Below are 144,179 nucleotides of genomic sequence, written 5' to 3' on the forward strand. Positions count from 1 at the left end.
GTGCCTCAAAGTGGCACCATGATCTGCATAGCGAGAGTCTCCTATGTTGTCACCTCCATATGCTAGTGGGAATTATCTTATCATAATAAACTTGGCTTGTATATTCCAATGACGGGATTCCTCGAATGCCCTAGGTCTTCATGAGTGTAACGACCAAACCTCGAAGGATTTGAGTCTCTGTGCTTTACTGTGCTAGTCCCTGGATCGACTCGCTAGCACACACAGTATAGATGAAAACCAGAATAGCAAGTGCATCATTTATAATAACGTATGATCCAAAATTTATAAAATATAACAATCTGCATAGCACTTAGCTAGCTTTATTCTAATAAACAGCGGAAAAGTAGCAGAATAATAACGATGAGTCCCATCATAGCCCACTGGCGATGTTGAGTGAAGACTCGCGACCCTAACGGTACCTTACTCCTCGTCTGAATATCCTGCAACATGATACGTTGCAGCCATATAGGTCAATACTTTGAATGTATTGGCAAGTTACACAGGAAAAGAAATATAACAGACCTACATGTATATGCATAGTATAACAAAAGAAAGGCTGATGGTTATTTTGCAGAAAGCTGATTTTATCCTCATAGCTACCTAATAGTCAAGTTTTAATTTGTTTGCTACAATAATTCACATATGGTTGAATTGGCATCTCCAACTCCAACCTACTACCATCATTAAGTTTCCCATCAAGTTATATTAAGTGTGTCATCTGTCAAGATCATCCAACAACTGTAATGGCCTAGCTGCTCAAAATTGTCCATAACCGGGGACACGGCTAATCATGATTAGTTTATACACTCTGCAGAGGTTAGTACGCTGTACCCACTGGACCCAACCCGAAGATTGAGACGAAGTCTTTCAGAAGCAGTCACCTAGTCCCACAGGAGGCCCATCCCACCTATCATAGCTACATCAGCTGGCACATCCGGGTAAGGTTTCCACAACTGATCAACTAAGCCAGAGCCCATAATAGCCAGTGGTCGCACAAGGAAGCTACTAGTCACTAAGTCTGTTTGATCTTTTTGAACCTGGGCGGCATTCCACTTACATTCAGAGGGTAGAAACCATGATGTTCTTGAAACCACCCAGCAATACCATATCCGCCCAGAGGTGAATTAAATTCTTAATTACTACTCAAATTTATTTTGTAGTAATCCTCACATAATCTCAATGAATACAGAAACCAATCCCCGTCTACATAGCATAGCAAAATATATCTAACACGATCTTAAATGACGAGGGGATATAGCTCAATAGCATAGCAATGATAATATTCCTATACATGCATAATTTTTCATAGGGTGGTATAATACTACATGCATAGAAAAATAATAGGTAAAGGATGATCAACATGTAACTTGCCTTGATTCTGGTTCAGAAGGTCACACTCCTGACAATAGTTTGCGTCGCACTCCGCACAATCTACACGTTGCAAACAATCACACCAATCAATCACCACAATCACATAACACCAAATAAAATCATCGGCAATAAAACAACTTGTTTAAAACCAAAGCATAAATAGCATGGCAGCAGGTATAAAATCATCTACATGCTGATATGATGACAACGCAAAAGAATCAACTAAACCGGATGAACGGTTTGCAAAATATGGCCTCCGGTAGGTTAAAATAATCTGTTTTAACAAAAAAATTAATTTTCGTAAAACTGAAAACTACTGGTTCTAACATGTTCTACTCATCAATACGAGATCACAGGAACAAGAATTTCCTGAATCGGAGTTACGAGTAAAAAGATAAACGCGTTTCAAAATTATACCGAGAATCTGACAGAGATAAAAAACAGATTAAAAAGAGATCTTATTTCGTCCTGAAGCTGTTCATCAGGACTTGATGAATCCCTCGTGCGTGCGTTCTCACCACGAACAGCGGGGAAAAACGGAACCGCCTCGGTGTGGCTACTCCGATGGTGCTTCTCCGATGGCGGTCGGACAAACTCCGGTGACGTGCGCAAACTCCGGTGAACGGCTTCGCGAACTCCGGTGGATGGTGAGGTGCTTCGGCGATGGCGGCTCCGGCGGCGGCGCGGTGAGGGGCGGCTCCTCTGCGATCTAGGCGAGTTGGGGTGACAGAAGAAAATCGGGACAGGGGAAATCGAGCCTTGTCTGCTTAAGGCCTCGGTTCCTGTAGATATATGCTCGCGAGAAGAGTCCTGGGGCAACTCGGTTACGAGGCTGGCTCGGAGTAGGAGAGAAACGAGGCGAGGGAGGCGCAACCCCCTGGTGCGACGCGGTTACGAAAAGCTGGGGCGCTCGTGGGGTCCTGGCGCAGGGGTCTCCTGTCGGTCCCTAGGGGAGAGGGAGGCCAGGAGCGTTGGCCGCTCGGTCAACGGTCCCTGGGGCAAGGTGGCCACCTGGAGCTGGGGTTGTTCGGTTCGGTGCTCGGGCCGAACGTGGTGCTAGTGAGGAGCTGGCTCGATGCTTGGCTTTGTTTGGTGCGTTGTGCTGAGGCTCGTGGGGAGCTGGGCACATGCGGGTGCACGTGGTGCAATGGTGCATGCACGTAGTGCTGGCTGGGCAGCTAGTTTTTTTTTTTTTTTTTTTTATTTATAAAATCACGAAAAGTATTACATTAATATATATATACATAAATATATTTTTTTAAAGAGAAACAAATCGAGAAAATAATAACGGTAATATACGTATACAAAAATACATACGTATATTAGAAACAAACGCATATAGTAATATATATATATAGGTATATATAGATACATATATTAAAAACTAATATAGATATATATATATATATAAGTATAAAATAAATATCCTAATAAATACTAAAGGAAACCTAGTTCCACCTAACGCAAATTTTAAAAATAGTTTTAATGCAATAGGCCACACAAATAGCATTTAAAAACTTAACTAAAAAAATAATTTCGGGCATTATAAAATTTGCGTAACCAAGACGATAACTCCAAATGAAATTTTAAACATCATAAACTTTTTATTTCATACGGGAGAAGTCATATTATCTCCACTCAAATAAATTGCCCGAAGTTGCAAAATGAATAAAATTCTCAGAAGAGCAAATAATGCATAAAAATATGAGATGCATATGAATGATCTATTAACATCCGAGTTTAGGAAAATTTGGATGTTACAAACCTACCCCCCTTAAGATGAATCTCGCCCTCGAGATTCGGGTTGGTCAGCAAATAGGTGCGGGTGTTCCTGCTTGAGATCCTCCTCTCGTTCCCAAGTAGCCTCTTCTTCGGTATGATGATCCCACTGAACTTTGCATAACCTGATTGTCTTGGTGCGAGTAACTCTCTCTGCTGTCTCCAGAATCTTAACAGGCTTCTCCTCATATGTCAAGTCAGTCTCCAACTGAATTGCTTCAAGTGGCACTGTATCTCTCAAAGGAACATCTGCCATCTCGGCATGACACTTCTTTAGCTGGGATACGTGAAACACATTATGAACTCCTGACAAAGCTTCTGGCAACTCCAGCTGATAAGCTACTTCTCCTCGACGCTCCAAGATCCTGTAAGGCCCCACAAAGCGTGGTGCTAACTTACCTTTGATCCCAAACCTCTTAATTCCACAAAGTGGTGAAACTCTAAGGTATGCACGGTCTCCTACCTCATATGTCACCTTCTTGCGCTTTGCATCTGCATAACTTTTCTGTCTGGACTGTGCTATTTTCAGCCTGTCACGAACCAACCTGACTTTCTCTTTAGCATCTCTAATCAAGTCTGGTCCAAAGAACTGATGCTCTCCAACCTCATCCCACATCAATGGCGTCCTGCACTTCCTGCCATACAGAAACTCAAACGGTGCCATCTGCAGACTAGCCTGATAACTGTTATTATATGAGAACTCTGCATATGGTAAATTATCATCCCAACTGGACCCGTAGTCCAAAGCACAAGCTCTCAACATATCCTCCAATATCTGATTCACCCTCTGAGTCTGCCCATCTGTCTGTGGATGGAATGCTGTACTGAACTCAAGTCTAGTACCCAATGATTCATGCAACTGACGCCAAAATTTAGAAGTGAACTGAGTACCTCTATCAGACACTACCTTCTTTGGAACTCCATACAGGCAGACAATTCTGGACATATAAATCTTAGCTAGCTTAGCACTCGTATAGGTAGTCTTTACCGGGATGAAGTGAGCGACTTTAGTCAAACGATCAACAACTACCCAAATAGAATCATAACCTGATCGAGTCCTGGGTAATCCAGTGATGAAATCCATACCAATCTGATCCCACTTCCAATCAGGTATAGGCAATGGTTGTAACAAACCTGCTGGTTTCTGATGTTCTGCTTTAACTCTCTGGCACACATCACATACTGCAATATACTCAGCAATTTCCCTCTTCAGGCTAGGCCACCAAAATCTCTCCCTCAAATCCAAATACATCTTAGTATTACCTGGGTGGATAGAATAAGGTGAATCATGCGCCTCCTGAAGAATCAATTTTCTTATATCTGCATCCTGAGGTACACAAATACGCTTCTCAAACCATATGGTTCCATGTTCATCCTCATGGAAATCCTTTGCTTTCCCTTTTAGCATATTCCCCTTTATCTCAGCAATATACTTATCATCCTTTTGAGCTTCTCTAATTCTATCAAGCAAAGTAGGCCTTACCTCAAGTGTAGCCAAATAGCCTCTAGGGACCATATCCAATCTCAGATTTCTGAACTGCTCACATAACTCCGGGGGCATATCCTCAATATCAATTGCATTAGCATGGCTCCTACGACTCAATGCATCAGCAACAACATTAGCCTTACCAGGGTGATACTGTACATTCAAATCATAATCTTTAATAAGATCCAACCATCTCCTCTGTCTAAGGTTCAACTCCCTCTGAGTAAATATGTACTTCAGGCTCTTATGATCAGTAAATATATCACAATGATTACCAACGAGATAATGCCTCCAAGTTTTCAATGCATGCACAACTGAGGCTAACTCCAAATCATGTGTAGGATAATTATGCTCATGATTCTTAAGCTGACGTGAAGCATAAGAAACAACTTTACCTTCCTGCATCAAAACACTCCCAAGTCCCTGACGAGAAGCATCACAATATACCTGAAAGTCTTTATGTATGTCTGGCAGAGTCAAGACTGGTGCTGTGACTAAACGTTGCTTCAACTCCTGAAAGCTAGCTTCACAATCATCTGTCCAAACAAACTTATTTCCCTTCTTCAACAATTCAGTCATAGGCTTTGCAATCTTTGAGAAATTCTCAATAAACCTCCTGTAATATCCTGCTAAGCCCAAGAAACTGCGAATCTCACCAACTGACGTGGGTGTCTCCCACTCTGTAACAGCAGCAACCTTGGATGGATCAACTGCAACTCCATTACCTGATATAACATGGCCAAGGAATGCTACCTCATCCAGCCAAAACTCACATTTGCTGAACTTGGCATACAACTGGTGCTCCCTCAGTTTCTCCAACACCAAACGCAAATGCACTTCATGCTCTTGCTTATTCTTGGAGAACACCAATATATCATCAATGAAAACAACCACAAATTTATCCAAGAACTCCATAAACACCTTGTTCATCATATTCATGAAGTATGCTGGGGCATTAGTCAATCCAAATGACATAACAGTATACTCATACAGTCCATACCTCGTAGTGAAAGCAGTCTTTGGAATATCTTGCTCACGAATCTTTAATTGATGATAACCAGAACGAAGATCAATCTTAGAAAACACAGTAGCTCCCTCCAACTGGTCAAACAGATCATTTATCATAGGCAAAGGATACTTATTCTTAATGGTTACCTCATTCAGAGAACGATAATCAATACACATCCTCAAGGTTCCATCCTTCTTCTCCACAAACAAAACAGGGGCTCCCCAAGGTGATGAACTTGGGCGAATAAATCCTTGTGCCTGTAACTCCCTCAACTGCTTCTTCAATTCCTCCAACTCTTGAGGAGGCATTCTGTATGGTCTCTTTGCAATAGGTCCGGTACCAGGAATCAAATCAATGAGAAACTCAATATCTCTATCTGGTGGCATACCTGGCAACTCCTCCGGAAACACATCTGGATAATCCTTCACAACTGGCACCTCTTCCAGGCTACCCCCCTTAAGAGCGTTCACCTGCATCCTCTTATGCTGGTACTTACATACATATTTGATTCTTTTCCCTCCTGGTGCACTGAGAGAAATAGATCGACTAGCACAATCGATAACTCCTTCATATAATTGTAACCAGTCCATACCCAAAATAATATCCAGACCTTGTGACTTCAATATGATCAAATCTGTAGGGAACTCATGCTTCCCAATAGACAAGTTTAACTGATGACAACCAACACCTGCTATCATCTCAGCTCCTGGGGAACTCACTCTAATAGGCATACTAAGGGTTTTGGTTGGCAATCCATGTTTATCAACGAATACCCTCGAAATAAATGAATGCGATGCACCAGTATCAAAAAGAACAAGAGCGGGTACTGAATTGATCAAAAACTTACCAATCACTGCCTCTGGCTCATTATAGACCTCCTCCACATTAACGTGGTTAACATGCCCCTTTTGAAAGGGGTTTGGCTTGATGACTCCAGAATTCCCATTACCATTATTGCTCTCTGGGCATGCATTGGAGTAGTGGCCCATCTTTCTGCACTTGAAGCACTGGACCTGATTAAGGTCTCTCCGCACTGGCACATTCTGGCGGTTCTGGTTATTGTTACCTCCATTACCATTACCACTACCGTTGCCATTGTTGCCCTTGTGTCCATTATGATGATGGTGGCCATTATGATTGTGGCCATTACCTCCACGGTGATGATGTCCATTACCTCCATGATGATGATATGAAGTGCGTGGCTTCTGCTGTGGTCCTGAATTAAACTTGTTGTTGCTATACTTCCTCTTGCGGTTCTCTATTGCCTGATGCTTTCCCTCAAGCACAATAGCCTTATCAACAAGCTCCTGATAATTACCAAAAGTGGCCACAGTCAATTGAACTCCCAAATCATCATTCAGGCCCTCCAAGAACTTCTCTTGTCTAGCTGCATCAGTGTTAACATCATTAGGAGCATAACGTGCAAGTTTGTTGAACTCCTCCACATACTCATTAACTGAGCGACCTCCCTGACGCAAGCTACGAAACTCCTTCTTCTTTAGACTCATGGCGCCAGCAGACACATGTGCGGCGCGGAAAGCTGCCTCAAACTGCGCCCATGTGATAGTATCAATGGGATAGGTGACCAAGTAGTTGTCCCACCAAGCTGCGGCAGGACCCTCCAATAGATGTGAGGCAAACCTCACCCTCTCTGCATCAGTGCATCCAACGGTCTGCAGGTTCCTACCAATAGAACGAAGCCAATCATCCGCCATAATAGGTTCAGGGCTGCTGGAGAACCTCTGAGGATTCAACCTCAAGAACCTAGTGAGCATATCCATAGGTGGCGGAGGCGGTGGGTTGTTGTTGTTATTGTTGGCCAAACTCTGGGCAAGCAACTGGATCAACTGGCCTTGTCCCTCAAGTATCTGCCGCACATATTGCGGTGCATCATTGCCATTGCCATCATTGTTGCCTGCTCCTGCATTCCCGTCCCTAGGCTCACGTCTCGGCCGCATCTGGTGGCAAGAATAGATAAGAAAATAGATAGAATAGGTCTAAAGGAATATAGATATCCTACCCATATGCATATTATGATCAAGGTAATATATATGAGGCAACAAAACATCATAACAAATAACACATACAAGCAAAATAACAATCAAGCAAGCAACCTAGTATCGTCATGCCACAAAGCGGGCATAATCAGATACGCTAACACGTTAATAGCGCAAATAAAACAAGATAAGTGGTGGTCTCAACACTAGTTCCTACTTAAGCTGGTCAAGATACTAGAGTGGTTGTCTAATGAAAGAGTAAGATGTAGACAAAGTGTATAGAATAAAATTTAGACTCCTATGGCTTTTCTAATCCATTTTCTAGGGTCACGACCTACAGTCAACGCATTGCTCTGATACCATCTGTAACGACCAAACCTCGAAGGATTTGAGTCTCTGTGCTTTACTGTGCTAGTCCCTGGATCGACTCGCTAGCACACACAGTATAGATGAAAACCAGAATAGCAAGTGCATCATTTATAATAACGTATGATCCAAAATTTATAAAATATAACAATCTGCATAGCACTTAGCTAGCTTTATTCTAATAAACAGCGGAAAAGTAGCAGAATAATAACGATGAGTCCCATCATAGCCCACTGGCGATGTTGAGTGAAGACTCGCGACCCTAACGGTACCTTACTCCTCGTCTGAATATCCTGCAACATGATACGTTGCAGCCATATAGGTCAATACTTTGAATGTATTGACAAGTTACACAGGAAAAGAAATATAACAGACCTACATGTATATGCATAGTATAACAAAAGAAAGGCTGATGGTTATTTTGCAGAAAGCTGATTTTATCCTCATAGCTACCTAATAGTCAAGTTTTAATTTGTTTGCTACAATAATTCACATATGGTTGAATTGGCATCTCCAACTCCAACCTACTACCATCATTAAGTTTCCCATCAAGTTATATTAAGTGTGTCATCTGTCAAGATCATCCAACAACTGTAATGGCCTAGCTGCTCAAAATTGTCCATAACCGGGGACACGGCTAATCATGATTAGTTTATACACTCTGCAGAGGTTAGTACGCTGTACCCACTGGACCCAACCCGAAGATTGAGACGAAGTCTTTCAGAAGCAGTCACCTAGTCCCACAGGAGGCCCATCCCACCTATCATAGCTACATCAGCTGGCACATCCGGGTAAGGTTTCCACAACTGATCAACTAAGCCAGAGCCCATAATAGCCAGTGGTCGCACAAGGAAGCTACTAGTCACTAAGTCTGTTTGATCTTTTTGAACCTGGGCGGCATTCCACTTACATTCAGAGGGTAGAAACCATGATGTTCTTGAAACCACCCAGCAATACCATATCCGCCCAGAGGTGAATTAAATTCTTAATTACTACTCAAATTTATTTTGTAGTAATCCTCACATAATCTCAATGAATACAGAAACCAATCCCCGTCTACATAGCATAGCAAAATATATCTAACACGATCTTAAATGACGAGGGGATATAGCTCAATAGCATAGCAATGATAATATTCCTATACATGCATAATTTTTCATAGGGTGGTATAATACTACATGCATAGAAAAATAATAGGTAAAGGATGATCAACATGTAACTTGCCTTGATTCTGGTTCAGAAGGTCACACTCCTGACAATAGTTTGCGTCGCACTCCGCACAATCTACACGTTGCAAACAATCACACCAATCAATCACCACAATCACATAACACCAAATAAAATCATCGGCAATAAAACAACTTGTTTAAAACCAAAGCATAAATAGCATGGCAGCAGGTATAAAATCATCTACATGCTGATATGATGACAACGCAAAAGAATCAACTAAACCGGATGAACGGTTTGCAAAATATGGCCTCCGGTAGGTTAAAATAATCTGTTTTAACAAAAAAATTAATTTTCGTAAAACTGAAAACTACTGGTTCTAACATGTTCTACTCATCAATACGAGATCACAGGAACAAGAATTTCCTGAATCGGAGTTACGAGTAAAAAGATAAACGCGTTTCAAAATTATACCGAGAATCTGACAGAGATAAAAAACAGATTAAAAAGAGATCTTATTTCGTCCTGAAGCTGTTCATCAGGACTTGATGAATCCCTCGTGCGTGCGTTCTCACCACGAACAGCGGGGAAAAACGGAACCGCCTCGGTGTGGCTACTCCGATGGTGCTTCTCCGATGGCGGTCGGACAAACTCCGGTGACGTGCGCAAACTCCGGTGAACGGCTTCGCGAACTCCGGTGGATGGTGAGGTGCTTCGGCGATGGCGGCTCCGGCGGCGGCGCGGTGAGGGGCGGCTCCTCTGCGATCTAGGCGAGTTGGGGTGACAGAAGAAAATCGGGACAGGGGAAATCGAGCCTTGTCTGCTTAAGGCCTCGGTTCCTGTAGATATATGCTCGCGAGAAGAGTCCTGGGGCAACTCGGTTACGAGGCTGGCTCGGAGTAGGAGAGAAACGAGGCGAGGGAGGCGCAACCCCCTGGTGCGACGCGGTTACGAAAAGCTGGGGCGCTCGTGGGGTCCTGGCGCAGGGGTCTCCTGTCGGTCCCTAGGGGAGAGGGAGGCCAGGAGCGTTGGCCGCTCGGTCAACGGTCCCTGGGGCAAGGTGGCCACCTGGAGCTGGGGTTGTTCGGTTCGGTGCTCGGGCCGAACGTGGTGCTAGTGAGGAGCTGGCTCGATGCTTGGCTTTGTTTGGTGCGTTGTGCTGAGGCTCGTGGGGAGCTGGGCACATGCGGGTGCACGTGGTGCAATGGTGCATGCACGTAGTGCTGGCTGGGCAGCTAGTTTTTTTTTTTTTTTTTTTTTATTTATAAAATCACGAAAAGTATTACATTAATATATATATACATAAATATATTTTTTTAAAGAGAAACAAATCGAGAAAATAATAACGGTAATATACGTATACAAAAATACATACGTATATTAGAAACAAACGCATATAGTAATATATATATATAGGTATATATAGATACATATATTAAAAACTAATATAGATATATATATATATATAAGTATAAAATAAATATCCTAATAAATACTAAAGGAAACCTAGTTCCACCTAACGCAAATTTTAAAAATAGTTTTAATGCAATAGGCCACACAAATAGCATTTAAAAACTTAACTAAAAAAATAATTTCGGGCATTATAAAATTTGCGTAACCAAGACGATAACTCCAAATGAAATTTTAAACATCATAAACTTTTTATTTCATACGGGAGAAGTCATATTATCTCCACTCAAATAAATTGCCCGAAGTTGCAAAATGAATAAAATTCTCAGAAGAGCAAATAATGCATAAAAATATGAGATGCATATGAATGATCTATTAACATCCGAGTTTAGGAAAATTTGGATGTTACAAACCTACCCCCCTTAAGATGAATCTCGCCCTCGAGATTCGGGTTGGTCAGCAAATAGGTGCGGGTGTTCCTGCTTGAGATCCTCCTCTCGTTCCCAAGTAGCCTCTTCTTCGGTATGATGATCCCACTGAACTTTGCATAACCTGATTGTCTTGGTGCGAGTAACTCTCTCTGCTGTCTCCAGAATCTTAACAGGCTTCTCCTCATATGTCAAGTCAGTCTCCAACTGAATTGCTTCAAGTGGCACTGTATCTCTCAAAGGAACATCTGCCATCTCGGCATGACACTTCTTTAGCTGGGATACGTGAAACACATTATGAACTCCTGACAAAGCTTCTGGCAACTCCAGCTGATAAGCTACTTCTCCTCGACGCTCCAAGATCCTGTAAGGCCCCACAAAGCGTGGTGCTAACTTACCTTTGATCCCAAACCTCTTAATTCCACGAAGTGGTGAAACTCTAAGGTATGCACGGTCTCCTACCTCATATGTCACCTTCTTGCGCTTTGCATCTGCATAACTTTTCTGTCTGGACTGTGCTATTTTCAGCCTGTCACGAACCAACCTGACTTTCTCTTTAGCATCTCTAATCAAGTCTGGTCCAAAGAACTGATGCTCTCCAACCTCATCCCACATCAATGGCGTCCTGCACTTCCTGCCATACAGAAACTCAAACGGTGCCATCTGCAGACTAGCCTGATAACTGTTATTATATGAGAACTCTGCATATGGTAAATTATCATCCCAACTGGACCCGTAGTCCAAAGCACAAGCTCTCAACATATCCTCCAATATCTGATTCACCCTCTGAGTCTGCCCATCTGTCTGTGGATGGAATGCTGTACTGAACTCAAGTCTAGTACCCAATGATTCATGCAACTGACGCCAAAATTTAGAAGTGAACTGAGTACCTCTATCAGACACTACCTTCTTTGGAACTCCATACAGGCAGACAATTCTGGACATATAAATCTTAGCTAGCTTAGCACTCGTATAGGTAGTCTTTACCGGGATGAAGTGAGCGACTTTAGTCAAACGATCAACAACTACCCAAATAGAATCATAACCTGATCGAGTCCTGGGTAATCCAGTGATGAAATCCATACCAATCTGATCCCACTTCCAATCAGGTATAGGCAATGGTTGTAACAAACCTGCTGGTTTCTGATGTTCTGCTTTAACTCTCTGGCACACATCACATACTGCAATATACTCAGCAATTTCCCTCTTCAGGCTAGGCCACCAAAATCTCTCCCTCAAATCCAAATACATCTTAGTATTACCTGGGTGGATAGAATAAGGTGAATCATGCGCCTCCTGAAGAATCAATTTTCTTATATCTGCATCCTGAGGTACACAAATACGCTTCTCAAACCATATGGTTCCATGTTCATCCTCATGGAAATCCTTTGCTTTCCCTTTTAGCATATTCCCCTTTATCTCAGCAATATACTTATCATCCTTTTGAGCTTCTCTAATTCTATCAAGCAAAGTAGGCCTTACCTCAAGTGTAGCCAAATAGCCTCTAGGGACCATATCCAATCTCAGATTTCTGAACTGCTCACATAACTCCGGGGGCATATCCTCAATATCAATTGCATTAGCATGGCTCCTACGACTCAATGCATCAGCAACAACATTAGCCTTACCAGGGTGATACTGTACATTCAAATCATAATCTTTAATAAGATCCAACCATCTCCTCTGTCTAAGGTTCAACTCCCTCTGAGTAAATATGTACTTCAGGCTCTTATGATCAGTAAATATATCACAATGATTACCAACGAGATAATGCCTCCAAGTTTTCAATGCATGCACAACTGAGGCTAACTCCAAATCATGTGTAGGATAATTATGCTCATGATTCTTAAGCTGACGTGAAGCATAAGAAACAACTTTACCTTCCTGCATCAAAACACTCCCAAGTCCCTGACGAGAAGCATCACAATATACCTGAAAGTCTTTATGTATGTCTGGCAGAGTCAAGACTGGTGCTGTGACTAAACGTTGCTTCAACTCCTGAAAGCTAGCTTCACAATCATCTGTCCAAACAAACTTATTTCCCTTCTTCAACAATTCAGTCATAGGCTTTGCAATCTTTGAGAAATTCTCAATAAACCTCCTGTAATATCCTGCTAAGCCCAAGAAACTGCGAATCTCACCAACTGACGTGGGTGTCTCCCACTCTGTAACAGCAGCAACCTTGGATGGATCAACTGCAACTCCATTACCTGATATAACATGGCCAAGGAATGCTACCTCATCCAGCCAAAACTCACATTTGCTGAACTTGGCATACAACTGGTGCTCCCTCAGTTTCTCCAACACCAAACGCAAATGCACTTCATGCTCTTGCTTATTCTTGGAGAACACCAATATATCATCAATGAAAACAACCACAAATTTATCCAAGAACTCCATAAACACCTTGTTCATCATATTCATGAAGTATGCTGGGGCATTAGTCAATCCAAATGACATAACAGTATACTCATACAGTCCATACCTCGTAGTGAAAGCAGTCTTTGGAATATCTTGCTCACGAATCTTTAATTGATGATAACCAGAACGAAGATCAATCTTAGAAAACACAGTAGCTCCCTCCAACTGGTCAAACAGATCATTTATCATAGGCAAAGGATACTTATTCTTAATGGTTACCTCATTCAGAGAACGATAATCAATACACATCCTCAAGGTTCCATCCTTCTTCTCCACAAACAAAACAGGGGCTCCCCAAGGTGATGAACTTGGGCGAATAAATCCTTGTGCCTGTAACTCCCTCAACTGCTTCTTCAATTCCTCCAACTCTTGAGGAGGCATTCTGTATGGTCTCTTTGCAATAGGTCCGGTACCAGGAATCAAATCAATGAGAAACTCAATATCTCTATCTGGTGGCATACCTGGCAACTCCTCCAGAAACACATCTGGATAATCCTTCACAACTGGCACCTCTTCCAGGCTACCCCCCTTAAGAGCGTTCACCTGCATCCTCTTATGCTGGTACTTACATACATATTTGATTCTTTTCCCTCCTGGTGCACTGAGAGAAATAGATCGACTAGCACAATCGATAACTCCTTCATATAATTGTAACCAGTCCATACCCAAAATAATATCCAGACCTTGTGACTTCAATATGATCAAATCTGTAGGGAACTCATGCTTCCCAATAGACAAGTTTAACTGATGACAACCAACACCTGCTATCATCTCAGCTCCTGGGGAACTCACTCTAATAGGCATACTAAGGGTTTTGGTTGGCAATCCATGTTTATCAACGAATACCCTCGAAATAAATGAATGCGATGCACCAGTATCAAAAAGAACAAGAGCGGGTACTGAATTGATCAAAAACTTACCAATCACTGCCTCTGGCTCATTATAGACCTCCTCCACATTAACGTGGTTAACATGCCCCTTTTGAAAGGGGTTTGGCTTGATGACTCCAGAATTCCCATTACCATTATTGCTCTCTGGGCATGCATTGGAGTAGTGGCCCATCTTTCTGCACTTGAAGCACTGGACCTGATTAAGGTCTCTCCGCACTGGCACATTCTGGCGGTTCTGGTTATTGTTACCTCCATTACCATTACCACTACCGTTGCCATTGTTGCCCTTGTGTCCATTATGATGATGGTGGCCATTATGATTGTGGCCATTACCTCCACGGTGATGATGTCCATTACCTCCATGATGATGATATGAAGTGCGTGGCTTCTGCTGTGGTCCTGAATTAAACTTGTTGTTGCTATACTTCCTCTTGCGGTTCTCTATTGCCTGATGCTTTCCCTCAAGCACAATAGCCTTATCAACAAGCTCCTGATAATTACCAAAAGTGGCCACAGTCAATTGAACTCCCAAATCATCATTCAGGCCCTCCAAGAACTTCTCTTGTCTAGCTGCATCAGTGTTAACATCATTAGGAGCATAACGTGCAAGTTTGTTGAACTCCTCCACATACTCATTAACTGAGCGACCTCCCTGACGCAAGCTGCGAAACTCCTTCTTCTTTAGACTCATGGCGCCAGCAGACACATGTGCGGCGCGGAAAGCTGCCTCAAACTGCGCCCATGTGATAGTATCAATGGGATAGGTGACCAAGTAGTTGTCCCACCAAGCTGCGGCAGGACCCTCCAATAGATGTGAGGCAAACCTCACCCTCTCTGCATCAGTGCATCCAACGGTCTGCAGGTTCCTACCAATAGAACGAAGCCAATCATCCGCCATAATAGGTTCAGGGCTGCTGGAGAACCTCTGAGGATTCAACCTCAAGAACCTAGTGAGCATATCCATAGGTGGCGGAGGCGGTGGGTTGTTGTTGTTATTGTTGGCCAAACTCTGGGCAAGCAACTGGATCAACTGGCCTTGTCCCTCAAGTATCTGCCGCACATATTGCGGTGCATCATTGCCATTGCCATCATTGTTGCCTGCTCCTGCATTCCCGTCCCTAGGCTCACGTCTCGGCCGCATCTGGTGGCAAGAATAGATAAGAAAATAGATAGAATAGGTCTAAAGGAATATAGATATCCTACCCATATGCATATTATGATCAAGGTAATATATATGAGGCAACAAAACATCATAACAAATAACACATACAAGCAAAATAACAATCAAGCAAGCAACCTAGTATCGTCATGCCACAAAGCGGGCATAATCAGATACGCTAACACGTTAATAGCGCAAATAAAACAAGATAAGTGGTGGTCTCAACACTAGTTCCTACTTAAGCTGGTCAAGATACTAGAGTGGTTGTCTAATGAAAGAGTAAGATGTAGACAAAGTGTATAGAATAAAATTTAGACTCCTATGGCTTTTCTAATCCATTTTCTAGGGTCACGACCTACAGTCAACGCATTGCTCTGATACCATCTGTAACGACCAAACCTCGAAGGATTTGAGTCTCTGTGCTTTACTGTGCTAGTCCCTGGATCGACTCGCTAGCACACACAGTATAGATGAAAACCAGAATAGCAAGTGCATCATTTATAATAACGTATGATCCAAAATTTATAAAATATAACAATCTGCATAGCACTTAGCTAGCTTTATTCTAATAAACAGCGGAAAAGTAGCAGAATAATAACGATGAGTCCCATCATAGCCCACTGGCGATGTTGAGTGAAGACTCGCGACCCTAACGGTACCTTACTCCTCGTCTGAATATCCTGCAACATGATACGTTGCAGCCATATAGGTCAATACTTTGAATGTATTGGCAAGTTACACAGGAAAAGAAATATAACAGACCTACATGTATATGCATAGTATAACAAAAGAAAGGCTGATGGTTATTTTGTAGAAAGCTGATTTTATCCTCATAGCTACCTAATAGTCAAGTTTTAATTTGTTTGCTACAATAATTCACATATGGTTGAATTGGCATCTCCAACTCCAACCTACTACCATCATTAAGTTTCCCATCAAGTTATATTAAGTGTGTCATCTGTCAAGATCATCCAACAACTGTAATGGCCTAGCTGCTCAAAATTGTCCATAACCGGGGACACGGCTAATCATGATTAGTTTATACACTCTGCAGAGGTTAGTACGCTGTACCCACTGGACCCAACCCGAAGATTGAGACGAAGTCTTTCAGAAGCAGTCACCTAGTCCCACAGGAGGCCCATCCCACCTATCATAGCTACATCAGCTGGCACATCCGGGTAAGGTTTCCACAACTGATCAACTAAGCCAGAGCCCATAATAGCCAGTGGTCGCACAAGGAAGCTACTAGTCACTAAGTCTGTTTGATCTTTTTGAACCTGGGCGGCATTCCACTTACATTCAGAGGGTAGAAACCATGATGTTCTTGAAACCACCCAGCAATACCATATCCGCCCAGAGGTGAATTAAATTCTTAATTACTACTCAAATTTATTTTGTAGTAATCCTCACATAATCTCAATGAATACAGAAACCAATCCCCGTCTACATAGCATAGCAAAATATATCTAACACGATCTTAAATGACGAGGGGATATAGCTCAATAGCATAGCAATGATAATATTCCTATACATGCATAATTTTTCATAGGGTGGTATAATACTACATGCATAGAAAAATAATAGGTAAAGGATGATCAACATGTAACTTGCCTTGATTCTGGTTCAGAAGGTCACACTCCTGACAATAGTTTGCGTCGCACTCCGCACAATCTACACGTTGCAAACAATCACACCAATCAATCACCACAATCACATAACACCAAATAAAATCATCGGCAATAAAACAACTTGTTTAAAACCAAAGCATAAATAGCATGGCAGCAGGTATAAAATCATCTACATGCTGATATGATGACAACGCAAAAGAATCAACTAAACCGGATGAACGGTTTGCAAAATATGGCCTCCGGTAGGTTAAAATAATCTGTTTTAACAAAAAAATTAATTTTCGTAAAACTGAAAACTACTGGTTCTAACATGTTCTACTCATCAATACGAGATCACAGGAACAAGAATTTCCTGAATCGGAGTTACGAGTAAAAAGATAAACGCGTTTCAAAATTATACCGAGAATCTGACAGAGATAAAAAACAGATTAAAAAGAGATCTTATTTCGTCCTGAAGCTGTTCATCAGGACTTGATGAATCCCTCGTGCGTGCGTTCTCACCACGAACAGCGGGGAAAAACGGAACCGCCTCGGTGTGGCTACTCCGATGGTGCTTCTCCGATGGCGGTCGGACAAACTCCGGTGACGTGCGCAAACTCCGGTGAACGGCTTCGCGAACTCCGGTGGATGGTGAGGTGCTTCGGCGATGGCGGCTCCGGCGGCGGCGCGGTGAGGGGCGGCTCCTCTGCGATCTAGGCGAGTTGGGGTGACAGAAGAAAATCGGGACAGGGGAAATCGAGCCTTGTCTGCTTAAGGCCTCGGTTCCTGTAGATATATGCTCGCGAGAAGAGTCCTGGGGCAACTCGGTTACGAGGCTGGCTCGGAGTAGGAGAGAAACGAGGCGAGGGAGGCGCAACCCCCTGGTGCGACGCGGTTACGAAAAGCTGGGGCGCTCGTGGGGTCCTGGCGCAGGGGTCTCCTGTCGGTCCCTAGGGGAGAGGGAGGCCAGGAGCGTTGGCCGCTCGGTCAACGGTCCCTGGGGCAAGGTGGCCACCTGGAGCTGGGGTTGTTCGGTTCGGTGCTCGGGCCAAACGTGGTGCTAGTGAGGAGCTGGCTCGATGCTTGGCTTTGTTTGGTGCGTTGTGCTGAGGCTCGTGGGGAGCTGGGCACATGCGGGTGCACGTGGTGCAATGGTGCATGCACGTAGTGCTGGCTGGGCAGCTAGTTTTTTTTTTTTTTTTTTTTTATTTATAAAATCACGAAAAGTATTACATTAATATATATATACATAAATATATTTTTTTAAAGAGAAACAAATCGAGAAAATAATAACGGTAATATACGTATACAAAAATACATACGTATATTAGAAACAAACGCATATAGTAATATATATATATAGGTATATATAGATACATATATTAAAAACTAATATAGATATATATATATATAAGTATAAAATAAATATCCTAATAAATACTAAAGGAAACCTAGTTCCACCTAACGCAAATTTTAAAAATAGTTTTAATGCAATAGGCCACACAAATAGCATTTAAAAACTTAACTAAAAAAATAATTTCGGGCATTATAAAATTTGCGTAACCAAGACGATAACTCCAAATGAAATTTTAAACATCATAAACTTTTTATTTCATACGGGAGAAGTCATATTATCTCCACTCAAATAAATTGCCCGAAGTTGCAAAATGAATAAAATTCTCAGAAGAGCAAATAATGCATAAAAATATGAGATGCATATGAATGATCTATTAACATCCGAGTTTAGGAAAATTTGGATGTTACAAACCTACCCCCCTTAAGATGAATCTCGCCCTCGAGATTCGGGTTGGTCAGCAAATAGGTGCGGGTGTTCCTGCTTGAGATCCTCCTCTCGTTCCCAAGTAGCCTCTTCTTCGGTATGATGATCCCACTGAACTTTGCATAACCTGATTGTCTTGGTGCGAGTAACTCTCTCTGCTGTCTCCAGAATCTTAACAGGCTTCTCCTCATATGTCAAGTCAGTCTCCAACTGAATTGCTTCAAGTGGCACTGTATCTCTCAAAGGAACATCTGCCATCTCGGCATGACACTTCTTTAGCTGGGATACGTGAAACACATTATGAACTCCTGACAAAGCTTCTGGCAACTCCAGCTGATAAGCTACTTCTCCTCGACGCTCCAAGATCCTGTAAGGCCCCACAAAGCGTGGTGCTAACTTACCTTTGATCCCAAACCTCTTAATTCCACGAAGTGGTGAAACTCTAAGGTATGCACGGTCTCCTACCTCATATGTCACCTTCTTGCGCTTTGCATCTGCATAACTTTTCTGTCTGGACTGTGCTATTTTCAGCCTGTCACGAACCAACCTGACTTTCTCTTTAGCATCTCTAATCAAGTCTGGTCCAAAGAACTGATGCTCTCCAACCTCATCCCACATCAATGGCGTCCTGCACTTCCTGCCATACAGAAACTCAAACGGTGCCATCTGCAGACTAGCCTGATAACTGTTATTATATGAGAACTCTGCATATGGTAAATTATCATCCCAACTGGACCCGTAGTCCAAAGCACAAGCTCTCAACATATCCTCCAATATCTGATTCACCCTCTGAGTCTGCCCATCTGTCTGTGGATGGAATGCTGTACTGAACTCAAGTCTAGTACCCAATGATTCATGCAACTGACGCCAAAATTTAGAAGTGAACTGAGTACCTCTATCAGACACTACCTTCTTTGGAACTCCATACAGGCAGACAATTCTGGACATATAAATCTTAGCTAGCTTAGCACTCGTATAGGTAGTCTTTACCGGGATGAAGTGAGCGACTTTAGTCAAACGATCAACAACTACCCAAATAGAATCATAACCTGATCGAGTCCTGGGTAATCCAGTGATGAAATCCATACCAATCTGATCCCACTTCCAATCAGGTATAGGCAATGGTTGTAACAAACCTGCTGGTTTCTGATGTTCTGCTTTAACTCTCTGGCACACATCACATACTGCAATATACTCAGCAATTTCCCTCTTCAGGCTAGGCCACCAAAATCTCTCCCTCAAATCCAAATACATCTTAGTATTACCTGGGTGGATAGAATAAGGTGAATCATGCGCCTCCTGAAGAATCAATTTTCTTATATCTGCATCCTGAGGTACACAAATACGCTTCTCAAACCATATGGTTCCATGTTCATCCTCATGGAAATCCTTTGCTTTCCCTTTTAGCATATTCCCCTTTATCTCAGCAATATACTTATCATCCTTTTGAGCTTCTCTAATTCTATCAAGCAAAGTAGGCCTTACCTCAAGTGTAGCCAAATAGCCTCTAGGGACCATATCCAATCTCAGATTTCTGAACTGCTCACATAACTCCGGGGGCATATCCTCAATATCAATTGCATTAGCATGGCTCCTACGACTCAATGCATCAGCAACAACATTAGCCTTACCAGGGTGATACTGTACATTCAAATCATAATCTTTAATAAGATCCAACCATCTCCTCTGTCTAAGGTTCAACTCCCTCTGAGTAAATATGTACTTCAGGCTCTTATGATCAGTAAATATATCACAATGATTACCAACGAGATAATGCCTCCAAGTTTTCAATGCATGCACAACTGAGGCTAACTCCAAATCATGTGTAGGATAATTATGCTCATGATTCTTAAGCTGACGTGAAGCATAAGAAACAACTTTACCTTCCTGCATCAAAACACTCCCAAGTCCCTGACGAGAAGCATCACAATATACCTGAAAGTCTTTATGTATGTCTGGCAGAGTCAAGACTGGTGCTGTGACTAAACGTTGCTTCAACTCCTGAAAGCTAGCTTCACAATCATCTGTCCAAACAAACTTATTTCCCTTCTTCAACAATTCAGTCATAGGCTTTGCAATCTTTGAGAAATTCTCAATAAACCTCCTGTAATATCCTGCTAAGCCCAAGAAACTGCGAATCTCACCAACTGACGTGGGTGTCTCCCACTCTGTAACAGCAGCAACCTTGGATGGATCAACTGCAACTCCATTACCTGATATAACATGGCCAAGGAATGCTACCTCATCCAGCCAAAACTCACATTTGCTGAACTTGGCATACAACTGGTGCTCCCTCAGTTTCTCCAACACCAAACGCAAATGCACTTCATGCTCTTGCTTATTCTTGGAGAACACCAATATATCATCAATGAAAACAACCACAAATTTATCCAAGAACTCCATAAACACCTTGTTCATCATATTCATGAAGTATGCTGGGGCATTAGTCAATCCAAATGACATAACAGTATACTCATACAGTCCATACCTCGTAGTGAAAGCAGTCTTTGGAATATCTTGCTCACGAATCTTTAATTGATGATAACCAGAACGAAGATCAATCTTAGAAAACACAGTAGCTCCCTCCAACTGGTCAAACAGATCATTTATCATAGGCAAAGGATACTTATTCTTAATGGTTACCTCATTCAGAGAACGATAATCAATACACATCCTCAAGGTTCCATCCTTCTTCTCCACAAACAAAACAGGGGCTCCCCAAGGTGATGAACTTGGGCGAATAAATCCTTGTGCCTGTAACTCCCTCAACTGCTTCTTCAATTCCTCCAACTCTTGAGGAGGCATTCTGTATGGTCTCTTTGCAATAGGTCCGGTACCAGGAATCAAATCAATGAGAAACTCAATATCTCTATCTGGTGGCATACCTGGCAACTCCTCCGGAAACACATCTGGATAATCCTTCACAACTGGCACCTCTTCCAGGCTACCCCCCTTAAGAGCGTTCACCTGCATCCTCTTATGCTGGTACTTACATACATATTTGATTCTTTTCCCTCCTGGTGCACTGAGAGAAATAGATCGACTAGCACAATCGATAACTCCTTCATATAATTGTAACCAGTCCATACCCAAAATAATATCCAGACCTTGTGACTTCAATATGATCAAATCTGTAGGGAACTCATGCTTCCCAATAGACAAGTTTAACTGATGACAACCAACACCTGCTATCATCTCAGCTCCTGGGGAACTCACTCTAATAGGCATACTAAGGGTTTTGGTTGGCAATCCATGTTTATCAACGAATACCCTCGAAATAAATGAATGCGATGCACCAGTATCAAAAAGAACAAGAGCGGGTACTGAATTGATCAAAAACTTACCAATCACTGCCTCTGGCTCATTATAGACCTCCTCCACATTAACGTGGTTAACATGCCCCTTTTGAAAGGGGTTTGGCTTGATGACTCCAGAATTCCCATTACCATTATTGCTCTCTGGGCATGCATTGGAGTAGTGGCCCATCTTTCTGCACTTGAAGCACTGGACCTGATTAAGGTCTCTCCGCACTGGCACATTCTGGCGGTTCTGGTTATTGTTACCTCCATTACCATTACCACTACCGTTGCCATTGTTGCCCTTGTGTCCATTATGATGATGGTGGCCATTATGATTGTGGCCATTACCTCCACGGTGATGATGTCCATTACCTCCATGATGATGATATGAAGTGCGTGGCTTCTGCTGTGGTCCTGAATTAAACTTGTTGTTGCTATACTTCCTCTTGCGGTTCTCTATTGCCTGATGCTTTCCCTCAAGCACAATAGCCTTATCAACAAGCTCCTGATAATTACCAAAAGTGGCCACAGTCAATTGAACTCCCAAATCATCATTCAGGCCCTCCAAGAACTTCTCTTGTCTAGCTGCATCAGTGTTAACATCATTAGGAGCATAACGTGCAAGTTTGTTGAACTCCTCCACATACTCATTAACTGAGCGACCTCCCTGACGCAAGCTGCGAAACTCCTTCTTCTTTAGACTCATGGCGCCAGCAGACACATGTGCGGCGCGGAAAGCTGCCTCAAACTGCGCCCATGTGATAGTATCAATGGGATAGGTGACCAAGTAGTTGTCCCACCAAGCTGCGGCAGGACCCTCCAATAGATGTGAGGCAAACCTCACCCTCTCTGCATCAGTGCATCCAACGGTCTGCAGGTTCCTACCAATAGAACGAAGCCAATCATCCGCCATAATAGGTTCAGGGCTGCTGGAGAACCTCTGAGGATTCAACCTCAAGAACCTAGTGAGCATATCCATAGGTGGCGGAGGCGGTGGGTTGTTGTTGTTATTGTTGGCCAAACTCTGGGCAAGCAACTGGATCAACTGGCCTTGTCCCTCAAGTATCTGCCGCACATATTGCGGTGCATCATTGCCATTGCCATCATTGTTGCCTGCTCCTGCATTCCCGTCCCTAGGCTCACGTCTCGGCCGCATCTGGTGGCAAGAATAGATAAGAAAATAGATAGAATAGGTCTAAAGGAATATAGATATCCTACCCATATGCATATTATGATCAAGGTAATATATATGAGGCAACAAAACATCATAACAAATAACACATACAAGCAAAATAACAATCAAGCAAGCAACCTAGTATCGTCATGCCACAAAGCGGGCATAATCAGATACGCTAACACGTTAATAGCGCAAATAAAACAAGATAAGTGGTGGTCTCAACACTAGTTCCTACTTAAGCTGGTCAAGATACTAGAGTGGTTGTCTAATGAAAGAGTAAGATGTAGACAAAGTGTATAGAATAAAATTTAGACTCCTATGGCTTTTCTAATCCATTTTCTAGGGTCACGACCTACAGTCAACGCATTGCTCTGATACCATCTGTAACGACCAAACCTCGAAGGATTTGAGTCTCTGTGCTTTACTGTGCTAGTCCCTGGATCGACTCGCTAGCACACACAGTATAGATGAAAACCAGAATAGCAAGTGCATCATTTATAATAACGTATGATCCAAAATTTATAAAATATAACAATCTGCATAGCACTTAGCTAGCTTTATTCTAATAAACAGCGGAAAAGTAGCAGAATAATAACGATGAGTCCCATCATAGCCCACTGGCGATGTTGAGTGAAGACTCGCGACCCTAACGGTACCTTACTCCTCGTCTGAATATCCTGCAACATGATACGTTGCAGCCATATAGGTCAATACTTTGAATGTATTGGCAAGTTACACAGGAAAAGAAATATAACAGACCTACATGTATATGCATAGTATAACAAAAGAAAGGCTGATGGTTATTTTGTAGAAAGCTGATTTTATCCTCATAGCTACCTAATAGTCAAGTTTTAATTTGTTTGCTACAATAATTCACATATGGTTGAATTGGCATCTCCAACTCCAACCTACTACCATCATTAAGTTTCCCATCAAGTTATATTAAGTGTGTCATCTGTCAAGATCATCCAACAACTGTAATGGCCTAGCTGCTCAAAATTGTCCATAACCGGGGACACGGCTAATCATGATTAGTTTATACACTCTGCAGAGGTTAGTACGCTGTACCCACTGGACCCAACCCGAAGATTGAGACGAAGTCTTTCAGAAGCAGTCACCTAGTCCCACAGGAGGCCCATCCCACCTATCATAGCTACATCAGCTGGCACATCCGGGTAAGGTTTCCACAACTGATCAACTAAGCCAGAGCCCATAATAGCCAGTGGTCGCACAAGGAAGCTACTAGTCACTAAGTCTGTTTGATCTTTTTGAACCTGGGCGGCATTCCACTTACATTCAGAGGGTAGAAACCATGATGTTCTTGAAACCACCCAGCAATACCATATCCGCCCAGAGGTGAATTAAATTCTTAATTACTACTCAAATTTATTTTGTAGTAATCCTCACATAATCTCAATGAATACAGAAACCAATCCCCGTCTACATAGCATAGCAAAATATATCTAACACGATCTTAAATGACGAGGGGATATAGCTCAATAGCATAGCAATGATAATATTCCTATACATGCATAATTTTTCATAGGGTGGTATAATACTACATGCATAGAAAAATAATAGGTAAAGGATGATCAACATGTAACTTGCCTTGATTCTGGTTCAGAAGGTCACACTCCTGACAATAGTTTGCGTCGCACTCCGCACAATCTACACGTTGCAAACAATCACACCAATCAATCACCACAATCACATAACACCAAATAAAATCATCGGCAATAAAACAACTTGTTTAAAACCAAAGCATAAATAGCATGGCAGCAGGTATAAAATCATCTACATGCTGATATGATGACAACGCAAAAGAATCAACTAAACCGGATGAACGGTTTGCAAAATATGGCCTCCGGTAGGTTAAAATAATCTGTTTTAACAAAAAAATTAATTTTCGTAAAACTGAAAACTACTGGTTCTAACATGTTCTACTCATCAATACGAGATCACAGGAACAAGAATTTCCTGAATCGGAGTTACGAGTAAAAAGATAAACGCGTTTCAAAATTATACCGAGAATCTGACAGAGATAAAAAACAGATTAAAAAGAGATCTTATTTCGTCCTGAAGCTGTTCATCAGGACTTGATGAATCCCTCGTGCGTGCGTTCTCACCACGAACAGCGGGGAAAAACGGAACCGCCTCGGTGTGGCTACTCCGATGGTGCTTCTCCGATGGCGGTCGGACAAACTCCGGTGACGTGCGCAAACTCCGGTGAACGGCTTCGCGAACTCCGGTGGATGGTGAGGTGCTTCGGCGATGGCGGCTCCGGCGGCGGCGCGGTGAGGGGCGGCTCCTCTGCGATCTAGGCGAGTTGGGGTGACAGAAGAAAATCGGGACAGGGGAAATCGAGCCTTGTCTGCTTAAGGCCTCGGTTCCTGTAGATATATGCTCGCGAGAAGAGTCCTGGGGCAACTCGGTTACGAGGCTGGCTCGGAGTAGGAGAGAAACGAGGCGAGGGAGGCGCAACCCCCTGGTGCGACGCGGTTACGAAAAGCTGGGGCGCTCGTGGGGTCCTGGCGCAGGGGTCTCCTGTCGGTCCCTAGGGGAGAGGGAGGCCAGGAGCGTTGGCCGCTCGGTCAACGGTCCCTGGGGCAAGGTGGCCACCTGGAGCTGGGGTTGTTCGGTTCGGTGCTCGGGCCGAACGTGGTGCTAGTGAGGAGCTGGCTCGATGCTTGGCTTTGTTTGGTGCGTTGTGCTGAGGCTCGTGGGGAGCCGGGCACATGCGGGTGCACGTGGTGCAATGGTGCATGCACGTAGTGCTGGCTGGGCAGCTAGTTTTTTTTTTTTTTTTTTTATTTATAAAATCACGAAAAGTATTACATTAATATATATATACATAAATATTTTTTTTTAAAGAGAAACAAATCGAGAAAATAATAACGGTAATATACGTATACAAAAATACATACGTATATTAGAAACAAACGCATATAGTAATATATATATATAGGTATATATAGATACATATATTAAAAACTAATATAGATATATATATATATATAAGTATAAAATAAATATCCTAATAAATACTAAAGGAAACCTAGTTCCACCTAACGCAAATTTTAAAAATAGTTTTAATGCAATAGGCCGCACAAATAGCATTTAAAAACTTAACTAAAAAAAATTTCGGGCATTATAAAATTTGCGTAACCAAGACGATAACTCCAAATGAAATTTTAAACATCATAAACTTTTTATTTCATACGGGAGAAGTCATATTATCTCCACTCAAATAAATTGCCCGAAGTTGCAAAATGAATAAAATTCTCAGAAGAGCAAATAATGCATAAAAATATGAGATGCATATGAATGATCTATTAACATCCGAGTTTAGGAAAATTGGGATGTTACAATGAGCAAGCAAGTTGGATGCACACCCCCCTTAGCTTCAATTGAGCTTTCATACACTTGTAGCTCTAGTGCATCATTTGCATGGCAATCCCTACTCCTCGCATTGACATCTATCGATGGGCATCTCCATTGCTCGTTGGTACGCCTAGTAGATGTGAGATTATATTCTCGACTATTTACCCACTTGATATCTACCACTATATTATATTCCACCTATATGCGATGTCCAATGGCTCACACTCATGTATTGCGTGCAAAATAAAAAGTTGATGCATATTGAAAAAGTACAATCCAATTGCCTGACTTGAACACCGTGGTGCTTAACATTTGTATTTATGTGGTGAAGGTGGAGTCATTCCTTGCTAATAAAATAAAGATGAATAGGGGGAAACATTCTTTTAGGACCGTATACTTTGAAAATCAATAATTGCGTTGCTTATACTTAATAAATATTATTATGTTGTTGTTTGTTAATTCATCATTTCTCAATGACCATACATACAAGAGATTACATTATGGATAGCATGTCACATCAAAAATTCTGTTTTTATCATTTACCTACTCGAGGACGAGTAGGAATTAACCTTGGGGATGTTGATACGTCTCCAACGTATCTATAATTTTTGATTGTTCCGTGCTGATATATTATCATTCTAGAATACTTTTTGGGCATTTATATACCAATTTATAATAATTTTGAGCACTAACCTATTGACCCAGTGCTCAGTGCCAGTTCCTCTTTTCTGCATGTTTTTTGCTTTGCAAGTTTACCCTACCAAACGAAGTCCAAATGCCACAAAACTTTAGTATGATTTTTCTGGACTATATGAAGACCTGCAAGCATCGTAAGTGCACGAGAGGCCGCACAAGGGAGGCGCAAGCCAACATGCTGCGTCCCAGGGCTTGGCCACGCGTTGATGGCTTGTACCCCCCTGGATGCCTCCTGACGTCTCTCTCTAGCTGATAAATTCAAAAATATTCCGAAAACCCTAAGAGCACTCCCTAAACACTTTTTCCGCCGCCGCAAGTCTCTGTTCCGACGGGAGGCCATCTAAACCTCTGTTCCGGCGATCTACCCTAGGGGAGATAAATCACGGAGGGCCTCTACATCAACCTTGCTGCCCTCACCGTGATGTGCGAGTAGTTCACCATAGACCTACGGGTCTGTAGGGAGTACCTAGATGGAAATATCTCTCTCTTATGATATTCAATACCATGTTCATCGCATTTTCGCTTTGATCTATCTGATGTAATCACTATGTATGGTGTGTTTGTTGGGATCCGATGAATTGTGGGTTTATGTTCCGATTATTCATGATAAATATTTGAGTCACCTCTAATTATTATGATTCTTAATTGCATGATTATCATAGTTTCATAATGCTCTCTGATCTATTCAGATAGTTTGCCAACTAGATTAATATTTCTTGAGTGGGAGTGGAGCGTTGTAGTAGGTTCAACTTGGCGAATTTCTATATCCCACTGATAGAAGGGGACAAGTTGTGTGTTTGTGTTGCTGCTACTATGGAAAAACCGATGGGTTTATTCGTATTAATTGAGTTTACTCTGTCTACATCATGTCATTGTTCTCCAAGCATTACTCTATTTTTGCTTAATACATAGAGAGGCAAGCATAGACTCGCTCTTGAAGAGGAGTAATAGTAATAGGTGAAGGCAGGAATCAGCCTATTTGCTTATGTACATGATGCCTATATACACATGATCATTGCCGTGAAAATCACATAATTATCCCCAGTTCTATCAATTTCCCATCAGTAATTTGTTTACCCACCATATGCCTTTTCCATGAGAGATGCCACTACGGAACACTACGCCCCCCGGGTCTATTCACTTATGTATTTACAAACTCTAATATTACCTTGCTACTATTATTTGTATTTTATTTTGTTTTGCAATTTAAAATTATCAACAATTATCTACAGACCTCATTTGCTTGCAAATAACGAGATCAAGGGGATTGACAACCCTCTTGCCCACTTTGGGTGCAAGTTTTTTTTGTGCAGTCACCGAAGACGGTTGACGATTGGTATTCCTATTAATTTGATAATCCTGGGTTTCATAACTAAGGGAAATACTTACCCGCATTGTGCTGCGATAACCCCTTTCTCTTCACGGAAAACTCTACGCAAATCATAGTCATCACAGAGCGAGCGCACCTTTGGGACCTCGACTTACGAGTTGAGATCGCCGAATGAACGTGCTCAGTGATCCCAGAGATCAATGCTCACCGAACACACATATACTGAATATTAAGAGTTTTACATCCAAGTACCAAAATAATACAACACATGACCATCAAGGTCAAGTTCACAAGGTAGGGCCTATAAGACCAAAATACACTGATACAACTAGTAGCGGAAATCTCGGGGCTAAGCGGGTGCCCATGCCATCAGCCTACACCAAGAGGCATTCTGACTGGGAAGCGTCCTAGTTTGCAGGGCCGTCTCCGATGAGGTACTTTTCTCCAAACTCCGGTCCTTCCATGTCTGGTCAATAATATAACCAGTGGAAAGCCAATGAGTACTTTGAATGTACTCACAAACAGCCCATGATATGAACAATGCAATTGGTAGAATAGCAAGTACTATGCAGTTATGGTGGATAGAAGCTTAACTGTAAATAAACATGTTCATGATGTGCAACTTAAGCTAGACGGTATTTAGAAGAACAGGTTACAGATATCAAATATCTGTTATGGGCTGAATACTCCGGGTTCAGCCGAAATGCCAAGTCACCAAACTTGGTCATAGCCACTCTTTCTCAGAATACACCTTTAAACACACACACACACTTGGTTTATGCGGAAACGACTGGGCGCAATTTAAGCGGCACCACCCAACTGTCCTTGACCGTGGACACGGCTATTCGAATAGTTTTATACTCTGTAGAGGCTGTACGTTGTACCCACGAGATCCGGGAGACTTCTGTGTCATCCATGATTCGCGGTATATAACATACGCAAGGTAAGTACCCGATCAATGCCTTTCCACTGACGATACTAGACAAAGAGGTCCACTTGATTGGTACCCAGCCCACATGATGTACAACTTACGAGCACCGACTCTGGACAGTATCATCCCTACGGGGACCAATGGTGTGCCTGGAACACGTAAAAACGACATATTCAACCTACCTGGCACGACCCCGTCACGGGAGTGACCACACATCACTCCCGCCACTATTGATGTGGCTCCTTGCTAGCACCGACCAGAGTAATCAACAAAGCCCCGTCCCATAAGGACGGTAACGTGGTCGCACATGTAAGGTTGGGATGGTCTACACATCAAAAATCTATTCCCATTTGCGAAACCACTCACACCAAAATACCCGGTGCACCACTTCACCAAAAGTGGCCACCCATCTCATCATCACCCTCGGGCATTAGGGCACCCGACGTTTTTTTTAGAAACCTTTGATATATACCATCATCATGGTCATGCTTCTACTATGCTTAGCTCTACTTGTCAACATGATATTGGCGTGATCCTCATAGGTGTTAGGATCATTCTCAAAATGCAAGTGCCCCAGAGGACCATCGGTAACATCACTTCAATGATTTACCGAATACTTATGATCACATGCAACATAAATATTTTCTCTACTAGCATGCAATACAACATATGCTCAAACATGGTCGAAGGGCTGCTTGTCTTGATCAGCTAAGTATCCGGGGTCTTCGGGGTCTTCAAGTCCAACTCATTCGTCAAACGTGGTTTCTATCGTCGTAATAAATAAAAAGCAAAAATTAGCTCACTCAAAAATAGATCATAAAGTCACTTTAAAAATGTTGTTTAATTTTGATAAATCCATATTGTTATTTTAAAAATATTTGTCTCCGGATATAGTGAAAGGATTATTTTTAAAAGTATTTTAACAAAAGGAAAACTATTCCAAATTAGCCTTTTTAGTTATATAAAACACAAAGGTTGTCTCAAAATTGTTCAAAAGGTTCTATTAAATACTACTCATTTTTAGAGGAATTATGGTGGATTAATAATAAAAATATACTAGATAATTATTTTATGAAAATCATTTGAAACCAGAATAAACATAAAAAGAAAAAGGGGCTGAGGCTCAGGCCTGGCTTGGCGGGTGGCTCGGGCCGACCCAGCTTGCCAGCCAGCAAACCAGCCCAGGCGCGCGCGCTGCCAGGTTCAAACCTGACACACGGGCCCATGCAGTGAGCGGCAGAGAGGAGAGAGAGGGGGAGATAGGAGCCACCGACAGGTGAGCCCCACCTATCGGGGTCGTCTTCCACCTCGTGACAGAGAGGAGGAGGAGCACGCCAGCATGGCTACCGACGTCCTCGGGCCCTAACATCGGCGGAAATGGGTTCGACTCGTCGTCGCCTACCTGCTGGTGGTCGAGTCGACGACGGGGGAGGGGAGGGGTCGAGGTGGCCGTGGCGGAGTGGTTTCACTCGACGGTGGGGATGGTGGCTATGGGCATGGAATCGATCGGGGAAGTGAGGGGAAAGGTTCCTGGGGTCACGATGAGTGTGTAGGAGGGCAGAGGGGTGCGACAATCACCGTGTAGCCGAAGATTGACCGGAGCTCCAAGGCGGAGGGGCCTCGGTCGATCTCGAGCACTAGGGGTCTTATTGCTCAAGGGGGTGGCTAGGAAGATGATTGGGGCCTAGGTATAATGGAGTGAGTGGTGCTGGGGCGAGAGGGTGACCTATTTATAGGCCCGCGATGGCGCACCGGGCGAGAAGCGTCGGTGGGTTCATCGTGGCATGCAGGGGGCCCAGAGAGAGGATGGAATGGAAACCATGGTCTCAGGACGTGGTTTTGGACATCCGAGCTCACTACGAGAGAGGGGGGAGTGAGGAGTGGCGCGCAAATGTGGTCGCGCTCCTCTGGCCAAACATGGTGCACGCGGGCACATGTCGGACCGTCCCTGAACGCGAGAAATGAGGGGCCCTGGGGGCTGACTGATGCAGTGGAGTTGTCGTGGGAGAGGGGGGATTCAGTGGGGAGGTGGGAACTGGCCATGGGAGGTCGCCCCCACCTCGGTTTCTCCCTGTAGCGCGCCCAGATCGTTGCTTTGGCATGCCATGGCATGCTGCTGCACTCTGGGACACCCTGGACGCGTTTGGCGTGTCCTGGTCCCTTGCTTGGAGATGCCTAGCCGTTTGAATACCGTGGGAGCATCAGCTAGTAGAAGGAGGGGTGGTAAACATATGCTGGCATCCTTGGCTTGAAGCTTAGATTGGGGTTTTTGGCTTTTCTAGTTAGAAGAAGAGAAGGGCAACTCGTCTAGAGTTGGGCATTGATGCTGGTCACCTAATCTAGGAGTTTGAGAGAAAGGGAATGTGTGTATCTGAGGTTAAGTGGGGTTTTGCCATACTGTCAGAAGGTGTTCGACAGTGGTTTGGGGTGGTTACACTCTACCACTGGCTATGAAACTTAACAAGACTAGGTTTGGTGCAAAAATATGAGGCTACACCTAGTTTGGGCTCCATTGGACAAGTTTAGCAATGTAAACTTGAAATCACTCCTAAATGATCAGATCTATCCCTTCCAAAGGGAGTGTGTGCAAATCAAGTCCCAGAAATCCCATTTTTGGCACACAGTCCTCATTTGAGGTATTAGGCACTCCTGCAAAGTTTCAGCTCCATTGGATAAACTTTGCTATGTAGAGTTGGTCTAACTTCATATTGGACAGAAAGGGTTTTCGAATTATTTGGTGACCCTAACCACCTTGGATCAAGGTGAAACTTTATATGGGGACCAAATATGGCTTACGGAGGTCATTGGAATTTTCTAGGAGTTTATTGAGAATATTACCTTTGGAAATATTTCAAAAGGTCAAAACAGACAGAATAGGTTTTCAGGGTTTTACTCAATTATTTATAATATAAATAGGGGTTGAAAATGTTATGTATGGAAAATACATGTCATGTGAGTATCTCCAAATTTTCTCAGATTTTTAGAAGGCAGGAAAGTTATTTTCCAAGTAGAAATATTATTCCTCGCCTCAGAAATCGACATGCAAATAAAATAGGAAAATGATTCATAAAATAATTATTTTATCGTTTTGGTAAGCTAAAATAGTTTTAAAACAAGATCACCGTCTTTGGGTGAAAGCACTCCCTGCTATCCAGGACTTGTAGTGCAACCCAAAGCAGGGTTTGAAGTAATCAGAAATAAGAAAACGTGTTTTTGAGAATATTTAGGTTATGAAAAACATGGTTTCGATAATACACAATCAAGCATACAAGCATATAGTGAAAACCATGACACTCACATCATTGATTTTGGAAAAGTTTTAATAAACTCAGATTTTTGAATTACAGTAAAAGTGAACTGAAAACTGGGAGTGACAGATCTATCTCCCTTACAAGAATATCTTCCCCGAGATTCCTAAGCTAGGTGCTAAAAAGGTACGGAAATTCAGATTGGAGATAGTCTTCAGGGTCCCATGTTGCGTCTGCTTCGGTGTGGTTGCTCCACTGAACCTTGAAATACTTGATGGTGTGACTTCTGGTGCAGCGCTCTGCTTCATCCAAGATGCGGATCGGCCTCTCACAATAAGTGAGATCTGGCAGGAGGTCGATGACCTGATGGTCAATGTCATTATAAAGATTCAAACGGTTTGGCGCTTGCAGACATTTCTGGAGTTGTGACACGTGGAAGACGTTGTGCACACCCGAAAGTTTCGGAAGTAGCTCCAACTGGTAAGCAAATTCTCCATGCCTTGTCGTTATCTTAAAAGGACCAATGAACCTTGGAGCAAGTTTCCCCTTGACGTGGAAACGCTTGGTTCCCTTGAGTGGTGTGACACAGAGGTACACCTGGTCCTCGAGGTTGAACTCCAATTCTCTGCAGTGAGAATCCGCATAGCTCTTTTGTCGCGACTTGGTTGCTTTCAAATTTTCTCGGACAAGCTGCACCTTATCGTCTACCTCTTGCAGAACTTCCGTCCCGAAAATCAATCCTTCATTGGTTTTGGACCAGTTGAGTGGGGTGCGGCACTTTCGTCACTTCAAATGGGTCCATCTGGAGACTGGACTGGTAGTTGTTGTTGTATGAGAACTCAGCGAACGGCAGACAGTCTTCCCATTTGGCACGATGTGCCAAGACACAAGCCCGGAGCATATCTTCGAGTATCTGAGTCACTCTCTCCGTCTGTCCGTCCGTCTGCGGGTGGAAAGTGGTGCTGAAAGAGAGCTTGGTTCCGAGGTCTTCTTGAAACATCTTCCAGAATCTTGAGGTGAACTGCGTGCCTCGGTCAAATACAATCTCCTTGGGGACTCCATGGAGACTCACTATATGATGGATATACAGGCTACCCAACTGGTTACCATCATAAGTGGTGTTGGCTCGAATGAAATGGGCCACCTTGGTCAGGTGGTCGACAATGACCAATATGGAGTTGTGCGCTTTGCTTGATCTGGGCAACCCAGTGATGAAGTCCATGCCGACTTTGTCCCACTTCCATTCAGGCAATTGGAGAGGTTGTAGCAGTCGACCAGGTCGTTGATGTTAAACTTTGACCCTTTGGCACACGTCACACTTGGCGATGTACGACTCTATTTCCCTCTTCTGTCGTGCCACCAGAATCTTTCTCATTGGTCTTGATACATCTTGGTCCCACGGGGGTGAATAGAGTAGGGTGTGTTGTGAGCTTCCTATAGTACCAGGTCCTTGAGTTTTGCATTGTTGGGTACGCATAAACGTTTCCCAAACCACACTACTCCTTGCTCATCCACCAAGAATTATGGGGCCTTGCCTTCCTAGATCTTCTTCTTGATGCCTTCAATGCTCTTGTGACCCTTCTGGGCCTCCTTGATGTCGTCTTCGAGTGTTGGTTTGACTTCGAGGTTAGCTAGGAACCTTCATTCAACTAGCTCCAACCCGAAGCTTTCCATCTCTTCCAACAAGGCGGGTAGCCTTTTCTTGAGCATAACATTCAAGGTGCTGGACTTGCGGCTTAAGCCATCGGCCACCACATTGGCCTTAGCGGGGTGGTATTGAATGCTAAGGTCGTAGTCTTTGATTAACTCCAACCATCTTCGCTGCCTCATATTCACTTTCCTTTGAGTAAATATATACTTTAGAATTTTGTGGTCAGTGTATATTTCAGATCGCTTCCCAAGAAGGTAATGTCGCCATGTCTTCAGGGCATGCACTACTGCTGCCAACTCGAGATCATGGGTGGCATAGTTCTCCTCATGCAGGTGCAGTTGCCGTGACAAATATGCCAGACCCTGCCATCTTGCATTAGGACTCCACCGAGCACGGTTCTGGAGGCATCACAATATATCACAAACTCCTTGCTGATATCTGGAGTAGCCAATACCGGGGCTATAGTCAGCCTCTTCTTGAACTCCTGGAAGCTTGCTTCACACTCCGTCGTCCATTCGAACTTCTTGTCTTTCTTCAAGAGTTGCGTCATGGGTCGAGCAATGCGGGAGAATCCTTCTACGAACTTGCGGTAATATCCCACGAGTCCGAGGAAGCTCCTGACTTCCTTCACATCGATTGTCGACTCCTAGGTTGTTACTGTAGTAATCTTGGAAGGATCGACCGCCAATCCGTTTGCCGTCATGGTATGACCCAAGAATCCAACTTCGTGCAACCAGAATTGCGATTTGCTAAATTTGGCATAAAGTTGGTTCTCTCGAAGCTTCTCCAACACTAACCTCAAGTGTTTCTCATGCTCTTCTTCGGATATGGAGAAGATTAATATGTCATCGATGAAAACGACAAAGAACTTGTCCAAGTATTCCATGGAGACCTTCTTGATGAGGTACATGAAGTATGCTGGGGCATTCGTCAACCCAAATGACATGAAAATGCACTCGTATAGACCTTATCGGGTGACGAATGCAGTCTTGGGTATGTCTTCAGGTCGGATCCTTAGTTGGTAATATCCAGATCGGAGATCGATCTTGGAAAATACCTTGGCTCCATTTAACTGGTCAAACAAGTCTTCAATCTTGGGGAGTGGGTACTTGTTCTTGATCATGACTTCATTGAGAGATCGGTAATCGACACAGAGTCCCATAGACCCATCCTTCTTAGACACGAACAGAATAGGCGATCCCCAAGGTGATGCACTCAGATGAATGAATCCTTTCCCGAGTTGCTCAACCAGCTGCTTCTTCAGCTGTGCTAGCTCTTCGGATCCCATCCTATAAGGTTGTTTATCGATAGGCCTTGACCCAGGCATGAGCTCAATGATGAAATCCATGTCTCGGTCACGAGGCATCCCTAGTAGCTCATCAGGAAAGACGTCCGGGTATTCACACACTATCGGCACTCGGTCCAGCTCTTCTCCTGATAGGCTATTAACCCGCGGGACTCGAGTGGATACACGCTCAGGGACATACTTGAGTTTGACCCCTTGGTCGCTTGTCATGATAATAGTCCTGTTGGCACAGTCCAAGATGCTCTGGCGTTTGGCCAACCAATCCATTCCAAGGATTACTTCTAATCCTTGCGACTTAATGACAATGAGATCTGCTGAGAAGCTTATCCCATTAATATTGATCCCGACTTCTCTACATCCTAGGTTGGTCCTTAGCACTGATCCCGAGGTATGTACTGCCATTTGCCTGTTAAGTAAGGTAGGCTTCAAACCACATTTTTCCGCAAACTTTTGAGTAACAAAAGAATGCGAAGCACCGCAATCAAACAATACTGTTGCTGGGGTGGAGTTGACGAGGAACGTACCCAGAATGCAGTCCGGGTCTTCCCGTGCCTCTTCTGCAGAGATGTGATTGATACGTCCCCTGCTGTGATACTGCTGATTGCGGGGAGACTGGTTCCTGCCTGGCGCTCGTTGACCTTGTCCCTGATTTTGCGCATTGGCGCACAGTGCGTCGGGCTTCTTGTTGGGGCATTGCGTGGAATAATGCCCACCTTGAGCACATCCAAAACAGGTAATCTGTCTCGGATTGTTGGTCTTGACATCACTATTGTTAGGTGGGTTGAATGCTGGCTTGGTGTTGACCTGCTTTTGAGGCTGGTAGTTCTGGCGGAATATTGGTGCCTTGTACTGCTATTGTTCATAACTGGGACTTGTTGGTTCTTACTGCCATGGGCGTGGTTTCGGGTTACTGGGTCCTCCACTGCCCATCAGCTTGCGCTTATGGGTGTCATCCATTGCACGAGCTTATCCTCCAACATGAGGGCCTTGTTAACCAGATCGCAGAAGGTCCGGCATTCACAAACAACCAGTTGATACTGGAGTGACTGCTGCAGTCCTTCCATAAAGCGTTCCACTTTTGCGGCCTCAGTGTTGACGTACTCTGGTGCATATCTCGACAGGAGGTTAAAATTCTGCAGATACTCCTTGACGGTTCCACTGCCTTGCCTTAAGGCTCGTAATTCCCGCTTCTTAATGGTCATCATTCCGGGAGGAATGTGAGCAGCGCGGAATCCTTCCTTGAACACTGTCCAAGTGATAGCTTGTCCTTCTACCATGATCTAGAACCCGTCCCACCAAGCTCTGGTCGTGCCTCCGAGACAGTGAGAAGCATAAAGGACTTTCTCGTTATCATTGGTGCACTTGACCAGCGCGAGGAGGTCTTCGATTGTGCGGATCTAGTCATAGGCATCCAATGGTTGAGTCATCTGTGTGAATATAGGAAGCATAGTCCGCATAAACTCAGATAGAGTAGAGCGACCATTGCCATTTCCGTTCTGTGGAGGATTGTTCACCAAGACTTGAACCAGCTGTTGGATGGCGGCATTATTGGTTTGACGTTCCTCTCGGAGAGCTTGGAGGAACTGAGCCACAGTCAAGCTTTCTGGAGGAGGCGGTGGTGGAGGAATATCGCCTTGCTGCTGCTCGTGGTGATCTCCAGCTTGAGCGTTCCCATCGGTTCCCTGCTGCTGGCCTGAGGAGGCAGAGTCGGGGTTGCCGAAGGTGGTGGTGCAAGTTGAAATCACCATCCTCTAAGGGGAGTAGACATGTCAATATGCCGAATTGGCTTGGAATCATAAGGGATGATGCTCTATTAAGGGGGTTTGGTATTGTGCTAGCGTGAGAGTTTAGACAAAGTTCTAGGGAAATCTAATGCATTAATTAGAAACAAGTGATGTGGTCACTTACAAGCTGCCTAAGGCCGAAATGCGGCTTGCATCATACACAACACTCATGGTTCGCATGAACCAATAGATGGACTCAACTACACTTGGGGAAGACTCCTAATTGCCTAAGTCATACTTCTAAGCGGCGGACTGCTCGGTCTCGTAGGCAGGTTCTGCAGGGTCTTCGTTTTCGTCTTCATCTGTACTTTCCTCCTTTAGAGGTGTGGGAGATGGAAGTGGTCCGTCACAACGTCTCTTAGTTGGCGAAGTAGTGAGGAGCTCAGTGTACTCTTCCGCGGTCAGGCGGCGACTCTGAATAGGAGTGGCCTGGAGCGGTGGTATTCCTCCTCGGAAGGCAATAGATGGCTGCCCTCCGGGTGCTCCTTCCTTCTTTACCTTGTGGGTCTTCATCTTCTCCAGACGAAGTAGGTCCTTGACTTGGTGTAGTTCTTGGGAAAGCATGATCGACTCCTTGATCAAAAGGTGAGTCAAGGTGTCGGAGGAGAGGCTGAAGTTGGTCTGAAACCTTAGAGGCGTCCCATCCTCTGAATATGGGTTGAGTGTCCAACCCCCGTCCATCCCGTCCTTAATAAAAGGCAGGTAACGAGTAGTTGTCTTGTTAGCCATCTCGCGAAGGATGACGCGGAGACGCACGAGAGCCTCTAGTGCGGTTGTCTCCACTGCCAACATCAGATTCTCCATCTGTGGTCCTTCAAAGAACCAACTTGTTGGGGAGTCGTTAGCGTTCACTATCACGTCCACATGATATTCCTTTGTGTTGGTGTTCACCCAGTGCTCGTGGTAGAGGAAAATGGGCATGCGGCGTACTTGACACTTCTCGAGGCTATCTCCCAAAAGTAGGGGAAAGCCGGTCTCCAGAAGCATCTCAGGTGCGATGGCCATCTACAAGGTTGTAGGAGAGGGTTAGAAATTTTTGGTGGGTGCAGGAAATCTTAAGTGTAAGGGCTAAGTGCACTAATCGTCTCGGCTATCGTCCATGCTACCTAAGGCTTCCTATAGTCAGGATAGCTCTGATACCAGCTCTGTGGGGACCCCAGCTTATGAGTAGAGATCACCGAATGAACGTGCTCAGTGATTCCAGAGATCTATGCTCACCGAACACACAGATACTAAATATTAAGAGTCTTACATCCAAGTACCGAAATAATACAACACATGACCATCAAGGTCAAGTTCACAAGGTACGCCTATAAGGCCAAAACACAGTGATACAACTAGTAGCGTCAATCTCGGGTCTAAGCGGGAGCCCATGCCATCAGCCTACACCAAAATGCATTCTTACTAGGAAGCGTCCTAGTTCGCAGGGCCGTCTCCGTTGACGCACTCTTATCCAAACTCCGGTCCTTCCATGTCTGGTCAATAATATAACAAGTGGCAAGCCAATGATTACTTTGAATGTACTCGCAGACAGCCCATGATATGAACAATGCAATTGGTAGAATAGCAAGTACTATGCAGTTTCGATGGATAGCAGCTTAACTGTAAATAAACATGTTCATGGATGTGCAACTTAAGCTAGATGGTGTTTAGAAGAACAGGTTACATTTATCAATATATCTGTTACGGGTTGAACACTCCGGGTTCACCCTAAATGCCAAGTCACCAAACTTGGTCATATCCACTCTTTCTCAGAATACACCTTTAAACACACACACTCACTTGGTTTATGCGGAAATGAGTGGACGTAGTTTAAGCATCACCACCTAACTGTCCTTGATCGTGGACACGACTATTCGAATAGTTTTACACTCTGCGGAGGTTGTATGTTGTACCCACGAGATTCGGGAAACTTCCTTGTCATCCTTGACTCGCGGTATATAACATACCCGAGGCAAGTACCAGATCAATGCCTTTCCCCTGACAATACTAGACAAAGAGGTCCACTCGATTGGTTCCCAGCCCACATGATGTACATCTTACGAGCACCGACTCCGGAGAGTATCATCCATGCGGGGACCAACGGTGTGCCCGAAACACATAAAAAGGGCATAGTCGCCCTACCTGGCATGACCCCGTCAGGAGATTGACCATACATCACTCCCGCCACTAGTAATGTGGCTCTTTGGTAGAACCGACTAGAGTAATCAACAAAGCCCCGTCCTATAAAGGGGGTAACGTGGTCGACATGTAAGGTTGGGAGGGTCGACACATCATAAATCTATTTCCCATTTTCGAAACCACTCATACCAAAATACCCGGTGCACCACTTCACCAAAAGTGGCCACCCATCTCATCGTCACCCTCGGGCATTAGTTGCACCCGACGGGTTTTTTATAAACCTTTGATATATACCATAATGATGCTCATGCTTCTACTATGCTTAGCTCTACTTGTCCACATGATATTAGCGTGATCCTCATAGTTGGTAGGATCATGCGCAAAATATAAGTGCTCCAGAGGAGCCATCGGTAACATCACTTCAATGATTTACCGAATACTTATGATCACATGCAACTGAAATATTTTCTCTACTAGCATGCAATATAACATATGCTCAAACATGGTCAAAGGGTTGCTTGCCTTGATCAGCTAAGTATCCGGGGTGTTCAAGTCCAACTCCTTCGTCAAACGTGGTTTCTGTCGTCGTAATAAATAAAAAGCGATAAGTAGCTCACTCAAAACCAGATCACAAAGTCACTTTAAAAATGTTATTTAATTTTGATAAATCCATATTTTTATTTTAAAAATATTTGTCTTTGGCTTTAGTGAAAGGATTATTTTTAAAAGTATTTTAACAGAAGCAAAACTATTCCAAATTGGACTTTTTAATTATATAAAACAGAAAGGTTGTCTCAAAATTGTTCAAAAGGTTGTGTTAAATACTACTCATTTTTAGAAGAATTATGGTGGAAGAATAAAAAATATATACTGGATAATTATTTTTATCAAAATCATTTAAAACCAGAATAAATCGAAAAATAAAAAGGGGGCTCGGGCTCAGGCCTGGCTCGACTTGTGGCTTGGGCCAGCCCAGCTAGCCACCCAGCCAACCAGCCAGGCGTGCGCGCGGCCAAATCAAACCTGACGAGCGGGCCCCTGCGGTCAGCGGCATAGAAGAGAGAGAGGGGGGGGAGACATGATCCACTGATAGGTGAGCCCCACCTATCGGGGTCGTCTTCCACCTTGGGATAGAGAGGAGGAGGAGCACGCCAGCGTGGATACCGACGTCCCCATGCCCTAACAACGGCGGAAATGGGTCCGGCTCATCGTCGTCTACCTGCTGGTGGTCGATTCGACGATGGGGGGGGTCCTGGTTCACTGACGATGAGGTGGCCGCGACAGAGTGGTTTCGGTCGACGGTGGGGATGGTGGCTACGGGTACGGACTCGATCGAGGAAGTGAGAGGGAAAGGTTCCTGGGGTCACGGTGAGTGTGTAGGAGGGAAGAGGGGCGCGAGAACCGCCGTGTACCCGGAGATTGACGGGAGCTCCAAGGCGGAGGGGCCTCGGTCGATGTCGAGCACCGGGGCTCTTCTTATTCGAGGGGGTGGCTAGGGAGACGTTTGGGGTCTAGGTGGAGTGGAGTGAGGGGTGCTGGAGCAAGGGGTGAACTATTTATAGGCCCGTGACGGTGCACTGGGCGGGAAGCACCGGTGGTTTCGCCGTGGCACACAGGGGGCGCCGCGAGAGGTTGGGGTCGAAACCACGGTCTCAGGACGTGGTTTTGGACCTCCGAGCTCACTGTGAGAGAGAGGGGGGAGTGATGAGTGGCGCGCCTGCGTGGCCGTGCTCCTCTGGCCGAACCTGGTGCGTGCAGGCACACGTCGCACCGGATCTCAGCGCGGGACAGGAGGGGCCCTGGGGGCTGCCTGATGTAGTGGAGTTGTTGGGGAGAAGAGGAACACTGTGGGGAGGCTGGAACTGGTCGTGGGAGGTCGCGCCCACCTCGGTTTCTCCCTGTAGCGCGCCTAGAGCGCAGCTTTGGCATGCCACGGCATGCTGGTGTGCTCTGGGTGCATTAGACGCGTTTGGCGTGTCCTGGGCCCTTGCTTGGAGATGCCTAGTCGTTTGAATACCGTGGGAGCATCTGTTAGTCAAAGGAGGGGTGGTAAAAAGATGTTGTCAACCTTGGGCTGAAGCTTAGATTGGGTTTTTTTTGGCTTTTCTACTTAGAACCAGAGAAGAGCCACTCGTCTGGAGTTCGGCATTGATGCTGGTCACCTAATCTAGGAGTTTGAGAGAAAGGGAATGGGTGTAGCTGGGGTTAAGTGGGGTTTTGCCATACTGTCAGAATGTGATCGACAGTGGTTTGGGGTGGTTAAACTCCACCACTGTCTATGAAACTTAACAAGACTAGGTTTGCTGCAAAAACATGAGGCTACACCAAGTTTGGGCTCTATTGGACAAGTTTAGCAATGTAAACTTGAAATCACTCCTAAATGGCCAGATCTGTCCCTTCCAAAGTGAGTGTGGGCAAATCAAGTCCCACAAATCCCATTTTTTCTAGGGAGTCCTCATTTGAGGTTATAGGCAGTACCGCAAAGTTTCAGCTCCATTGGATAAACTTTGCTATGTATAGTTGGTCTAACTTCATACTGGACAGAAAGTGTTTTGGAATTATTTGGTGACCCTAACCACCTTGGATCAAGGTGAGACTTTATATGGGCACCAAATATGGCTTAGGGAGGTCACTGGAATTTTCTAGGAATTTATTGAGAATATTTCCTTTGGAAATATTTCAAAAGGTCAAAATAAACACAATAAGTTTTCAAGGTTTTACTCAATTATTTATAATATAAATTGGGGTTGAAAATCTTATGTATGGAAAATATATGTCATGTGAGTATCTCCAAATTTTCTCACATTTTTCTAAGGCAGGAAAGTTATTTTCCAAGTAGAAATATCATTCCTGGCCTCAGAAATGGATATGCAAATAAAATAGGAAAATGATTCATAAAATAATTATTTTATGGTTTTGGTAAGCTAAAATAGTTTTAAAACCAGATCACCATCTTTGGGTGAAAGCACTCCTTGCTATCGAGGACTTGTAGTGCAACCCAAAGTAGGGTTTGAAGTAATCACAAATAAGAAAAAGGGTTTTTGCAAATATTTAGGTTATGAAAAACGTGGTTTTGATAATACACAATCAAGCATACAAGCATACAATGACAACCATGGCACTCACATCATTGATTTTAGAAAAGTTTTAATAAACTCAGATCTTTGAATTACAGTAAAAGTGAAGTGAAAATAGGTTGTGACAACACCCTAGTGTTCGAACGTTTCTCCGGGTGTGCGGAGCCCCGATTCCGACATTTGGCGCGCCAGCTAGGGGTGCGCAACCGCTCTTCAGCTCCGGTTTCGCTCCAGTTTCACCAACCCCATGGCCGACGCTCGCCGTGTGCGTGCCGAGCACAGGGCTGCGTGCGTCGTGGTGACTGTGCCCGCAGGCCCCAACGCCCGTTGTCACTCCGCCTGGGCCTAGGCCACGGCTAGGGACCCTACGGCCCGCGAGCAGCAAGCCTCGTCCGTGCACCCTTCCTTGTAGAAGGAAGGCCGCACCACCATGTCTTCAGCCTCCCATGCCCGTATGGAGCGAGTGAACGCGCAGGCGGCCTTGCTCATAGCCCATGAACTACTCCATTACCGTCCGATGGACGCCGGCTATGACACGTGGCTAACTCGCGTCACCCAGCTCATCAACACCGCCGGGGAGGCCCCGAAGCCCTCTTGTTTGCTCCATCCTCCTCCATCCCATGATGACGAGGAGGCCCATGGGGTGCCCCCGCCACCGCCTCCCATGTGTGGTCGTCGCGTCTAGCCCGGGTGCGGCGTGCGCCCCGGAGGCCCGCCTCGCAAACCACCACCACGTGCCCAAGAGATGGAGACAGTTGTCATATCATCCAACGCGAGGCACTGATGGACGAGCGTGTGGTCCTGGAGCAGCAGCGCTAGCGCCTTGAGAAAGTCGTCGAGGACGTTGCCGCCACCGGTCGTCGGAACCAGGCTGCACTTGCGCATGGCGGCCACACCAGGAGTGTGGGTTGTCGGGAATTCACCCGTGAGGTGTGAAGGGTGGCTTGGCCAGCTAAGTTCAAGTACGATCTGCCCCCGCGCTACAAAAGCTCCCTCAACCCCGCGGAGTTCATGCAACTCTATGCCCTAAGCATCGAAGTGGCGAGAAGCAATGACAAGGTCATGGCAAACTGGCTCTCAATGGTGCTTAAGGCGCGCGGTCCTCGCTCATGAACCTGCCCAAGGGCTCTGTCTCTTCTTGGAGCGGCCTCTGCGAGCTGTTCGTCGCCAACGTCAAGGGCACGCACAACCGCCCTCTCTCTGTCAACGACCTGCGCCGCTTGAAGCAGTGCCCCGGTGAGACCCTCCACAAGTACATCCAGAGGTTCAGCCATGTGCGCAACAAGATCTCACGTGCCAATGGCGAGGCGGTCGTCGTGGAATTCGCTAACGGCTTCAAGGACCTCAAGATGTGCAAAAATCTCGCCATCAACGACACCGTGAGCATGGCCATGGAACTATTCAACTTGGCCGACAAGTGCGCCAAGGCTGAAGAGGGCCGCCTGTACGCCAGCGACAACCGTGACGACGTGCCCGAGGACACCAAGGCTAACGCCAAGGAGGCCACACGCAATTGGCTTACCGTGATCGCAGCCAAGCCCGAGCAGAAGTGTGGCCGCAAGCGGAGTGTACCCGAGAAGGAATGTCGTCTGTACTGCATCTACCATGACGTGCACAGCCACGTAACCAATGATTGCGAGGAGCTCAGGGTCCTCCAGGAAGAACGAGTCGTCCTGTGCCCGGAGCACAATGATCATGGTGCTGGCCGCGGCGGCGGCCGCGATGGCGGCAAATGGGACGCCCGCAATGGCAACTCTTGCTGGGCATGGTACGATCAGCCTGGTGCCAACGGCTAGCATGACCGGCCTCGCGAGATGCGCCCTTGGGACAACGCACAACTCCCTCCACTGCCACCACCGCCCCCGCAAATGAATGAGGGTACCAGCGTGATGAGGAGGTCGGGGCCTACCAAGAGAGTCGCATAGCGGCCTGCATCCTCGGTGGGGCCCACACCCCCTCGTGCAACCGCCACCTCAAGCAGCTCTCCTACGAGGTGAACGACGTCATCCCAAAGCTGGGGCTGCGAGGCCTCTCATGTGGTCCCAATATCCCATCATTTTTGATGCTCAGGACAGTCTGAACTTTGTGGCTGTCGCGGGAACACTCCCCATGATCTGCACTCCCACCATCCGCAATGTGGCGGTCACAAAGACTCTCATTGATGGAGCAGCGGGCCGGAGCGTGCTATCTATTTGAACCTTCGACACGCTGCAGGTGCCTTACCATCAGCTGATGCCAACCAGGCCGTTCTCGAGGGTGACAAGTGGCTCCACCATCCTACTGGGGTAGGTTTGCCTCCCAGTCACGTTCGGCACACTCGATAACTATCACACTGAGCATATTGACATCGACGTGGCGCACATCGAACTTCCATACAATGCCATCCTGGGCTACCCCGTGCTGGACAAGTTCATGGCTGCAACACACCACAGCTAGAACGTCCTCAAGATGCCGGGCTATAGCGACATCATCACCGTCACGTGCGAGGAGAAAGAAGCAGTCTGCTCCATAGAGCAAGCTTACAAGGCTGCTGTCACGGAATGCTCGGACAATGCCGAAGGTGATGAGCCTCGCGGAGCCGCACCTCCAAGGAAGAAGCAGTCTCTACCCGCCTTTAGTTCTGCCAAGGTGAAAGGCCCGACGACCGAGGTTGGCGCCTCCGTTGGGACGGGTTCGAGGGATTCCATATGGAAGGCATCTGACCTGGACACTGCACCGAGGGAGGAGCTCAGGCACCACCTGATGAGGCACCTTAACACGCGCCCTCGCGTGCAAGGGGTATAGTGTGAGGCGCCGGCGGCTCAAGAGTTTGTCGCGTGGGAGATCGACAAACTACGGGAAGTGAGCATCAAGCGCGGTGGGCGTCGCACGGAGCTCTGCGTTAGGAGGCTCATCTCTCCCGAGGGGAACATCACGACGCACATGTGCGTCGATGTCGTGAGTCTCAATGGTGTCGCCACCTGGAGTTCCTTCTGGCCTGCAAGAGCGGGGCAGGCCAAGGCGCTCACACTGGCCGTGTTTGCAAACCTTTTGGCTTGGAGAACGCCACGGCTACCTTCCCAAGGCTGGCGCGACTTACCCTAGCGCATCACATGGCACCAGGGCCCCATGATCCCCCAAGGCCTCAGGATGCAGCCGACCCCTTTGGAGATCGACAGTCGTGACGCGCTTCACCCGCTGACCCAACTAACTCACGACGATGCTGCATGGTGAAGCTCCATCTCAACTGAGACTGACGGCGCCCGTCTAGCCGCACCACCCTCCGACGTGAGGGCAGACCCTTGCAAAGTTCTTGCTTTTTGGTTGTGTGGTAAACTTTCTTATTTCCCTTCATAACTTATGATGTTCGCCTGAAGTGTCCTATTGCTAGAGTTGGCGCATCGTCGCTTCGAGCAGTATGCGATGGATGATTTTCGCTTGATCGCTCCATGAAGGGGCATGGCGCGACATATGTGCTCGGGTTTGCCCCTGCAGTGTTGCTAATTCCGAGTGGTTGAGCTTTAATGGAGAGCTTGCGCCTGTACCTGGGATCCTCGGTGCCTAGCTCCATCGTGCGGCGACTCACCAGCGGTCACCCGATGCGTGCTGCCCCTCCCCTTCGTGTTGCAGGTCCCTCGAGTGCGTTGGTGCGCTAAGGATGAGGTGAAACCCGCCAGAAGGCTGAGGCTAGGAACTCCTGATATTTGTTCCTGGGGTATCCGACCCCTCAGTAAATCTCCGCCTGTAACCCTCTCACATAATAATGAGTGTGGGATGTACACGCTTGGAGCGTCTCGAATTGGAATCCCACGACGGCTTGCATCGTGGACTCGGGAAGGGGGCTCCGCCCACGCCCAAGTGGAAGTCCCCAAGCTCCGTGCTAGGTGGAATTACTATTGACCTGCGACTATGCCCACACCCAAGTGGAAGCCCCATGCATCGCGCTGGGGAGGATCGTTGGAGCTCCATGCCTGCCAGCTCCCCTCGTACCTCGAATGGGCGGGGCCTACCAACTGTGCCAGTGCTCACTGCATCCCTACAGCTCCGAAAAATCCAAGTGATCGAGCTCTGGCTCACGGAATCACCCCCGTGCACGTCACCTCCTGAGGTCCTTGGTGTCTAGTTCCTGCGCGACACCCAAGGGCACCACGGTCAGTGGCTCGGAGCTCCGACTAATTTGGCCATGTGAGAGGTGCTTGCGCGTCAAGGGGGTGCCTGAGCATCGTGACCCAGGGCCTACATGGGCCCGATAGCCTCTCACCTCCTGGTAATCTAGCGGCGGTCTAGATACGCGTAGGGTTGGGCCCTACTTATGACCCACAAGTATGGGGGATCAATCGTAGTCCTTTCGATAAGTAAGAGTGTCGAACCCAACGAGGAGCAGAAGGCTCTGATAAACGGATTTCAACAAGGTAATAAGTGCGAGCACTGAAAGTAGCGGTAACAAGTGAGTGTGTAGCGAGGTGAAACATAGCAAGCAAAGAGTAACAAGTAACAAGTAGGAGCAACGGTGCAGCAAGTGGCCCAATCCCTTTTGTAGCAAGGGACAAGCCTGAACAAAGTCTTATAGGAGGAAAAACGCTCTCGAGGACACACGGGAATTTCTGTCATGCTAGTTTCATCATGTTCATATGATTCGCGTTCGTTACTTTGATAGTTTGATATGTGAGTGGACCGGTGCTTGGTTACTGCCCTTACTTGGACAAGCATCCCACTTATGATTAACCTCTCTTGCAAGCATCCGCAACTACAAAAGAAGAATTAAGACAAAGTCTAACCATTGCATTAAACTAGTGGATCCAAATCCGCCCCTCACGAAGCAACGCATAGACTGGGGTTTAAGCTTTTGTCACTCCAGCAACCCATCATCTACTTACTACTTCCCAATGCCTTCCTCTAGGCCCAAATATGGTGAAGTGTTATGTAGTCGACGTTCACATAACCCCACTAGAGGAAAAGACAACATGCGGCATATCAAAATACCGAACGAATATCAAATTCACATGACTATTATTAACATGACTTATCCCATGTCCTCAGGAACAAAAGTAACTACTCACAAAACATAATCATAATCATGATCAGAGGTGTAATGAATATCATCAAGGATCTGAACATAAACTCTTCCACCAAGTAATCCAACTAGCATCAACTACAAAGAATAATCAACACTACTAGCAACCTTACAAGTACCAATCGGAGTCGCGAGCCGAAGATTGGTTAGAAGAGATGACCTAGGGATTGGAGAGGAGATGGTGCTGATGAAGATGTTGATGAAGATGCCTCCCCTCCGACAAGAGGAGTGTTGGTGATGACGATGGCGACGATTCCCCCCTCCGGGAGGGAAGTTTCCCCGGCAGGATCGTCCTGTCGGAGCTCTAGATTGGATCTTCTCAAGTTCCACCTCGTGACGGCGGCGAAACCACGAAAAAGCTCCCTCTTGATTTTTTCTGGACCAGGACGCTCCATATAGCAAAAGAGGGGGGCTAGTGAGCCGTCAGGGAGCCCACAAGCCCCCACTCCGCCACCAGGGGGGTGGCGGTGTCAGGGCTTGTGGCGCCCTGGCAGCCCCCCTCCGGTAGTTCTTTCGCCCAATATTTTTTATATAATCCAGAAAAAATCCACGTAACTTTTCAGGGCATTTGGAGATGTGCAGAATAGTGGACTAGGATTTGCTCCTTTTCTAGTCTAGAATTCCAGCTGCCTGAATTCTCCCTCTTCAAATAAACCTTGCAAAATAAGAGATAAAAGGCATAAATATGGTACCAGAAGTAATATAACCGCCCAAAAAGCAATAAATATCAACATGAAAGCATGATGCAAAATGGACGTATCAACTCCCACAAGCTTAGACCTCGCTTGACCTCAAGCGAAAACCAAGTTCCATAAAGATGTCCACATGTTGAGGCACGAAGGTGTCGATAAAACATAATACAGACATGAGGGCATCATGATCACACATAGAATAGAAATACATCATAAAGATTATTATGGGAAAGTAACAATTCATTCACAAAGCAAAGCATGAAGCAAAACACCTTACCGAGAAGTAACCAACAATAGTCCATAGTCGTTGAAGCAATTGCAATTTATCACTACATCAGAAAGAGTCAAATAAGAGCTTGTAAGGCAAACCCACATACTCAATCATCTCTTTCGTTTTCCACAATTGTTACAACTCACGTGGTACTCATGGTGCCGAAGTTTCAGCTGGACACACAGGAAGATAGGGGCTTATAGTTTTGCCTCCCAACGATTTACCTCAAGGGTAAAGTCAACAATAATAAAGCATAATTACTCAACTCCAAGTTGATATATGAATATAGATCTTTCCCAAGCATGTGACGGTAGCCAAGACAAAGGCAAAAAGGGAATTGGTGAAGATGACCATGACTCTTATAAGGGTAAAAAGTAAAGGTACAAGATAGGCCCTTCGCAGAGGGAAGCAAATGATGTCATGCGCTTTTGAGGTTTGAATGCGTGTCCTCTTAGTGCAGAGGAACGTCACTTTATATTGCCTCCTGTGATAAAGAACTTTATTATGCAGTCTGTCACTTTTATGTCTTCCTCATCACAGGTTTGTACAAAGCTTATTTTCCACACACTAATAGATCATACATATTAGAGACCAATTTTTATTGCTTGCACCGATGACAACTTACTTGAAGGATCTTATTCAATCCATATGTAGGTATGGTGGACTCTCATGGCAAAACTGGGTTGGAGGTTTATGGATGCACAAGTAGTATCTCTACTTGGCGCGGGAGTTTTGGCTAATATGAGGTGGAAGCAATCGTCACATGCTAAGGGATCTCTAATCATATAATATTTTTTGGAACCAAGCAAACACAATTCATTATGTTGTCTTCCTTGTCCAACATCTACTCCTAAGCATGGAATAGTTTGGTGAGTGCTCACAATTGCAAAAAGTGGCTAAGATGATATATTTATATGTGAACCTCTCTTTCCTTATTACTTCTTATTTATTGCAACAATAACTGAGGTCAATGATGATCTACTCTCAACAAGTTTCAATCATCATACGTGTCATAAGTGATGTTATCACTTTCCATAAGGTCGTCTCATGATCTTTCATGCCATCGTTCTTTTCATACTCTTTGATCATGGCACAGAGCAAAGCCCTTGACTAAGACACTCTTTATTATATAGCTCGTCAGCTCGAATACATCGGGGGAGAGACAAAAGCAAAAGACTCAAACTAAAAACTAAAGACTTATTCCTCTACAAGAAGAAATAAAAACTGAAAAGGAAAGAACTAAAAGAAAGGTAAAAGCAAAAGATATAAAGGTGATACGATACTAGGGCAACTCCCCCAAGCTTGGCAGAAGCCAAGGGGATTGCCCATACCAATGCTTAGTTGTCTTCCTTTGGTGGTGATGGTGGTGTTGTTGTCGGAGTAGTCTGATGCTCCGTCTTCCAAGGCATAGGTGCTCCATCATGGCAGGATGAACGAGTCGCCGGAATCCTCAAATCTGCAGCCAACCTTATTGTTTTAAATCTGTACTCATACTCACAGTTTTGATTCTGTAGGTCATGGATCTGGCCCTGAAGTTGATCAACCCTATCGTAGAGCCTGGAGAGGTGTTTCCCAATATCAATGGCATCCATCTTGTGATTGCTAGTGAACTCTGTGATCATTGTGTGGTTGGCGTTGAGTCCACGCTCCACCATCCCTTGGCACTTGAAGACTTGTTGCTCCATTGCCTCGAGCCTCGTCTCCATGCTTACGGTCTTCCTAGGCCCCTCAACATCACGGATGTGCAACATCCCCTGGCTCATCTTGATAGATTGAGGGTGTTTCAGCACTTCCGTGAGGTAGGGATTGATGACCTTCTCGAAGATCTTGTCCTTAGGAGCATTTGGGGAAGTCATGATGATCTAGATGTGTCATAGAAACAGGCTCGAAACGAAAACAGAGGAAAACTACGTGATACGGAGATAAAAACCTTCGGGCGACGAAATATTGATTTTTTCTGGGCCAGTAGGAGTCCTCCGCAAGAAAACGGAGTCCGGGAGGCACACGAGGTGCCCACAAGCTTGCCCTCCGCCACCAGGGGGGTAGGGGGCGGTGGCAGGGCTTGTGGCTGCCTCGTTCACTCTACGGACTGCTTTTTATTTTTCGAATTTTTGAAAAATTCCAAAACGGAAGAAATTTCCTATTGGAAAAGTATCGGAGACCAAATTCTTACCGAAACAGATACATCTTCGTTTTCAAGGTCTAAAACAGGCTGATAAACATCCCTTATGTACTCCTCTGGAGTTATGACATTGATGATATTGGTCTCAACATTTATGGGAGTATCAGAGATGTAATGCTTGATTCTTTGCCCATTTACCACTCTAGGAAAATTTCCTTCCGTGTTATTGATTTTGATGGCACCGGAACTATATACTTCCTCGATAACATAGGAACCTTCCCTTTTAGAGAGAAGCTTGCCTGCAAAGAATCTCAAACGAGAATTCTATAGCAAGACATAATCACCTACATTGAACTCTCGTTTCTGTATTCGTTTGTCGTGCCATCTCTTAACCTTTTCCTTGAACAACTTGGCATTCTCATATGCCTGGGCTGTCCATTCATCTAACGAGCTGATATCAAACAACCGCTTCTCACCGGCAAGTTTGAAATCAAAGTTGAGCTCTTTGATTGCCCAATAAGCTTTGTGTTCCAGCTCAAGAGGTAAATGACAGGCCTTACCGTTAACCATTTTATACGGTGACATGCCCATGGGATTCCTATAAGCAGTCCTATAAGCCCATAGTGCATCGTCAAGTTTGCTAGACTAGTTCTTTCGAGATCTATTGACGGCCTTTTGTAAGGTCAACTTGATCTCCCTTTTACTCAAATCCACTTGACCACTAGACTAAGGATGATAAGGAGATGCAACTCTATGGTTGACATCATACTTAGCTAGCATCTTGCGGAAAACACCTTGAATGAAGTGTGAACCGCCATCAGTCATCAAGTATCTAGGGACTCCAAATCTTGGGAATATGACTTCTTTAAGCATCTTAATAGAGGTGTGGTGATCAACATTTTTAGTGGGGATAGCTTCTACCCGCTTAGTAACGTAATCCACAGCAACTAAGATGTGAGTATACCCATTGGAACTTGGGAAGGGTCCCATATAATCAAAGCCCCACACACCAAATGGTTCAATGACAAGTGAATAGTTCATAGGCATCTCTTGACGCTTACTGATGTTCCCTATTCTTTGGCATTCGTCACAAGACAAGACAAACTTACGAGCATCCTTGAAGAGAGTGGGCCAATAGAAACCTGATTGCAATACCTTATGGGAAGTTCTATCTCCAGCATGGTGTCCTCCGTAGGCTTCGGAATGACACTTCTGCAAGATATGTCCCTGTTCATGTTCAGGCACACAATGTCTAATAACACCATCTACTCCTTCCTTATAAAGGTGAGGATCATCCCAAAAGTAGTGTCTCAAATCAAAGAAGAATTTCTTCTTTTGCTGATAGGTGAAACTGGGTGGTATGTATTTGGCTACGATATAGTTTGCATAATCGGCATACCACGATGCACTAAGTGAAGTGCGGATGACATTTAATTGCTCATCAGGAAAGCTGTCATCAATAGGTAGTGGGTCATCAAGGACATTCTCTAGCCTAGACAAGTTATTTGCTACAGGGTTATCAGCACCCTTTTGGTTAACAACGTGCAAATCAAATTCCTGTAGCAGGAGAACCCATCTGATCAGCCTAGGCTTAAGCGTCCTTCTTCTCCATGAGGTACTTAATAGCACCATGATCAGAATGAATAGTGACTCTGGAGTCAACTATGTAAGATCTAAACTTTTCACATGCAAACACGACTGCTAAAAATTCTTTCTCCGTAGTGGCATTGTTTCTTTGGGCACTGTCTAGAGTTTTACTAGTGTAGTGAATGACATTCAACTTCTTGTCAACTCTTTGTCCTAGAACAGCACCAACAGCATAATCACTAGCGTCACACATGATTTCAAAGGGCAAGTTTTAGTCAGGTGGTTGAACAATAGGTGCGGTTATCAAAGCCTTCTTAAGTATTTCAAAGGCTTCCTCACAATCATCATCAAAAACAGAAGGAACATCCTTCTGCAAGAGGTTGGTAAGAGGCCTAGAAATCTTAGAGAAGTCTTTAATGAATCTTCTATAGAAACCAACATGACCTAGGAAACTTCTTATACCTCTGATATCTGTGGGGCAAGGCATTTTCTCAATTGCATCAACCTTAGCCTTATCAACTTCAATGCCTCTCTTAGAAATTTTGTGTCCTAAGACGATACCTTCATTAACCATAAAGTGGCACTTCTCCCAAACTCAAGACGAGGTTGGTTTCTTCGCATCTCTGTAAGACACGATCAAGGTTGCTGAGGCAATCATCAAAGGAAGACCCGTAAATGGAGAAGTCATCCATGAAAACCTCGACAATCTTTTCACAAAAGTTAGAGAATATAGCCATGATACATCTTTGGAAGGTGGCAGGTGCATTACATAAGCCAAAAGGCATACGTCTATAGGCAAAGGTACCAAAAGGGTAGGTGAAAGTGGTTTTCTCTTGATCAGATTGTGCAACAGGTATCTGCGAGAAACCTGAATAACCGTCTAGAAAGCAGAAGTGAGTGTGCTTTGATAGCCTTTGTAGCATTTGGTCGATAAACGACAAAGGATAATGATCTTTCCTCGTTGCCTTGTTCATTTTCCGGAAGTCTATCACCATTCTATAGACGGTAATAATCCTTTGTGGGATTAGTTCATCCTTATCATTAGGAACGACGGTGATACCTCCCTTCGTAGGTACGCAATGTACTGGACTTACCCAATCACTATGAGCAACATGATAAATGATTCCTGCTTCGAGAAGCTTCAATATTTCTTTTCTAACGACCTCTTTCATCTTAGGATCGGTTTTAATATTGTGCTGACATAGAGTAGGACTAATACCCTTAAGATCATCAAGAGTATATCCAATAGAAATATTCTTCAAATCTGAAGCATATTAGATTCAGATTTATACATTGTTGATGGTAAGCTAATGAAATAGAGATATTTCCTCATATGAATATTGTAAGTGCATCTAGTGCCCCTTAGTAATTTTGGTGGTTTGAAGACTTATAGGTTAAGTATCTAATGTGTTTATGAGTGTACACATGATCTATAAGTCACTGAGGAGTTTGAGATATTTGATGAATATCGACCCCTAAAAAAACGTATATCTTCGGTTGAAGAAATTGGTCTCAAGCTGAAGAATTGAATCGCGAAGAATCTGCGATGAAATTGATATTCCTCATGAAGATATTGAAATTGACAAATTCGGTGTGTCCTGAAGAAAATCATTCTGAAGACTTTGAAGCATGAAGATTCACTCTTTCTGTTTTGTTTTCTTCACAGTTGAGTAATAGGAACACCGTACTATTAAAGGGGGTCGAAGTTACACTTTGGAATGAATTTCCTCATGATGCTCAACCGAAGCCTAATCCTACCAAAAGCCTCAAGTGAGGAATATGAGTGACATGAGGACTCTCACAGTTGAGGGTTCCGACCGTTTCGATAGCCACGCCACATCATTGGTATTATCCACACCAACGGTCTTATTATTTAAGGGCATTAGTGTCAAATCATGTCGGGATGCTCCCAGGCTATAAATAGCCGCCCCACAACCATTAGCTGGTTGGCTGCTCCGTTAGAAACTAACACTTGTCATAAGAGAAACCCAATTCCTCAGAGTCTTCGAGAGTAATTCATCAGTGAGGAAATACCCCAAACACCGAAACCACAAACCTATAACCAAGTGATTGAGCATCACTGAAGAAGTTGTTCCTGTGTGGGACTGAAGACTTTTACCTTTGAGGGCTGTGCATCCTCCAGACGGTTAGGTGTCATGGTCTAGAGCAATCCAGCAGTCAATTGTGGATCATCGGGTGACCAAGTTTTGGGATGGTTTGGAAGTGTGCCCTGAAGACTTACCACGAGTGTTGGGCGAGGACTGTGTGTTCTTAGCCCAAGGAGAATACGGTAGGGACTATGTGTCTCGGGAGTATGTGTCTTTTGGTTTCAATACCAAGCCGCTCCAAACCAGATGTACAACTGTCACACCAGTTGGAACTGGGTCATCAACTAATGTCTTCGCTGTGAAACGGGTTATAATTCCTCAACTCCTTACATTCCTGAGATTATGTGTTGATGACTTTCATTGTTACTGTCTGAAGAATTTGCTGAAGACTTTCTCTGAAATTCCTTAACCCCAAATTCTTCACGCTAGTTAATCCTCATCCATTTTCTGCGTGCCTGCTCACTGTGCAATCTGTTTTCACATTCCTCACACTGAAAAACTGCTTTTGTGAAACTTTGCACTTCTGATCCTTTAATGTTTCCGCTGTAAGTTAGTCCTCAGTTAGGAATTTCCTCAAAAGGAATTTCCTCAGCGATGAAATTCTAAAAATCTCCTATTCACTCCCCCTCTAGTCGATATAACACACTTTCAGTTAGTATCAGAGCAAGGTACTCCCTTGTTCTGTGTGATTTTGGTTTAACCAGCTGGAGTTTTAGTTATGTCGACCGCAGGCATGTTTAAGGTTACTGCAGCATGTCCTACTTTCGAAGGAAAGAACTTTCCCTTCTAGAAGAACAAGATGCAAATGCATCTACAAGCTATTGATAATGATCTCTGGTATATTGTGGAACATGGCGTCCCCATCATCTCTGCTAGTGTCTCTGCTGCTGATGTGAAGAAATTAAATAGGTTATTTTGGAGCTAACTAAGCTAATTATGTCATTTCATAGGATAATTAGCCAATTTAGCCTTTCTTGGAGCTAACTAAGCTAATTATGTCATTTACATGGAAGTCTAGCTATTTTTATTAAAACACTAGAAATAACATACCATTATCGTCATCACAGCGGTGAAGCACGGTGGCTGTGGCTTGTGTCACCTGGAGTAGGCTGCCCTGGAGAAGGCTCGACTATAGAAGGGTCATGCGAAGCGTTTCGGGAGATATTCTTCACCAAAGATCGTTTGCAACGTGTAGTTAGCATGAGGACACTCTTAAGATCACTGCACAGAAATGAAACTCACCGTCCCTGCCACGTTAATGACTGGCATCGGCGGAGGGACTTGGCCGTTCTTCTCGCACATAGACTGTACATTTGGTTTCGACAAGTCAAACTTTTTATTTATTAATGAAACGGACATTGAAATGCAAGATTTGAAATAACATGAAGGAGAAACTTACCACGAAGAGCTCATATATGGCCCTGTTAGACGCATCATTCCGTGCCCTCTCTGCCTCCACCAATGCAGTCGTCCTCTCCTCCAGCTCCCTAATTTCCTTATCCTTCTCCGCCATAGCCGCCTGTATTGCCTCTCTCTCTTTCTGAATAGCAGCCTGCAACACAACTCATTGTTAGCAATGTAATCATATTTGTTACAATGCACAACATAACGCATCCTCAGTAATGAATGCCTCGGCCATCGATGCTTCAATTCTACGTTTATTTTTACACTTAGCTCGAAGCGTCTTCTGCATTCTCTCAGTTGAGTAGCACCATCGATTTTCAACGGCCCCCCCATTCTTGCCTCAGTTGGGAGATGCAAAATCAAATGTTGCATTGGATTAAAGAAGCCCGGTGGAAAGATCTTTTCTAATTTGCAGATCAACTCCGGCGCCAACTCTTCCATTTCATCTAGCACGCCAGGCGATAGTTCTTTCACACAATGAGAACGGAAGAAATAGCTCAGCTCTGCCAGTACTAGCCATTCATCCTCATGGATAAAGCCACGCAACATCACCGGCATTACCCGCTCAATCCATATGTGCCAATCATGACTCTTGAGCCCAAATATTTTCAATTTCTCAAGACTCGCTCCCCTCTTTAGATTCGCAGCATACCCATCGGGGAACATCAACCGCATTTTCACCCACAATAGCATTTCCCTCATAATAGGCCTTTCAAGATTGAACCATGCCTTTGGCTTCGCTATGCTTTGCTTTCCTTTCTGTTGCCGCAAGTTTTGCAACGGACTATCACATAGAGCCTCCAGGTCGATTCTAGCCTTAGGATTATCTTTTGACTTCCCCTCTATGCCGAACAATGTACCAAAAATGGCCTCCGCAATATTCTTTTTAGTGTGCATCACGTGAATGTTGTGTGGGCAAAGGAGGTCTTTGAAGTAAGGCAGATCCCGTAAGCATGACTTGTGAGTCCAGGCGTGTTCCGTATTATACCCTTTGAAGTATCTGGACGCAAAGGATCAGGCTCGAGAGCGTTTAACTGATCAAGGGTCTGTTGGCCTATCAACGCAGCTGGTGTAGTGTTTTTTACAACAGGGGAGGTACTGACGAAATTCCGCATCGGATCCGGAGCACAGCATACGGGAAAACAAACCCAATCTACGCATACTCGGGTTGTCCATGGATAATGTTGGATAATTTGAAAGGATGGAGGTTATAAATATGCAAAGAAATGGATATTTATAGATGTCGCCCTTTCGAACGGGAGACGCATACTGGTCACGCATACTCATGATTGACGAAACCTATAGCTGGCAAATTTCATGGGCACGAAGACCGGGACAGAGAAAATTAAGGGGGTAGGAGGAGAAGTCAATTGTGCTCACCAACAAATGCAAGGGCGGAGCTCGTCCAACGCACGTGGAGGTCGTCGAACAACTCCACATTGAAATTGACACAATCAACACAAATACGATGTTTTTATAATTAACATAATCGGAAAATATGTGACCTAACTCATAATTTACAAAACTATGACCTCGTGGGCCTCTGGAAGGCCGAAAAGCACTTTCTCGTTCAAAAGAAGGCAGAAGAGGTGTCGGGGGTCGGGGCTTAGTGGCGTCGGGAGTCAGTGTCGTCGAGGGTCGGTGGTGTCGGGTGTCGGTGGCATCGGGGGTCGGGAGGTTAGTGGCGTCGGTTGTGGTGGGTCAGTGGCGTCGGGGGTCCAGGGACAGTGAGGTCGGGTGTCAGTGGCGTTAGGGGTCGGGGGTTGGTGGCATTGAGCGTCGGGGGTCGGGAGTCGTGGGCCGAGGGTCTGGGTTGGGCGTCAGTGCCGTCGGGGGTCGGGGGTTAGTGGCATCGGGGGTCAGTGGCGTCGGGGTCGATGGTCGGGGGTCAATGGCGTTGGGCGTCACGGGTCGGGGTCGAGGGTCAATTTCGGGGTGCCGAGGTTCCCTTTTCCTCTTCTTTCTTCTTCTCCTCTCTCCTCTTTTTCTTCTTCTTCTTCTTCTTCTTCTTCTTCTTCTTTCTCCTCCTACTGCCCCTCCTCTTTTTCTCCTCCTATTCTTTTTCTTCTTCTTCTTCTTCTTCTTCTTCTTCTTCTTCTTCTTTCTTCTCCTCTTCCTCCTCCTCCTCCTCTTCTTCTTCTTCTTCTTCTTCTTATTCTTCTTCTTATTATTTTTTCTCCTCCTCCTCCTCCTCCTCCTCTTCTTCTTCTTCTTCTTCTTCTTCTTCTTCTCCTTCTTCTTTTCGTTCTTCTTCTAATTATTTTCTTCTTTTCCTTTTTTATTTTTCATTTTTTTTCCTTTTGCTTTTCCTCCTTTTTCTTCTAACCTAACTAACTAACCTAATTATCCTAATAATCTAACCAAATAAACTAACTAAATTACCATATATATAATAAAAACTAACCTAATAAACTAACTAAAGTAATTAACTTTTTTTAACAGTAAAGGAAGAAGAACTGCAACTTACCGCGGTGGACGACGGCAGGGGCGGCGGCGGCGGCGGTGGACGACGGCAGGGGGCAGGGGGCGCGCGGCAGGCGGCCGGCGGGGGGGAGGGGAGGCGGCCGGCAGGCGGGATCAGAGGCGGCCGGCGGGCGGGGAGGAGGGGTGCCGCGGGCAGACGCGGCGAGGAGGGCGCGGGGAGGATGCCGCGGGGAGGAGTGGGCGGCGGCCGGCAGGCGGGAGCAGAGGCAACGGGCGGGTGGGAGGGGAGGTGGCCGGCGGGGAGGAGGGCGCGGGGAGGAGGGCGCAGGGAGGAGGGGGTGGCCGGCGGGTGGGGAGGAGGGGTGCCGCAGGAGGGGAGGAGGGGGCGGGGGCAGAGGCGGCCGACGGGAGGGGAGGCGGCCGGCGGGCGGGGGACGAGCGGCTGAAGTAACTGTCGAAGCGGAGGAGGCTGTCGGAGCGGATGAGAGTGAGAGGGAGAGGGAGACAGTCGTTAGGGGGGGGGCTCGCTTTGCCGTCAGCCCCCCGACGGCAAAGAGAAGGACGGCAGACTGCAAAGGGAGCGCCCGTTATGGGGTGGGAGGGGGTGTACGGTGGCACACCTTTGCCGTCTGCCACTCCTTTGTCGTCAGCCTTTGGTTGCTTTGTCGTCCACTGGCCGACGGCATAGGGAAGGCCGACGACAAAGATATTGTTTTCCTTAGGTGTTCTCTTTGCCGTCTGATTTGCGCCAGCTGATGGCAAAGAAGCTCTTTGCCATATGTCAGCTGACGGCAAAGGAAAGGCAGACAACAAATTTGTGAATTCCAGTAGTGAACGTAGCAAGCAAAGAGTAACAAGTAAAAAGTAGTAGCAACGGTGCAGCAAGTGGCCCAATCACTTTTGTAGCAAGGGACAAGCCTGAACAAAGTCTTATAGGAGGAAAAACGCTCCCGAGGACACACGGGAATTTCTGTCATGCTAGTTTCATCATGTTCATATGATTCGCGTTCGTTACTTTGATAGTTTGATATGTGGGTGGACCGGCACTTGGGTACTTCCCTTACTTGGACAAGCATCCCACTTATGATTAACCTCTCTTGCAATCATCCGCAAGTACAAAAGAAGAATTAAGACAAAGTCTAACCATAGCATTAAACTAGTGGATCCAAATCAGCCCCTCACGAAGCAACGCAAAGACTAGGGTTTAAGCTTCTGTCACTCCAGCAACCCATCATCTACTTACTACTTCCCAATGCCTTCCTCTAGGCCCAAATATGGTGAAGTGTTATGTAGTCGACATTCACATAACACCACTAGAGGAAAAGACAACATACAACATATCAAAATACCGAACGAATATCAAATTCACATGACTATTATTAACATGACTTATCCCATGTCCTCAGGAACAAAAGTAACTACTCACAAAACATAATCATAATCATGATCAGAGGTGTAATGAATAGCATCAAGGATCTGAACATAAACTCTTCCACCAAGTAATCCAACTAGCATCAACTACAAAGAGTAATCAACACTACTAGCAACCTTACAAGTACCAATCGGAGTCGCGAGACGAAGATTGGTTACAAGAGATGAACTAGGGATTGGAGAGGAGATGGTGCTGATGAAGATGTTGATGAAGATGCCTCCCCTCCGACGAGAGGAGTGTTGGTGATGACGATGGTGACGATTCCCCCCTCCGGGAGGGAAGTTTCCCAGGCAGGATCGTCCTGCCGGAGCTCTAGATTAGATCTGCTCAAGTTCCGCCTCGTGGCGGCGACGAAACCACGAAAAAGGTCCCTCTTGATTTTTTTGGACCAGGACGCTTCATATAGAAAAAGAGGGGGGCTAGTGGGCCATCGGGGAGCCCACAATCCCCCACTCCGCCACAAGGGGGATGGCGGTGTCAGGGCTTGTGGCGCCCTGACAGCCCCCTCCGGTAGTTCTTTGGCCCAGTATTTTTTATATAATCGAGAAAAAATCCACGTAACTTTTCAGGGCATTTGGAGATGTGCAGAATAGTGGACTAGGATTTGCTCCTTTTCCAGTCCAGAATTCCAGCTGCCTGAATTCTCCCTCTTCAAATTAACCTTGCAAAATAAGAGAGAAAAGGCATAGATATGGTACCACAAGTAATATAACATCCCAAAAAGCAATAAATATCAACATGAAAGCATGATGCAAAATGGACGTATCACCTACTGACGTAGAGTTCAAGGCCTTCATCATGGAGCGGGAGTTGCTTGCGCATAAATGGGGGTACCTGAGCATCGCAACTCAAGAACTGCACTAGTGTGGGGACCCCGACTTATACGACGTGATCACCGAATGCACGTGTACAGTGATCCTAGAGATCAATGCTCAAGAAACACACAGACACTGAATAACAAGAGTCTTACATCCATACGTACCGTCTTATACAAATAGAGACCATTAAGGTCAAGTCTTACGAAGATAAGGCCTCAAAGGCCGACACACCAAACATAATTAGCAGCGGAAATCTTGATTCAAAAATATGAACCCGAGCCATCTGCCTTAAACCTACACGCATTCTAACTGGGAAGTGTCCTAGTCCACGTGTTCGTCTCCTACGAACTCTTCTCCATATTCCTGCTCTTCCGTGCCTCGCCAATTAAATAACTTGTGGCAAGCCAATGAGTAGTTTGAATTTACTCGCAAGCAACCCATGTTGTGGAACAAGGTAATAATAATGTATGATATAGCACTAAGTGGGTAAGTTCGCAGAAAGCTGATTTTGAGTGCAATGACACGATCAAACATGCAAAAGCATGCATCAATATGTTGCATGTATCCATAAGTACCTACTACAAATATCATCATAAACATGGTTTGAACACCCCGCGTTCATTTCCCACACCAAGTCATCCGACTTAGCTCAAGTACCATATTTCTCATATCATCATATTTTTCTCATACTCTCCCACACACACTTGGTTTATGCGGAAACAACTAGACATAGTTTAAGCAGGATTACCCAACTGTCCTTGACCGTGGACTCGGCTATTCGATCTCTGCAGAGGTTGCGTGTTGTACCCACAAGGCTCGGGGAACTTCCATGTCATCCAGGACTCGCGGTATGTTACATACCCGAGGTAAGCGCCCGAACAATGCCTTTCCCATAACGACACTAAACAAAGAGACCACTCGATTGGTACCCAACCCTCATGATGTACATCATACGAGCCATGCTCTAGATCGTACTATCCATGAAGGGACAAATGGTATGCCTTGTGCCTGTGAAAACAGCTCATGGTCGCCCTACCTTGCACGACCCCATCACGAGTGGCCATGCCACTCTCGCCACTAGTAATGCGGGATCTCTACTAGCATCGACCAAAGTAATCAAGAAATCCCCGTCCCGTATGGGGTATCGCGGTCACACATGAAAGGTTGGGACGGTCGACACATCTTAAATCTAATCCCGTTTCCGAAACCACACACACAAAACCTTTCTCGGTACACCACTTCCTGTTGGGGATCGTCGTAATTTCAAAAAAATTCCTGCGCAATACAAGGATCTATCTATGGAGAAACCAGCAACGAGTGAAGTAGTAGATCATCTTCATACCCTTTGACGATCGCTAAGCATATCCATCATTTGAGTCTCCAACAATTATTCCAATAATTACATATCCGATTTCCCTATGGATGAATATGCAAGCATACGTTTCATGCTTGTTTGAGTAATAGCAAGGAGATTCCCCAAAATCATGCTAAGAATAGCTAGGATTTCCAGAAGAAGATACCATTCGTTTGATGAGAAATAAAAAGGAATATTGAGAATTCGCATGGCTGAAGCTGAAGCAGCTACTTTTGAACTAACATAAAGAAAAGCAACGATTGGAGTGGGTGAGTCAGAGTCGAAAAGAGGATTCCTCGCTTCTTTCTCTCATGCAAAACCGTGCATGAGACTTTCATCTCGCACGGCTCCTAAGTGATAAAAGAAATAAGTAGCATTGTTAATTGTAGGTGCAGGGTGATCGATGTGTCGACATGCATATTTGGAAAATCAGCAAATTATTGCTATGTAATTTAATGCAAATATATATTTGGTAAAAGGTGGAAGGCTTGGCTTTTTGCTTGGTGATTTCTTCTTCCTTTGTTTCCCTAGTATCATTTACTGGTGTTATGTTCCACATTCAGTCTTCTTAACATTCTTGGGGTTGTTATGGGGGCCCCCTTGATAATTTCTTATTCGTCATGTCCTGAGAAAGAGTTATGCGACTCTTATCGGGTTCTCGAAACGTCGGGCGGTCTTGTTGGATTTGTTCTACCCTTATCAAAATATCTTGTGCACCGGGATTCCGATGATACTTTGAGCTATCTCGAGGTTGAGGTTTTCCACTGTGATTCCGAGGAGATTACTGGATTTCCGTGGTTGAGGTTTTCCACGCAGCTTGGGGCTAGTCTCTGATGCATGATTTGGAGCACCCCTGCAGGGTTAAATCTGTCAGAAAGTCGTGCTTGCGGTTATGTGGCAACATGGAAATTGTTTCACATCCGGTTATTGCAAACCAGAAGTAAACTCAATTAACATGCACCAACCGTGTGAGTAACCGTGACCGTCTATTTTCAAGGTAATTTGAAAGGAGAACATGGTGGGGTTATGTTTGATGTAAGTGTGCATTCGGTATCACTTCTTGATCATAATTAGTACTCGACCATAATACATATATTCTCATCTTGCTCTTGTACTCATAAGTTAGCCACCAAATATATTCTTATCTCCGCTGAAACCTCACCACTTAGCCATGCCTCACCTAATAACTTGATTAGTCTCGATATCTTACTCTATGAGATTCTTAAGTCCCCATGGCTTAAAGATTACTACAATGCCACACGTCTAGGTACGACAGATCTTGATGTAGTTGATGCTTCATAGCTCACGAGGGACTATGATGAGGAGAGTTGGCGTATGTTTGTCACCTATCCGGACAAGTAGAGGGATTCTTGGTCGTCTCTTGGGCTTAGCGAGATAGACTTGATAGGCAAGACGTTCCTGATGATAAGAGAAATAATATCGATTTCCAGAATCTCAAACAAGGAAACTGGTGTGTTTATAAGTATAACATCGATTTCCAGAATCTAGACCGCTATGAGAAGCAAGACGTTCCTAATGATAAGAGAAATATGTATCAGTTTAGAGGTGGCCTTCGAGATGACATGCAGCTTACTCTCGTTCTGGTTGAATCCAAAGAGTTTGATCGCTTTTACAACATGGCTCAAGGACGAGAATTCAGGCAAGCGGTTCAGAGACTCTCATCCTTCTACGTCCTCCTCTCATATTGTTCCTAGGCAGCAGTAGTCATGGGTTCATCCTCCTCCTCCGCCTCGTCCTCCTCAAAAGTAGAAGTAGAATGGTGGTCGTGGATCTTGCCACCCACCCAACCTACGTTTCCACAGAGGCCTCAGGCACCCAAGTCAGCAGCTCCTCCAACTCACTTCCGCCCTCTCCTAGAGGTTATTTGTCACAAGTTTGGTTAGAAGGGTCACTACTCCAACAAGTTCACCAACCAGTGGCGTCTTCCGGCTCCTCGTCCAGTTAGGCCCCCATGCAATGCTATGGAGAAGCATACCCCCAAGACAACAAGAGTGAACATGGTCAACTCAATTCAAGGAGAAGAGTGTCCTGAAGTGATCATCGGTAATCTCTTGGCTAATTCTATTCCTACAGAAGTTTTGTTTGATTCTCAGTCACACACTTTGTTTGTACCACTTTGTGAAATTATGTTTTTACAAATATTGGAACCATTTAAAACTTTTTGAATGCTTGTGATGACTGATTTGATTGCATCTTGCTTGTGTGCTTGATTGTGTTTTAATTCACCAAAGTTGTCTTCTCTCTAAAAACTCCTCTCCTTGATCCCAAACCATTGCCCAATGATCATAGCATATGTATAGAACCAGAAACTACTTCTATAAAACTGTTATATCAACAGAAGGGCATTTATTTATTGTTAGGTTTCAAAACCACTGAATTGGGATTTGCACTTCAAGTCCTTATTTTAGGAAGGATGTTTCACCCCAAAGATTTTATTTCGATTCTATTATCAAAATGACTTTCCAAAACCACAAACTAATTATTTGAAAAAGTTGTATTCCTATTTTCTTTAAACACCCTTTTTTGAGGCCAGAAACTATATTTCATAGGGAAACTCAATGGACATATAGTTTCCATATATGAGTTTCAACACATGGCCATGTTCAAAATATTGGAAAAAAACCTCCAAACCCTTTTAGCCTATTTCAAGATTTTGAAATATTCTCAAAGGAAATATTCTCAATAAGTTCCAGGAAAATTCTAGCTTGTCACCCATGGTATATGTGGTGACCCTGCAAAATATCATCTCACTTCAAGTTGGTTTGGTTCACCTAAGAACCCCAAAACCCTTCGTGTCCAGAAGCAAACTTGAGCAACTTTACATTGCTAAGTTTATCCGTTTAATCTCAAATTTTGCAGAGGTGATATAGGCCCCAAATAAGGATGCTACACTAAGTTGTGCATTTGCGGGACTTGATTTGGTCACCAAAGTCATTGGGAATCTGATTGTGTCAATCCTTGGGTATTTTCATGTTTGCATTGCTAACTTCGCTCAAATGAGCTGAAAACACTCTCGATTTTTAACACATTGCAATCTTGTTAACTTTCACAACAATTGGGTAAAGGTAACTTTCCCAAACAATCATCAAACAACTTCTGGTAGTTTGGTAAAGTTGTTGTTTTCACCAACTTAACACATCTCCTTCACTTCATTTTTCTACCACAACTTCCCCAGGTAATGCTTCTTATCTAAGTAACTTTCCCTTGGCCTTAGCTCAATCATTTGTGGTGCAAAACCCCCCAAACCTCACCCTAGATAGCAACATGTCTCCTCTCTCTCGACTCCCCTCTCTCTATCGAATCTACACAATATCCAAGGCCTCTCGCCACTTCTTTATTCCCCCCTTGACCTCCTGTACATGGTTGGCCGTACGAAAGCGACCGTTGGCGTGCTTGACATGCAACTTGGGCGCTATGGAGCGCGACACTATGCCCATGCTCACTGTAGCTTCCCTCTACCCAACGTTGTCGGCCACCTCGAGCCTTCCCCTCAAGCTAGTCAAGGCGCATGGGCATCCACAACATTCCCCCCTATCGGCCCCTCCTTTCTCCCTCTCCAACGGCCTCCCCGGCGTGTTCCCACCGCCGCCCACTTCGGCTAACCGAAGGCCTTGCGCGCGCAACCCTTCCCCGGTTCCCCACCCGCTCCTGCTAGTCGAGATCGACCCGCAACAACACCGCAGACACATCCTCCCCCCTCCCGTGGCCTCTAGTGCCTCTATGGACAACTCCGGCGGTCTAAGACCACGGTGAACCGCGGGCTAGCTATATAAGCCATCTTCAATCTCATCTCTCCCCTCCAGTCCCTCCATTCCACTCCCAATAGACCGCCTAGAGCCTCCTCTTGAGCCCCCCGAGCACAAGTGCTCAAGATCGACCAAGGCACCACCGTGTCGGGGCTCCATCGATCTCAGGTCACAGGCCTGCTCCGGCCTCCCTTTCTCATCCATCGAAATCGCAGCAAGCCCTAGCTGCATCTCCATCCCTCCTCGCTCCTATTCCCGCAAAGAAACGTTGGCGGCAACTGCCTCCCGACGCACCTCTGTCGCGACCTCTTTGTCGCCGGCGATTCCGACCACCCCGGCTACCCCTGCAACCTCCCCTCGAACGACGACACCTCCCTGCTCCATTCCCGTGCTCGTCAGCCGACATCATGGATAGAGACAACGCCGGTGTGCCCCTCCCCTTCGGTCCCGAGATGGAAGAAGGTCCCGACAAGGGGACCCCACCTGGGAACATCTGACTTGCCCTCTCTCTCCCTGTCACAGCCACTGACCATAGGGCCCCGCGCGTCAGGTTCAAACCTGACGACGCATGCGCATGTACTGGTTGGTTGGCTCGCTGGTTGGTTGGGCCGGCCCAGCTGCTGGCCAAGTCTCACCCAGGGGTGGTTCACCCTTTTCTTTTTTTCATTATTTTCTAGCATTTTCGAAAAATCCCACAAAGCTGAGTATTTTTTCAAATACAAATATTTTTCCACCACAAATATTGTAAAAATGTGTAGTATTTTATAATACTACTTGTGTCTTTTTTAGAAAAACATTTACACACTTTTTTTTGTTTTAAAACCTATTTTCAAGTAGTTTTAGCCACTTTAAAATAGTGTCCAAAATCTTTTTGACTACAAAACCTTAGTAGAATATATTTAGTTTCGTATTTAGCATTTTCCAGAATAGAGTAACATTTTATAAGTGAGTTTTGTGTTCTGTTTTTGTTGTGATTCTTATTATTTTTGTTATTATTGCGGCGATAGATTCGTTGTTGACGAAGGATTTGGACTAGAAGACTTTGAAGACCCCGGTGACTTTGTTGAGCAAGGCAAGCAGCCCTTTGACAATGTCTAAGAAATTTTTATTTGCATGTCCTATAGCACCTTACTTTTGCATATATTCATGTTGGGTCGAAGACCCCCCCGCCCACCTTGTTGGGTTGTCTCCGAGGAACACCTCTTTCAAACTTGCACTTGGGCATGACCCTACGACCTATGAGTGTTGTACATGTGGGATGTAGTTAGTTGCTAGTAGTTTCTACGTAAAAAGGGATGGGGTATGCATGGCGACGATGAAGGAAATGTTTTCAAAGGCTTTTCTGAAAACTCCGTCGGGTGCCACTAATACCCGAGGGTGATGGTGTTGAGATGGGTGACCACTTCAGAAATAAGTGGTGTACCGAGAAAGCTTTTGTGTGTGTGGTTTTGGAAACAGAATTATATATAAGATTTGTCGACCATCCCAACCAGACATATGAGCCCACGATAACCCTTATGGGACCGGGCTTTGTTGATTACTTTGGTCGGTACTAGAAGACATCCCGCATTACTAGTGGCGGGAGTGGCTCGGTCACTCTCGTGACGGGGTCATACCAGGTAGGGCGATGCTACTTCTCAAACAACAGCGCCAAAAATTGGCACGTTGACGGAGACTTGGCTTGCGTTGGTTTTTCCCTTGAAGAGGAAAGGGTGATGCAGCACAGGAGCAGTAAGTATTTCCCTCAGTTTGAGAACCAAGGTATCAATCCAGTAGGAGAATCTCGTCAAGTCCAGAGTACCTGCGCAAACACAAACGAGCTTGCACCCAACGCTATAAAGGGGTTGTCAATCCCTTCAAGATTGATTGCAAAGTGAGATCTGAAGGCGGAAAGTGCAACGAAGTAAAAGAGTAAGGCTGAAAATATGGTGTGAAGTAGACCCGAGGGCCATAGTGTTCACTAGGGGCTTCTCTCAAATCAGCAAATATTACGGTGGGTGAAAAATTTCTGTCGAGCAATTGATAGAACCGCGCAAAGTCATGACGATATCTAAGGAAATGATCATACATATAGGCATCACGTCGGAGACAAGTAGACCGATACTTTCTGCATCTACTACTATTACTCCACACATCGATCACTATCCAGCATGCATGTAGTGTGTTGAGTTCATGACGAACAGAGTAACGCCTTAAGAAAGATGACATGATATAGAGGGATAAACTCAAACCGATGATGAAACCCCCATCTTTTTACCCTTGATGGAAACAACACGATGCGTGCCTCGCTACCCCTTCTGTCATCGGGTGAGGTTATCGCACGGTATGAACCAAAAACCAAGCACTTCTCCCATTGCAAGAATCATAGATCAAGCTGGCCAAACCAAACCCACAACTCGAAGAGAATTACAAGGATATGAAATCATGCATATAAAAGATCAGAAGAGACTCAAATAAGATTCATAGATAATCTAATCATAAATCCACAATTCATCAGATCTCGACAAACACACCGCAAAACAAGATTACATCGAATAGATTCACATGAAGATCATGGAGAACTTTGTATTGAAGATCCAAGAGAGAGAGAAAGCCATCTAGCTACTAGCTATGGACCCGTAGGTCTATGGTGAACTAGTCACGCATCATTGGAGAGATCATGGTGTTGAAGAATAAGCCCTCCGTATCCGAATCCCCCTCCGGCAGGGCACCAGAACGTGCCCCATATGGGATCTTGCGGAGACAGAAGCTTGCGGCGGTGGAAAAGTACTTTCAATGATCTCCTGATTTTTTCTGGAATTTTTGGGAATATATAGGCGAAAGACCTAGGGCAGACGTGGCCCAGGGAGCCCACAAGCCTAGGAGGCACGGCCCCCCTGGCCGCGGCTAGGGGGCTTGTGGGGTCCCTGGTGGCCCCCTGCCTTGGTTCTCAAGTCCCCCGATTGTTTTCTGTTTCAGAAAAAATCTTTTTGGAAGTTTTGTTCCGTTTGGACTCCGTTTAAAATTCTTCTCTGAAAAGGGTCAAAAACACGGAAAGAACAGGAACTGGCACTTGGCACTGAGTTAATAAGTTAGTCCCAAAAAATATATAAAAGGCATACAAAGCATCCAAAGTTTGACAAGATAATAGCATGAAACCATCAAAAATTATAGATACGTTGGAGACGTATCAAGCATCCCCAAGCTTAACTCCTGCTCGTCCTCGAGTAGGGAAGTGATAAAGACTGAATTTTTGATGTGGAATGCTACCTAGCATAGTTGTCCTTTGTAATTTTTTATGTATGACATGAATGTTCAGATCCGTAAGATTCAAAACAATATTTTTCTATTGACATGAAAACAATAATACTTCAAACAAACTAGCAAGGTAATCAAGAACTTTCAAAATAACAAGGCCAAAGGAGGTTATCCCTACAAAATCATATAGTCTGGCTATGCTCCATCATCCTCACAGAACTAATTTAAATCATGATCAACCCCTGTATTGGCCAAGTAATTGTTTTCGCACTCTTACTTTCTCAAACTTTGTATAACTACCACACAATACATGAGCGTGAGCCATGGATATAGCACTATAGGTGGAATAGAGTGTGGTGGTGGTTGTGAGACAAAAAGGGAGGAGATGGTCACATTGACTCAGCGTATCAAAGGGCTATGGAGATGCCCATTAATATATATCAATGTGAATGAGTAGGGATTGCCATACAAAGGATGCACTAGAGCTATAAGTATGTGAAAGCTCAAAAGGAGAACTAGTGGGTGTGCATCCAACTTGCTTGCTCACAAAGACCTAGGGCAATTTTGAGGAAGCCCATCATTGGAATATACAAGCCAAGTTATATAATAAAGATTCCCACTAGCATATGGTGGTGACAAAACGAGAGGCTCTCAATCATGAAGAACATGGTGATATTATGAAGCACAAGTGTGGAAAAAGATAGTAGCTTTGTCCCTTCTCTCTTTTTCTCTATCTTTTTTTGGGGCTCTTGGGCTCTCTTTTTTTTCTATTTTTTTATTTGGGCTCTTTGGCCTCTTTTTTTTATTTCCTCACATGGGACAATGCTCTAATAATGATGATCATCACACTTTTATTTACTCACAGCTCAAAGCTCAGAACGATGATGACTCTATTGGAAATGCCTCCGGCAGTGTACCGGGACAATGGCAACGTGAGAGTGACGACACAAGTCTTGAGACGGAACGGTGGGAGTTTCATGGCAATATATCCCGGAATGGCTATGAAAATGCCATAGTAGGTAGGTATGGTGGCTGTTTTGAGGAAGGCATATGGTGGGTTTGTGCACCGGAAAAAATTGTGCGGCACTAGAGAGGATAGCAATGGTGGAAGGTGAAATCGCACCGATACCATGGACTCACAATAGTTATGTAGAACTCACATACTTGTTGCGAAAGTTTTTATTAGTATTCGAAACAAAGTGCTAAACGCATACTCCTAGGGGAAGGGTTGGTAGGTGTTAACCATCGCACGATCCCGACCGCAACACAAAGGATGACAATCAATAGATCAATTATGCTCCGACTTCCTAACATAGTAGTTCACCATACGTGCATGCTACGGGAATCACTAACTTCAACACAAGTATTTCAAGATTCACAACACCCTACTAACATAACTCTTTAATATTACCAAATCCACGTCTCAAAACTAATTGAGAGGAATCAAAACTTCTCTTTCTACTCAATGCACATGAAGATGGAGGTTTTTGTATCCTCTTTGGGTACCTATCAACTTTGGGACTACTTTCATAGCACAAGCCAACTAACAAGTCACGCACCACCATGCTCTAAAAGATCTAAGTGAAGCACATAGAGAAAAATTATCTAGCCCAAAAGATATAAGTGAAGCACGATGAGCATTCTAGCAAAATCACGATGAGTGCATGTCTCTCTCAAAAGGTGTGCAGCAAGGATGATTGTGACACAACAAAAATAAAACACTCCTACAATACAAGACGCTCCAAGAAAAGCACATATCATGTGGTGAATAAAAATATAGCTCCAAGTAATGTTACCGATGGATTGAAGACGAAAGAACGGATGCCTTCCTAGGGCATCCCCAAGCTTAGGCTTTTTCGTGTACTTGAATTTGGCTTGGGAGGCCTTGGGCATCCCCAAGCTTGAGCTCTTTCCACTCCTTATCTCTTTGTCCATGAGCACATCACCCAAAACTTGAAAACTTCACAACACAAAACTTAAACAGAAACTCGTGATATCATTAGCACAAGAAAACAAACTACCACCTCTTTAGGTACTGTAGCTAACTTGAATTCTATTTATATTGGTGTTAGGATACTGTATTCTCACTTTTCCATGGCTAGTACCCCCCCCCCCCCCCCCCGATATTATCAATAGTTTCATCAAAACAAGCAACCAACTCAACAAAAACAGAATCTGTCAAAAACAGACTAGTCTGTAGCAATCTGTATACTTCGTATACTTATGGTACCTCAAAAATTCTAAAAGATTATGACTTCCTGGGCAAAAGGCATATCAACCAGCAGAAAAACGAATCAACTCAAAAGCTCTTTATGAATAAAAATGAAAAATAATCTCGTGAGCGAAAAGTTTCTGTCTTTTTCCAGTAGGATCAAACAACCATCACCCATACTAGTCATAAAGGTTTTGCTCGGCTCAAACACAAAAAGAAACACTAAAGACACTATCATAACAGAATTATGATGGTGTGGACGCAACAAAACAGAAAGAAAAAGATAAATTCTTTGGGTTGCCTCCCAACAAGCGCTATTATTTAACGCCCTTAGCTAGGAATAAGGCGATAGAATCACGTATCGTCGTCTTTGGTGCTCAAACCATAAGTAGCCCTCATAATGGATTCATAAGGCAATCTTATTCTCTTTCTAGGAAAGTGTTCCATGCCCTTCTTTAAAGGAAATTGAAATCTAATATTCCTTTCCTTCATATCGATGATAGCACCGATAGTCCTTAGGAAAGGTCTACCAAGAATAATAGGGCATGTAGGATTGCAATCAATGTCAAGCACAATGAAATCCACAGGTACATAGTTCGTATTTGAAATAATAAGAACATCATTGATCCTTCCCATGTGTTTCTTGACAATAGAATATGCAAGATGCAAATTAAGAGAACACTCCTCAATCTCATTAAAACCCAGAACATCACATAAAGATTTTGGAAATCACGGAAACACTAGCACCCAAATCACACAAAGCATTGCATTCATAGTTTTTGATTTTGATAGTAGGTTCCCACTCATCATGAAGCTTTCTAGGGATAGAGACTTCCAATTCAAGTTTCTCTTCAAGAGATTTTATCATAGCTTCCACGATATGATCGGTAAAGGCCTTGTTTTGGCTATAAGTGTGTGGAGAGTTTAGCATGGATTGCATCAAGGAAATGCATTCAATCAAGGAGCAACTATCATAATTTAATTCCTTGAAATCCAAGGTAGTAATTTCCTTACTACTCAAAGTTTTAATATCTTCTACTCCACTTTCAATGCTTTTAGTATCAAGATAGATGTACTCCGAATCATTGGGGCGTTTTTCAACCAAAGTGGATTCACATCCAGCCCCATCATCATTAGGTTTGACACAAGAAAACAAAGATTCAATGGGAGTCACACGAAGCACTTTAAGATCTTCGTGATTCTTATCACGAGAACACGCCTTTTTAAGCCATTCATGTCTAGCACAAATTTTGGTGGTTCTTTGTTTGCTCTTACTCATGGAAACACGCATAGCTTTCAAAGTTTCATCCATGTTGATCTTGGGAGGAGCACATCTAACTTTCAAAGCATCAATATCACTAGACATTCTATCAACACTCCTAGCCAAATCGTCAATTTTGAGTAGTTTTTCCTCTATGGACGCATTGAAAATATTTTGTGAGTTGATAAACTATTTGATATTACACTCTAGATGAGGAGGTAATCTATTGTAATTTCCATGAGTATTGTTGTAGGAGTTGCCAAAGTTATTAGAGGGGTTACTAGGAAAAGGCCTAGGAACATAGTTTCCTCTAAAAGCATTGTTGTTGCCAAAATTATTCCTACCAACAAAATTAACGGCCAAGCTAGCGTTGCTACTCTCAATCAAGGAAGACAAGGGAATATCATTAGGATCAAAAGGAGCACTTCTACTAGCAACGAAATTCATTAACTCATCCATCTTAGCACTCAACGAGTTAATTTCTTCTATAGCGTGTACCTTCGTACTAGTAGGTGACCTTTCAGTGTGCCACTTAGAGTAGTTCATCATGATATTATCTAGGAGTTTTTTGGCTTCTCCTAACGTGATTTCCATGAAGGTTCCACCTGAGGCAGAGTCCAAGATATTTCTAGAAGCGAAATTCAAGCCAACGTAAAAGATTTGTATAATCATCCAAAGACTCAAGCCATGAGTGGGACAATTTCTAATCATCAATTTCATTCTCTCCCAAGATTGTGCAACATGTTCATGATGAAGTTGCTTAAAATTCATGATATCATTATAGAGAGAGATAATCTTAGCCGGTGGAAAATACTTGGATATGTAAGCATCTTTGCACTTATTCCAAGAATCAATACTATTTTTGGGCAAAGACGAAAACCAAGTTTTTGCTCGATCTCGCAACGAGAAAGGAAAAGGCTTCAATTCAATCACATCATTATCCACATCTTTCTTATTTTGCATATCGCAAATATCAATGAAGGTATTAAGATGGGATGCGACATCTTCACTAGGAAGGCTGGAGAATTGCTCTTTCATAACAAGATTCTGCAAAGCAGCATTGATTTCGTACGACTCGACACTAGTGGCGGGAGGAATCGGAGTACTAATAAAGTTATTATTATTAGTATTTGAGAAGTCACAAAGTTTGGTGTTTTGAGTCATGGTGATTTCACCAAGCAAGCAAGAACACAAGCGAAGAAAGAGCAAGCGAGAGAAAAGGGAGAACGAAAATGGCAAACGAAAAAGGCAAATATTTTTGTAAATTTTTGTTTTTTTTTCAGAAGTGGGGGAGAGGAAAACAAGAGGCAAAAAAGTAAATGCAAGAGATGAGTTTGCGACACTTACTTGGATGAGTTATTGACTTGATCCTCCCCGGCAACGGCGCCAGAAATCCTTCTGCTACTTCTCAAACAACAACGCCAAAAATTGGCACGTTGACGGAGACTTGGCTTGCGTTGATTTTTGCCTTGAAGAGGAAAGGGTGATGCAGCATAGGAGCAGTAAGTATTTCCCTCAGTTTGAGAACCAAGGTATCAATCCAGTAGGAGAATCTCGTCAAGTCCATAGTACCTGCGCAAACACAAACGAGCTTGCACCCAACGCTATAAAGGGGTTGAGAATCCCTTCAAAATTGATTGCAAAGTGAGATCTGAAGGGGAAAAGTGCAACGAAGTAAAAGAGTAAGGCTGAAAATATGGTGTGAAGTAGACCCGGGGGCCATAGTGTTCACTAGAGGCTTCTCCCAAAATAGCAAATATTACGGTGGGTGAACAAATTACTGTCGAGCAATTGATAGAACCGCACAAATTCATGACGATATCTAAGGAAATGATCATACATATAGGCATCACGTCCGAGACAAGTACACCGATACTTTTGCATCTACTACTATTACTCCACACATCGACCGCTATCCAGCATGCATCTAGTGTATTGAGTTCATGACGAATAGAGTAACGCCTTAAGCAAGATGATATGATGTAGAGGGATAAACTCAAACCAATGATGAAAACCCCATCTTTTTACCTTTGATGGCAACAACATGATGCGTGCCTCGCTACCCCTTCTGTCACTGGGTGTGGTCACCACACGGTATGAACCCAAAACCAAGCACTTCTCCGATTGCAAGAATCATAGATCAAGCTGGCCAAACAAAACCCACAACTCGAAGAGAATTACAAGGATATGAAATCATGCATATAAGTGATCAGAAGAAACTCAAATAAGATTCATAGATAATTTGATCATAAATCCACATTTCATCGGATCTCGACAAACACACCGCAAAAGAAGATTACATTGGATAGATCTCCATGAAGATCATGGAGAACTTTGTATTGAAGATCCAAGAGAGAGAGAAAGCCATCTAGCTACTAGCTATGGACCCCTGGGTCTATGGTGAACTACTCACGCATCATCGGAGAGGTCATGGTGTTGATTTAGAAGCCCTCCGTATCTGAATCCCCCCCTCCGGCAGGGCACCAGAACATGCCCCAGATGGGATCTTATGGAGACAAAAGCTTGCGGCGGCGGAAAAGTACTTTCGATGATCACCTGATTTTTTCTACAATTTTTGGAATATATAGGCGAAAGACCTAGGGCATAGGTGGCCCATGGAGCCCACAAGCCTAGGAGGCGCGGGCCCCACTGGCAGTGGCTAGGGGGCTTGTGGGGTCCCTTGTGGCCCCTGCCTTGTCTCTCAAGTCCCCCGATCGTCTTATGTTTCGGAAAAAATCTTTTTGGAAGTTTCGTTCCGTTTGGACTCCGTTTAAAATTCTCCTCTGAAAAGGGTCAAAAACACGGAAAAACAGGAACTGTCACTTGGCACTGAGTTAATAAGTTAGTCCCAAAAAAGATATAAAAGGCATACAAAGCATCCAAAGTTTGACAAGATAATAGCATGAAACCATCAAAAATTATAGATACGTTGGAGACGTATCAGGCGACCATGAGCTGTTTACACAGACACCGGGCATAATGTTGGTCCTTGCATGGATGATATGATCTAGAGTGAGGCCCATATGATTTACATCATGTGGGTTGTGTACAAATCAAGGGGACTCTTTGTTTAGTGTCTTCGGGGGAAAGGCATTGTCAGGGTGCTTACCTTGGGTATGTGATATACCGCGAGCCGTGGATGACACGGAAGTTCCCCGAGTTTTGTGGGTACAACGTGCAACCTCAGCAGAGTGTGAAACTATTCGAATAGCCATGTCCATTGTTATGCACAGTTGGGTGGTGTTGCTTAAACAACACCAAGTTGTTTTCGCTTAATCCAACTGTGCGTCTGTGTGAGAGTATGTGGGAAAGATGATGACATGAGAAGGATGATACTTGAGCTAAGTCTGACGACTTGGTATAGGGATCGAACATGGGACGTTCAACCCTGGATTATGACGATAATTATAACTTGTTCAAATAGAAAACTGCGACTTATTGATGCATGCTTAACAATATTGATTATGCCATTGCACTCAAACTAGCTTTCCGCAAAACATAACTACTTCATGCTATATCATGCATTGTTATTGCCTTGTTCCATATCATGGGTTGCTTGTCAGTACATTCAAAGTACTCATCGGCTTGCAGCTGGTTATTTCATTGGCCAGGCATGGTAGAGCAGGAATATGGAGATGAGTTCGTTGGAGACAAGCATGCAAACTAGGACGTTTCCCAGACAGAATGCATGTAGGTTTAAGGAAGATGGCTCGGATCACATTATCGATCAAGATTTCCGCTGCTAGATGTGTTTGGTGTGTCGGCCTTCGAGGCCCTATCTATATAAGACTTGATCTTAATGGTCTCTATTTGTATTAGACGGTATGTATGGATGTAAGACTCTTGTTATTCAGTTTCTGTGTGTTCAATGAGCATCAATCTCTGGGATCACTGTACACGTGCATTTGTTGAACTGGACCTATAAGTCGGGGTCCCCACGGAGCTGGTATTAGAGCCATCTTGATTGTAGAAAGCCTTAGTTAGCATGGACATCAGATAGGATAAACCTTTTTTCTGAGACTATACCTAATACCTATACTTAGGAATTTTTGCACTTCTTACCTCTTCCACTCTAATTTGAAAGCATACTGACACCTCTCCTTAAAGCTTTGTAGATGACCATCATACTCGGAAACCTCATAGCATACAGCTTTCCCCTACTCCTTGAGGACAACCTAGAGAAGTGTTAGCTCCGCCGTTCACCCATTTTCCTCTACCATGAGCACTGGATCGATGCCACCACGAAGGAGTACCACGTTGATGTGGTCGTGATGGCAAATGACTCCCCAACGAGTTGGTTCTTTGAAGGACCACGGATGGATACCTTGCAGCTAGTAGTTGAGAAAGCTTCACGGAAGGCATTCGTCCACCTCTGAGACATCATTCCAGAGATGGCTGATGAGCCAGGTACTCACCACTTTCCATTCCAAAAGGACAATATTGATGAGAGCTTGACATTGACCCCATCCCCGGAGGATGGAACACCACTCAGATTCCAGACGTACTTTAGCCTTTGTGCTGACAGTCTGGCACACAACCTAATTATGGACTATGTGAAGCTCCGCCACACTCGTGCGCTACTTTAGTTGCTAAGGAAAAGCCAGATAAGATCAAGAACGATGTAGCCCTCGAAGGATGACCAGCTATCGCTTACAGAGGAGGAGTACCCCCGGCTAGAGATGCACCCACACTTCATCGTCGCATGAGTGCAAAGGAGTATCGTGTGCTCTTCACCGATCCACGGGTGAAGCATCATCGGGATGGACCCCCACTCTCTCCGACCCACTCGATCGGAGACGATGGCCGTATGGATGATGATCAGGAGGAAGACCAAAAGGAGCATGAATACGAGACCAAGCATTCCGATGCCACCATTTGAGTCCGAGAACCCCCTAGGGTAGGACAAGTCATGTATCCCTCATGCGAAGTTGAGTCCGTGTAATGGTTCATATAAAACGATGTGTGCTTGTTGTTGTTTTTTTGTTCTTGGTGTTTTCATGCAAGTCGCGCTTTTTCCTTAAGCAACATGTAAGCAACAACATTGGTCTTTTGACCCTTGTTTTATCACACTTACATTGTACCAAGCCCCTTAGGCGTGTTTCCCTCTTGTTTCTTTTCACTTGCCTATTTGTTTGACTTGGCTGCTCCAAACAGGATGGTGACTATAACCCGCACCATCACTTTTGGCAACCCCAGCACGAGCAACTCTAGCAAGTAGCCGGGGGCTAGTGGGTCTCCTCAGGTTGGAGATCACCAGGAGCAGCCACAAGGAGACATTCCCCTCCACCGGCTCCATCGGAGAACATGACCATAGCTCAATTTCTCCTAGTTCTCTAGGAAAAATGTCGTGCCAACTCTGCCTCTATGCAACAGATGGCTCAGACCTTTGTGAACAACCAGGAGCATGGTAGGAATGCCACTCTATCGTAGTTCATGAAGAATACACCCCCAACCTCCACCGAGACAACTTAGCCTTTAGATGTTGATGACTGGATCTGCACTATCAAGGACCTCCTTGCATTAGTCAACTTCAATGAGGACTGTGAGAGGGTTCTCTATGCCTCTCGCTGCCTCGAAGGTACCGCGAGAGCTTGGTGGGATGGATTCAAGGTCATGCAAGGTGACCGTGCGGTCACCTGGGCTGATTTCAAGCTATAATTTCGCACTACCCACATTCCTTCAGGAATCATGGCTATCAAGAAGCAGAAATTTTGAGCACTGAACCAAGGAAGTGGCTCTGTCAAGGAGTACATGCAGAAGTTCAACCTCGTGTCAATGTATGCACCTGAAGATGTTAACCCTGAGGCGGCCAAGATAGAACGCTTCATGGAAGGACTCTAACAAGCACGACAGTATCAACTCGTTGTTTGCGATTGTCGAACCTTCTTCGAGTTGGTGAACAAGGCAATCATGCTTGAGGGCTAAGCGTTGCACCATGGAATACACTCGGAAGCGCAAGATGATCATCAATGGCTACTCCAGCAACCAGGAACCAAGCTCCGCGCAACGAGCCGAACAATGGAAAGGGTCGTGTGAATCACGTCACCACTTAGGATGCCCAGGAAAACCTGGATGTCATACTGGTTACATTTCTTGTCAACTCAACCCCACCAACAGTTCTTTTGGATTGTGGTGCCTCACATTCTTTTATCTCCCAAAAGTTTGCACTGGCAAGTGTTATGAAGCCTACACCACACTACTGAGATAATCCGACTGGCCAAGATGAAGACAGACAAGATCAATAAGGATGCAACCCCCGAGGGACGACTAGCTATCGCATACACAGGAGGAGTACCACCAGCCACAGATGCACCCGCATGGCATCATCACATGAGCGCGAAGGAGTAACATGGGCTCTTCACCTGTCCACCGGCAAAGCATCGTCGAGATGAACCTCTTTATCCTCTGACCCCCTCGACGGGAGATGATGCCTGTACGGACGATGACTGGGAGGAAGACCCAGAGGAACGTGACTACGAGACCAAGCACTCCACCACTTGAAATCCAAGAACCCCTAGGGTACGATAAGCCATACGAAGCCGAGTCCATGTAATGGTTCATATGATACTATGTGTGCGAGCTGTTGTTTGTTTTATTGTTGTGTATCGATGTAAGCCGTCTTGTTTCCTCAGGCAACGTGTAAGCAACTACATCGCCTATATTATGTTAATGGTTAGAGTTGGCTCTTTTGACCTTTATTTGTCACACTTGCACTTTAACAACCCCCTTAGGTGTGCATTTTATCTTGTTGCTTATTTTCCTATATCAGTTGTTTGACTCGGCTGGTCCAAACATGATGGTGACTGCGACTCGCAGGAGAACTTTTGGCAACCCTAGGACAGGTAACTCTAGCCAACAACGGAAGGCCGGTGGGTCTGCTCAAGCTAGAGGTCACCAGGAGTATCCACAAGGCGACATTCCCCCGCCGCCACCTCCACCGGATAACACGACCATAGCTTAGTCCCTCCAAGTTCTTCGGGAGAAGCGCCATGCTAATGCTGCCGCCATGCAGCAATTGACCCACACCCTTGTGAACAAGGAGCAACAGGGCAAGAACGGCAATGGCTGCACAAATCTGTCACAGTTCATGAGGAATTCTCTGGCAACTTTCACTAAGACTGCAGAGCCTTTGGATGCTAACGACTGGATCCGCACTACCGAAAACCTCCTTGCGTTGGTCAACTACAATGAGGATCGTGAGAAGGTTCTTTATGCCTCTCACTGCCTCGGAGGTACCGCCAGAGCATGGTGGGATGTGTTCAAGGTCGTGCAAGGGGACTGTGCGATCACTTGGGCAGATTTCAGGCAAGGGTTCCACACTGCTCACATCCCATGTTCGAGTATGGCTATAAAGAAACGAGAATATCGAGCACGGAAGCAAGGAAGTAGCTATGCCAAGGAATACCTACAAAAGTTCATTCTTGTGTCAAGGTATGCACCTGAAGACGTCAACACTGAGGCAGCCAAGATGGAACACTTCATGGAAGGGCTCCAGCAAGCCCTGCGGTATCAACTTGTTGTCCGCGACTGTCGGACCTTCTTCAACCTGGTAAACAAGTGTGTTTTGCTCGAACACAAGTGTCATGCCATGGAAGACACTCGCAAACGCAAGATGAGCAACAAGGGCATATCCAACAACTAGAAGCCTCACCCTTGGCAATCAGCTCCAGCAAAACCAACTTATCAGCCTGAGCAAGCCAGGCCCCCTACTTCTCGTCTTAGCTACCAGCCTCAGCAGTACGCAATCCCCCAGTCGGCACACAACAATCCAAACAACGGTGGTGCCAACAACAGCAACTCAGGACAGGTCACCTGTTTTGGATGTGGTTAGCATGTGCACTTCTCGAGGACGTGCCCCAATAAGAAGCCCGATGCACCACGCCCCAATGCGCCAAATCAAGGACAAGGTAGTGCAGCTCCACACAAGAACCCCACTCCCCGCAACCAACCCAACTATGGCAAGGCGCATGTGAATCACGTTACCGCCGATGAATACCAGGAAGACCTGGACAGTATACTGGTTATGTTCCTTGTGAACTCAACCCGAGCAACAATTCTGTTTTATTGTGGTTCTTCGCATTCTTTTGTTACTCACAAGTTTGCAGAAAAGAGTGGTATGTACCCCACACCTTTGGAAACTATGGTGATGGTACAAACCCAGGGTGCAATATTAAGGTGTAAGATAGGATGTAAAGGAGTTGGGATTAATATCAACGGAGTAGATTTCCTAGCAGATCTCATCATCCTAAAGTGGAAAGGCTTAGATGTGGTCCTTGGCATGGATTGGTTGACCAAGCACCAAGGCTTGTTGGGCTATGCCAAGAGGGCCGTCACCATGTCCAATTGTCACGGAATCGAAGTGAAGCATGTTTCCAACCCCGGCTCTGCTCAAGCCCCTGACGTTAATTGCCTCTCGGGAATTGAGTTGGACCAAGTGCGAGTGCTATGTGAATACACCGATGTCTTTCATGATGATTTTCCCGGGATGCCTCCTGACCGAGACATAGAGTTCATTGTTGAACTAATTCCGGGATCGAGACCCATCTATAAGAAGTCCTATAGAATGGGATTCGAAGAATTGGCCGAGTTGAAGAGACAACTGGGCGAGGAGCCCAGGAAAGAATTTATTAGCCCTAGTGCCTCTCCTTGGGGATCACCTGTTCTATTGGTGTCCAAGAAGGACGAAACTATCACATCTGTGTTGACTACCATTCCCTCAACAAAGTCACGATAAAGAACAAGTATCCACTCCCCATTATTGAAGACATGTTTGATTAGTTAAATGGTGGAAAAGTGTTCTCCAAGATCGATCTCAGGTCTGGGTACTACCAACTAAAGATCAGATCGGAAGATATTTGGAAGACGACATTTGTAACAAGATATGACATGTATGAGTGCATGGTCATGTCATTTGGGTTAACCAATACCCCAGCCTACTTCATGTACCTCACGAACAAAGTCTTCATGGAGTATTTGGACAAGTTTCTCGTTGTCTTCATTGATGAGATAATCGTCTTCTCCAAGTTTTAAGAACAGTATGAGCAACACTTGAGGATGGTCCTGGACAAGCTTTGAGAGCACTAGCTTTATGCCATATTCAGCAAGTGTGAACTCTGGGTGCATGAGGTTGGATTTTTTAGGTCATGTGATGACAACAGAAGGATTGTCGGTTGATCCTACCAAGATTGAATCTGTGTAGAAGTGGCAATCTCCAACCAATGTGAAGGAAGTGAGAAGCTTCCTCAGACTCATGAGATATTACCGCAAGTTCATCGAAGGGTTCTCAAGCATGGCCTGACCAATGACACAACTCTTCAAGAAGGAAAAGAAGTTCGAGTGGACGCCGAAGTGTGAAGAGTGCTTCCAGGAGCTAAAGAATAGGTTGACAATGGCCCCAATTTTGGCCAACCTCGATATCCACAAGGAGTTTGTGATATATTGTGATGCATCAAGGACCGGGCTTGGCGGTGTCCTGATGCAAGAAGGCAGAGTAGCAACCTAACTCTCCACACAGCTACGCCCTCATGAAGAGAACTACGCCACTCATGATTTGGAGATGGCAGCTATAGTTCTTGCCGTGAAGACATGGCGACATTAATTATGGGGAAGCGAGGTGAGATATACACAGACCACAAGAGTTTGAAGTATATTTTCACGCAGAAGGAATTGACCATGATGTAGTGAAGATGGCTGGAGCTGATCAAAGACTATGACCTCAGTGTTTAATACCAGAATGGAAAAGCCAATGTGGTAGCGGGTTCCTTGAGCAGAAAGGCTTGTTCCTTGAATGCTATGGCCAAGGAAAGGATACCGCCTTGTATGAAGAACTTGAAAGCTTTGGAATGGAGCTAGTCGCACCGGGATTTCTGGCCAACCTTGAAGCAAAGCATACACTAATGGACGACATCAAGGAAGCTCGTTATGTTCTTACATCACTGACGATTTGAGTAGATACAGGAGTATTTACTTGATGAATCGCAAGTCTGAAATGTTGAAAAGTTCAAAGCTGTTTCAGAGTGAAGATCGTCGTGACAAGAGGATAAATTGTCTACGATATGATCATAGACATGAATATCTGAGTTGCGAGTTTTGGTACACAGTTAAGACAATGTGGAAATTATTTCGTAATTCATGCCACCTAGAACACCATAGTGTGATGGTGTGTCCGAACGTCATAGCTACGCCCGATTTTGATATGGTGCATACTATGATGTTTCTTATTGAATTACCACTATCGTTTATGGGTTATGCATTAGAGACAACCGCATTCACTTTAAATAGGGCACCGCGTATTCCCGTTGAGATGACACAGTATAGACTATGGTTTTGAGAAACTTAAGTTGTTGTTTCTTAAAAGTTTCGGGCTGCGACGCTTATGTGAAAAAGTTTCAGTCTGATAAGATCGGACCCAAAGCGGATAAATGCATATTCATAGGATATCCAAAATAGCTGGATACATCTCCTATCTCAGAGCTGGAAGCAAAGTGTTTGTTTCTAGAAACGGGTCCTTTCTCGAGGAAAGGTTTCTCTTGAAAGAATTGAGTGGGGGTGGTAGAACTTGATGATGTTAGTGAACCGTCACTTCAACCAGTGTGTAGCAGGGCGCAGGAAGATGTTCGTGTGGCACCTACACCAATTGAAGTGGAAGCTCATGATGGTGATCATTAGAGCTTCGGATCAAGTTACTACAAACCTCGTAGGTCAACAAAGGTCACGTACTACTACACAGTGGTATGGTAACCCTGTCTCGGAGGTCATGTTGTTGAACAACAATGAACCTACGAGCTATGGAGAAGCGATGGTGGGCCCGGATTCCGACAAATGGCTGGACGCCATGAAATCTGAGAGAGGATCCATGTATGAAAACCAAGTGTAGACTTTCGAAGAACTACTTGATGGTCGTATGACTATTGAGTAAAGATGGATCTTTAAAAGGAAGACAGACAATGATGGTGACTATTCACCATTAAGAAAAGCTTGACTAATCGCAAAGATGTTTCCGACAAGTTCAAAGAGTTGACTATGATGAGACTTTCTCACTCGTAGCGATGCTAAAAGTCTGCTGGAATTATGTTAGCAGTTGTTGCATTATTTATGAAATATTGCACACAGGATGTCAAAACAATGTTTCCTCGATGGTTTCCTTGAGGAAAGGTTGTGTGTGATACAACCAGAAGGTTTTGTCGATCCTAAATATGCTAACAAGTATGCAAGCTGCAGTGATCCTTTCATGGACTGGTGCAAGCATCTCGGAGTTGGAATATACGCTTTCATGAGATGATCAAAGCTTTTGGGTTTGTAAAAGGTTTATGAGAAACTTGTATTTCGAAAGAAATGAGTGGGAGCACTATAGAATTTCTGATAAGTATATGTGGTTGACATATTCTTGATCGGAAGTAATGTAGAATTTCTGTAAAGCATAAAGGTTGTTTGAAAGGGGTTTTTCAAAGGAAGACCTGGATAGAGCTACTTGAACATTGAGCATCAAGATCTATGGAGATAGATCAAAATGCTAAACAGAACTTTCAAATGAAATGCATGCCTTGACAAGTTTTTGAAGGAGTTCAAAATAGATCAGCAGAGAAGGAGTTCTTGGCTGTGTTGTAAGGTGTGAATTTGAGTAAGAGTCAAAAGCCCGACCACGGCAGAAAAAAGAGGAAGGACGAAGGTCGTCCCCTATGCCTTAGCCGTAGTCTCTAAAGTGTGCCATGTTGTGTGCCGCACCTAATGTGTGTCTTGCCACAAGTCTGTTAAGAGGTACAAAGAGTGATCCAGGATTGAATCACTGAACATCGGTCAAAGTTATCCTTAGTAACTAATGGACTAAGGATATTTTGTTTCTCGATTATGGAGGTGGTTAAAGAGTTCGTCGTAAAGAGTTACGTTGATGCAAGCTTTGAAACTAATCCGAATAACTATGAGTAGTAAAACAAATTCGTATAGTAGACTAGATATTTGTAGTATCTCCGAATAGCACGTAGTAGCATCATCTATAAGATGACATAAAGATTTGTAAAGCACACACGGATCTGAAAGATTCAGAACCGTTGACTAAAACCTCTCTCACGAGCAAGACGTGATCAGACCCCAGAACTATATGGGTGTTCGATTCGTTAAAATCACATGGTGATGTGAACTAGATTATTGACTCTAGTGCAAGTGGGAGACTGTTGGAAATATGCCCTAGAGGCAATAATAAATTAGTTATTATTATATTTTATTGTTCATGATAATCGTTTATTATCCATGCTATAATTGTATTGATTGGAAACTCAAATACATGTGTGGATACATAGACAAAACGCTGTCCCTAGTAAGCCTCTAGTTGACTAGCTCGTTGATCAAAGATGGTCAATGTTTCCTAACCATAGACAAGTGTTATCACTTGATAACGGGATCACATCATTAGGAGAATCATGTGATAGACAAGATCCAAACTATGAACGTAGCATATTGATCGTGTCGTTTTATTGCTATTGTTTTCTGCGTGTCAAGTATTTGTTCCTATGACCATGAGATCATGTAACTCACTGGCACCGGCGGAATACCTTGTGTGCGTCAAACGTCGCAACATAACTGGGTGACTATAAAGGTGCTCTACAGGTATCTCCGAAGGTGTCCGTTGAGTTAGTATGGATCAAGACTGGGATTTGTCACTCCATGTGACCGAGAGGTATCTCGGGGCCCACTCAGTAATACAACATCACACACAAGCCTTGCAAGCAATGTGACTAAGTGTAAGTCACGGGATCTTGTATTACAGAACGAGTAAAGACACTTTCCAGTAACGAGATTGAAATAGGTTTGCGGATACCGACGATCAAGTCTCGGGCAAGTAACATACCGAAGGACAAAGGGAATGACATACGGGATTATATGAATCCTTGACACTGAGGTTCAACCGATAAGATCTTCGGAGAATATGTAGGATCCAATATGGGCATCCAGGTCCCGCTATTGGATATTGACCGAGGAGTACCTCGGGGCATGTCTACATAGTTCTCGAACCCGCAGGGTCTGCACACTTAAGGTTCGATGATGTTTTAGTATAGTTGAATTATATGTGTGGTTACCGAATGTTGTTCGGAGTCCCGGATGAGATCACGTACATCACGAGGGTTTCCGGAATGGTCCGGAAACGAAGATTGATATATAAGATGGCTTCATTTGGTTACCGGAAGGTTTTCGGGCATTACCGACAATGTACCCGGAGTGACGAATGGGTTCCGGAAATTCACCAGGAGGGGGTGCAACCCACCCGGAGGGAGCCCAATGGCTTTAGGGTGGCGCACCAGCCCTTAGTGGGCTGGTGGGACATCCCAAGAAGGCCACGGCGCCAAGAGAAGAAAAATCAAAGAGAAAAAAGGGGAGGTGGGAAGGAAGAGAAGGACTCCACTTTCCAATCCTAATTGGAGTAGGATTCCTCCTCTCCTCCTGGCCGGCGCACCCTTGAGGACTTGGTCCTCAAGGAAAACCTCCTCCCCCTCCCTCCTATATATAGTGTTGATTTAGGGCTGATTTCAGACAACTTTTGCCACGTGCAACTCAGATCTAGACACCATAGTTCTTCCTGTAGATCGTATTTCTACGGAGCTCGGGCGGAACCCTGCAGGAGTAGATCGTCACCACCACCGGAGGGCCGTCACGCTGCTGGAGAACTCATCTACTTTTCCGTCTTTCTTGCTGGATCAAGAAGGCCGAGATCATCGTCGAGTTGTACGTGTGTTGAAAGTGGAGGTGCCGTCCTTTCGGCGCTAGATCGGAACGGGTCGTGGGACGGATCGTGGGACGGTTTGTTGGACGGTTCGTGGGGCTGATCGAGGGACGTGAAGACGTTCCACTATGTCAATCGCGTTTTTAACGCTTCCTAATGTGCGATCTACAAGGGTACGTAGGTACAAATCTCCTCTCGTAGATGGACATCACCATGATAGGTGTTCGTGTGCGTAGGAACATTTTTGTTTCCCATGCAACGTTCCCCAACAGTGTCCAGATGCAAGAAGGCAGAGTAGTACCCTAACTCTCCACACAGCTACGCCCTCATGAAGAGAACTACGCCACTCATGATTTGGAGATGGAAGTTGTAGTTCATGCCTTGAAGACATGGCGACATTAATTGTGGGGAAGCGATGTGAGATATACACAGACCACAAGAGTTTGAAATATATTTTCAGCAAAAGGAATTGACCATGACGCAGTGAAGATGGCTGGAGCTGATCAAAGACTATGACCTCAGTGTTCAATACCACAATGGAAAAGCCAATGTGATAGCGGGTTCCTTGAGCAGAAAGGCTTGTTCCTTGAATGCTATGGCCAAGGAAAGGCTACCGCCTTGTATGAAGAACACGAAAGCTTTGGAATGGAGCTAGTCGCACCAGGATTTCTGGCCAACCTCGAAGCAAAGCTTACACTAATGGACGACATCAAGGAACCTCAGAAGGGACACGAGGCATTGAAGGCATCAAGAGAAAGATCAAGAAAGTCAAGTCCCCAGCATTCTCAACGGATGAGCAAGGAGCTGTGTGATTTAGGCATCACATTTGCATACCCCAACAAGGCTGAGCCCAAGAACCTGATCTAGTAAGAAGCACATGACACTCCGTATTCCATCCATCCCAGAGAACCAAGATGTACCAAGACCTCAAGGCAAGGTTTTGGTGGCATAGCATGAAGAGGGAAATAGCTACGTATGTCACTAAGTGTGACATATGCCAAAGGGTCAGGGCTGAGCACCAATGACCCGCTGGGCTGCTTCGAGGTCTCAAACTGCCAGAATGGAAGTGGGAAAAGGTCGAGATGGACTTCATCACCGGTTTGCCCATATCAAGCAAAGTACTTGAATCCATTTAGCAGATTGTCGATCATCTGACCAAGGCGGTCCACTCCATTCCCGTCAAGACCACCTATGACGGTAGCCAGCTAGCCAACCTCTACATCAACCGCATAGTGAGCCTTCACAGAGTTCCAAAAGAGATAGTGTCCGACCGAGGCACGCAGTTCACCACAAGATTCTATAAGAAGTTTCAAGACGCCATGAGAACCAAGCTCTCATTCAGCACCGCCTTTCACCCTCACACAGGCAAACAATCGGAATGAGTAAATCAGGTACTCGAGGATATGCTCCGCGCTTGTGTTTTGGCATATTGAGCCAAGTACGAGGATTGTTTGCCCTTCGCCGAGTTCTCCAACAACAATAGTTATCGGTCCATACTTCAGATGAAACCATTTGAGGTGTTGTATGGATGCAAGTGCGGAACTCCCCTCAACTGGTCAGAGACCGGAGTAGGACTGATCTTTGGACCACACATCCTCCTTGAAGCCGAAGGGGAAGTCAAACATTTCAAGGAATGTCCCCCTGGCCGGCTAGGAAGCTCCTGCCGGCTAGGGGCGAGACGGTCAACTCCTCTTGTCCGGCTAGGAGCGAGACGACTACCTCCTTCTGGCCGTGAGGGAGGCAACTGATAACCCACAAGTATAGGGGATCGCAATAGTTTTCGAGGGTAGTGTATTCAACCCAAATATGTTGATTCGACACAAGGGGAAGCCAAAGATTATTCTCAAGTATTAGCAGTTGAGTTGTCAATTCAACCACACATGAAAGACTTAGTATCTGCAGCAAAGTATCAGTAGAAAGGTGGTGTGATAGCGACAGTAGCAACGGTAATATTAGCAGGAGTGAGAGCAGTAGCGACCGTGTAACAGTAGCAGCAGCAACAACGGTAGTTACAGAGTAACAGTAGCAGCAACGACAACAATAGCGGCAAAGTAACGTAGCAAGGACCAGTAGGAAAAACTCGTAGGCATTGGATCGGTGATGTATAATTAGGCCGGATGGTATTCATCATGCAACAGTTATAACACGGAGAGATATGTAACTAGCTCCAGTTCGTCAATGTAATGTAGGCATGTATTCCGTATGTAGTCATACGTGCTTAGGGAAAACAACTTGCATGACATCTATAGTCCATCCCTCCCATGGCAGCGGGGTCCTAATGGAAACTACGGGATATTAAGGTTCTCCTTTTCATAGAGAACCGGACCAACGCATTAACACTTAGTGAATACATGAACTCCTCATACTATAGTCATCTCCGGGAGTGGTTCCGGCTATTGTCACTCCGGGGTTGCTGGGTCATAACACATAGTAGGTGACTACAACTTGCAAGATAGGATCAAGAACACACATATATTGACGAGAACATAATAGGTTCAGATATGAAATCATGGCACTCGGGCCCTAGTGACAGGCATTAAGCATAGCCAAGCAGTAGCAACATCAATCACAGAACATAGTGGATACTAGGGATCAATCCCCGTCAAAATTAACTCGATTACGTGATAGATCTCATACAACCCATCACTATCCAGCAAGCCTACGATGAGATTACTCACGAACGGTGAAGAGCATCATGGAATTGGTGATGACGGAAGGTTGGTGATGACGATGGCGACGATCTCCCCTCTCCGGAGCCTAGAACGGACTCCAGATCTACCCTCCAGACGAAGAACAAGAGGTGGCGGCGCCTCCGTATCGTAAAACGCGATGAACTCTTCTCCTTGATTTTTTTCTGGACGAAAGGGACTAAATAGAGCTGGAATTGGAGGCGGTGGAGCACCGTGGCCCCACAAGCCTGCTAGGCGCGGCCAGGGGGGCCCGTGCCTCGTGGGCTTGTGGGCTCCACGTTCCACTTCTTCGGTTGATTCTTGCGCCGGTATTTTTATATATTCCACAAAAAATCCTCATAAATTTCCAGGTCATTCCGAGAACTTTTATTTCTGCGCAAAAACAACACCATGGCAATTCTGCTGAAAACAGTGTTAGTCCGGGTTAGTTCCATTCAAATCATGCAAATTAGAGTCCAAAACAAGGGAAAAAGAGTTTGGAAAAGTAGATACGATGGAGACGTATCAACTCCCCCAAGATTAAAACCTTGCTTGTCCTCAAGCAATTCAGTTGACAAACTGAAAGAGACAAAAGAAAAACTTTTACGAACTCTGTTTGATCTTGTTGTTGCAACTATGTCTAACTCATATCCAGAATTTCAGGAAGATCGTAAGCAAACCACAAAAGCAAATGACATCTAGGTCTCACGGTAAACTCATATCAATGGCATAATCAACTAGCGAGCAATAGTAATGAGTTTCAAATGTCAACACTTCAATCGAAACAATCATGAATCATTGTGAACAGATAGTATCTCGCTAGCTCTTTCTGAGACCGCAAAACATAAATGCAGAGCACCTTCAAAGACCAAGGGCTGACTAAACATTGCAATTCATGGCAAAGAAGATCCAGTCATAGTCATACTCAATATCAGTTAAAAGCAAAGCATAAAAATGACATAGGTTCTCTCTAATTGGTGCTTTTATAAGAAGAGGATGACTCAACAGAAACATAAATAGAAAGGCCCTTCGTAGAGGGAAGCATTGATTTGCAGAGGTGTCAGAGCTCAAGCTTTGAAGACACAGAGAAATAATTTTGGGTGACATGCTTTCATTGTCAACGCAATGACCAAGAGTTTTCAGCATCTTCCATGCTACACATACTATAGGCAGTTCCCAAACAGAAAAGTAAAGTTTTGACTCCCACACAACCGATCAATCACACTCCACGACTAGCCGAATCCTTGGGTGCCGTCCATACCAACAACAATCCAGGGGGAGTTTTGTTTGCAATTATCTTTTCGATTTGAGCATGGAACTGGGCATTCCAATTACCAGCCCCTTTCTCGTGAGTGCTAGCGAATAAACACATATCAAGGATAACACGCCTAGCATGGAAGATACCGATAGCCCCTTGTCACCACATGAGCGGTTCGGGCATGCAAAATAGATTATTTCTTGAAGGTTTAGAGAGTGGCAAATGCAAATTTACTTGGAACGGCAGGTAGATACCGCATATAGGTAGGTATGGTGGACTCATATGGAACAACTTTGGGTTTATGGAAGTGGATGCATAAGCAGTATTCCCGCTTAGTACAAGTGAAGGCTAGCAAAAGACTGGGAAGCGACCAACTAGAGAGCGACAACAGTCATCAAAATGCATTGAGATTAACTAACATTCAGTGCAAGCATGAGTAGGACATAAATCACCATGAACATGAATATCATAGAGGCTATGTTGATTTTGTTTCAACTACATGCGTGTACATGCGCCAAATCAAGCCACTTGAATCATTCAAAGGAGGATACCATCCTACCATACTACATCATAATCATCTCAAGATTCATGTTGGCATCCAAGACAAACCATTAAAAGCTCCTAGCTAATTAAGCATGGCATCAGAAACTATGATCTCTAAGTTGTCACTGCAAACATGTTTCTCTCACAACAAAGCTAAATCTGGAACGATGAGCTAGTCATATTTACAAAAACAAAATAGGTCGAGTTCATACGAGCTTTTCCAGGCTCAGTCACTTCATCATATATCGTCATTATTGCCTTTCACTTGCACGACCAAATGATGTGAACAATAATAAGAGTGCTCGTGTATTGGACTAAGCTGGAATCTGCAAGCAAACACAAAGGAGAAGACAAAGTAATATGGCTCTTTAACAAATAAACAGATATGCATGCGAGAGCCACTAAACATTGTAACCATGGTCTTCTACCTTGACCCAAAGAAAAAGAAAACTATTTACACGGGAAAGCTCCCAACAAGCAAAATAAGAACGGGAAATCTTTTTGGGTTTTCTCAACTAGACAAACACATGAGAAGAAAGCGAGAAAAAGAAATAAACTAGCATGGATGGTAGAGTGGCAAAGTGTGAACACCGGCTAACGAAGTGAAAGTGTAAGCAAGAATATAAAGTCGGTGAGAAACACGTACTCCCCCAAGCTTAGGCTTTTGGCCTAAGTTGGTCTACTCCCAAGGATGGTCCGGGCGATACCCAAAATCATAATGGGGGTTGTACAGGAGCGGTGCAGCCACTGCTTGAATAGCTGCCTCACGGAGGTGAGCATCCTTTGCCTCCCTCTCATACTCCTCTGCCTCTCCTCTGGTTATGTAGTATCTTCGTTTTACCTGAAAGTCAAAGAAGGTAGGAGCAGGAAGGGTAATATGGAAAACACGCTGTCGGTTAAATATTAACCGGTATAGGAGGGATTCATTATCCCTCTCAAGGAACTGATAGCATGTCATAGCAGCGCGATCAAGGAAAGTTGTATGGAGCGGGGGATCTCCTTCGTGGATGGGTACTCCAAGAAAATCTTCTATGCGAGCAGAATAGATCCAACCAAAGAAATCCCCTTCATTAGCATTATTATTCAGCCTCCTTGCTATTATAGCTCCCATGTTGAAACTTCTATCACCCATTACTGCGCTCTTAAGGATACTAAGGTCAGGTGCGCAGAGGTGACAATGCTCGATCTTGTCGTTAATGCATCTACTTATGAAGAGGGCAAAGTAATGCAAGGCAGGAAAATGAATGCTCCCCATGGTAGCATACATAATATCTCTAGTTTCTCCAACAGTTATACTAGAGAATAAATCTCTAACCGAAGATTTAGGAGGATCATTGAGACTAACCCAAATCAGGTATCTTGCAAATTCTATTGAAATCCTCTAAATCCATGGTATACGATTTGTCATAGAGATCAAACAGCACAGATGTATCATGGCCAGCTGAAAATTTGAATCTATGAACAAAAGAGGCAGTGAGAGTAACATATTGTTCACATTTATCGGAGATGAATTCTTCGAGTCCGATATTGTGAACAAGTATATCAAACTCGTCTTTCAAACCTGCCTCAATCATGAATTCATCAGAAGGCCATTCACATGGTTGTACCTGTGCATTCCTCTGTTGGTAAGGATCGGGCTCCCGAATCGCGAGACGGGGGATCCTTCTTGCTTGAGGAACCACCATGATAGTTTCTCCTGAACATCTTCCTTTTCTGAATTTTTCAGTGACTTAAAGGAAAAGTGAACAAGGCTCGACTAAACTCATAGCAACTACTCTGACAAGTGCCTAGAGGCCATATCACGCATCAAAACTACTTGGGACCAGCTAAAATTAGCATGCAAAGCTCAAGAACAGGGTCACCAAGGCAGCAAAAATACACGACGTATAAGGCACTAGAGCAAAAACTAATTGGACCAATGGAGGAGTCACTTACCAAGGAGCAATTTCCCCAAAACCGTTTGCTGAATGGGGCTTTGCACAAGGAGATCGAAAATCGCAGCAAGAAGAGCAAGAACACGGGTTTGAGCTGTGAAACGATTCTTTCTGGAGGTAGGACAAGCAGATGGGAGCTAGAATAAGTGGAGGGGGTACACGTGGGCCCCACAAGCCTGCTAGGTGCGGCCAGGGGCTGCCCGCGCCTCCAGGGCTTGTGGCCCACTGGTGCAGCCCCTTGACTAGCTCTCCGTCTCAGAATTTTTCAAAAATTCCAGAGAAAATCATACTTGATTTTCACAGCATTCGAGAACTTTTATTTTCGGGGTACTCTTCTACGGGACGCAAAAAGTAGAAAACAGGAAAATCTAAATCTAAATCTAAATCTATCATTTTTCTTCTAAGCAACCGAAGGTGAAAGCTTGGAACAGAGGTTTGTGACTCCTCGATTCATCCATCTCATGGTCATCGAAAGAAATCAGTCAATGAGGTTGATCAAGTCTCCTTGACAAACTTTTTTGAATCGCAAAAGAAAACAGAGAATTTTCGAATAGCCACTAGGTTACCTCAATGATGATGTGCATATCCCCAACAAGAAAATCATACTTCATCTTGACAGTAGGTATAGGGCATTGAAAGCTCCCAATAAGAATCGATGAAGTTTTTTCGATAGCATTGATGCAATGTACTCGATATTGTTTCTTCGGAAAGTGCACCATATGCTCATTACCATTGACATGGAAAGTGACATTCCCTTTATTGCAATCAATAATAGCCCCTGCAGTGTTTAAAAAGGTTCTTCCAAGGATGTCCGCCATGGAATCATCCTCGGGAATATCGAGGATAAGAAAGTTTGTTAAGATAGTAACGTTCGCAACCACAACAGGAACATCCTCGCAAATGCCGATAGGGAAAGCAGTTGATTTGTCGGCCATTTGCGGAGAGATTTCAGTGGGTGTCAACTTATCCAGTTCAAGCCTACGATAAAGAGAGAGAGGCATAACACTAACACCGGCTCCAAGGTCGCATAAAGAAGTTCTAATGTAGTTGCCTTTAATGGAGCAAGGTATAGTGGGCACTCTGGGATCACCTAGTTTCTTGGGAGTTCCACCCTTGAAGGTGTAATTAGCGAGCATGGTGGAAATCTCAACCTCAGGTATCCTCCTATTATTAGTCACAATATCCTTCATGTACTTAGCATACGGAGACATTTTGAGCATATCCGTCAAACACATTTGCAGGAAGACAGGTCTAATTATTTCAACAAATCTCTCAAAATCCTCACCATCCCTTTTCTTGGATGTTTTGGGAGGAAAGGGCATTGGTTTCTGAACCCATGGTTCCCTTTCTTTACCATGCTTCCTAGCAGCGAAGTCGTTCTTATCGTATCTCTTATTCTTAGTCTGTGGGTATCAAGATCAACTGGTTCAATCTCCACATCCTTATCGTTGCTAGGTTGAGCATCATCATGAACATCACTATTGATATTATCATTAGGCTCATGTTCATCACCAGATTGTGTTTCGCCATCAGAGACGGAGACATCGTTTGGACTCTCAGGTGTAACAGCACAGGGTTGCTAGCGTGCAAGTTTTTATCATCTTTCTTCTTCTTCCTAGGATGACTAGGTGCATCAGTGCTAACTCCTTGAGAATCTTGTTCAATTCTCTTAGGATGACCCTCAGGATACAAAGGTTCTTGGGTCATTCTACCGCCTCTAGTGACGACTCTGACAGAATTGTGATTCAACTCATTGAGCAAGTCATTTTGAGCCTTAAGTACTTGTTCTACTTGAGTAGTAACCATAGAGGCATGTTTACTCAAGAGCTTAAGATCATTGACGTTTCTGTCCACACAAGCACTTAAATGACTAAGCATGCGATCATTCTGTTCCAATTGTCTGCTAACATAATCATTGAAACTTTGTTGTTTTGCAACAAAGTTATCAAATTCATCCAGGCATAAGCTGGCAGGTTTATCAAAAGGAATATCATTCTCACTAAATCTACGAAGAGAATTTACCTCTACTACCTGTATCTGGTTATCAAGACCATGGATCTCTTCGATAGGTGGTAGATTTTTGACATCTTTAGATTTAATGCCTTTCTCTTGCATAGATTTCTTAGCTTCTTGCATATCTTCAGGACTGAGGAATAGAATACCTCTTTTCTTAGGAGTTGGCTTCGGAGGTGGTTCGGGAATAGTCCAAGCGTTCTCATTGGACAAGATATTATTCAATCGGATCTTAGCTTGTTCTACGGTTTGTTCCCTAAAAACACAACCAACACAACTATCTCGGTGGTCTCTAGAAGCATCGGCTAGTCCGTTATAGAAGATATCAAGTATTTCATTCATCTCAAGAGGGTGATCAGGCAAAGCATTCAGTAGCTGGATGAGCCTCCCCCAAGCTTGTGGGAGACTCTCTTCTTCAACTTGCGCAAAGTTGTATATTTCCTGCAAGGCAGCTTGATTCTTATGGGCAGGGAAATATTTCTCAGAGAAGTAGTAGATCATATCCTGAGGACTACGCACATAACCAGGAGCAAGAGAAGTGAACCAAGTCTTAGCATCATCCTTTAGCGAGAAAGGAAACAGCATAAGGATATAGTAGTCGCGGATCTTTTCCTCACTCGTGAATTGGGTGGCTATATCGTGCAGTTTGGTAAGATGGGCTACAACCGTTTTAGACTCATAACTGTGAAAAGGATCAGATTCGACCAAAGTGATTAACTCAGGGTCGACAGAGAATTCATAATCCTTATCGGTCACAAAGATAGGCGAAGTAGCAAACTTCGGGTCGTATTTCATCCTAGCGTTCAAAGATTTTTCTTTCCATTTGCGCAGTAATTTCTCAACATCATAGCTATCCTTACAAGCAAGAAAGTCCTCAGCTATCTCTCCCTCCATAACATAACCCTCAGGCATATCAGGCAATTCATATCTAGGAGAGCTAGTTCTAACAGACGAAATAGCAGGTTCTACTTCAATAATCTCAGAAGTTTCAGAAGTATCATCACATCTAGCAGCAACTCTAGCAATTTGTGAATCAAGGAAAGCACCTAGTGGCAAAGAAGTATCAAGCATAGCATCATCACAAGCATGATGAACAGCAGAAGTAGCATCATCAAGCACATGCGACATATCAAAATTTCTAGCACGAGGTGGTGTCGCAAACTTACTCATAACTGAAGGTGAATAAAGTGCAGAGCTAGATGGCAGTTCCTTACCTGTCCTCGTAGTTGAGGGCAAGACTTTAGTTCTTTCGGATTCCTCATAGTGATCACCACACATAAATACCAAGTGACTCAGAGAATATAGCTATGCTTCCCCGGCAACGGCGCGAGAAAAAGGTCTTGATAACCCACAAGTATAGGGGATCGCAACAGTTTTTTAGGGTAGAGTATTCAACCCAAATTTGTTGATTCGACACAAGGGGAAGCCAAAGAATATTCTCAAGTATTAGCAGTTGAGTTGTCAATTCAACCACACCTGAAAGACTTAGTATCTGCAGCAAAGTATTAGTAGAAAGGTTGTGTGATAGCAACAGTAGCAACGGTAATAGTAGCAGCAGTGAGAGCACTAGCGACAGAATAACAGTAGCAGCAGTAACAACAGTAGTGACAGAGTAACATTAGCAGCAGCAACAGCAATAGCGGCAAAGTAACGTAGCAAGGACGAGTAGGCATTGGATCGGTGATGGATAATTATGCCGGATGGTATTCATCATGCAATAGTTATAACACGGAGAGATATGTAACTAGCTCCAGTTCGTCAATGTAATGTAGGCATGTATTCCGTATGTAGTCATACGTGCTTAGGGAAAAGAACTTGCATGACATCTATTGTCCATCCGTCCCGTGGCAGCGGGGTCCTAATGGAAACTACAGGATATTAAGGTTCTCCTTTGAATAGAGAACCGGACCAACGCATTAACACTTAGTCATCTCCGGGAGTGGTTCCGGCTATTGTCACTTCGGGGTTGCCGGGTCATAACACATAGTAGGTGACTACAACTTGCAAGCTAGTATCAACAACACACATATATTGACGAGAACATAATAGGTTCAGATCTGAAATCATGGCACTCGGGCCCTAGTGACAAGCATTAAGCATAGCCAAGTAGTAGCAACATCAATCTCAGAACATAGTGGATACTAGGGATCAATCCCCGTCAAAACTAACACGATTACATGATAGATCTCATCCAACCCATCACCGTCCAGCAATCCAACGATGAGGTTACTCACGAACAGTGAAGAGCATCATGGAATTGGCGATGAAGGAAGGTTGGTGATGACGATGGCGATGATCTCCCCTCTTCGGAGCCCAGAACGGACTCCAGATCTGCCCTCGAGAGGAAGAACAGGAGGTGGCGGCGCCTCCGTATCATAAAACGCGATGAACTCTTCTCCTTGATTTTTTTCCGGATGAAAGGGACTAAATAGAGCTGGAATTGGAGGCGGTGGAGCAACCTGGGCCCCACAAGCCTGCTAGGCACGACCAGGGGGGCCGTGCCTTGTGGGCTTGTGGGCTCCACGCTCCACTTCGTCGGTTGATTCTTGCGCCAGTAGTTTTTATATATTCCACAAAAGATCCCCGTAAATTTCCAGGTCATTCTGAGAACATTTATTTCTGCGCAAAAACAACACCATGGCAATTCTGTTGAAAACAGCGTTAGTCTGGGTTAGTTCCATTCAAATCATGCAAATTAGAGTCCAAAACAAGGGCAAAAGTGTTTGGAAAAGTAGATACGATGGAGACATATCAGCAACTCCGGCTAGAGGCGAGACGACCGTTCCTAGGCCGGCCAGCGAGGCTGTTAGCCGGCCATGGAGCTCAAGTCATGTGAGATCGTAGGTCATGACGAGACTCTATAATTAAAGGAGAATACGTGTCAGCACGGGTAGAGGGTTGGAGCGCACGACAAGTACAGTGTTAGCGGCCATGCTGCTGACCTACTCCGGCTCCGATCCGTCAACCCTGCACAGTACCAACCCGTCAACACCGACTCCATTACCACACTCGGCGTGGGAACAGTCAAGATGGCCGTACTGACAACCCATGACGAATCTCGCAAGACGACGCAGGTACAGTGTTGTGCATTTCTGGAACTTGATTTGGTAACCAAAGTCATCAGGAATATGATTATGTCAATCCTTCTGTATTTTTAAGTTTGCATTGCCAATTGTGCTCAATTGAGCTGAAATTTGGTGAACACTCTTGAATTTTACTACAATGCAATCCTGTTAACTTTCACAACAGTTGAGTAAAGGAAACTTGCCCAAACAATCATCAAAAACCTTCTGGTAGTTTGGTAAATTTGTTGTTTTCACCACCTTTACTCGTGTCCTTCACTTCATTTTTATACCACAACTTCCCGTGGTAATGCTTCTTACCCCAGTAACTTCCCCTTGGCCTTAGCTCAATTATTGGTGGGGTAAAACCCACCAAATCTCCCCTTGGACAGCAATATATCACCTCTCTCTCCACTCCTCTCTCTCTCTCTCTCTCAAGTCTACACAACATCCAAGGCCTCTGGCCACTTGTTCATTCCTCCTTTGACCTCCTGGACATCCGCAACATTCCGCCCTACCGGCCCCCTCCTTTCTCCCTCTCCAACGACCTCCCCGGCGCGTGCCCGACGCCGCCCACTTCGGCCAACCGAAGGCCTTGCACACGCAACCCTTCCCCCGTTGCCCCCTCGCTCCTGCTAGTCATGGTCGACCCGCATCAGCACCGTAGACACATCGGCCCCCCTCCCGTGGCCTCTCTAGTGCCTCTGTGGCAAACTCCGGCGATCCACGACTATGACACCAGCCCCGAGATCATCTCCCCCCTCCAGTCCCTTCATTCCACTCCCAATCAACCGCCTAGAGCCCCCTCTTGATCTCCCCAAACACTAGTGCACGAGATCGACCAAGGCGATGCCGCGTCTGGGCTCTGTAGATCTCGGGATACAGGCCTGCTCCAGCCTCCATTTCTCCTACATCGAGATCGTGGCAAGCCCCAACTGCTTCTCCACCCATCCCCACTCCTTTTCCCACAGAGAAACATCGGTGGAAACCGCCTCCCGACGTACGTCCACCGCGACCTCTTCGCCGTCGGCGATTCCGGCCACCCCGGCTACCCCTGCAACCTCCCCTCGAATGGTGACACCATCCCCGCTCCATTCCCATGCTCAAGGATAACCCACAAGTATAGGGGATCACTTGTAGCCTTATTCGATAAATAAGAGTGTCGAACCCAACGAGGAGCTAAAGGCAGAAGAAATATTCCCTCAAGTTCTATCGACCGCTGATACAACTATCCGCACGCTTGACGTTTGCTTTACTAAAACAAGTATGAAACTATTTTGCAAGAATAAAACAACGAGTACTTTGCAAGAATAAAACTACGAATAAATTTTAAGGTAATAAAAGTGGATAGCTTTTGTCAACAAGAAAGTCATTTGTCCCTAGGCAATCGATAACAAGTATGGGTAATCATTCTTGCAATTTTGTACGAGGGAGAGGCATGAGCTAACATACTTTCTCTACATGGATCATATGCACTTATGATTAGAACTCTAGCAAGCATCCGCAACCATAGAATTAAGCATCAACTCCTCTTTACTCCCATATGACATAACCCACTTATCCGCGTTTAGGCTACTGTCACCCCCGCCACACCGACAATAAGAAAACCATGAACATATTGTGCAACATGGAGGGCACCGTAGTAAAGCACCATAAATAAAATATACAGTCATACCAACCAAGATCATGATTAACCCATAGGACAAAACGGATCTATTCAAACATGATAGGATAGCCGAATATCATTGGGAAATAATATATGGAGTTGAGCACCATGTTTCAGTAGAGATTACAGCGGGGAGAAGGGGTGTTACACCGCTTCATAGAGGGGGAGAAAGTTGGTGTTGATGGTAGCAATGTTGTTGATGTAGATCGAAGTCACGATCCTAGCCCTGACAGCACTCCGGCGCCACCGGGGGAGAGGGGGAGAGAGCGCCCCTCATTCTTCTCCTTCCTTGGCCTCCCCCTAGATGGGAGGACAGTTCCCCCTCTGTTCCATGGCCTCCATGGCGGCGGAGGGGCGGGAGCCCCTCTGAGATTGGATCTCTCTATCTGTTCTCTTATGTTCCGTGCTTCCCAGATCTGGACCTTCATGGTTTCTTAAATTCCTAGAGTTCCGTAACTCCGATTGCGCTGAAAATTTTACATGATTTTTTCCATAAATTATCTTTCTTGCGCCATAAGAAGGGCTCCAACCAATGTTTGAGGAGGGCACAAGACACCAGGCCATGCCTGGGGCCTGTGGCGCGCCCTGGTGGGTTGTGGGTTGTGTGGGCCCCCTTTGCGTTGATTCCACTTCACAAAAATCAGATTAATTCCAAAATAATTCTCCTTAATTTTTTTACCCCGTTTGGACTTTGTTTGATATCGATTTTCTGTGATACAAAAAATCAAAAAAAAGGAACTAGCACTCGGGACTAGATCAATAGGTTAGTCGCATAAATCATATAAAAAGTTGCCAAAAATATGTGAAAGTTGTATAATATTGGCATGAAACAATCCAACAGTGTAGATACGATGGAGACGTATCAGCATCCCCAAGCTTAATTCATGCTCGTCCTCGAGTAGGTAAATGGTAAAAAATAATAATTTTTGATGTGGAATGCTACCTATCATAAACTTGATCATATACCTAATCATGGCATGAATATTAAGACATAAGTGATTCAAAGCAATAGTACATAATTTGACATAAAGACATCAATACTCAGGCATCCCAATAAACAATCATGTCTTTCAAAATATGAACGCTAAAGAAAGCTGTCCCTACAAAGTCATATAATCTTGTCATGCTCTCTATTCTTAACACAAAGTATAAATCATGTACTACATCGGTGTCAGCCAAGCAATTGGTTCATACTTCTTAACGCGCTTCAGCTTTTTCAACCCTCACGCAATACGTGAGCGCAAGCCATGGATGTATCACTACAGGTGGAATAGAGTATGATGATAGGGGTAAATATGGAGAAGACAAAAAAGTAAGAAAGTCTCACATCGACGCGGTTAACCAACGGGCTATGGAGATTCCCATCAATTGATATCAATGTGAGGAGTAGGGATTGCCATGCAACGAGTGCACTAAGACCTATAATTTTATGAAATCTCCGTATGAAAACTAAGTGGGTGTGCATCTAATCCTATAATGAAAAATTCACACCGGTAAATGAAAGTGACAACATAGGAGACTCTCCATATGAAAAACATGGTGCTACTTTGAAGCACAAGTGTGGAACTAGCATGCCCCTTCTCTCTTTTTCTTTTTTTTTTCTTTTTTTTTCTTTCTTTCTTTTCTTTTTTCTTATTATTTTCTCTCATTTTTCGGAGTCTCATCCCAACTTCAGGGAGAATCATAGTTTCCATCATCCTTTCCTCACCAGGACATGCTCTTATAATGAATAATGATGATCATCACACTTCTATTTACTTATAACTCAAAATAAATAGAAATTACAACTCGATACCTAGAACAAAACATGACTCAACATTAATGCCTTTGGCAGCATACCAGGATGTGCAATGATCTAGTGAAACATGTATAAAAAATGATGCACGATGGCTGAGCCACAACTACTATGTCAGCTATATGATCATGCAAAGCAATACGACAATGAATGCTCAAGTCAAACGGAGGCGGTGGAAATTGCATGGCAATATATCAAGGAATGGCTATGGAAAGGCCATAGTAGGTAGGTATGGTGTCTGTTTTGAGGAAGATATAATAAGGCCTATGTGTTATAGAATGTAGCATATCACGGGGTTTGGATGCACCGCGAGGTTTCCACGACGTCTTGAGGTGAGAAAGGGCAACGCACGGTACCGTACAGGTTAGCAAATTGTGGAAAGGTAAGAGTGCCTACAATCCATGGACTCACATTATTAATAAACAACTCATATACTTATTGCAAAAGTTTATTAGCCCTCGAAGCAAAGTACTACTATGCATGCCCCTAGGGGGGAGGTTGGTAGGAGTTAACCATCGCTCACCCCCGATCTTCACACAAAGATAGACAATCAACGATAAGTTGTGCTCCAACTTCCCGGCATAACGAGAGACTATACGTGCATGCTTCGGGAATCACAAATCTTAACACCAATATTCTTACTAACCACAACCATTTACTAGTACTTCCCACATATTCCATCTCTATATCGCAAAACTATTGCAAGGAATCAAACATATCATATTCAGTGATCCATATGTTTTATGTAGGATTTTATGACTAACCATGCAAATGACCAGTTCCTATTGATTCTCTAAATAGATATAAGTGAAGCATGAGATTATAATTCTTTCTACAAAAGATCATGCTCTAATAAGTATAAGTTAAGCAATAGAGCATTCTACAAACAACGGTTTTCTATGTGAAGATAAACAAGCAATTCAAACTTCAAATGATATAAGTGAGGCATATGAAGCATGCTATAAAGCCATAATCAAAGGATATAAGTGAAGTGCAATGAGCATTATATAAATCAATCATGGACTATCTCATACCAACATGGTGCATAAAAGAAAAAAAACTAAATGCAAAGACGCTCCACGATTTGCACATATCGCATGAACGAAGCAAAGAGGAAAACATATCGATACTTGTTGAAGAAAGATGGGATGCCTTCCGGGGCATCCCCAAGCTTAGACTCTTGAGTCTCCTTGAATATTTACTTGGAATTCCTTGGGAATCCCCAATATTGAGCTCTTTCCTCTTCTTCTTCTCCTCATATTGACACTTCCTCGATCTTTGATCACTTCTTCCACACATAACTCAAGAGAAAGCTCGGTAAGATCCGTTAGTATAATAAAGCAAATCACTAGTCAAAGTACTGTTGCAAACCAATTTTTTTTTAATTTTAGCTACTGTAATATAATTTTTCCATGGCTCATACCACCGATAAAAGTCGATAGTTTCATCCAAACAAGCAAAACAATGCATCAAAAACAGAATATGTCTTAAACACGACAGTCTGTAGCAATCATTACATCTACCATACTTATGGTACTCCAACAATTCTGAACAATTATGACGAAACAAAAAATTTGTATAGAAAGACTGTGAAAAAGTTTCAGAACCTGTTTGTGTTCCAGTAAAAAATTAAAAATTACGTGCTACGGCCAAAGTTTATGTTTCTGCACCGCGCATACCAACAAGCAGTTTACCCATCCTAAAGGCAAATCTTGGCACATTAGTTTTATAATACAATGGATTTGTACAAGGGGATAATTATTTTTTTTAGAATCTTCATGAAAAATTCTACATTGTTTCCATGAGAATGAACACAAGTGTTCAGGGTCGACCCTCACTTCACCAATGTATCACCTTTCAATCGCTTCTATTTTTGTGAAGTTTTAAGTTCCCCACTATATTCTTTTTTTTGTTTTTAAACTTTATAAAAGCACTCAACAGAATTAAATGACTCTCTAAAACTACCGAGTTGTCTCCCTGTCAGCGCTTTCTTTAAACCCATTAAGCTAGGCATAAAGTGCTCAAGTAATGGATCCACCCGGATCCCAAGGTATATCTAAGCCAATTTTAATAAGCAATGATTTGGCATTTAGTAGTGAGAAAAAAGCAACATATATCAAGCAATGACGAAAACTAACTCTCTTCCTATGCATCGGCATGTCATACAAGAACAATTCATGCACATCAAGTAAAGGCCAATACATAGCGTAAGCAGTTTCTTGCAATTTTATCGTGTTCGAAACATAGAGAGGCAGAGATGTAGTTCCTCTGTCATAATAATTGCAAGTAGGGGCAGCAAGCACATGCATATTATATTCATCAAAATCATCATGTGTAGTGGTAAAAGGCAACCCATCAATATAATCCTTAACAAGTGCAAACTTCTCCGATATAGTGTAGTTTGGAGAATTCAAAAAGATAATAGGACTATCATGTGTGGGTGCAATAGAAACAATTTCATTCTTAATATAAGGAACAATGGCAAGTTCATCCCCAATAGCATAATTCATATTGGCATCTTGGCCACAAGCATAGCAAGCATCATCAAAAAGGGTTATTTCAAACGAATCAATGGGATCATAGCAGTTATCATAGCATTCATCCTTCGGTAAGAACGAAGGGACGTTAAACAATGTATGAGTTGAAGAGTTACTCTCATTAGAAGGTGGGAATGGGTGATCAATCAGCTCTTCCTCCTTTTGTTCTTCGCTCTCCTCATCATCTATTTCATCCAACGAGCTCACAGTTTCATCAATTCATTCTTCCATAGACTCCTGCAAAATATTAGTCTCTTCTTGGACATCGGAGATTTTCTCAATAAACGCATCAATATCGGAATTGTATTTATAATTATCATAGAAATATGTAAGGATAGCAAAACTTTTAGGTCTATAAACTGAATCATCAAAATCTTCAAACTTTTCAAACAAAGATTCAATTTCATAAGCACCCTTAAAAGCAACAAATTCTTCTATTTGTTCCACATCATAGTAATCATATATACCATTAGCATAAGAAGCCAAGGTTTAATTATCATTAAATTTGCATGAAAAGGGAAGGTGTGGAGCATTCAATCTAGAGCAACAAGTAAAATTATACCTCTGGCATAAATTCCAAGCATACCAATGCAACATATCAGTCTGATCCGATAGTAGTTTCCCTTTTTGTGTCAAGCGATAATCCCTAAAGTATTCACGTCGATCCAACGTGTCTCCCATTATCATGTTGAATGGGGTTTTCTCAGGATTATCAAAGTAGTGCATAATATTTTGCGAATAACGAGCATCGATGGTTTTAGTAGGTTCCCACCTCCATGAGTAGCAAGTACCACTAACTCTTTTGGTGTTTCGTGTTCCATATACATAACTAAAGATACAGAACAACTTAGAATGGGAAATAAAAACTACTTAGTGATAAAGCAAACAAGCACACACGAAAATATTCACCCCACGCAATTGTGGGGACCCCGACTTATGAGTCGAGATCGCCGAATGAACGTGCTCAGTAATCCCAGAGATGAATGCTCATCGAACACACATATACTGAATATTAAGAGTCTTACATCCATACACACCGTTTGATACAACAAATGACAATTGCGGTCAAGTCTTACATATATAGGGCCTTAAGGGCCAACACACCCAACTGGACCAATAGCGGAAATATTGGTCGAAAGCGTGAACCCATGCCATCAGCTTTAACCTACATGCATTCTGACTAGGAAGTGTCCTAGCTCGCAAGAACGTCACTGAGTTACTCTTCATCAAAACCTGTCCTCTCATACCTGGTCAATGAAATAACCAGTGGCAAGCCAATGAGTACTTTGAATGTACTCGCAAACAGCCCATGATGTGAACAATGCAAGTGAAGGATAACAATAATATGCATCTTTGGTATATAACACCTTGGTTGTAAATAAACATGATCATGGATGAGCAACATAAGCTGAATGTTGATTTGAAGAACAGGTTACACATATCAATATATCTGTCGAGGGTTGAACACTCCAGGTTCACCCTATGTACCAAGTCAGCAAACTTGGTCATATTAACTATTTCATAAAACACCATTTACCACACACTCGGTTTATGTGGAAACGACTGGACGTAGTTTAAATAGCACCACCCAACTGTCCTTGACCATGGACACGGCTATTCGAATAGTTTTACACTCTGCAGAGGTAGTACACTGGACCCACGAGATCCGGGAAACTTTCGTGTCATCCACGACTCGCGGTATATAACATACCCGAGGTAAGTACCCGATCAATGGCTTTCCCCTGACGATACTAGACAAAGAGGCCCACTCGATTGGTACCCAGCCCATATGTTGTACGTCTTACGAGCACCAACTCTGGACAATATATAACATGCGGGGACCAACGGTGTGCCTGAAACACGTAAAACCGGCATAGTCGCCCTACCTGGCATGACCCCATCACGCGAGTGACCACACATCACTCCCGCCACTAGTGTGGCTCTTTGCTAGCACCACCAGAGTAATCAACACAGCCCCGTCCCATAAAGGGGTATCATGGTCGTACATGTAAGGTTGGGACAGTTGACACATCAAAAATCTAAACCCATTTCCGAAACCATACATACACAATTACCCTGTGCACCAGTTCATGAAAAGTGGCCACCTAACTCATCATCACCCTCGGGTATTAGTGGCACCCGACTGGGTTTTCATAAACCTTTGTTTTATGTCATCCTCATACTCATGCTGTTACTATTCTAACTTTATTTGTCAACATGGTATAAGCATGAACCTCATAGGTGGTAGGATCCAGGTCAATGCATGTGCTTCGGAGGAGCCATCGGTAACATCACTTCAATGATTTACCTATACTTATGATCATATGCAACGGAAATATTTGCTACACTAGCATGCATCATAACATATGCTCTGTCGTGGTCAAAGGGTTGCTTGCCTTTGCTCACATAAGTCCTCGGGGTCTTCGAGGTCTTCCGATCCAACTCCGAGTATTCCATCTACCTGTCAACTATCGTCGGAAACAACCACGACAAGCCACACACCAGGCAGAAATAAAAGTTCTACAAAAAATAGAAGTTATATTTTTCATGGACCTCTATGGTCATAAGAAAAATATATGAAGCTTGCCATAGGAGATTTGGATCATCAGAGAATTTGGAATGGACGAAAGGATGAATAGAGTATCCTTGAAGAAGCCTACAGAAAACATCATGATAAAAATGAGTGGATGCACTCATTTAATAAAGAATAATTTTAGGAATATTTAGGAAATTGTTTCACTGGATTTGGAATCGAATGAATATTCTAGGATTTCTAATACTAGATAAATAGCAATAGGAAGCTATTTATTTAATGCAACAGAATAAAGCCTAATAAAAATGTTGAGCAAGGCTTCAAAAATAGGGCATGATATTAGATGGCTCTCGAATTTGGAATCACTCCATTTGGAGTTGATTTGAATACTGTAGGAATTTATAAAGTGGGGGTTTAAAATAGTCAAATGGGCATTTGAATATTAACCACAGAAAGTCTTCTGGGAAAATATGCAATGCACATATATGGATAGGTCTTGATTTTAGGAACCTGTGGGATTTTGAATCAACCAAATTGGAGTTAAAATGAATTTATTAAGTAATTTTGAAGTTTACTAACAAAAGAAAAACAACAAAGAAAGGGCCACCAGGAATGCTATTAAGCGCTCAGGGCGACCGATAGGAAGGTGGGCCGGCCCAGCTGTGCTAGCTGCCAGCGAAGTGGCCACGCCAAAGGCGCACAACATCCTTTATGCTTCCTAGCGCGGGAAGGCACGTGTGGAGGAACTCGCCTCCACTTATGGGGCTTGGGCCCCTCCGGGAGAGGCTTGTAAGGGGGCCCACTTGCCAGGCCTTGTCCTACCTCCTGCTTGACCTGGGGCACGCACGGGGGCCCGGCTGGTCGATGCGGGGGCCGGCTCCGGAGCCTCTAGCCCCTCTCCGGTGGCACACCGTTCACCAAGGCTCGGGGCAGGGCCTCCCGCGCCCGAGGAGGAGCCAGCCCTACAAGGGGAGCCTCGAGGCGAGGTAGCTCTCTGCCATGGCGGAGGCCGACAGCGACCTCAGCGGGGGCGTGGCGGCTCGACCAAATGGAGGGGAAAAAGGGGCACTCGGAGGATGCGGAGGGGATGCAGGGCCTCCGGAACACTCCAACGCATCGGAGGATCAGAGGGAAGGAGCTGGCAAGCCCGACTACAGGGGGCCGCGGCGGCTCTACGACGCCCATGGTAGGGAGGAGGAATCTTGGGAGGAGAGGGGAGCTCAAGGGGAAGCTCTGCACATGCTTTGGGGAAGAGAGAAGCAAGAGAGGCTTCGGGGAGTGGAGATAAGAGAGGAGGAGGGAGAGAGAGAGCTCGGGGCTCTCTGGAGCTCCCTGTGCATGGATGCCACACACCCAGAAGATGTTTGGAAGCTAGCTGGTGATGGGGAGTGTTTGGAATAGTCAAAAGAAGGCTCTGAGACATACTGAGACAACTTGGTTCGTCTAGAAACAAGGTGCCGAGCACCATGTCTGCACTCGAGGGAGGTGGTCACCACCACACTTGGTGTCCTGGGCCACCCGTTGGCCAGGCCAAGGTGTCAAGCATGCAAGGCATGTGTGACACAATGCAGTGGGGGAGTTTGGACCAATTTGGAGCTGGCTAGGTGGGGTTTTGACTAGGATTGAATTTGCAACACGAAACTAGGGGTTGGCAAAAGTGGTTTTTAGAGGGGGAGTCTTGGGGAAACATTATGTCTGGCAGTGTTAGCTATGCAAGGAGTACAACACTACCAAGTTTGAGCTCAAGCAATGAAGGGCATCTAGTACTTGCTGTACAAAGCTATATTTCAGCCAGAAATCTAGATGTAGATGTGCTGGTCATTTTACCCACATGAGCATGCCATATCTTGGTTTGAATTGATGCCCTGGGATGCTGGGGATCCTCTGCAAAGAGGTGGGGGCTTTGGCTTAAGCAGAAGTGGGGGCAAGAGGGGTTGAAATGGACATTCCAAGGGTAAAATGAGGAATAGTTACATAGAGTCAATCTGCAATAACTGACCAGTGTCCATGGAAATGTTACTCGAGGTAAAATGTAACTATATGTAGTCGTGGTAGAAAGCTGAGCTCAAGGGTTAAAGTGGAAGGGGCCAAAGTAGCCAATAAAGGGAGTGCACACAAGGTGTTTTATGAGTGGCAGGGCCACCAGATGGATTTCGATGGACATGAAACTTAACAGGATCAAATAATGGATGAAAATAAGCTTGGACACCAACTTTGGGATTTGGTGGAGAAGGTTTCCAATGTAGACTTGGAAATACCATGAAATGGGTATGGATGCGTTATTGGAGAATAAGAACATGTCCACGAAATTTGAAGACACTTGACAATGTAGAGTTGCTCAAATTTGGATCTGGACAGATAAGGTTTTAGAATAATTAGGGAAGTCAAATCAACTTGGATTGAGATGAAACTTGGATAGAAATATTCCAAAAGCTTGAAATATGCACGAAGGGTTTTGAAGGGGGTTTGCCCAATACTTTGAACATAACCATGTGTTGAAACTCATTTATGTGGAATATATATGTCCACTGACTTTCCCTAAATTTTCTCAAATATTTTGAAAGCAATAAAAATAACTTTCCTTCATAAGAGACCATTTCTGGCCTCACAGGAAGGCTTTTAATAAAATACTAAAATAACCCTTAAAATAATAATGTTGTGGTTTTGGGAAGTCACTTTGATAATGGTTTCTAAATAAAGCAGTTGGTGCAAAATAAATTCCCTAATTTGTGGACTTGCAGTACAAACCCATCTCGGGGATTTTGAAAGCTTAATTCAAAGAAATTATTTTTGGTGAATATACTATTTGGTAAAAATTGTTTTTGGTCCTAAACACATGGCATGGTCATTAATGTGGAGTTTGGGGGTTAGGGAGGTTGGTCTGGAGAGCAACAGGAATTCATGAGAATCAAACACAAGCATATAATCAAGCAAGCAAACAACCATCACTTCAAGCATCACAAGTATTCACAAAAAAATTAATTGGTTCTAATTTTTGAAAAAATCTAATTAGTCACGTGAGCTAAACAAAGGGTGTTACAAACCTTACCCCTTAAGAAAATCTCGTCTCCGAGATTTGTTAAGGTGAATAGAAGGGCCTGCTCCTGCTATGCTGCTGAACACATCGATAGCAATTTTCTAGATACGCGGTCCGGCGTGGTCACTTCAAGAATGCCACTAATTGGTGCACCTGCGGCTCGCGGAGGCATCGGAGGAATGGAAAAATGTGCAATTCCTGGTTGTGCTAACCGAACCCGATGCTAAACACCTACTCCGGTCGACAGGTGGGCCAAGGGGGCCACCGTCAGCCTCTTCTTCTTCCTCTGGTCCTTATTTCCTCGCTGAGTCCCATGTGCGTCCTCCACTTGTGGTGCCTAGGGTGTAGGGTGTCCGGGGCCGCCCTGCCGTGGTTCCCGGTGAGCCAACTACCGGCGCGGCGAGCACTCACCTCGCGGGCCTCGGCATGTGGACACTGCTCTGGGATTTCCAGCGAGCACCGACGGCTGAGCGGCAAGCGGGGCTAGTGGCCTTGCCATTGGCTCACCGAGCCTTGCTATAAATTGGCCAGGGAGTCCTTCTCGTTCTCCCATCCATCCTCGTCACTTGCTGCTGCTCCGGTCCTCTTCCTCCTTCTTCTTCTCCTTGTAGGTCCTCGAGGAGGGATGCCAATGGCGGACGAGACCCGGGGTGGCTCATAATCCTCCTGTCCGGAATGGTGGTGTTGCTGGTCGGGGTCTCGATGTTGTACTGCACGATCGTCCATGATGATCATCATGATGTTGTTGCCCGAACAACGGCTCTCCGCGTCGGCAGGGTTCATGACGATTAGGCAACTACTTAGTGTACGTGTGGTGTTAGTTTGTTAGCGGTGTCTCTGCAAATAAATACATATGTGGTTTCTTCTAATGAAGGAACCGAGGTGTGCCATCGTGGCAAGTGGTTAGGTGTTGATGTGTGTGTCGCCGTCACCGTAGTCGTGGTCCGGTTGGAGGTTGCTCCGAGTGCGTCTGTCCTTGCTGGTCTTATTTTCTTGCATGGCGTAGTCGGCGTAGTTCACGTAGGAGCTGCAATAAAACGTGTTCTCCTTCTCCGTCGTCATGGCTTCATGACCCAGAAGTATAGGGGATCTATCGTAGTCCTTTTGATAAGTAAGAGTGTCGAACCCAACGAGGAGCAGCAGGATCTGACAAGTGGTTTTCACCAAGGTAATCTCTGCAAGCACTGAAATTATCGGTAACAAGTAGTTGTGTGATAAGATTATTCGTAGCAAGTAACAAGTAACAATAGTAACGAAGGTGCAGAAAAATAGCCCAATCCCTTTTGTAGCAAGGGACAATCCTGGACAAACTCTTATAGGAGGTAAAGCGCTCCCGAGGACACATGGGAATTTCTGTCAAGCTAGTTTTCATCATGTTCATATGACTCGCGTTCGCTACTTTGATAGTTTGATATGTGGGTTGACCGATGCTTGGGTACTGCCCTTACTTGGACAAGCATACCACTTATGATTAACCCCTCTCGCAAGCATCTGCAACTACGAAAGAAGAATTAAGACAAAGTCTAACCATAGCATTAAACTAGTGGATCCAAATCAGCCTCTTACAAAGCAACCCATAAACTAGGCTTTAAGCTTCTGTCACTCTAGCGACCCATCATCTACTTACTACTTCCCAATGCCTTACTCTAGGCTCAAATAATGGTGACGTGTTATGTAGTCCATGTTCACATAACACCACTAGAGGAAAGACAACATACAACACATCAAAATATCGAACGAATACCAAATTCACATGACTACTTATACCATGACTTATCCCATGTCCTAAGGAACAAAAGTTACAACTCACAAAGCATAATCATATTCATGACCATAGAGGTAATGAGTAGCATCAAGGATCTGAACATATAATCTTCCACCAAGTAATCCAACTAGCATCAACTACAAAGGGTAATTAACACTACTAGCAACCTTACAAGTACCAATAAGAGTTGCGAGACGGAGATTGGTTACAAGAGATGAACTAGGGTTTGGAGATGAGATGGTGCTGATGAAGATGTTGATGGTGATGAGTCCCCTCCGATGAGAAGAGTGTTGGTGATGACGATGGCGACGATTTCCCACTCCGGGAAGGAAGTTTCCCCGGCAGGACGACCCTGCCGGAGCTCTAGATTGGTTCTGCTCAAGTTCCGCCTCGTGGCGGCGGCGAATCCTCCCGAAATCCTCCTCCTAATTTTTTTCTGGAACGAAACCCTTCTTGTAGCAAAAGAGGGGGGCAGAGGGCCAGTTGGGAGCCCACAAGCCCCCTAGGCGCGGCCAGGGGGGCCGCGCCTAGCAGGCTTATAGCCTCCTGCTGGCTCCCCTCTTGTACTTCTTCGGCCCAATATTTTTTATAAATTCCAAAATAAATCCTCATTGATTTTCACGGCTTTTGGAGTTGTGCAGAATATGTATCTCAAACTTGCTCCTTTTTAAGGCCAGAATTCCAGCTGCTGGCATTTTCCCTCTTCATGTAAACCTTGCAAAATAAGAGAGAAAAGTCATAAGTATTGTACCGTGAAGTGTAATAACAGCCCATAAAGCGATAAATATCAACATGAAAGCATGGTGCAAAATGGACGTATCAACTCTCCCAAGCTTAGACCTCTCTTGTCCTCAAGCGAAAGCTGATATCAATAAATATGCCCACATGTTTAGAGAGAGGTGTCGACAAAACAAGATATGGACATGCAGGCATCATGATCATAATAAGAACAACAATATCATCATATAATCTCTCATGCGAAAGTGACAATTCCTTCACAAAGTAAAGTAAGGATCAAGAACCTTACTAAGAATTAACAACCAATAGCCTATAGTCATTGAAGCAATTGCAATTTATCATAACATTAGAAAGAGTCCAATAAGAGCTTGTAAAGAAAATTCACATACTCAATCATCCTTTCGTCTTCTACAATTGCTACAACTCACGTGGTACTCATGAGATCAAAGTTTCAGTCGGACACAGAGAAAGATAGGGGCTTATTGTTTTGCCTCCCAACCATTTACCTGAAGGGTAATGTCAACAATAATAATTCATGAATACTTACCTCCAAGTTGACATATGAATATAGATCTTTCCCTAGCATATGATGTTAGCTAAGAAAAAGGAGAAATAAGGAATTGATGTCGATCACCATGACTCTTTCAAGGACCAAAAGTAAAGGTACAAGATAGGCCCTTCACAGAGGGAAGCAGAGGTTGTCATGCGCTTTTGAGGTTTGGATGTGCGACCTCATAGTGTGAAGGAACGTCACTTTATATTGCCTCCTGTGAGAAAGAACTTTATTATGCAGTCCGTCGCTTTTATGTCTTCCTCATCACAGGTTCGTACAAAGCTTATTTTCCACACACTAATAGATCATACATATCAGGGAGCAATTTTTATTGCTTGCACCGATGACAACTTACTTGAGGGATCTTATTCAATCCATAGGTAGGTATGGTGGACTCTCAAGGCAAAACTGGGTTGAAGGTTTATGGATGCACAAGTACTATATCTACTTGGTGCGGGAGTTTCGGCTAATATGAGATGGAAGCAATCGTCACATGCTAAGGGATCTCTAGTCATATAACATTGTTCGGAACCAAGCAAACACAATTCATTATGTTGGCTTCCTTGTTCGACATCTACTTCTAAGCATGTAATAGTTTAGTGAGTGTTCACAATCATAGATGGTGTCAAAGATGATATATTTATATGTGAACCTCTCCTTCTTTATCACTAATTGCAACAATGACCAATGTCTACGTTTGTCTACCCTCAACAAGTTTCAATCAACATTCTTTCTATATGTGAAGCCATTACTTCCCATAAGATCATTACATGATTTTCATGCTTTTGTTCTTTTCTCATTCTCTTGATCATGGCATGAGGCAAGGCCCTTTAACTAAGACACTCTTTATTATATGGCTCACGAGCTCGAATACATCTGGGTGACACAAAGCAAAACTCAAGCCTAAAACACTAAGAACTTTATTCTACTAGAGAAAGATAAACCCAAGAAGGAACGAACTAAGAAAAGTTAAGGCAAAAGATATGATGGTGATACGATACCGGGGCAACTCCCCCAAGCTTGGCACAAGCCAAGGGGATTGCCCATACCCATGCTTAGTTGTCTTCCTTTGGAGGTGATGGTGGTGGAGTTGTTGCAACCTCGGATTCTTACTCCGTCTTCCAAGGCATAGGTGCTCCATCATGGAAAGATGACCGAGTCTCCGGAATCCTCCAATCTGTAGCCAACCGCATTGATTTAAATCTATACTTATACTCATAGTTTTGGTTCTGCAGGTCATAGATCTGGGCTTGGAGGTGATCAATTCTATCATAGAGCCTGGAGAGGTGCTTCCCGATGTCATTGGCATCGGTCTTGTGCTTGTTGGTGAACTCCGTGATCATCAGGTGGTTGGCATTGAGTCCACGCTCCACCATCCCTTGGCACTTGAAGACTTGTTGCTCCATTGCTTCGAGCCTCGCCTCCATGCTTCCGGTCTTCTTGGGCCCCTCAATACCACGGATGTGCAGCAGCCCCTAACGCATCTCGATAGATTGAGGGTGTTGCAGCACTCCCGTGAGGTAGGGATTGATGACCTTCTCGAAGATCTTGTCCTTCGGAGCTTTTGGGGACGCCATAGCGATCTAGATCTGCAACAGAAACATGCTCGAAATAAAAACAGAGGAAATTTGCGTGATACGAGGGTCAGACCTTTCGGGAGAATATATAATGATTTTTTTCCGACCAGAAGGAGTACTCCACAAGAAAACGGAGTCCGGGAGGCACACGAGGTGGCCACAAGACCCCCAGGCACGGCCAGGGGGTGGCCCGCCCCTGGTAGGCTTGCCGCCTTCTCGTGCGCTTTCCGGACTACTTTAAATTTTTCTATTTTTTCAAAAATTCCAAAACGGAGAAAAATTCCTACAGGAATAGTTTTGGAGTCGGTTTACTTACCGAATCACATACCTCTTCATTTTCAAAGTCTGAAATAGGCTGATAAATATCCCTTATGTACTCCTCCGGAGTTATGGTATTGATGATATTGCTTTCAACATTTATGGGAGCACTTGAGATATAGTGCTTGATTCTTTGCCCATTTACCACTCTCAGAAAAGTACCTTCCGTGTTGTTGATCTTGATGGCACCGGAACGATATACTTCCTCAACAATGTAAGGACCTTCCCATTTAGAGAGAAGCTTGCCTGCAAAAAATCTTAAACGAGAATTATATAGCAAGACATAATCACCTGCATTGAACTCATGCTTTTGTATCTTTTTATCATGCCACCTCTTAACCTTTTTTTGAACAACTTGGCATTTTCATATGCCTGAGTTATCCATTCATCAAGTGAGCTAATATCAAATAACCTCTTCTCACCAGCAAGTTTGAAATCAAAGTTGAGCTCTTTGATTGCCCAATAAGCCTTATGCTCTAGCTCAAGAGGTAAATGACATGCTTTGCAGTAAATCATTTTGTAGGGAGACATGCCCATGGATTCTTATAGGCAATTCTATAAGCCCACAGCGCATCATCGAGCTTCTTAGACAAATTCTTTGTAGACCTATTGACAGTCTTTTGCAGAATTAGTTTAATCTCTCTATTTCTTTGCTCTACTTGACCACTGGACTGAGGGTGATAGGGAGATGCAATTCTATGATTGACATCGTACTTAGCAAGCATTTTACGGAAAGCACCATGAATGAAATGTGAACCACCGTCGGTCATTAGATATCTAGGGACTCCAAATCTAGGGAAAATAACTTCTTTAAGCATCCTGATAGAGGTGTTGTGATCATCACTACTAGTTGGGATAGCTTCTACCCACTTAGTAACGTAATCAACATCAAGTAGGATATAAGTATACCCGTTGGATTTTGGAAAAGGTCCCATATAATCAAAGCCCCAAACGTGAAATGGTTGAATGACAAGTGAATAATTCATAGGCATTTCCTAACGTTTACCGATATTACCTATTCTTTGACATTCGTCACAAGACAGGACAAACTTACGGGCATCCTTGAAGAGAGTGGGCTAATAGAAACCTGACTGCAATACCTTGTGTGCAGTTCTATCTCCCGCATGGTGTCCTCCGTAAGCCTCGGAGTGACAGTTCTGTAGGATCTGTCCCTGTTCATGTTCAGGTACACAATGTCTAATAACACCATCTACTCCTTCCTTATAAAGGTGAGGATCATCCCAAAAGTAATGTCTCAAGTCAAAGAAGAATTTCTTCTTTTGCTGGTATGTGAAACTAGGTGGTATATATTTGGCAACGATATAGTTTGCATAATCAGCATACCACGATGTACTACGTGAAGTATTGATAACATTCAATTGCTCACCAGGAAAGCTATCATCAATAGCTTGTGGGTCACCAAGAACATTCTCCAACCTAGACAAGTTATCTGCTACGGGGTTATCAGCACCCTTCCTGTCGACAACATGCAAATCAAATTCTTGTAGCAAGAGAACCCATTTGATAAGTCTAGGTTTAGTGTCTTTCTTTTCCATGAGGTACTTAATAGCAGCATGATCAGTGTGAATAGTGACTTTGGAATCAACTATGTAAGATCTGAACTTTTCACATGCAAACACGACTGCTAAAAATTCCTTTTCAGTAGTAGCATAGTTTCTTTGGGCACTGTCTAGAGTTTTACTAGCATAGTGAATAACATTGAACTTCTTATCAACTCTTTGTCCTAGAACAGCGCCAACAACATAATCACTAGCATCACACATGGTTTCAAAAGGTAAGTTCCAATCAGGTGGTTGAACAATAGGCGCAGTTATCAAAGCCTTCTTAAGTTTTTCGAAGGCTTCCTCACAATCATCATCATAAACAAAAGGAATATCCTTTTGCAAGAGATTGGTAAGAGGCCTAAAAATCTTAGAGAAGTCTTTAATGAACCTTCTATAGAAACCAGCATGACCAAGGAAGCTTCTTATACCTTTGATATCTGTGGGGCATGGCATTTTCTTGATTGCATCAACCTTAGGCTTATCGACTTCAATACCTCTTTCAGAAATTTTATGTCCTAAGACGATGCCTTCATTAACCACAAAGTGGAACTTCTCCCAATTCAAGACTAGGTTGGTGTCTTTACATCTCTGCAAGACTCGATCAAGATTGCTGAGGCAATCATCAAAAGAAGACCCGTAAACGGAAAAGTCATCCATGAAAACCTCAACAATCTTTTCGCCAAAGTCAGAGAATATATCCATCATACATCTTTGAAAGGTGGTAGGTGAATTACATAAGCCAAAAGGCATACGTCTGTAAGCAAAGGTACCGAAAGGGCTGGTGAAAGTGGTTTTCTCCTGATCAGCTTGTGCAAGTGGTATTTGGGAGAAACAAGAATAACCATCTAGAAACTAGAAGTGTGTGTGTTTAGACAGTCTTTCTAGCATTTTGTCGATAAAAGGCAAAGGGTAATGATATTTCCTAGTGGCTTTATTCAATTTCCTAAAATAGATCACCATCCTACAACCAGTAATAATCCTCTGTGGGATCAATTCATCCTTATCATTAGGGACAACGGTAATACCTCCCTTCTTAGGGACGCAATGCACCGGACTTACCCAATCACTATGAGCAACAGGATAAATAATACCCGCTTCCAGGAGCTTTAGTATTTATTTTCTTACTACCTCTTTCATCTTAGGATTTAATCTCCTTTGACGATCAACAACTGGTTTGGAATCAGGATCGGTTTTAATCTTGTGCTAGCATAGAGTGGGACTAATGCCCTTAAGATCATCAAGAGTATATCCAATAGCGGCATGATGCTTCCTTGGAGTTTTTAGTAACTTCTTCTCTTCATGCTCTGAGAGGCTTGCACTAAGTATAACAGGATATATCTCTTTTTCATCAAGATAAGCATATTTAAGAGTATCAGACAACTGTTTAAGCTCGAACACAGGATCACCCTTTGGTGGGGTGGATCTCCAAGCAGTTCAACAGGCAAGTTATTCTTAAGGATAGGATATTGTTCAAAGATAACTCTATGTATCTCATCCCTTTCATCCATATGCATATAATTTTCATGCTCAAGCAAGTATTGCTCTAAGGGGTCAGTAGGAGGCACGGCAATAGACGCTAGGGCAATAGTTTCATCCTTACTAGGCAAATCTTTTTCATGAGGTTGTCTACCAAACTTGGAGAAATTGAACTCATGTGACACACCTTCAAAGCCAATAGTGACAGTTTGCTTCTCACAGTCAATATGAGGATTGACGGTATTGACGAAGGGTCTGCCAAATATGATGGGACAAAAGCTATCTTGTGTGGTAGCAAGAACGAGTAAATCAGCAGGATACTTCGTTTTACCACACAAGACTTCAACATCTCTAACAATTCCCACAGGGCCAATAGTATCTCTATTGGCAAGCTGGATAGTGACATCAATAGGTTCCATCTCAACAGGTGCAATCTCGTCTTTAATTTCATCATATAAGGATTGAGGTATTGCACTAACACTAGCACCCACGTCACATAAACAATGATAACAATGATATCCTATCTTAACAGAAACAACTGGCGTGCCAACAACAGGCCTATGTTTGTCTCTACCATGTGGTTTAGCAATTCTAGCAGCATCTTCACAGAAGTGAATATCATGGCGATGAACATTGTCGGACAGGAGATCTTTGATAATAGCAATGATAGGTTCAACTCTAATTTGCTCATGGGGTGTAGGTGTTCTAATGTGGCCCCTACGTATCACAGTTGAAGATTTAGAATGATCCTTTATCCTAACAAGGAAAGGTGGTTTCTCAATGTAAGCACTAGGAACAATAGGATCATTATAGGCAATGACTTTCTCTTCAACTGGATTGGGTTTAACTGCATTGACTTCTAAGGGAGGATGATATTTAAACCACTTCTCTTTAGGGAGATCAATATGAGCAGGAAATGATTCACACAATGAAGCTACTATCTTAGAGTCAAGTCCATACTTAGCGCTAAAATCACAAAAAGTATTTGTTTCAACGAAGGATTTAACGCAATCAAACTTGAAATTAATACCTGGCTCCTTACCTTCATCAAGCTCCCAATCTTCAGAGCTGCATTTAATTCTTTCCAATAAATTCCATTTGAAGTCAATATCTCTCTTCATAAAAGAACTGGTACCAGAAGTATCAAGCATGGTGCGATCATCATGAGAAAGCCGAGCATAGAAGTTTTGAATGATAATTTCTCTCGAGAGCTCATGGTTGGGGCATGAATATAACATTTCTTTAAGCCTCCCCCAAGCTTGAGTGATGATTTCTGTGTCATGAGGCCAAAAATTATAAAGATCGCGATGTAATAGATGCATAGGATAAAACTTTTGATGAAATTCCAATTTCAACCAGTTGTAGTTCCATGATCTAGTATCATCACATAACCTATACCATGTTAACGCCTTATCCCTCAAAGATAAGGGAAAGACCTTCTTCTTGAACTCATCCTCGGGCAAACCTGCAAGCTTAAATAAACCACAAACTTCATCTACATAGGTTAGATGCAAGTCTGGATGTGATGTTCCATCTCTTGTAAAAGGATTAGCTAGGAGTTTCTCAAGCATACCCGAAGCAAATTCATAGAAAATATTTACAGTAGGTGCAGAAGGTTGAGGAGCAAGTCCTTGTGCTTCCTTTCGAGGTGAAGATACCCTGAACAAGCTCCTCAAAGGATTAGTTTCCATAGTGACAAGTGACAATAAATTTCAGCACACTATATAAATGTTTCCTTACCAAAGGCGCTTCACTCCCCGGCAACGGCGCCAGAAAGGAGTCTTCATGGCCCACAAGTATAGGAGATCTATCATATTCCTTTCGGTAAGTAAGAGTGTCGAACCCAACGAGGAGCAGAAGGATCTGACAAGTGGTTTTCAGCATGGTAATCTCTACAAGCATTGAAATTATCGGTAACAAGTAGTTGTGTGACAAGATGATTCGTAGCAAGTAACAAGTAACAATAGTAACGAAGGTGCAGCAAAATGGCCGAATCCTTTTGTAGCAAGGGACAAGCCTGGACAAACTCTTATAGGACGTAAAGCGCTCCCGAGGACACATGGGAATTTCTGTCAAGCTAGTTTTCATCATGTTCATATGATTCACGTTCGCTACTTTGATAGTTTGATATGTGGGTGGACCAGTGCTTGGGCACTGCCCTTACTTGGAAAAGCATCCCACTTATGATTGACCCCTCTCGCAAGCATCCGCAACTATGAAAGAAGAATTAAGACAAAGTCTAACCATAACATTAAACTAGTGGATCCAAATCAGCCCCTTACGAAGCAACGCATAAACTAGGGTTTAAGCTTCTGTCACTCTAGCAACCCATCATCTACTTACTACTTCCCAATGACTTCGTCTAGTCCCAGATAATGGTGAAGTGTTATGTAGTCGACGTTCACATAACACCACTAGAGGAAAGACAACATACAACACATCAAAATATCGAACGAATACCAAATTCGCATGACTACTCATAGCATGACTTATCCCATGTCCTCAGGAACAAAAGTAACTACTCACAAAGCATAATCATATTCATGACCAGAGAGGTAATGAGTAGCATCAAGGATCTGAACATATAATCTTCCACCAAGTAATCCAACTAGCATCAACTACAAAGAGTAATTAACACTACTAGCAACCTTATAAGTACCAATCGGAGTCGCGAGACAGAGATTGGTTACAAGAGATGAACTAAGGTTTGGAGATGAGATGGTGTTGATGAAGATGTTGATGGTGATGAGTCCCCTCCGATGAGAGGAGTGTTGGTGATGACGATGGCGACGATTTCCCCTCCGGGAGGGAAGTTTCCCTGAAAGGACGACCCTGCTGGAGCTCTAGATTGGTTCTGCTCAAGTTCCGCCTCGTGGCGGAGGCGAATCCTCCTGAAAGCCTCCTCCTAATTTTTTTCTGGAACGAAACCCTTCTTGTAGCAAAAGAGGCGGCCAGAGGGCCTATTGGGAGCCCACAAGCCCCCTAGGCGCGGCCAGGGGCGGGCCTAGCAGGCTCGTGGCCTCCTGCTGGCTCCCCTCTGGTACTTCTTCGGCCCAGTATTTTTTATAAATTCCAAGATAAATCCTCATTGATGTTCACGGCTTTTGGAGTTGCGCAGAATAGGTATCTCAAACTTGCTCCTTTTTCAGGCCAGAATTCCAACTACCGACATTCTCCCTCTTCATGTAAACCTTGCAAAATAAGAGAGAAAAGGCATAAGTATTGTACCGTGAAGTGTAATAACAGCCAATAAAGCGATAAATATCAACATGAATGCCTGATACAAAATGGACGTATCATGGCTCCTTGATCATGTCGATGCTTCACCATGCTTGCGGGAAATTGACTTCGGTTGCCGGAGGGTTGCAGTCTGCGGAGTCTGTGGCTCATCTATATAGGACTGAGGTGTTTGTACTCATACTGGGTGAATAAGTATGTCATCCATGAGGACACCAATATATTTTACCCAGCATCACATAAGCACAATGCTCATGAGATAGGTGAGGGGAACGGGGACTCGCTATGGGTGGTCATTGATCGAGGGGTTCAAGGTCCAATGTGACCCAGTATTTCATGCCCATGTTCATCATAGATACGATGGATGGTGGTTGTGCGGTTACTGGCCATATTCCGACGACCTAGAGTTGTTTTCTATGGTTGTAATCCGACCATCTTATGGTCGGTGAAGCTTTAGGGTCTCAAGGAACTTAGGTTGTGGGTGAACAGTTATAATCTTATCTCTAAGCACATTCTTTAGATGCCCATAGTTCGACCTCTAACTCGGGACGACATCACCCTATCTTATCAAAGATACCATCTCACATGGTTAAACTCCATACTACTCATGCTAGTCAACTCCGTGGTTGAGGTAAGAACTAACCCAAACTCCACAAGTATGGTGTAGCTACGATGCACATGCATTCCTAAGCAAGAACCTCGGGGAGGCATACAAGCTCCTAAGCTTGAATTTAAGACACCACAAATCTAAATGTCCAGCTAGATCACCCAAAGGACAGGGTACTGCATTCTATATTAAAGAAGCATGTAGTATACCAATCCAAAGCCTGGCATCCCTTCTACGAATCCAATGTTGATGGGGTCCTACATAATCACTTAGAGTCCTCATAATTCACATATTATTGCAAGCATTACGTCATAGTATATCCACCAACTTCCAATATCATGGCCAACTAATCCCAAGGCTAATCCACATAGGTTCGCAATTCAATTCGACAACTCCAAGTATTCACACTCGTTATCCACCGAGAAACATGGTATTATGATTGAGATCATCGCGCTAATCCAACTTACTCCGAACCATGTGGTCTCTGTCATCATTATTACCTTATTAGGAGTACCTATTTAATAAAAAAATTCAAAACTCAAATCCAATAATAACTCTTCCTTGCTACTCCAATCATTATGGTATTTATCATCAAACCATGTCAGCTACTTGATAAAGTCAATTATACCACCAAGTATTATTGTTCGCGATCATAATCGTTCTACTAAATCCAAACGTACTCTAGGAATATGTACGTTATGCTACTATATCAACTTGGGCTAGTCTGGCTATATCCTCAAGTCACATATCATCATCGCAACTAACCTTAGCCTAATACTCTCATATCCGAGAACGGTCCTTCTTATGGTATCAGGGTTATGGTGCTAGCTTAAGATTGAAGGATACTTGTTCACTGTGATCACTTGTTCCAAAAAGAACACAGTGCTAATCGTGGGTTTATCGGGCTCATCAGGTGTTCTGGCAAATCCGTGTATTAGGCACGTGACCAGAAAATTGAGCCAAAAAGGCTTGTGAGGGTTAGTCTGGTCTAGATAGGGTTTCCGATCTTGAGGGAAAGCATAACACCTACGGGTTGTATGTGGTTAAGCATGGCATAGTCAGTGTCTTCAGCGTCAGTTGTCCGTCAAAGTAGATTCTTGGTGCATCTTGTCTTTCTGGTCTTCGTTTGTCGAGAAGGGTGAGAGAGAGAGAGAGAGAGAGACAGTAGTAGCACAGAGGGGAGTGCCTAAGGGGCTATAGTGCGAGTGCAATCAAACAAGTGTTAGAAAGTCAACTCAACATCAAGATGAGGCAGGTTATATAACTACATGCTCATTGCCTAGAGCAAAAGTGCGACTTATATCAAAGCACAAACAATAAAACAAGCAACACACAACATGGTTCCATCCGAACCATTTCACGGACTTGACTTTGCATAAGGGATTTACGACTCATCCTACCCCAGGGGTTCTCGGACTCGACAGTCGTGCTTGCTTCGTGCTCCGGGGAGGAGTCTCCTAGTGTTTCAGATCTTCTCATGGTGTTGCCACGTCTCTTGTCGTGGCTCGCCGAAACAACTTGGGTTGAGTTGAAAGAATTATCTGTGACTTCTCTTCTGGTGAGCTGCCGACAAGGGTGGTCCTTCATGGCTGTCGTTGGCAGGGTCTTCTGTTTTCATCATAATCTTGTCATTGTCTTCTTGTCTTCTGAGGCTTCGAGAGTTTCAAGTGGACAACTTCATGCAATGACATTTGCAAGGCATGATAGAGTTTCGACCTGTCAGTCATACTGATCGCGATATCGACACCTAGAGCGGGGGACGAAGAGAACCGTTTTCCTGCTCACTAAGGTGAGGCGGACCAAATGGCGAGGTTCTCATCCACCGGTGGTGGTCGACACAACCTTAATGTTGACATGGTCGCTCTATTAGTGATGTGGATCATGGTCTTGGACATATTACGGCCTGATTAGCGTAGGTGAAGGTGGCTTCACTCTGGAACAGTGTCGTGGGTGTCACCATCTTCTGGATCTTGATGTCTTTGTTCCTCATGCAGGTACTTCCGTTGGTGTCATTTGGTAATTTCTTGTCATCCTGGTCCTTCACTACATCACTACTAGGGAAAACCCTACCAGTAGCGTTGTTAATATGTGTATCAGTAGCGTTGGGTTGAGCGCTACTGCTACCGCGCTATAGTTAATTCCTAGTAGTAGCGCAGATATGTGCAGCGCTATTGGTAAGTAGTATTATTAGTAGCGCTTGCCTGCCCAGCGCTGCTGCTAACTATAGTAGTAGCGTTTGCCCCTATAAAGTGTTGCTGCTAAGCACCGCTACTGCTAAATTTTGCTGATTTCACAGCTTTATACCCTCTACGTATTTCTGATGTATTTATACAGATTCTATACAATAGTTTCATCACATCATATTAAACATACACCATTCTCACATATCATAGACATACAATAGTCTCGTCATACCATCATCATCATCATCATTCAACACAAAATATCATCACATAATCACGAAAATAGCGATACATAAGTGCGATCATGTCATGTCTCGAATAAGTGCAACTGCATGGTCATGGCACACCCACAAGTTTCATCATCTCTATCTACAACATGATGTACAAGCGAAGAGCGGTCAACATGAGGAAGAGCGCGCCTTTGTAGTACCGACGGTCCCGCCCCTGCTCATGCTGGAGTGTCGTCCTGAAGTAACAACTTTCCGCTTCAGCTCTGGTGTCGAACCCTGTGTGGGTAGCACCCGGGTACCTGTTGACCTAGGCCTGAGCGGCTGGCCAGTGTTCGTAGACTCCTGGAACCCTCCCAACGTACACAACATAGTAGTGCTTCGCCATCTCTGATCTAGGTACCTGCATCGTGAGTTGTTGATTTGAACGATAATATGCAACATAATGTACTTAAGAAAACAAAGAGGCATGATTAGCAAAATAAAAGCAACCAATTGTAAACATAAATGACGAAGTTACGCATACCAAAACTAATTCACTAGAACGATCTACGCTAGTTCAGGACCACGATTTAGTTACATCACATAGTTTCATAGTTTTGCCATAGAAAGACAGTAGTGATATGGCACGCTAGTTCAGGTCCACGGTTTAGTTACATCACATTGTCATGAACAATTAGTCGTTCAGGTCCTCGTCCCGATCTTCATAGTCAGCAAGGACGCACCCGAGCTTCGTGAAAGGGTTCATGTCTAAATGCTGAGCAACTAGCAGTGCTCGGACATCAACCCGTGTGATTGCCCTATTGTAGAACATCCCCGTTGGTTCGAGGACTTTCTTCATGATCACTTGGGCTAGTTCACACTGTACGTGATAAAACTCAGCTCGAATTTGATGATCCGGTGTCGTTCCTATGCTTGTGGCCCAACAGACAATCTCGGCATCTTCGGTAGTAGCTCACATGCGAAGGCGTTGATTATCCCTTCTGAACTCCATCACGTGATGCATGAGGTAGAATCCATCAGCCGTATTGTTGTTTGGTTGCTGGATGTAGCAGAAGTCGGTCTTATGGCCGAAAGCCGGTGCTTTATTCCTGATCTTTTTCACCTTGATATATCCACCAGTCAGGCTGAAGGTCCACATGGCAGAGTCGAGAACACTCTTTCCGTGCGTGTAATCCTTTTTCTTGAGGTTCTTCGACGAGTCCAAGTAGATAGCATGTGAGTATTCCGGGTACAGAACAATGAGGATGGCGCCGCCCCCGCTGCACAAATTAAGTACACCTCAAATTAGCCTCCATGCTTGCAAAGGAATGAAACATGTACGAAAGGATAAGCTTGGATAACTTACGAGGGATGATAAGGCAGGAGAATCGCTTCCTTGTCCTTATTAGCGATCATGAAATCACCGAGGTACTTGCTCGCATAGTCACGATGGTCTTTGCAAACTCCCAAGAAGTCCTCGTGCATACAGTATGGGTACGCGACGTAGATATATTTGATGCTCTCCATATTGATGATGGAGTTGAGATATAGGTCATACATGCAGATGAACTGGAAATCCATCTTGGTCATGTGGAACATGTTGTAGATGTAGTCAAATCATAGGAGATACTGATTCGCGGGCCACGTATCGACGTACATCTTCCCACCCGGCACATGAGCCGTGTAAAGCGAGTATCCTGGATGTTTCGCGGCGAGAAGGTTTTTCTCTCTGGCCAGCACATCTTCATGGAGTCTCTGTAAATCATTTTTTTAGTATGTGGTTTAACACTTTGGCAGGTAGGATTGGCTCGCCGGCGATGTGGACACGCGGCTTACCTTCGACATGTGTTCTGTCTACCACCAGGGGTTTCAGAGGCGGCTGGCTGCTCAAAGCACCTATGGCGCCTTTAGGTCTCTTGGTCAGTCTCTTCCTTTGCTTCTTGGGGGGTGGCGGTAGTGAGCCCACCATACCTTCCCTAACCACCACCCCAAGTGTCCTGGGGCTAAATGGTGGACGGGACTCGGGGGGTTGCTGGGTAGAGGCGGCATCTGGAGGCGTCTCCTGCGAGGATGGCTTGAAGAGAGACTTTTTGCATTCCGCCTTAGGACGTTCTGGCTCCGGAAAATCAAGCAGCATCAAGCCATCATCTCCAGGGTCATCGCCTGAGTCTTCGGCGTCCTGAGCCATCAATCCATCATAGGCGGTATCGAAATACCGTTTCAGGTCCTCATCATCATCCTTTGTGTCATCATCAACATTTGCTTCTTTGACAGCAGGGGTGACATGATCTGGCACTAATTGAGGCTCTCCCTCGCGTCGTACGCTACCATCATCCGCCCCGACACGTGCACGTAATTTGGTAGGTGGGGTGGGGTTCATACCTTCTTGAGAACTTGGCGTTGTCGTGATACTGGGCTCCTCGAGATGAATAAGAGACTTCAGCCAAGTCAAGAACAAGTTCTTGCATCCGCCAATAAGCGTAGGGGTCTCGTCGTCACCGGCTGGTATTGGAGGAGGCAAATCCTCGAAGCCCGCTAAGACACTGGCCACGTTAACCTTGAAGACGCCATCGGGCATCTGTCGGTTGTGGAACATGCGGTCCTTCGACTTCACCATGGTTGCCTTTCCCATAGTCACCTTCTGGCCCTTAATGTCGTAGAGTAGGGTGCACGGGGTGTCGTCGGCCTACGAAGCAGACATGTCTGCGACATCAAACCTCTGAAAGGCAACTGAAACAGAAGACTATAGACATGTTGGTGAAAAGGGTATAACGCATAATTACCATGAGGGCGTCGAGCTTAGCCAGCGAGGAAGGCCCGCCGAGCATGCCAGAGCCGGAGGTCGGGCTACTATGAATAGGAACGGGACCTTTTGCAGTTGCTTGGGAAGGTGTTGGTGCTTTGGTGTTCGCCGAGTTGCTCGCGCCAAAGATGGGAATTGGGTAGTCCTCCGACCGTGCATTTGGATTGCTCTTTGACCAAATGAAAATTGCCGGAATCAAGCTGGCCACCGAATTAGTGACCAACCCACTTACTACGTCGACCAACTCTTCTTTGGTCTCATCTTCGGTCTTATTAACCGCAATTGCGACCTTCTCGTCGATGCTCTCCTGAGTGCCGACCAACCGTCTCTTCCTTCTATCCTTTGGCCCCTCGGGGTAGCACGTCTTCCACGAGGCGCCATCTCCGACACCGTGCACACGTCCATAGGACGACGACTTGTCCACCAGGACATTTTTCAGTATGTTCAGGGCCAGGTTGAATGGGGTGTCCCACTTGGGCCTCGCCGATGACTGTGACGACTCGTCGCTTTCGGTTGCCTTTTGGTGCTACTCTTTCTGCAAAAGGAACGTGGACGGTTTACTAATGTGACAAAACTTGCAGTCGAATTGATTGGAAGCTAATATGATAATGTGGTAATATAACAATTACCAGAAGTCTCATGAACTCCCTTGTGCTCGGATCCGTGTAAAAGATCTTTTTGACTTTGGCTAACTTGTATCGGGCCCTGATCTAGTCATGCTCCAGCGGGTCGCTGAAGTCCTCCAAGGGGTCCGGGATCCCGAGACTTTCACGTTCGGCGTCCTCCTTGGCCCATATGTGCCACTTCCCCTCGTAACCACGGCTTCCGAGGCGGTGGGGAGGCGTGTTCCTGGCCTGGAGCACCTACATTTTCTCCGACTTTGCCTTGACCTCTTCTTTTTCGCAATTAAAAAGGAATTTTACAAAGTCCTCTTCCGTTATTGTCGGATTATCAGCATGAATCTTGGACCACGGTTCATTCCTCCCAACTGCTTTTTTCACCCGAACTTTCCATGAGGACAAGTCGTTGGTGAACGTCACCATCGCCTTCTCGTTTATCTCTGTTATGGCGGGGTCGTTCCACGGGCCTTTATATTCCTTTTCATTCCGGTCGGGGAACATGAACCTATTGTGCAACTTCTTTAGAAGCATGTGCTCCATATGTGGTATCTGCTTCAACCTCTCGTCGTTGATGTTGGCGGTTTCCCTGATGATGCATCCAAGTTGATTGCCCCAGCACTTGCACGCTTCCTCTAGCACCGTTGGTTCTAACTTGAAGGGGTTAATCTCCGTGACCACAATTTGTCCGATGCCAAGATCGTTAGGTTTTCGTGTGCTCTTCTTCTTCGATGCTTTACTGGCTACGACATCATCGTTGTCGGTCTGGGGGGCGGTGTCGGTGCTGGTGTCGGTGTCGGCGCCGGCGTCGGGGTTGGGTCCATTGCCGCCACCATGCAACCCCATCTGGTGTTCGTCCAGGTAATTGAAATAGTGCTTTCGTGCCTCCATGGGCTTTGCGGAGTGTGCAAAACCACCCACGACTTCGGCATCGGTAGACATGTTTCCTATGCAACAATTGTAAATAAAAGATATAATGAAGATAAAAAAGGGGCCTATATTTGGTCGGAACGTTTATTCATTCCCCTTCCGGCAAATCCCGTGTACTCCATATGTCCTAGTTTCTAGCACAAGTCATGCCGAAAATTTCGGCATGACCTTTGCTAAAAAGTGGACATATGGAGCGCCTGAAATTAGCCGGAACGAAAATGAATCAACATTCCAGCAAAACATAGGCCACTCGGATACCATGAGGATATTAAATGGAATTCTCTTGACACCATCACAAGATTAATTATACAAATATAAACAGAAAATAATAAATGCATGAAATGACCTACGCCGAATCTGAGAAAGGCAAAGGGATGCAATGACCTACGCCAAATCTGAGGATAAAAATATTTTCTTGCCACATTTTCTTGCCACTATTTCAAAACATCAAACTTTTTGCCCACTAGTTCAAAATTAGTGTATCAAACTACAGTTTCTACCAAAACACATGCCTGCTGAAATGAATTTGTACAAACCATAACAAGATAAGAAATGCTACACATCAACCATATGCATGCATACCAAAGCCTGCTGCCGAAGAGCACCTTGCCGGAGGGGGGGGTCGGGTACCTGCTACCGAAGAGCACTGTCAGAGAGAGAGAGAGAGAGAGAGAGAGAGCGAGAGAGAGAGAGAGAGAGAGAGATAAAGTTGGGGGGGAAGGCACCTTCCAGGGCCTCCTCAACCCTAGCCGATAGGTAGGGGCGGAGGCGCGGGGAAGAGTCAGGGGCGGCGCGGGGGGTGATGACGACGCTGGTGGACATGGCGGGGGGGGGGGGTATTGGGGAAGAAATAGGGGAGGCAGGAGATTTGGTGACTTAGCGCGCGCGGCGGTTGCCTCAAACTAGCAGTAGCGCTGGTTTAGTTCGAGGGCTACGGCTATAGCAGTTAGCCGTAGCGCTGGTTTAGTACCAACGCTACTGCTAAGTAGGAGTAGCGCTTGTACCGACCCAGCGCTACTCCTAACTTAATTGTTTTCTTTTTTTATGTTTCTTTGTTGTTTTCTTTTCTTTTTATCATTTTTCTTTCGTTTTCTATTTACTTTACTTTACTTTTCTTTTTTATCATTTTTCTTTCCTTTTCTGTTTACTTTTCTTTTTATTATTTGTTTTTCTCCCGATCGACAACGATGGCGTCTCCCTCTCCCCCAATGCGCGAATATCACCGGAACCATGCATGTTGTAAAATATCATTTGACCGATAACGGTTACTTAAGTGCGTACACAAAATAGATACAAATATATAAATGTAGGTTTCTGATCAGTTGCGTCGCCGATGTTTCACATTGAGCTTCTTCCCTTTCTTGGTCACTACCGAGTAATTGAGCCCCTCCTTGTGACTTTTCTGGAGCCATGGAGGACGATCTTTCCGCCGCCATGTAGTCTTGATTCTTCTTTTCACCTATGCTTCATCGTCATCGTCATCTTCCTTCATCGGGTTGCCGTATTGGTCATTGTCTTCCTCGTTAGAGACTCCATCCATTCCAACGATGCTCCTTTTGGATCTCCTCACGACAACATGGCTGGTATTGGCCTAGTCGGTTATGAAGAAGCATTGTGTCACGTTATTAGCGTGTACCCATGGCTCGTTTTTGGCGATGATGTTACCATTCACGGGAGTGCTCTTCGCGTCGGGTATAGACATGGTGGTGAAATACTTGTTTTCTCTTACGACGTCCTTCGCCCATCTAACAAGGAACATCGTTGCATCGTGCATTCCAGCATAGTCAAGCTCCCAAATCTCTTCGACCCTTCCGTAGAATCTTTAAGTTGTGTCGTTGGCATCGGTCACGCGTTGAATTGTCACCCCGGAGTTCTGGTAATCACTGTCCATGTCTTTGGCCTCTGTGTAGAACGTGTACCCATTGATATTATAGGACTGATAGGTCGCAAGCTTGGGCGCAGGGCCATGTGCCAAGGCTTGTATGAGCAATCCGTTCGAACTACCCTCTTCCGGGGGATTTCCAAGAACTTGATCTTTGAACCAACGCAAGAAAGTAGCGTTGTGCTCTACAGTAACTTCGTCGTCCGTCTTGAGCATCCCCTTATGACGGTACCTCTTTGCGATGCTTTCTTTGTGTTGTGCCACATAATCATCTACCACATCTATGTGTTGTAGCACTACTAAATTATCCCTGTCAAAGTCGTTTCGTCGTTCCGAGTAGTCCACGTGCAATTCCATCCGGCCGTTGTTGTGACCATCTCCTTCGAGCTTCCCATCATGCTTCTTGATGGGAAAACCAATAATAGGTCTCCGACGCTTATATAATTCTCGCAAAAGGAGACGCACTTCTGCATCAGATACCCCTGGACGGTGCTCCCTTCGGGACGGGACTTGTTACGATCGAATCCTTTGATGACCCCATTCATCCTCTCGAACGACATCATGCTGTGTAGGAATGTCGGCCCGAGGTCGATGATGTCGTCCATGATGTGGACACACAGATTCACCATGACGTCAAAGAACGCGGGCGGGAAGTACATCTCAAGCTCACATAGTATGACAATGATCTCTTCATGTAGTCTTCGGAGTTGCTTCACACTTATAGTGTTTCGAGAGATAACGTCGAAGAAGTTGTAGAGACCAATAAGCGTGTCACGGACGTGCTAGTCCATTATCCCTCTAATGGGAACCGGGAGTATCTGCGTCATCATCATGTGACAGTCATGAGACGTCATCCCGCTGAACCTTTTCTTCTTGGGGTCTAGAAATCTACTTATCTTCCCACAGTAACCGGAACTGACTTTGATTCCCATAAGGCACTTGATGAATTGATCGATCTCCTTAGGACTTAAGGTGAAGCAGGAAGGGGGGCAATAATTTTCGTCCTTCTTCTTGACTTTTCTGCCCCTTTCCCCCTCCTCTGTCTCGGTCTCCGTCTCCTACATCAACTTTTTATGGTGGATGTCTTTCCAGATCTTCAAATCTTCCAAGTCTTTCCTTGCCTTCGGCCCATCCTTCGTCTTCTCCGGCATGTTCATCAGTGTGCCAAGCAAGCTTTCGAGGACATTCTTCGTGATATGCATTTGATCAAGGCAATGAAGTGTGTCGTGATTGGGCCATTATTCCAAGTCCCAGAAAACAGACCTCTTTTACATACCTTCAGCAGCGGGTCTGGCGCCTTTTTGATCTTTCCTCGCGTGGGGCATTGTTCCCAGTTTCTCAACAGCTCGTCGATTTCGGCGCCGCTCCTCTTGCGTGGAGGTCCTCAAAGATCAGCCAACCCATTGAATAGATGTCCATGCTTTCTCCATGGTTCATCCTTCTCGAGCCATCTACGATGCTCCATGTACACGATTTTCCCAGACCCGCCATCTCTCGTTGACGTAAGCTACTGAGACGTTGTATCATCCATGCACCTCGTGCATCCACATTATCCATGGCACACCTGGCCTGAGATGTACTCGTAACCAAGATAGTCGTGCACCGTCGTCATCAGCGCGGCTCTCATATGGAAATACTCTCCTTTGCTGGCGTCCCATGTCCATGCCGGTGATTTCCATAACGTGTCTAGCTCCGCTTGCAGAAGCCCCATATACAGGTTAATACTATTTCCTGGTTGTTTCGGCCCTTGAATCAGCATGCACATGTGGATGTACTTTGTCTTCATGCAGTTCCATGGGGGGAGGTTGTACTTCCATACAAACACGGGCCATGTGATGTGGTTGGTGTTCTGGTTTCCAAACGGATTCATGGCATCGGTACTCGCACCAAGCATGATGTTCCTTGGATATTCTTTAGCAAATCCATATACGATGTTGAATGCTCTCCACTGGCTACCATTTGCGAGGTGTCTCAGCCTCGGATCATCTCCATCGTCGGGATTCTTCCTCTCCTTGTGCTAGCGCATGAGCTTTGCTTCCTTAGGATCTACGAAATACCGTTGATGCATGCGTGGTACCTAATGTGCGGCAAATCAAAAGGGCAAACAATTCTCTTGGCATTATTATGTAGATACTCCAAATGCTCATCGAGGCTTTTGTCTGTCCATTTGTTTTTGGCATTCGTCTTTAGAAGTTCGAGCGTGAAAATCAAGCGGGTCACCTCAGGATCGCAACTGTCATACAATGGAGTCCTCGAGTCCACGTCAAGTTGAGCCAGCTTTGCCTGCTCTCTATAAGCAGCTCTCTCAGTAGTAGTACTCTTGTGAAGGAGGTCTTGAACATGAGGGTCTTGCACGACTTCACTTAGAAGCGTCAAATACTGCGGGGTGACCGCCGCCTCTTCTCCGCCATTTCCGGACTCTTCTTCGCCATGTCCGTAATCTTCTCCACATCCGTCATTTCCGGACTCTTCCCCTCCGCCATGTCCGGCACCATCGTCTTCGTGTCGATCGGTCATCTCTTCGTCTAGCCCCATGTCATTATTCCCTGCCATTTGGACGTCCTCATCATCATCATCATCTTCTTCACTTATCCACCGAGTATAGCCATCCATGAAACCATTCATCAGCAGGTGCGCCTTCAAAGTGCCACGATCAAAAGGGTCAAAAGGACTCCTTCCTTGCATCTTGCACACGGGCATCTAATCCTAGTCCGATTATTTGCATGCATGTCCATCACCGCGGAATGCATGTACCGCTCCACCTTCCATCCACTAACCTTCATGACCGACTGCACGGTATAACAAGCAAAAGGGTTATAAAATAAATAATGCATGCATGCTTCAAACTTATATAAAATTTTGGCATGACCTTGCCTAAAAATAGGACATATTGAGTTTGCTCGAAATTCACCAAAATGGAAATAAATCAACATTTCGGCAAAACATAAGCAACTCGATCGGATGGCATGTCACACTCGCACAAATCTCTCCATATATATATCCCAAACACACATATTCTCATTCACACACATATTCCCGTTCTTTAAGTGAACAACATTTTATTCACCTATAGATATCTCTCGAGAGAGACCGGTCGAGTGAGATGATGAGAGAGACCGATCGAAAGAGCACGCGTGCATGGCTAAATAGCTAGCAAGATCTAGTTGTTGTGGAGGAGAGGTGAATCTAGCTATCTAACTAATGGAGAGGGAGTTATGGTGGAGGGGGGGAATTAATATAGTGGAGAGGGAGTTATGGTGGGGAGGAGATGTGAGAGAAGTCATTTATGAAGGAGAGTTATGGTGGAGGGGGACATTAATGAGGAGAGAAGAGAGGTAGGAGGAAGAGAGAAGAAGAGCAACAATGTTGTGGAGAGTGTGGAGAGGGGAGAGGAGGGGGAGAGTGGTGAAAGTGGGGGAGAGGAGGGGGATGGGAGGGGGGTCAAAAGGTGGCTGCTTCAACTAGTAGTAGCGCTAGATATCACTGAGCGCTGCTGCTATTCTATTAGTAGTAGCGCTGCGTCAGAGAGAGCGCTACTACTAAGTGCGGTCAACTAGCAGCAGCGGTGCTGCAAAACCAAGCGCTACCGCTAAACACTTAGCAGTAGCGCTGGATTTTGGGAAACGCTGTTACTACAGCTACCGTTGGTGGCATAGTCTGGTCCCACATAGTAGTAGCGTATTTATACAAAGAAGTGCTACTGCTAAGGTGTTAGTAGTAGCGGTTAGCTGGAGACGCGCTACTGCTAATTAGCAGCAGCGTTTTTTGCTTTCTAGCGCTACTACTGAGGTCCTGCCTATAAGGTTTTTCCTAGTAGTGCATGGATGGTCGCTTGGAAAGATTGCTTCCTTCCAAGTTGCCTCAAGAGGATCTTAAGTAATCCCGTGGTTAGGCATAAGGGTGCTAGCGGCTAGTTGCACTTTTGAAGAAGTAGATGAGGAGTGTCAGGGAATACGGTTGAAAGTGATAATGCAAAAACCTTACTTATTTTGAAAATTTAGGAGAGGTGAGGGAGACAGAGATTTTGTGAGTAAATTTGAAAGGCCTGGAAAATAGGTTGTCCTAACTAACGTCGTGCTAACTAAGGGCTTCCTATAGTCATGATGTCTCTGATACCATCTCTGTGGGGACCCCGACTTACGAGTCGAGATCGCCGAATAAACGTGCTCAGTGATCCCAGAGATCAATGCTCACCGAACACACAGATACTGAATATTAAGAGTCTTACATCCATACACACCGTTTGATACAACAAATGACCATTGCGGTCAAGTCTTACATATATAGGGCCTTGAGGGCAACACACCCAACTAGACCAATAGTGGAAATATCGGTCGAAAGCGTGAACCCATGCCATCAGCCTTAACCTACAGACATTCTGACTGGGAAGCATCCTAGGTCACAAGAACGTCACCGAGTTACTCTTCACCAAAACCTGTCCTCTCATACCTAATCAATGAAATAACTAGTGGCAAGCCAATGAGTACTTTGAATGTACTCGCAAATAGCCCATGATGTGAACAATGCAAGTGAAGGATAACAATAATATGCATCTTTGGTATATAACACCTAGGTTGTGAATAAACATGATCATGGATGAGCCAGATAAGCTGAATGTTGATTTGAAGAACTAGTTACAAATATCAATATATCTGTGGAGGGCTGAACACTCCGGGTTCACCCTATATACCAAGTCAGCAAACTTGGTCATATTAACTGTTTCATAAAACACCATTTACCACACACTCACACACACTTGGTTCATTCGGAAACGACTGGACGTAGTTTAAGCACCACCACCCAACTGTCCTTAACCATGGACACAGCTATTCGAATAGTTCTACACTCTGCAGAGGTAGTATGCTGGACCCACGAGATTCGGGAAACTTCCGTGTCATCCACGACTCGCGGTATATAACATACCCGAGGTAAGTACCCAATCAATGCCTTTCCCCTGACGATACTAGACAAAGAGGTCCACTCGATTTGTACCCAGCCCACATGTTGTATGTCTTACGAGTACCGACTCTGGACAGTATCAACCATGCGGGGACCAACGGTGTGCCTGGAACACGTAAAAACGACATAGTCGCCCTACCTGGCACGACCCATCACGAGAGTGACCACACATCACTCCCGCCACTAGTAATGTAGTTCCTTGCTAGCACCGACCAGAGTAATCAACATAGCCCCGTCCTATAAAGGGGTAACATGGTCGTACAGGTAAGGTTGGGATGGTCGACACATCATAAATATAATCCCATTTCTGAAACAATAGATACACAATTACCCGGTGCACCACTTCACCAAAAGTGGTCATCTAACTCATCATCACCCTCGGGCATTAGCATGACCCTCGGGTTTTATGTCATCCTCATGCTCATGCTGTTACTATTCTAACTTTACTTGTCAACATGGTATAAGCATGACCCTAATAGGTGGTAGGATCCAGCTCAATGCATGTGCTCTGGAGGAGCCATCGGTAACATCACTTTAATTATTTACCGGTACTTATGATCATATGCAAAGGAAATATTTGCTACACTAGCATGCATCATAACATATGCTCAGTCATGGTCAAAGGGCTGCTTGCCTTTGCTCACATAAGTCCTCGGGGTCTTCGAGGTCTTCCGATCCAACTCCAAGTATTCCATCTACCCGTCAACTATCGTCGGAAACAACCACGGTAAGCCACACAGCAGGCAGAAATAAAAGTTTTACAAAAATAGAAGTTATATTTTTCTTGGACCTCTCTGGTCATAAGAAAAATACTTGAAACTTGCCATAGGAGATTTGGATCATCAGAGAATTTTGAATGGACGAAAGGATGAATAGGGTATCCTTGAAGAAGCCTAGAGAAAACATCATTATAAAAATGAGTAGAGACACTCATTTAATAAAGAATAATTGTAGGAATATTTAGGAAATTGTTTCACTGGATTTGGAGTTGAATGAATATTCTAGGGATTTTCTAATACTAGATAAATAGCAATAGGAAGCTATTTATTTAATGCAACACAATAAAGCCTGATAAAAATGTTGACCAAGACTTCAAAAATAGGGCATCATATTAGATGGCTCTCGAATTTGGAATCACTCCATTTGGAGTTGATTCGAATACTGTAGGAATTTACAATGTGGGGGTTTAAAATAGTCAAATGGGCATTTGAATATTAATTTCCACACAAAGTCTTCTGGAAAAATATGCAATGCACATATATGGATAGGTCTTGATTTTAGGAACCTGCAGGATTTTGAATCAACCAAATTGGAGTTAAAATGAATTTATTAATGAATTTTGAAGTTTACTGACAAAAGAAAAATAATTGAGAAAGGGCCACCAGGAATGGTATTAAGCGCTAAGGGCGACCGATAGGAAGGTGGGCCGGCCCAGCTGCGCTAGCTGCGAGCGAAGTGGCCACGCCAAAGGCGCACATCGTCCTTTAGGCTTTCTAGCGCGGGAAGGCGCATGTGGAGGAACCTGCCTCCACTTATGGGGCTTGGGCCCGGCTAGGAGAGGCTTACAAGAGGGGCCCCCTTGCCAGGTCTTCTCCTACATCCTGCTTGACCCGGGGCACGCACGGGGGTCCCGATGGTCGATACAGGGGCCAGCTGCATGTTGGGGAACGTTGCATGGGAAACAAAAAATTTCCTACGCACACGAAGACCTATCATGGCGATGTCCATCTACGAGAGGAGATTAGATCTACGTACCCTTGGAAATCACTAAGCGGGAACCGTTAAGAAACGCGGTTGATGTAGTGGTGCAGCTTCGTGATTCAAATCACCGTCGTCCAACAACCCGTTCCGATCTAGCGCCGAACGGACAACACCTCCGCATTCAGCACACGTACAGCTCGATGACGATATCGGCCTTCTTGATCCAGCAAGAGAGACGGAGAAGTAGATGAGTTCTCCATCAGGGTGACGATGCTCCGGTGGTGGTGATGACCTACTCCTACAGGGCTCCGCCCGAACTCCGCAGAAATCCGATCTAGAGGCAAAACTATGTGGAATAGGTTTGAGTTGCACATGGCAAAGTTATGTCTCAAAAACCCTAAAACCACTAGTATATATAGGAGGAGGGGAGGGGCTAGCCTTGGGACACAAGGGCTCCAAGGGTGCGCCGACCGAAGGGGGTGGAGGACTCCTCCTCCAATTCGGTTTGGGAAGGAGGAGTCCTCCTCTTCCTTCCCACCTCCCTCTTTCCTTTTTTCTTTCTTTCCTGTGGTTTTTTTCACTTGTGGCGCCATAGCCTTCTTGGGCTGACTCCACCAGCCCACCAAGGGATGGTTCGCCACCCTAAGGCCATGGGCTCACTCCTGGGTGGGTGGGCCCCTCTCGGTGAACACCCGGAACCCATTTCTCACTCCCGATACACTGCCGGAAATGCCTGAAACTTTCCGGTGACCAAATGAAACCATCCTATATATCAATCTTGATGTCCAGACCATTCCGGAAACCCTCGTGACGTCCGTGCTCTCATCCGGGACTCCGAACAATATTCGTTAACCACGCATATAACTCAACTATACTATAACATCATCGAACCTTAAGTGTGCAGACCCTGTGGGTTCGAGAACTATGCAGACATGACCCGAGACACCCCTCGGTCAATATCCAATAACGGGACCTGGATGCCCATATTGGATCCTACATATTCTTCGAAGATCTTATTGGTTGAACCTCGGTGTCAAGGATTCATATAATCCCGTATGTCATTCCCTTTGTCCTTCGGTATGTTACTGGCCCGAGATTTGATGATCGGTATCCGCATACCTATTTCAATCTCGTTACTGGCGAGTCTCTTTACTCGTTCCTTAATAAAAGATCTCGTGACTTACACTAGTCACATTGCTTGCAAGGCTTGTTGGTGATGTTGTATTACTGAGTAACAAATCCCAGTCTTGATCCATACTAACTCAACGGACACCTTCGGATATACCTGTAGAGCACCTTTATAGTCACCCAGTTACGTTGCGATGTTTGATACACACAAGGTATTCCTCCGGTGCCAGTGAGTTATATGATCTCATGGTCATAGGAATAAATATTTGACACACAGAAAACAATAGCAACAAAATGACACGATCACATGCTACGTTCACAGTTTGGGTCTAGTCCATCACATGATTCTCCTAATGATGTGATCCAGTTATCAAGTGATAACACTTGCATATAGTCAGAAAACCTTGACTATCGTTGATCAACTGGCTTGCTAGGGACATTGTTTTGTCTATGTATCCACACATGTATCTATGTTTTCATTCAATACAATTATAGCATGGATAATAAATGATTATCCTAAAACTGGAAATATAATAATAACTATTTTATCATTGCCTCTAGGGCGTATTTCCAACAATCTCCCACTTGCACTAGAGTCAATAATCTAGTCCTCACATAGCCATGCGATTTACATTGTAATAAATCTAACACCCATACAGTTCTGGTGTTGATCATGTTTTGCCCGTGGAAGAGGTTTAGTCAGCGGATCTTCTACATTCAGATCCGTGTGCACTTTGCAAATATTCACGTCCTCTCCTTCGACGTAGTCATGGATGAGGTTGAAGCATCGTTTGATATGACTGGTCTTCTTGTGAAACCTTGGATCCTTTGCTAAAGCAATGGCACCAGTGTTGTCATAGAACAGAGTTATTGGATTTAGTACGCTCGGCACAACTCCAAGATCCGTCATGAACTGCTTCATTGAGACACCCTCCTTAGCTACCTCCAAGGCAGCCATGTACTCCTCTTCACATGTAGAATCTGCTACAATGCTTTGCTTGGAACTGCACCAGCTTACCGTACCCCCATTAAGAATAAATACGTATCTGGTATGAGACTTAGAGTCATCCGGATCAGTGTCAAAGCTTGTGTCGACGTAACCCTTTATGACGAGCTCTTCGTCACCTCCATAAACAAGAAACATTTCCTTAGTCCTTTTCAAGTTCTTTAGAATATTCTTGACCGTCGTCCAGTGATCCACCCCTGGATTACTTTGAAACCTGCCTGCCATACTTATGGCCAACCTGACGTCTGGTCTAGTGCACAACATTGCATACATGATAGAACCTATGGCTGAAGCATAGGGACGGAACACATTTGTTCTCTATCTTCCGCAATTGCTGGGCATTGAGTCTTACTCAATTTTATACCTTGTAACACTGGCAAGAACCCCTTCTTGGACTGTTGCATTTTGAACTTCTTCAAAACTTTATCAAGGTATGTGCTTTCTGAAATTCCTATAAGGCATCTCGATCTATCCCTATAGATCTTAATGCCTAGAATGTAAGCAACTTCTCCTAGGTCCTTCATAGAGAAACTTTTATTCAAGTAATCCTTTACGCTCTCCAAAAACTCCACGTTGTTTACAGTCAGCAATATGTCATCCACATATAATATTAGAAATGCCACAGAGCTCCCACTCACTTTCTTGTATAAACCCAAATGCTTTGATCACCTCATCAAAGCGCTTATTCCAACTCCGAGATGCTTGCACCAGTCCATAAATGGATCGCTGGAGCTTGCATGCTTTGTTAGCATTCTTTGGATCGAGAAAACCTTCGGGTTGCATCATATACAACTCTTCCTTAAGAAAACTGTTAAGGAATGCCGTTTTGACATCCATCTGCCAGATTTCATAATCGAAAAATGCAGCTATTGTTAACATGATTTGGACGGACTTAAGCATCGCTACCGGTGAGAACGTCTCATCATAGTCATCCCCTTGAATTTGGGAAAATCCCTTTGCCACAAGTCGAGCTTTATAAATGGTCACATTACCGTCCGCGTCCGTCTTCTTCTTAAAGATCTATTTGTTCTGAATAGCCTTGCAGCCTTCAGGTAATACTTCCAAATTCCACACTTTGTTTTCATACATAGATCCTATCTCGGACTTCCTGTCCTCCAGACCTTTGTTGGAATCTGGGCCCACCATTGCTTCTTCATAATTCGCAGGTTCATTGTTGTCTAACAACATGATTGATAAGACAGGATTACCATACCACTCAGGAGTAGTACGTGATCAAGTCGACCTGCGAGGTCCGACAGGAACTTGATCTGAAGTTTCATGATCATCATCATTAACTTCCTCCTCAACCATCGTCGCTTCGACAGATGTTTCCCCCTGCCCTACGCCACCATCTAGAGGGATTAGAGGTTCGACAACCTCATCAAGTTCTATTTTCCTCCCACTCAATTCTTTCGAGAGAAACTCCTTCTCAAGAAAAGCTCTGTTTTTAGCAAAAAATTATTTGCCCTCGGATTTGACATAGAAGGTGTACCCAACTGTCTCCTTTGGGTAACCTATGAAGACACACTTTTCCGCTTTGGGTTCCAACTTTTCAAGCTGAAGCTTTTTGACATAAGCATCACATCCCCAAACTTTAAGAAACGACAATTTCGACATTTTGCCATACCACAGCTCGTATGGTGTCGTCTCAACGGATTTTGATGGTGCCCTATTTAAAGTGAATGCAGCTGTCTCTAATGCATAACCCCAAAACGATAACGACAAATTGGTCAGAGACATCATAGATCGCACCATTTCTAACAAAGTATGATTACGACATTCGGACACACCATTACGTTGTGGTGTTCCAAGCGGTGTCAACTGTGAGACAATTCCACATTGTCTTAAGTGAGCACCCAACTCGAAACTCAGATATTCACCCCCACGATCAGAACGTAGGAACTTGATCTGCTTGTTACGATGATTTTCAACTTCACTCTAAAATTGATAGAACTTCTCAAACCTTTCAGACTTGTGCTTCAGCAAGTAGATATATCCATACCTACTCAAATCGTCAGTGAAGGTGAGAAAATAACGATATCCGCCGCGCGCCTCCACACTCATCGGACCGCACACATCGCTATGTATGATCTCCAACAAGTCACATGCACGCTCCATTGTTCCGGAGAACGAAGTCTCAGACATCTTGCCCATGAGGCATGGTTCTCACGTGTCAAGTGATTCAAAATCAAGTGATTCCAAAAGCCCATCGGATTGGAGTTTCTTCATGCGCTTTACACCAATATGACCTAAGAGGCAGTGCCACAAAAACATGGTGCTATCATTGTTTACTCTACATCTTTTGGTATCAATGTTATGTATATGTGTATCATCGCTATCAAGATTCAATATGAACAATCCTCTCACATTGGGTGCATGAGCATAAAAGATATTACTCATAGAAATAGAACAACCATTATTCTCTGACTTAAACGAGTGACTGTCTTGCAATAAACAAGATCCAGATATAATGTTCAGTCTTAATGCAGGCACTAAATAACCATTATTTAAGTTCACAACTAATCCTGATGGTAACTGAAGTGAGTCTGTGCTGACGGAAGATTGCATCAACCTTGGAACCATTTCCCACGCGCATCGTCCCTTCATCCTTCGCCAGCCTTCATTTATTCTGCACTTCCTGCTTTGACTTGCAAATATGAGCAACAGAACCGGTATCAAATACCCAGGCACTACTACGAGAGTTGGTTAAGTACACATCAGTAACATGTATATCAAATATACCTGATTTTTCCTTGGCCGCCTTCTTATCAACCAAATACTTGGGGCAGTTGCACTTCTAGTGACCCAGTCCCTTGCAATAATAACACTATGTTTCAGGCTTAGGTCTAGCCTTGGGTTTCTTCGTCGGATTGGCAACAGGCTTGCCGCTCTTCTTGGAGATACCCTTTTTATCTTTGTCGTTTCTCTTGAAACCAGTGGTCTTATTGACCATGAACACTTGACGCTCTTTCCGGAGTTCTGACTCTGCGACTTTCAGCATCGCGAATAACTCGCCGGTTGACTTGTTCATCCCTTGCATGTTATAGTTCAACACAAAGCTCTTATAGCTAGGTGACAGTGATTTAAGAATTCTCTCAGTGATAGCCTCTTCCGGGAGTTCAATCCCCATTTCAGCTAGACGGTTTGAGTACCCCAGACATTTTGAGCACATGTTCACTAACAAACGAATTCTCCTCCATCTTGCAAGCATAGAGTTTATCGGAGGTCTCATACCTGTCGATCCGGGCGTTCTTATGAAAGAAAAACTTCAACACCTGGAACATCTCATATGCTCCTTGATGCTAAAAGCGACGTTGAAGTCCCGGCTCTATGCCATACAAGACTGCACATTGAACTACTCAGTAGTCCTCCTTACGTGTTAACTAGGCGTTCAAAACATCTGGGCTAGACGTCGCGGGTGGTTCATCTCCTAGCACAGCATTAAGGACATAATCCTTCTTCCCAGCCTGCAGGAGCAACTTTATATTACGAGCCCAGTCTACAAAGTTGCTTCCATCATGTTTCAACTTAGCTTTCTCTAGGAAGGTATTAAAATTCAGTGTTACTACTGCGTGAGCCGTTGATCTACAACACATATATTGCAAAGTGGACTTAAACTATGTTTAACATAATTAGAATTTAACTAGTCAAATTACTGATAAAATCCCACTCAAAAAGTACATCTCTAGTCATTTGAGTGGTACATGATCCAAATTCACTAACTTTGTCCGATCATCACGTGAGTTGAGAATAGTTTCAGTGGTAAGCATCTCTATGCTAATCGTATCAACTATATGATTCATGCTCGACCTTTCGATCTCATGTGTTCTGAGGCCATGTCTGTACATGCTAGGCTCGTCAAGTTTAACCTGAGTGTTCCGTGTGTGCAACTATTTTGCACCCGTTGTATGTGAACGTTGAGTCTATCACACCCGATCATCACGTGGTGTCTCGAAACGACGAACTGTCACAACCGTGCACAGTCGGGGAGAACACAATTTCATATTGAAATTTTAGTGAGATATCACCTTATACTGCTACCGTCGTTCTAAGAAAAATAAGGTGCATAAAAGGATTAACATCATAGACAATTCATAAGTGACATGATATGGCCATCATCTTGTGCTTCTTGATCTGCATCACCAAAGAACTGGCATGATCTTCTTGTCACCGGCGCAACCCCATGATCTCCATCATCATGATCTCCATTATCATGCCGCCATTGAGGTTGTCATACTCTCTATGCTATTACCACTAAAGCTACGACCTAGCAATATAGTAAACGCATCTACAAACACAAATGTTGGTTTAAAGACAACCCTATGGCTCCTGCCGGTTGCCGTAGATTCGACGTGCAAGTCGATATTAACTATTACAAGCATATCATCTCATACATCCAATATATCACATCACGTCATTAGCCATATCATATCACAAGCATACCCTGCAAAAACAAGTTAGACGTACTCTAATTTGTTGTTGTATGTTTTACCTGCTTGCTATGGGTATCTAGTATGATCGCATCTTACTAACGCAAAAACCACAACGGAGATGTGCAAATTTCTATTTAACCTCTCTCCATGGACCGCCTTGGTCAAAACCAATTTAACTAAATTTGAAGAAACAGGCACCCGCCAGTCATCTTAATGCAACGAGTTGCATGTTAGTCGATGAAACCAGTCTCTCGTAAGTGTACGAGTAATGTCATTCTGGGCCGCTTCAATCCAACAATACCGCCGAATCAAGAAAAGACTAAGGAGGGCAGAAAATCAAAACATCAATGTCCAGAAAACTTTTTATGTTCTACTCGAGATAACATCTACGCATGAACCTAGCTCATGATGCCACTGTTGGGGAATGTTGCATGGGAAACAAAAAAATTCCTACACACACGAAGGCCTATCATGGTAATGTCCATCTATGAAAGGAGATTAGATTTACGTACCCTTGTAGATCACTAAGCAGGAAGCGTTAATAAACGCGGTTGATGTAGTGGTACAACTTCGTGATTCAAATCATCGTCGTCCCACGATCCGTTCCGATCTAGCGCCGAACGGACGACACCACAGCGTTCAGCACACGTACATCTCGATGACGATCTCGTCCTTGTTGATCCAACAAGAGAGTCGGAGAAGTAGATGAGTTCTCCAGCAGCGTGACGGCGCTCCAATTGTGGTGATGATCTACTCCTACAGGGCTCCGCTCGAGCTTCGCAGAAATCCGATCTAGAGGCAAAACTATGTGGGCTAGGTTTGAGTTGCACGTGGCAAAGTTGTGTCTCAATAACCCTAAAACCACCAAAATATATAGGAGGAGTGGAGGGACTAGACTTGGGGCACAAGGGATCCAAGGGTGCGCCGGCCGAAGGGGGTGGAGGACTCCTCCTCGAATTCAGTTTGGTAAGGAGGAGTCCTCCTCTTCCTTCCCACCTCCCTCTTTCCTTTTTCTTCTTTCCTTTGGTTTTTTTCACTTGTGGCGCCATAGCCTTCTTGGGTTGAATCCACCAGCCCACTAATGGCTGGTGCACCACCCTAAGGCCATGGGATCACTC

Source organism: Hordeum vulgare, chromosome 5H (assembly GCF_904849725.1).
Source record: "Hordeum vulgare subsp. vulgare chromosome 5H, MorexV3_pseudomolecules_assembly, whole genome shotgun sequence".
In the NCBI taxonomy this organism is placed as follows: Eukaryota; Viridiplantae; Streptophyta; class Magnoliopsida; order Poales; family Poaceae; genus Hordeum; species Hordeum vulgare.